Here is a 130,674-nt window from a genome sequence, read left to right as displayed (position 1 = left end):
TTCTGTCTCCAGACCCAAGTCTCAAGTTACCATAGGGAGAAAATTCTTAAATAAATATGGACCTCAAGATTAAAGTATGATTTTTATACCATTGTGATGATGTTAGATGGAAAGTCTACAAGGCAAACTCAACAAGTAGGTAACAACAGCGAAGTTACCTGCGAGTGATGAAAATAAATTCAGAATCTTCAGTCATTAAGACTCATCTATTAAACAAATGCACATGCAAGATAGTAAATGAAGTGGCAAACATTTTTAAATAACATCTTTAATTAAAGTTTTTGCAAAGGCAAAATATTAAACTTAAAATAGGTCTTAGTACATCAAAATACTAAGTTCTCTAATCGTATTCCAAGCATGGCCTTTGAAACATAATATCCTGTATATCACAGAGGAGCAACCTTGATCTGCAATTGTACAGAATGAATTTTACAAACATAATAAATATATTTACCCCCTTACACATAACAGTATATATGTACAACAGCAGTTGACAATAGTAGCTCAGAACAGCAAAAAAGGATATTCCCCCACTCCGTAATCTATTGGTACCCTATGCACTCTGGAACACGTCTCATCGGATGACTGTCCATACAGCTAACCCAAGGTAGCTCTTCCTGTTAAAAAAAGCTCCTTTTGTTCCACAATGTCTAATCCACCAAATAATAATTAAAAGACACACTGCATGAACTGCCTGAAAAAAGTAGACAACAGGGAAACCAACGGACTGGTTTGTTTTTTGTTTTTGTTTTTTTTTTTTTTACACATCTCCCAACCAATCACAGCAATGGGAAAACGAGACTTTAAGTGCCAGACACCAATACATAACAATGTGCAACTTTCTTCATCTTGTAGAGCCATTAATCTCAGAGTCTGAAGAGCACTCTCACTTCAGTTGGAGGTGCGCGGGTGGGGTGGGGTGGCACACAACGAACCCCACGATGCTGCGTAAGGCAGTGTGCATCCAGCGTGCGTTATTCTTGCTGCGTTCTATTAGGAAGCTTTTGCTTTGGGGGAAGTTTTGGGGGGCTTTATTGTTTTTAAGGGAGCTTTTACAAATTGAAGAGACTGAATCAAAATGAACTTTAGCTAACAAGGTCTCTAACTCCTTCACTGGAATTAAGACATTTTACTCTGGTAGTGTTATGTGGTGGCATTACTACTGCTAACTGTCAAGCGGTGGAATTATTTTCACAGACTCAACGAAGCTTGCTTTAACACTTCTAATTGTGCAGCAGAAATAGAAAACAACGTTTATAAAAAAACCTGTTACATGACATAACATGGTCTCTGCTCTTTTCTAGAAACTGTGCTTCAGAATCACATATCTAGTCTTGGAAATAAACTCTGACCACAATTATCAGGTTAAATCGTGTTTAGGAAACTGAATGATGTTGAAATGCAACTTGTGAGTACAATGCAGGAACAAGGAGCATGAAGCCTCAAAGAAATCTTGTCGCTAACCAGCAACTGAGGGGGAATAAAAACATATTTTATTTAAATAGTCCAATATAAAGTCCCTTATGTGACTAAATTCTCTATTATCTCCTCAACAGAAAACATATTTCAATTTGTTTTCAACTTAGATGTTTTTAAATGATTGCACACACTAAAACCCAACAGAATTAGAGAAAAAAGTTGCTTTTCTGATTGAAGCACTGCAGGAAATTTACTCTCTCAAGAATCAAGAAAAAAGCATTGTCATACTGGCAAAACAGGTATTCTGCAAAATGAAAAGGCACGAGACTCCCAGTTTTGCCCAGTTGCTCTACTAGTCTCCATCAGCCATCGTAGTTATAATTATGAAGTTGTCTTTCCCCATTTTTTCATCATAAAAAGGTGCTCCATCATCTGTGCAAATTTTAACATAAGCCCTCTTGAAATTGTTAATTGTTTCCATAATACTGAACTATTTAAATGGGGGGGAAAAAAAAAAAACAAAAAAACCAAAAAAACCCAAAAAGACCACAAAAAGCCTTTTTTCCAAGGCAGGGGTAGGGGGGAAGAAGTCATTTATGAATTATGAACACGGGAATCCCTTGCCCTCTGAAAGGAATGGTTTCTCTTTGGAACCTAATGAAATGGTCTGTTCAGTTACATTGTTAAAACCATGATTAAAAATTCAAGTATAATAATAAAATTAAGCAAACTACAGTCTTACAGCAAGCTGCTACAATAAAATGAAATTAAAACATGCTTTTTGATTTAAAAAAAGGAACACTTGATGTAGCAATAAGAGCACAGTTTGGTATGTTCACGTTTGACTGGCTTTCTGAAAACTTCACAGGTATTTGTATTTGAAGACAAAACTTCTTATTGAAGAGCATACCATACAATTAGCTCGCAAGAAACTGTGCAACTTCAGAAAGCTTCTAACATCCTTCGGAACAGGCTAAGCTGGAGTTACCTTTAAAGTTCTGCTATCCCTTAAAAATAAATAAAAAGGCTACGCAGCTTCTAGTATATGTATGTGGGTGGAAAAAAATCACTAATATACAAAACCAAAGTACAAGTAATCTGGATTCCAGTAGTATAAACAGGAATCTATAGCTGAAGGGATTTTTTTTTTCCTTTTATTGGTTTGCTTGTGCAGCGTTATGGGAATTTTTCTGAAGTCCACTACTTAAGACTTACTGGTAACAGATATGGAAAAGGTGAGGGAAGGAAATAGTTGGTACATTATTGATTTCATTGCGGTTGCACGTAGAAGTGTCAACAGTGGTAAAGAAATAAAACACCTGCTTTGTTCAGAAGAAAGCAATCACCGATCACTTAGAGATACCTTGAAGCCCCAAACCAAAAAACGCACTCTAAATGAAGATTCCATTACTTAAGAATGAATTAGAAGAAATATCAATTAAGTTTTCATAAAGCTTATGTATGTAGATGGCTTACTAACACCATATGGCTCAAGACACAGCCTACAGGCAGTTTTAGTCTGTATCAATGAGAGCACAGATCTACAAAATCACAGAGAAAACAACCCTCTTTACGATGTGTTTGGAGTTTTCTAGGTACTACTGAGACTATGAATGCATTTGGAGGCAGGTAAATCAGAGAGAATGAAAATTAGAGCAGTTGTTATATACTGCTAAAATATACTTGTGACTTTGTTAAATAATGTTTAAAAAGTTTCATCCTCAAGCAAAAAAAGGTCAGAAGTCTTGATTCAGATGTCTGCTTCTGAAAGTCTTCCCCCATTTAATTAAAATCATCTTTGCTGCGTCCTTTTTTCATCATCTTTCCAATGTAACATTGGCATTTTTTTTTGTAACGGTGAACCATATGAACATTCCTTCCTCAACAGTTTCTGAAGTATAATGCCCATTCCCTCTCCTCGCTCAAAAGCGCTTCCAAAAGCAGGGTTTGCAAGAATAACCTATGCATGACGAAAAGGTGTTCACTCCTCAGGAGAGGAAGAGAAGGAGGGGGGAGCAACCTTGTTGCTTTTCACAAAACAAAAAAAAACACCAACAAAAAAAAGCCCAAAAAAACCAACCCCACCACAAAACCACACCTCTGGAAAAGGCAAGTGAGAAAGTGGCTACACAAGGTTTAGTGCACCTGAACTGCTTCACTTTCTGTTACCAAAACAGCCTAAGGATACTCTAACAAAATTTGTGTTCTGAAAGCTGCGCAGCTCTCTTCATGAGATCACATGCCACCTGGAAACTTTAGAGAGATTAACTGCTGCAGGTAACTTATGGCTACTCTTTTTAGTAAAGCCTATCTTTGATTAAGAGTTGCAGCCAGGATGTTAGAATTTTTATGTGATTTTCTGTATTAAAAATTCTTGTGGTCTGTTGAATTATTTGTGGATGTCTGGACTACGTCTGTAGTAAGCAGGTGAAGGAATGCATCTATTATGCCATTACCTGCACATTTGATTCAAGAGGTCGCCAAAGCCTTTTTAAAAAAAAAAATTAAAAAAAAAAAAAATCAATGAAAACTATATAATTGGTTTCAGTTCAGTGATGCTGAACCACCACCAAACAGCAAGAACATAATTAACGAGTTAAGCAATCTGACTTTCACTGGGGGGAGCTACAGGTGCTTAGTATTTAAAAAATACAGCCCTAAATAAAAGGTATCACTTACATGAAATTAAAATAATTTTGAAATATAAATGATCATTTTACCATTTTGTAACTGCTAGGAACAACAACATGTTTATGGGGAACTGAATTGAAAACAACAAATAGATATAATAATAAATGAGCATATCAGAATTAAAAATATTTTCCTTATACAAGTTATTTAAAATTTAACACCTTAATTCTTACCCTTCTGTACAAAGCTTGCACGCAGTTTAAGTAACATTCTGACCATCCTCACTACCAAAAGGAAGTGTTCAAAGCAAAGATTTGTACACACAATAAGCATTTTCAGATTAATAATCTATCAAAGGGAAGAGTTCCTTCAATCAGTGGAAGAAGTATTTTAAAATCTTAAATCAAGGGAAGAAGGGGCGGGGGGAGGGAACAAAGCCTTACATGCTAAATACCAGCTGTAGGTACCTGTATGTAGAATTGATAATTAAGGTATTCCTAACACACAAAACCAGCTCCCAGACAATGCTATATAGCTGCTACAGTCCATGGCTTGCTCATCTGAAGTAGTGTCTTTGTTGCCACATTTTACCTTTGTTCCAATACTTTTGTTTATTGTTTATTTCTGATGTGCAGATACACGTTTTGATTGGAGTATACGTCCAAGTCTCAACCTTTCCTGCTTTTGATTTTTTTTTTCCTTTTACATGAGTTTTTTTGTTTTGTCTTTTAAAACTTCACCATTCTGCGTCCCCAATGGCTTTGGAAAATACATAATCTCTTCCGTTAAGATTCATGATGCCATCTTTGAGATGAAATTTCCATTTGTTTTTACTTCTATGAATCTAAAAAAAGGGAGAAAAGTTGAACTATTACTTTGCATCAGAAATAGGTAATAATGCGTAAGTAAATTGTAAGGGCAAGAAAAAAAAAATGAAGGTAACTATTAGACATACGTTACTGAACTACTACAAACATCTTGAAAATCAATTCCACATTTAGCTACGAAAAACAAAAACTAATTATGAATATAGTAGTTTTCATTTTTTTTTAAATCAGGGACAGCAACTGTCACAAAACCATGCAAGCACAGAGGCATTACAAAATCCAAAGCATATAGCACATTTTTAGAGGTGGTTGGAAAGGAAGAAGGGAAATACATCCACCTGTCTGTCCTGCTTTAACTTGATTAAATTATCTTTGATTACGACAGCCACGAAACTCGAAAGCCAGAAACCCCATTTCAACCACTGTAATAGAATGACTAACATCTTAAACTAGCCCTGAAACGGTCAAACACCAAGTTTTATTATTTGCACCTCTTGTCTAAACTCCATTCTGCATGAAACTAGTTTGATTATGTTATGTATAGATAGATAGCAGGCCTACTCAGCTTTCTACTTCCAATATTAGAGTTTGACTCTGGGCTTCCCAAAGTTAAGTCTTGGTTACAAGGCAAGTGGATTATTTACACGGTTTCCAATCTGAAACTCTCTGTGGTACAAAGTGCACAAGCTGATAGAGAATATATGTACTGGTCTTATATTCTATCATTTCTCTCAACAGTTGTTTTATGTGATTTACGTTCCAATTCTCATCATAAAGTGTCAACTGAGAGATGTAATAACTCCAGTATTGAAGATGATGGCGGGAAGCTTCAACTTTAACCTATAGTCTTCCTAGTTAAAATATTGTCCCTTTTAAGGCTTTGTTTAAAAGCCTTAAAGGAGAAGTTACAGGAGCCTGTGACATAATGGGTTTTCAGGTTATAATGGATATTCCTGTTGACACAGGGTAAGACAAAGAATAAAACAACAGTTTTACTCATATTCTCTTCACAAAAATATTCCATACAGAAGTAACTCTTCCTTCTTCATGCCTATTCCTGAACAAATACTACCTGACTACAGGAAGCAGGTCGACCAATCTGGTGGAGATTAGAGAAGATACAAGGACAGGAAATAGTCGTAGTATTGGAAGACTTCAATTATCTCATGCCTACTGAGTAAACATCAGTGTGCAGCACTGAGGCTGCCATACAGTCAAATCCTTCTTCATGAAGGAGCTGAGTCACAAAACACACAATCCTTTTCTTGGTTCAAGACAGTGTTCAGGGCTTAAGTTAGACAATATCATCAGAACTAACAGCATTTATATAACACAAACACTCTCACCGGGGTAGTAAGTCAATAAATCCACTGGAAGAGCGTTTAACTAGATTTATGTTCTAATATTTCATTTAAAACTAAAGGAAACTGAGTAAAATTCGGTCTAAAGGTAGAAGAGTAAATTTTGGAGAAAAAAAACCCAAACAAACAAAAAAAACCCCACCAAAAATATACCCCTCAAACGACCACGCACTGTAAGCACAGAGCAGATAAATACCTGCCACCTATCAAACAGGGCATCGGAAAGACCAAAAGATCACAAGTGCAATTAAGCAGCAGGACAACAAGATATTCAAAGAAAGCAAAGATCTTTCAGAAAGCTTTGGAAAGCTATCAAAAGAGGAAAGATTATCATAAACTTTTGCAGATAAAACATAAAGATCTACCCAGGTGATGTAAAAAAAGTTAAGAAAATTTTACAAAAGGCTTAAAAACAAGGAAACCCCATTGCAATTTTTCCATTTCCATCAAGGACAGGAAGTCTCATCGTCTACTATTAGTGCTGTAGAAGCAAACAGTAAAGTAGCACCAGAACAGACACAACCATAGCGCTCAATCAATCTATTATTGTTTGGCTATTGTACTATTGTTTGGTCTTTTGTGTCTATTATTGTACTATTGTTTGGTCCATGCTCACTTTAAGCTAAAAAGTCAGTGGCAGCAGCAAATAAACAAACAAGGAAAGGCCTAGTTTATATACTCTACTTGCCCTTCCAAATGGCATTCAACAAAAATCTCTCATCAGAAGTATCCGATCTGCCATGAGGAAAGAAGGAAGGTCCTCACATGAATAAACAACTGAACACAGATGGGAAAACAAGGGTAAGAACACTGTTTTTACAGTGAAATGAGATCATTCCAGAAGAGATTTGTGCTGGCTGGAATCGGCATGGTTTAAGAATTCACTCATCATCTGGAAAATGACAAAACATCACCAATGATACAAAAGAACAGTTACTGAAGAGCTGCAGAACAATGTTACTGCCCTAACTCATTGTGTAATAAAACAATGGTGGCATTCAATGTATACGAAGGTAGTAATGATGGAATAAACAATTCCAATTTACATGGGTAGAAAAAAATGATGGGTTTGAGTTGAGAATTACAAGTCAGGAATGAGATCCCAATGTTCTAACACTTTTCCATGAGAACATCAGCTCTGTGTTCAGTGGGAACAAAAGCACACAAGAACTATTGCAGAACACTGCTACACCATTTAATAAATTGAAGTTTCACCTGTGTTACAAACATCTCTGATCCTCCCTCAGCCTTATCTACCTGTATCAAATAAGATACAGAAGAATAAAACAGATATGGAGAATAAAAGTAAGAATAATCAAATGTTTGGACAGCTGGACAAGTTAACAACCAAGAAAACTGTAGCTCTGATTTCAAAGAGATGACTGAGGAGGGTTGTGATGGTCTGCAATATCATAAAAGGCACCAAGAAAGCAAAGAGGAAACACTCTTCTACACAAAGAACTAGGAGGTATCATATGAAACTAAGGGGTTAAAAAGTAGGTAGTTCTCCACAATTCATTTGTGAAACTTCTTGTCATAAGACAAAGTTTACAAGGACTCAAAAGAATAATCAAATTAATTTCTGACAAATTAAGGTAAAAAATCCGCTGCTGGCCATTTGATACAAAGCCACTATCTCTCCCTCAAGAGACGGTTCACAGAAGGATGGTAAAATGCTCGACACGAGCATCGCTATCTGTTTGCCCTCCTCTTATTGTTCCAGAGGCACCCACCATCAGCTGACGCAGGACACGCTGTGCAAGAACTCTGCTCAGAACAACTGAGCTGATCCTGTGTATTTTATAGAGACAAACTGAACAATGATTGTTTGATAAGTGATGAAGCCCTTTCAGCACACGTGGCACCAGAGATTAACGATGGACGCTGCTCCCTACTGAGTTCACATGCTTAACTTTTAAGAGGGCGAGGATTTCAGAGTGGTTCTGCTGCTCAGCTTTCGCAGCTCCCAACAAGCTTTTCTGACTGGTATTCCAAGATCCCTCACAACGAACAATTTTGTATTACAGTCTGGAGGATACAGATGGCTGGGACATAGATGCTGATACCACTTTCCTCCATCTTAAATTCTCTGTTGGATCTGACGATAAGTCTAAACAGAATCTGGGCATAACTGGAGATTTTCTAACCAAGCCATTCTTCGCAATGGAGGGATTTTTAGTCAACAATCTTACAGCTTTTTACTGCTTTAAAAAGTGTCCTTATTCATCGTAGTCCAATTAATCTACCACAGGAAAGGCAAAAAAAATCCATGTTGAATAATCTTTATGCATACTACCTCAGTAAAAAGGTTTCTGATATCCTTTGGACACATTTAAAACAATTTCAGACATGGATGAATCCTTGCACATTCCAGGGCAATTGTGTAAGAAGAAATTAGTCATTATAGAGGAGGCAAGAGAGTTCAGCAGAATTTAAAGCAAAATAAGCAAAAGCATTCCACATTGCCATTTCAGTAAAGAATGCATAGGACAGAAAGGACCTTCTCCTCTGATAACTACTGAATCATCAAGAAGAGGTATTTTGAGTGACCAAGGAAGAGTTTTCCACAAGTCTAAATCATAATGACTACTACTTCCATCCATGGCCCCAGCAAATGTACAAACTTAATTACAATAGTACACTTCCCCTGAGCCCAGAGGCCTGACCTTTTGTTAAAGGTCACAAAAAGACATGATGAAGAAAAAGAAAATGCAGCCACTTTTTTCTAAGCTTTACTCATCACCAAGTTTAGTACAAACCTGTCACACAAATCTGTTTTAAAACAAACAATAGCTAATTCTTACATTAACATTCACATTATCTTTATAGATCTACCTGTACTTAACAGTCACAAAGATATTACTTAATAATTATGACTTGACAGGAAGAAGAACTGAGAATGCAGAATTCTTGCATTCTGTTCTATAGAGATTACCTTATCGTACTGGCACACAACAACATTTTCCGTATCGAACAGTTCTTGTCCTTCCTCATCACTCACATCATCTTCACTGTTAAGAGGCTCCTGAAAGAAACAAATGCAAAAATTTACGTTGTTTAGTAAGATCAGAGCTCTTACCTTGATTACTCACATGAGGCTACAGTCTGTCTCTGAACTACAGGACCCAAAATGCATTTCAGGTGGGAAATATAAGGCTTTCCAGCAGAGGGCTGATGTAGGTACACTTTCATCCTGCCCTCCATCCTGAGAAGATGTCCTTACCAATTTTAGCCTGGAACTTCAGTGTCCAGGCCAGGTTCTGGGCACTGTAGCCTTTTGTCACCACAATCATTCTTGCTCCTTTACTGTACATGTTCTGGTGCTTGTAATTTGTCTTTACAAAAACCTAATCATTATGCAGATTTTCATTTTTCTAAAGCATCTAAGCAGTGGACAGGCAATGTCAGTCACACCTCTCCCTACGTGCCATTATAAATAGAAACTGCACGATTTACGCATGTTTGATGTACCACAAACAGAAAGAGACCTGAACACATGCAGAAATGGAGGGGAAAAAAGGTGCTTTGATATGATCGTGGATAAATACATACAAAATAACTTCTCTACACCTAGAATGTATTTTCATGTCCCTTAAAAATTACTTTAATTTTTTCCTCTTTCTGCTAACAGTTTGTCCCAGCAGAAATTTGGGTTGTTTTTTTTTTTTTTTTCACCTCATGTAAATAACAGACATTTCAAAAGCTAAAAAATAGCCTCTAATAAAAGCAAAAAACCTTTTTCGAAGTCTTCTGTATAATCCTCATCCTTCCACCTTCCCAAATATATAAGCTAAATAGTGGAGACGCTAGTGAGAGAAGAAAAAGGTGTACCAGAGGTCCTAATTCCTTCCAGTGTAATACTATATTTAAGTGATTTTAAAAGCTTTAAGGAAATGGTCCACTCATTAAGTGGCTGATGAACAGAAGTAGCAAAAATAACAGGAGATCTCCATCATACTGATAATAAAGTCTTGGCACATAAAAAAACTTCCACAAGAACGCCAGCATAAAGGCACTATTAAAGAACACTTAATATTTAAGCATGATGACCTTATACTTAATATGGCTGACACCAATGCTGATCAATATAAAGGAAAACTGATGTAAACCCAACTTTAGTTGTAACAGAAAAACACTGATAGACACCACTGTAGATGTATTACAGAAACCTGACTTAAATCATTGACAAAAATTAAAAGTTTTACCTGCATATACTGCATGGGTGATACAGACTGTGAAATGCTACGTACGCTCCTCATATTGCCATTTTCAATGGAATCTTAAAATAACTGCAAAGGGTGCAGAGAACTGTGGAAGTGAACTGGCAGTTCAAAATGCATTTTTGGGATAGATTTAGGGAGTACCAAGTTTCCTGTCAGAGCCTGAAATAACACTTTTAGCTTATTAGTATCCCCCCGCACCCTTGTTATTCTTGTGGGGCTTTTTGGTGGTGGCTCAAGTCCAAACCCAAGAAAATTCAAGGTCTAAATTAAACACATACTGTTAAGAATGCAGCAAGTTACTGTCCTGGTTTGAGCGACCCAAGATTAACTTCTCTTTTAGTAATTTTACTTTTTAGTAAGGTCTCTTCTAATACTTGAGAAAATTGCAATATTTAGAAGACTCTAGTGTCTGAATTTGTGAAAATATTTACTTTATAGCCAGCTACAGTATGCGGGTTTCAAGGTCTCGGTATTTTTGAGCCTAGCCAGGTGCAGGGGGTAAGGAGAAGCGAGACCCGAGAACCTGACCCCAGCTGGCCAACAGGATTATTTCATACCATGAGTGTCACATTCAATATAAATTAGGAAGTTTGCTGAGGATTTTCTTCTCTTCTTTGATGGCTGCCATCCTGAGAACTTCTTGCCCCAGTGCCGGACCCCTGAGCCCTTCCTCTCCCCCCAAAGCCGCAGCGCTGGCAGTGTCTGACATTTGCTGCCCACTGCTGGGAGTGCACAGCTTCCTGCTGATGGAATTGGCTGAGTATAACCCTTGTATATTTTATATTGGTATCGGGATCAATATTGGTTCTTTAGTATTACTAACGTTAATTACTTAGTATTATTTTATTAGATCTGTTTATACTCCAGCCCTCAGGTTTCCTTGTTTTCCTCCTTGATTCCCCTTCCCAGGTGGAGAGGGATCATCAGGTGAGAGAATTAATTGTCTAAATGACAACAAATTGTTGTGGGTTCTTCAAACCGTAACAGTTACAAAGAATATCCACTCGGCTCCTATCTCCCGATTTCATTAAAACAAGGTCAGATGTGTTTCTAGAAGGTGCTTTATAATCAAATTTGAGCTCTCAGGCTTGTTCTAACATAACAGAAAGCAACAGAATGGTCAGTAGGATACAGGTCAGACCACACCTATTGGCCCCCTCGGTGAACTAAATACATGCTCTCCTTTTTGTCAACCTTCCTAACGCCTTGCTTTTGTATGCAACTCAGTCCCAAGTGGAGTTGGCTATTTCTGTTTGCTTATGAAGGTTTCATTATTTCATGGCTGACCTCTCCATAACATCAGAAATATTACTGCTGCAGTTTTTAGAGGGCATTCACGACAACTAACAGTTATTTGCTGTGTCCCCCGACTTCCCCAGCTGCACTTCAAGGTGCTTTGCTAATACACATAGTTTACACAACTTCAATACGGGAAATAAAGACCTTGAAGTACAAGAATAAAATGTTATACTCTCAACATTATCGAACATAATATTATTTGAAGCATATAGTTTTTTTTCAAATATTGAAAGCAAAACACAAGCATGCTCCAGTCTTCCGAAATAAGTGTTCAGTTTACCTCTTCCACTTGGCCATCTTCACCCCCATCTTTTTCTTTGTCTTCCTCTTCATCATCATCGTAGTCTTCTTCCTCGTCTTCTTCTTCTTCAGATGATGTGTCCCCCGCTCCATCAACTTGGAGAACGAGCGGTGCTTGTGGTTGTGCCTGTTGTTGTTGTGGTTGCTGCTGACCAGCTGCAGGAATCTGTGCTTGAGCCGGTGTAGGGGCAGCCACTGTTGTAGGTATGACTTGTGTTTTATTTCCTGTAAACAGGATCTGCTGAGGCTGAATAATCACTCCTGTCTGCTGGGGAATCCCTCCAGGGATAGGAGCCAAAACCTGATGGAATATCATTGCAAGTACTGTGGCTGCTTCCACAACAGACTGCCACATCACTTACTCGCAGAAAACAATCAAAGCATATCAATCTGACTTACACCAATTGGAGAAACAAGAGTTACAAATATTCCACCTGTATCAGATACTTAATTTAATCTTCAATAATGTACCTTCTTTCACGACTCGGTGTTCCTTTTCTGCATTTTGCATTGCTAAATCTAAGAAAACCTACTGTCTTTCTATTCTAAAATGCGAGCACTACCACCACACTTGAGCTCCAATCACAGCAGAGGAATGTTTAAATTCAAGTAAAAGATTATTTTTAAACCTTGCCTACAAAACATTTAACTTTAAACTCTCTACAAGTTTTTATTCATGCTTAAACTGCACAACTGTGACATAATGCTAAATTAAACGCTTCACAGTCTGGACATACAGTTGATCTTGTAGCTGAAAAGAAATCATAAAACATACTGTATTCACTACTAAAAGAGGCATGTGTGTGTTTCAGGTATTTTCTTCTATACGTTAGGTGACAGAATCATTTTAACTGATAAATACATCTTTAAAAGGATATAGACTAGCTTTATGCACAAAATATAATTGTCATGAGGGGACACACAGAAGAAATTTTAAACGGTAGCCAGGCAGAATTTGGCAAGAATAAAAGAGATGTTGAAAATGGCATTTCAAAATTGTTCATTAAAAAAAATTAAGCACTTAATACTTTTTTTTTTTTTTTAATATACCAATTCTGATTTTGTGTTCTATCTCAATCTGCTCACAAAAAATGCAAGCCCGTTTAATAATTACTGCTAATGGTTTTTCTTTCAAGTGTACCTATTAAAATTTTTCTTTACCTGCTGTATAACAGGTGCTGGTACTCCACCAGGCTGCATTTGTGGTATGACCTGCTGCTGTAGAACAACTGGCTGCTGTGGCTGAATGATATACTGAGCTCCATTTGCAGTTCTAACTACTTGGAGGATCTGGCCTGTAATAAAATAAATATCAAATTAATCAAATATAGAAATTCACTTTTAAAATTATCTTAGTTTAGAAGCTTGTTTCCTCGAAGAACACGAATGACAATTAAAGGAGAGAATCTATATTTCACTTTCACCAGTGAAAAGATACTGTGCTGTAAGCAATTGTATCAGAAACAAAGAACTAATATGGTTGTTTACCATCTAAATACGATCGTGAGGTATGCAATCCAAAAATAAATTTACATACACAAGCCAAAGTCTAATCCTTTAATGCAGCACAGTATCTTAAATATTAGCTCCCACTTATGAACATACCTCACGTTTCAAAAGATAGATTTTACAGATAGAAAGACAGATGAACATATACCAAGACAGGACTACAGGTATTTACACCACAAAAATTCTATCGACTCTTAACACTGTGGTATTTCTAGGGTCATGTCAGATGATGTCCTTCCCTCAGATTCTTTTCTCTCCGATTACCACATTACAAGGAATTCTTCTGTGCATAAATTTCTTTGCAATATTATTGTGCAGTTGCCTTTTTGAAAAAAATCTATCCTTACACTTATTATCCACCTCTCCTTTCTGTTCCCTGTACTCAATTTTCTTTTATTATCCTTTATACTTTTCCTCACTTCAGAAAATACATCCAAGACTCGGACATCTTTGAAGATGGCCTCCAACTCTGAAAAGCAAGAGCTAAGATATATCCCATTAGTTTTTCACATTTCTAATCAGAAAGATGGAGAAGAAATTAAATTAGATAATCCTGAACTTCATACATTTCCCTCAAAGACTGATTTGATTTCCTGTTCTCCCTCCACAGCAAATGCAAAGCCCTATTTACTGAAATAACTAAGCATATCTGAAAGAAGGGACTACCCTAGCCCCTTGTTTAAGAAAACATACTATAAATATTTGTAACTGAAGAAGAAAAATTATGACCGTAACAACAGTAACAAGTGTGAGCTGCAGATTATTCTATACTATGACAAACATACATGTGAGTCCTTAAAAACTTGAAAGATTTGAATTTCTAGAACAGCTACACATTTAAGTTTTCTTTCAACTACGTATCCATTAAACATTCAAATGTCTGAAGCAGGAAGGTTACGTCCCGGATGATTTTGAGCACACTAGATGAATTACTCTGGCTAAAGCAGCAACCACTTCTAGAAAATGAGCTTTCTCAGATCTTTCTTTACTCTCCACGCAGAAGAGATCTAGAATCAAGCTTCTAAAATCAGCATAATACAAAAGTACACAAAGCATCAGATACGCTGTTCACAAAAGTAACATTATATTCTAAATGTAGAGCAAGACACTCTTTAAAAATGACAAATCTACAATAAAATTAGCATTGCCAGCAAAATTAGAAATTCCACTGTGTGTGCTTAGCCGGTACAAGAAACCTTCAGCCATTCCTCATCTGAAGTCACAGATGAAGCAATCCCGCTCTTTTATAACTAGTCTAGTATCTGTGCTCCAGTCATGCATCACAAAGCTCAGAAACAGGCAAAGTGGAAAGACAGCAACGTCTGTCGTCTCGCTTCATGCGCTTCTTAAGAGGTGAGGAAAACTTGCACAGAAGTTACCCACACCAGTGATGGGTCAGGACCACAAGGTTTGTAAGATGAGCAAGCCAGTGGGCAAAGGAGTCCAGGAGTCTAGCAAAGGCATTGCACTGCCTTGTAAGGGTGGATTCCCAGGTTTTGCTTTTTACCAATATATAGCAGGGAGAAAAAAAACCAGAATTTCTCCCTCCCAAGCACCTTCAAAACCATTGCTTGATCTCAATGTTAAGACAGTTACCTGAATTTGTAAGTATCTGCTGAACAGGAGTAACGCCAGCAGGGAGAGCCAATGTAGCTGCAGTGGCTGCGGCACTCTGAAACACAAGAAAGCTTTTTAACCACAGACGTTATTGCCAGTGCTTCATCTCACAACATACTGCCTGAAAACATTTACCTTTTTATTGCTGTTCACAACGTTTGCACGCGTTTCTGCAGCTATTAATATGCAGGCATTTATCAACTGTACATTATACTACATATAAAAATCATTTTCCTTCCCCCTTAATAGGAAGAAGACTGAAGCAACGATCACTGACCATCACACTTTAGCCCAGCTCCACATGGCTTCTTGGATTATCTGCAAGCTCAGCAGATTTTTTTTCCCTCTGCCTTCTCTGCTGAGCCCCTAATAGGGTACAACACTGCATTGCTCATGTGGCAATTTTACTTACACTTCATCAAAGCAGCTAAAGATATGGGCCTACAAATCTGAAGAAACATAAGGTACTGAAGCAATGATCATCTTTGCCTGTCTTGTTTTCACAAGGAGTAGTAATCAGGTTTGCACTTTTCTTCATTCTGTAAATGATTTGCATTTCAAGTCCTGCGTAACACAGCTCTTTTGAGAGAATATACACATACAGTGTACTGACTGTTCACAGAATGACTAATTTTTTCTCTCAAGACAGCTGCTGGTTAGAAGAGAAAGCCAAAGACTCCCAAATGAGTAATGATTTGAACTTACAAGACTGAATTCCAATGCAATTATGGGAGCTCCACACACAAAAACCTGCATTAAGTCCTTAACTCGCAGAGGGAGATGGACTTCACCAGAGGCCTCTCCATTTCAAGGGTCTAACTTCAGCTGCCTATGGAAAAGCCTCCCCTTCCCCGTTATAAAGGAAGCATGGTCAATTAGTCTTTGCTACTGAAAGGATTTAAACTTTATTACTGAATAAAGTGTATACTTCCTGTTTGTAAGAAATATTATCTCCCCGTACTGGCTGGTCAATACAGTAGTTACGACTGCCAAAATTAAGAGATCACCAAACAAAACTGAAAGTGTGCATCTGCATCCTCACATCCCAGAGAAAGGCAGATGAATAAACTCTCATTACTCTCTGCCTTCAGAGATATTCAAGGTCTGTCAGATCCATTCTTTAATACCAACTTAAATGTTTCTGCTAAACACACACAATAATTCCAAATCAATTCTGTAACTATTTACTGAACAGTAGTCTTTTGCAGTATACAATTCGTCTGTATTTTGATGGCAGCAGTTTTAAAAGCATGGCATACTCATTTTTGCAACACCCATCAACACGATCTAACTGAATGAGAAAGAAAAAAAAGAAAACCTCTAACTGTTGGACTTGGGAAGCTACAAATCACACTGAAATTGTTGTAAAACATGTAAGAAAGAGGTAGATGTTAATGTGCTCTCAGCCTCTGGGTAAATGACGCTCTTCGAGTAACAAAGTTCAGGCTCTTTTCTATAATAAGGTCAGCCAGTAATGGAGAAGTGAAGGCTAACCAAGCTGCTGCAGCTTTGACTAATCATGAAATTTTGTTTCATGTGCTTTTACTGTGAAAGTGGTAAGAATGTAATGAATTCTGGTCTTAATACACATATTTAACTTGTATTTGCTGTTGTTTTCATTGCTATGCAAGCAATATTTTTATTTTTTTTTATATTAAGCCAGGGCATTTAAAGCAAGGTAAGATAACCAAAATTAACCTCTAGAGATAAAACACTGCAAGAAAAGGGTAAATGACTCAGTTTTATATGCTATTACAAAATCAGAGAATCAAAATAATGTGACCAGAAAAGATCGATGTGAATTGCTAAATAAACTCTCATTTGAGCTTAAGTCTCAGTGTAGTTAATATTTTTTCCCCACATCTAGCAAATACAATACACTTGCATCAGTTAATAGTGTTGTGTTCGTATACGACGAGCACCTCATCATGCAGATCCATACCAACAGTACGCCAATTTCTGATTAACATAAGTTTTGGTTACATACACTTAAAGCAGAGGATCAAGGTAAGTCCTACATTTGTCATCGAAACTGAAGTCCTGGATTACTGTTCCTAGATTGGCAGCAGAGCAGCAAAACTCAGAAATATGGCAGACAGCTTTACCAGTGTGTCCTAAATTACTGTTAAGCAGACCAATACCACATTTGTGTTTACTATTTAATCAAAACAACTTACATAATGACAGCGCATGCATGTATAAATTTCTGCTTTTCTTACCATGCCTGATGCATTCATGTGCGGTATCAGCTTGGAATCTGGCACAATAACCTGCTGCTGAGGTGCTAGAAACAAAACAAAACAAAAAAAAGCATTTCATGAAAACTACAGTCTGCCCAAAGCTAACGTCCAAGCCAGAATAACAGAAAGAACGTCACCCAAACATCAGCTGAGCTTCATAACAAAACCAGCTACTAAGCAGTCTCTGATCTTATTAAGTTTTACTCTCGAGACAATACAGAAGAGCAACTCTGAAAGGCAATATGGGTATTTTGGTGTTACAGATCTCATTTCAAGGGCTTTGGTTATCTATTCTGACCCTAGGTAAAGAAAGACTTAAAACATATTTCTGAAATTAGAGGTTTTAGTGAAATGTTGATAAACTTGCCGATGTCCCATATCTGAGTTCTCCAAAAACATCAATTGACAGCTGTTAACTCTTAAAACAGACTTAAACAAGGATTGTTGCAAGATGAAGAGTACGTTAACAGGATGCAGCAGTTAGCTTCAGTTAGGTCTAGCTAGCATAGCTGTTAGCATAAGCTCAGGCTCTTCACTGTCTTTCTAGTGTAGCAGAAGCAGATGAAATATGATCAACTACCTGTCCCAAACAACAAAATAGTTTTGGTGTGCTAAACTATGCAATCCATCTGTTGATCACCTAGAAGTGCAAAAGTGACCAAGTCTATGGAACACACAGGCTGCCAGTGCTAATATCAGTGACAGCAAGTTGAAAAGTGACAGAGCAATGCGAACAAACTAATCATCAACAAGGTAGTCTCCATCCAATCCTATAACCAAGAACATTTAAAGAACACTGGGGATAACTGAGAGTTTCTGGAGAAGATTCTGGGGAGGGAAGCCCCACAACCTGATGGCTCCAACTTTCAAGGAACCCAGGGAGGGCAAAAGGTGCTGCTCTAAGTGAACCTGTTTTGGCAGGGGGGTTGGACAAGACGATCTCCGAAAGCCCCTACCAACTCCTACAATTTTGTCAAAAGAACCCAAGGAAATCTCATGACTCTGTGCCAGGACCACACACAGGACAGCAGGAGTCGCCATGCCTATCATCCTGATCTCCCCCTGGGACCGCACGAGGTCATGCAAAGAAGTACTACACCATCTCCTCTATGGAACAGCTAAGTCAAGCAATTGATAAAACTGCATGTCCGTGATTAAAGTGCTTTGATATCCTAATTTCATTTAGCCTCTACATTGTCATTTTGTCATAAGCCACAACACTGGGAAACAATAAAACAGTTTTAAGTGTATTACTAGAGGCAGGATCTTATTCTATCCAAAAGCACAAACAGCGGGACGGGGACCTCCATATTAGTGGAGGGAAACCTGGTCAGCAGAGTCATAGCTATTCAGCTAAGGAGCCACTAGGGGTCTTGGTGAGTAGAATCTCCAGGTTCTGCTCACTAACTTCAGCTGAGACACCTGGATCATTTGAAGCCATATGTATTTGGGGGTCTTAATCTCAAAACAAGTTTAATCCCAACAATCAAAACTCATTTATGTCCAGCCAGAATACAAATAGTACTATAAGAAGAAAAAAACAAAACAGAACACCGAAAATCCACATGAAGGAAAAAAGCGCCAACAACAGGTTCTAGTCACACTAGTTCTCTCCTGTTTTGAATATATAGTGGTTGGGTTTTGGGGCTTTTCTGGGGGGCAGAGGAGAACTCATAGCTATCTTTTGTGCCTCTGACAATATAGGTTGCCATCCATGAAATCTAATAAAAAGACTGAAGTCTGTGACTGACTACCCACAGATAAATATTTTATGCCACAATTTTAATAGCACACTGAAAGCTCAACTCAAGCATCTCACAGGTGGCAGATTTGTTTACACAGCATATACGCAGTAAAATCCACCGGTATTTATCTTAGTTTTCAAATTAAATTGTAACTGGTGAAAATGCTTCCCTTAAATTATTAATGGAGAGTACACGAGACAATTATTACAAGAAACGCTACTGTTACGGCTAGCTAAACATACCTTGAACATCCCCACCTACGCAGTGTGCAACCTTTTAAGACCACGAAAATAGCCAGCCATTACGCTTTTCATTTGAAACCTATTCTAAGATGAGCAACCATCTCCTACATAGACTGTTATACAAGTATTTTTCACTTGTATATAGCATCTACTTATTCTAAACAAGAATGTATTTTTTAAATGAATTTGCTCCTAATGACCTTACTACGTCGTGACTAAATTGCGAACTGGACATGTATAGTGGCTTGAAATTACACAGCTGCTAATGGATTTCTGACAGAATCTGAAAGTCACGTATTCTGAAAACATAAGAGATGTAGAAGACCAAGAGAAGGATTCTGCCTTTCCAAAAATCTTCTGAAGAATATGACTAACACAAATACCGAGATATTTCTCGCCAAGACAGCTCTCTTGACCCATTAAATAGAGGCCAGTGGATACGAAGTTTAACATAAAGACAAAAAGTTATCCATCAGATAAACATCCTGCCCTAGATTTAGAATATGCTAAGGAGTTGGTCTAACTTGAGTCTTTTGGCAGAGGTATTAGAGAGTAAGTCTGACCTTGCTGAGACGCTGGAATAAGGACCTGTTGTGGCTGAGACTGCTGCTGCACAGTCTGCTGCGGCTGAGGTTGTGTGTGATGGTGGTGGTGATGATGCTGCTGTTGCTGCTGCTGCTGTTGCTGCTGTTGCACCTGCAACAAAAGCTGCTGCTCTTCTGAATGGAAGCCATCTACAGCCTTGGACTGCATCAGCTTGTTCTCCCACAGCTAGTTTGGAAAAGGAAAGAAAAATCTCTGTGTACGATTTTTACTCAACAGGATTTGTAACAGTATAAAGACAGCACTCCAAAATCTAATTTGTTTTCACCGTTTATCTTGTGCAGTCTACTTAGCCAAAAAAGCCTTTAGGCAAATACAGACTTGAAGAGCTAACTCCACAGAGGTAATGTTTTAAGAGGAGGAATTAAATATCCCTTAAGAATTGTCAGTCCAAGCTTAAGCTTTAACATTCTTTCTTTCTTCCAGCGTGGAAGATTCATAACAACCCTAATAGAAGCATGAATAGAGATAAACTGCTAACTTTAAATAAGCCTTCAAGTTTTCACTTCTCTACCTTCTTTCTTTCTTACCTTTTTAATCACAAAAATAATTCTTTATTACAGCTTTCCTCAACCCATTTCTCCTTGGAACTCCACAATAAAAGTTGCTTGAAGACTACTGCCTCATAACACACTTCAACAGAAACTACCAGTTTACCTAAGATAATGCCTCTTTACAAGCATTTACACAGTTTCTACCACAATATCAAATTCAGCTCTCCAGACCCTCAGTTCTTGATGACATCTCATCCACGAAAAGCCACTGATGCAAACAAAAGCAGCTCTTGCAGAAAGCAATGCAAGTATTTCGTAATACATGAGTCAAAAAGACCACAGGCACCCAGGACTCCTGATTTCAAATCCTGCTTAGGGCTCCCTGAGCCTTCCTCTTCAATACTTTGTTTCCCTTCTTGTCTCTGTCCTCATTCAATTTTTTCCTGACATCATTTGCAGAACACTACTGTGACACAAACACCAGTGTGCTTTTCTTATAGCACTCACTCCATTTCCACCAAGGCAGGTCATGGTTTCATGGAAAAAGGTCTTCACCTGTTTCTGAGTAGCCAAACTCAAAATTCCTTTCCCACTCCATCTATTTTTTTAATACTTTAAATATATTGAGAGTATGGGACATCCCACTTTCTGAAGAAGTCCCCATTCAACAGCTGAAATAAGCAGGCACCTACTTTCCTTTTATTTTTTTTTCCCCTGCCTTTTCTCTTTCCTTTTGAGAGCTTCTTTTACTCAGGAAGAATTTGAAGCAAGCCACAGGAAACCCATTAGAGCTCAGGTCAACATCCTGCCGTTCTTTTGGATCCTTGGTAACAGTTCAAACCCACTGTATGTAAAACAATTCTGAACCGGAGAGCTTCAGAAAAGTGGGATGCACACAGTGCCATTATGTACCACCCCCCAAAAACAATACTTCTGCACCCCACAAACCATACACGCAAAAACCTGACAATGCAACTCCTCTTCTTCAGAAAGACAAAAACATCAAGCAGAGCAGGTGTTTTGTTTTTCCTGGAGAGAAACCTCAAGAATTGTCTGCCTCTAAAATAAATATATTCTCTCCTTTCTTTTTAAAGATATAATGTGTCGGAGACTGAAATAACACCATGAATTTGGATGCCCGCCGTTACAGTTTATGTCCAGTCTGACATGCCAAGTTAGGGAAAGTAAACAAGGTAAGCAGATCTCTCTATACAGCAGTGTAATTCAAATGATATGGGGCTACAGATAAGCAGAATACTACAATGCTTAGCTAACTAAAAATTAGTATTTTTACTGTGTACAACAGTAAGCAGATCCAAAAACCAATTGCTGTATTGGCCTATTAAAATAGAATGACCTTTTAAGTTGCAACTTACTGTTTTGAGTTCCATAAGAACTTGTTCATCCACTCCTTCATCCAGAAAAACTTCTCTGACATCATTGATGACATCTTCAATTACAGACCTGTACAATTTAGGCTTTAAAAAAAGAAGTAACTAGTCAGCATTGTTCTGAAATAAATTAATTGCTTTAACGTTAAAGTAAGATTTCCCCCTACAAAAAAAACGCTGAAAAATGGATTACAGAATACACTGCATATTTCCAAGTGACTACAATATCCAAAGAGGTATAAATCAGCTCAAATGAGGTAAAAAGGGAAGGGATTGTTCACTATCTTCTGTGACATAACTACGGCACAAGAGTTTTCAAACCACGAGTGTAGTACAAAACACAGGAGATTGTTTTCCATTCAGTAAATTTGTTTCCTGCTTGCCAATGTACATACTGAATATGCAAAAATACTTGCATGCGTGCAAAGTATTCATGTCGAAGAACATTAGAAGTTCAAAAGGATATTAGATAAACACAGAGACAAGAAACTTGTTAGTGTTTGCTAGTTCAACAGGAACCAAATACGTCTCAGAATGATCTTGAGCTGAAAAACGTTGAAGGCTCAGAAAACTGGAAGCATTCATGTGAATGTCTTGCTCTTCCTTACACATCTGTTTACAGAAACTATAGAAGACAGGATATTAGGCTAGACAGACTTCTGCTTTCAATCAGTACTTATGTTTTTACATTAGAAATTTTTCAGGGGGAAATACTACAAATACATTATTACTCTATTATGCTGATTTCATGCCTAAACTGTCAATGATAAAGTGAATCGTCAATTCACTTTAGGTTGCCAGAAGCAGCTGTGGAGTCTCCATCCCTGGAGATACTCAAAAGCCGTCTGGACTTGATCCTGGGCAACCGGCTCCCGGTGGCCCTGCTTGTGCAAGGGGGGGTTGCAAGATCATAGAATCACAGAATGGTTAGAGTTGGAAGGGACCTTAAAGATCATCTAGTTCCAACCCCCCTGCAATGGGCAGGGACACCTCCCACTAGCCCAGGCTGCTCAAAGCCTCATCCAGCCTGGATGACCACCAGAGGTCCCTTCCAACCTCAACCATTTTGTGAATTTTAAAATGCAGGTGCAATTTTAAAAAGAGACTATAAATACTTTATTTTATCAATTAAAGCACCACAGGACAACAGTACCATGCACATGCTGCACAGCTTAGGCCTCTCTACATACATAAACCTCAACAATATTTTGGTTGGGTTTAAGTATCTGTGCTATCTAATCGCAAGGTAATACTACGAGCTCTAAATTAGGGTTGATCAATCTGCAGCCTGTGAACCACATACACTTCATGGACCAAGGCTGTTCCTCATAGACCATTAAAAATGTAGACAATTTTTAAACTGATCTGAAAGTAGCTACAACTTTCTGTAAGCTGCCATCATCCTCTACCCCATTCCCTAACTTCCTTAAGCAATAAATGCCAAATGAGGCCATACGCATCACGTATGTTGAATATATGCAAAACAATCATTCTGTACTCATGCAGTGGGTTTGGCACCCCAGGACGGCTGTGCCTCCAACACACATGCAGAAAACCTGCACCAAACACATGCAGTTAGTCCAGCAGTGCTGGAACTACTTCAATTTACTACACACACTTGAAATACTTCTTTTACGCATACGCAATTGCTTAATGCATCCCAGAAGTGTTGAATTTGCTACAGATATGCTAAAGATTACGTTGTGCACATGTTACAGAACCGTTACACCTACTTTACGGAATAACGAAGGGGGAATAGCAGCATGTGATCTACTAGCCCAGGAAAAAGCTGAATGGCCAATAAGCACAAAAAGAAATTGAGCATCTTTGCTTTTAAATGTTTAAAAACAAAACAACTTTAAAAACTGCACTGATATCACAAGGGGAGGAAAGAAACTATTTGGAAGCCTGGAACTAAGACCTAAGCAGTCTCATGGCCTTAGTGTTTAAAACAAACGCTGCACTGGGGCATACTCAAGTGATTTTCTTACAAGAACAACCAACAAACAAACACACAAAAAGGTGGTGGTGGGGGGGTAAAAATAAAATAAAAACAATAAAAACAACAACAAAACCCAACATACCACTCTGTTACTGACCACACATCACTCTCTTGGCAAACGGCATGCTTTCTGCACTCTATTTTTTTCTTCATTGTACATTTCCTCATTTTGCCACTTTTCAGCTTTAAATCATGCTACTGCAAATCAAGTAGCTGAAGTGTTAGAATTCATCCTCTAGATACTTGTGTCTCAAAAAAATTTCTGGCCTCAAGTAACAGGGTAAGTTCGCCATCCTTGAAAACTACCTTTACAGCACCTATATCCAAAACTTAACTTCTCCAAAAGAAACAAAACATAGCAGCTTTTTTTCTTTCAAAATAATACTGGATACTCACATATCCAGCTTCAAGTACAGCATTAACTGCGCTTATAGAGATGTCTGAAACAGACTCTCAAGCCAGACTACTCTTGAGCCCTAGGATTTTACATCTGCGTAGTGAGCAACTTAGAAATACCAAGCATCGTTAACAGGATTATTTTCCCACTTAGATTTAATTCATAGCAGATGCAAAAAGACGTTCTACTTAATGTTATTAAGTCCTATTATTTCTATAATTAAACAAATTGCATAAAGCTTATATGATTCAACTAGCACAGAAATGCTACCTAACGTATTCCATATATTGTTCCTTATTGTATTAAAAGTATCTGTTTCTTGATGCCAAAACCACATTCTGCAAATAAACATGCTTAACCTCAGACATGTGAGTTACTTTACTTAAGTCAAGAGAACTACCTCTAGGTTTGAAATCACAATCAAAATTCCTGCAGGATAGATAGAGACTGCATTTTCTCCTTAAATCCTCCTCTCCTTAAATCACCTATTAGGCCCGCTTTCCTAATAAAACAGATTTTACACAAACAGGCCTCAAGAATTTACACCAGCAGTTACCACCGCCTATCTCCATAGCCAGGCAATTTGTGTAAGGTTTATCTACAAAGCTCCCTCAGGCTATAAAGCCCTAGGAAAAAAATATCAACAGTCAGATATACAACAAACTGACCCTACAGCCCAACAGTCTGCTTGGGAACATTTCCTTTTTTCCCCAGGTGTAGTAAGGGAAAAAACAATTTCAGAGCCCAGGATGCTGGTTTCTAGTTTCCAGCATTAGTTCAGCAAGAGAGCAGAGAGGCAGGTTAGGAGCACAGATGTCCCCTCTGCCAGTGACACAGTGTCCTTCTACGTAACTCTCAACAGCCCAAGCAAGCGGCAAAGCCTCCCCCAAAAGGCGGCAGCACCACAGGGGCGCACAGTAAGCCTAGTGCAATCTGGGTTAACGAACACACGAGCAATTTGTACGTGCTCGTTATCTCTCTGCACTGGGTCTTAAGATGGGTCAGAATTTTTGGAGGCCGTTCTCATCACGCAGTATCGCAATATATATGACAGACTCGTGGCTGCATGGTTAGAAGGAAGGGAACAGAGAAAATAATAGCCGCATGCTTATAGTGAAACAGTGTCTGATTTTACCTATACATGTTTACGTGCTACCCAGAAAAATCCTGTCCGGTTGAAAACTTTCTCTTGTGCATGCTCCTACTGAACATGCAGCCCAGGTGGATGCAAGCCCTTCCGCAGAGGCAGCAGCAAGGCCTTCAAGAGCCATCCATAACAGAATTTTGAAGAATTTCACACAACGCTCTTTTTCTACCTCCACAGAGGCAAATCCAGCAAGTAAAATTACAAAACAACCTTAAGCCCTGGTCTTTAAAAGGAAGTACGCTGCATTGTTTCAGATATACACTAAGCGTTGGCTTTAAGCATTATTTATACAATGCTCAAGCTGTTTATACAAACCACCTAAGGCTCAGGAGTTGAACGACAAAACTATTTTCATACACTGCTAACTCAAAAAATAAACATGGGAATACAATTACTGAACAAATCTAAAGATGGGACAGCAGGTGAGTTAAGCTTTCCAATAAATTTCCACATTCAGAGAAAGCAATGAGAACATAATGTAAACTTTAAAGATTGCTATTAAAATAATCATGCTTTCATCTGGTTTATATTAAAGTGCCTCCCTCATAAAGACTACATTGCTGTAAACTTCAAGCTCTTTTAAGAGCAAAATACTCAACTCACTCTTCAATAAACACTATTCCAAACACTTACTACAGATTAAAGACAACAATTAAAATTCCTGATTTATTAGATACAACCACAAACACACAGAAAAGATTTGAAATCTAGTGCTTCCCCCTCCGGGAACATAAGGAAACAATTATATTTCACTTTCTCTGTGCATCTCGTAAAGAAAACTCCGAGTATGGTGAGACTGCTACACATGCACACACACTCCAAATCCAAGGAGCAACCAGCAAGCTATTTTAAGACATGCCACATGCCTTCGGGGGCTTACACTTCCTACATTCCTTCAGCTTCAAGGGTACAAAAACTGCATCTCTTCGTAATTATTATCACAACACTTGCGATTTCAGCAGTTTGGGTTTTCAATAACCAACACATTATGGAGAGATACACCGCGGCACGCTTTGCGCATTTGACAGCGGTTTGTCCCTGGTTGCTTCTGCAGTTATTCCTGAAACATCGCTAATCTTTCTCCTGTCTGTGCAGTTACAGCTGGGAGCTAGCTATAGGACAGCTGGAAGAGCACATTGTAAAGGTAACTGGGTTTAGTCACGATTACATCAAAGATGTGTGTAAAAAGAAGTAACACATAATCTACATTGCAAGCATTAAAATTTGAGCTTTTCTTATGTCATCGTGGACTTTTACAAATAAATTACCTTTGTCACCTACAAAATCTTACACTGCATGTAACTGTTATTGTCTTGTATTTGTCCTTTATTAGGAAGAACAGATTTCTAGCAATTCAGATTTGATCGGATGCTGACGTGATACTGTTGACACATTAGGCTCAAAGACTAGCTTCCTAAAGTTATCCCCTGGTTGCCATATTTCAAAACGTTCCTATTCATCTTTGGTAACCCTAGGGTAAGCAGCGCGATCTTTGGTATCGAACAAGACCTAAATTTGACAAAGTTGACCACGCACTATTGCAAGGTTTTACTACTTAATCGAAAATGAGCCTAAAGCATACCTATTTGAAGCAGGCTTATTCTAAGCTTGGCTTTTGCTATCCCAAATGCAATGGTCAAAGACAGACACCTTCCAAGAGAACTTTACAGAAGTTACACCAGTGCAGAAGTACAGCTGAGAGAAAAGTAAATTGTTTAATCAAAGACATTTACGTAGTTGTAAGTCTGAATTTTGAATAATCTGGGTATTATTCAAAATATATACACGTATATAGCCATTCAGTACTAACTTGGTTGAAAAACAGAAGCAAAACCTCTAATTTACTATACAGAAATAGATCCTTTTCTTGCAATCAAAAAATAAAGCCAGAAGTTTATAAACAGGGCAACTAACAGGTTCAGATCATACACACTCAACACACATCCTACGAACTGTCCCATATGTAATGGCTGACTACTTTCCTAAATTTTTCTGATACAAAACCAGACAAAATATCAAAGCAACAATGCTACTTTGCAATCGCATGACCCTAACCGGCAGGCAGGTCTGTAAAATTTCAGATTTGGAAAGGAAAACTGGGATGCTTCACATTTGTCTACTGTTCTGCGGTATACCAAATATTGTAATTAAACCAAATATCGATGAAAATGCTAAAACCTTTACTCTACCTGTAATAAAATATTAGTACACCTGGCAGCTTTAGTCACCAGGAAGGCACAGAAATCACTGAGTAGTATCTGCAGCCCATGACCCGTAGACAAAACTTTAACACTAACATTACTTGTGGGGCAACAGCTGTAGTCAGACCTTGGCAAAGCACCATAGAAATAAGTACCACATCTCTCCTTGACATACTGGGTAAGGGCTGTTCAAACTCTTACTCTCCCCACCCAGCAGAAAAATCACAAGAGTTGACGGGAGCGCAGGAATGTGCGCTAGGCTGGATGCTGGGGACAAAAAATAAAATTTTAAAAAAAAAAAAAAAAAAAAAGGAAGAAAAAGGTAAACCGTTTCAAATGAAGGAGAGAACAGAAATTGTCTTTGTGCGACGGGTAAGAAGAGCGAGGAAAAGTCCATTTACACTGGCTAGGAGACGCCCCCGCCGGAGCCGGCAGAAAGCACCGCCGCTCGGCAGGCGCGGAGGGAAGGGAAGGAAGGGAGGGAAGGGGAGGAAGGAAAGAGGAGAAAGGGAAGAAGGGAATGGAAACCCGGGCGAAAGCCCGGCCGGCATCGGCGGGAGAAGCCGGCAGCCTCCGCCGCCGAGGCATGCACCTCCCAGCCGGCGCTCGGCGGCTGGCTCCCTATTTAAAGGCTGATGTGGTGTTTAAATGGAGAGGCGGTGACGTGGGGCTGGAAAGCACCTTCCCATCCGAGCAGAGTCTATATTAGAGAGCGGCAATAGCTCTATATAAACAGGGCAGCCGCAGGGAGGAGGAACACAAGGAGCAGGCAGGCAGAAAGGCAGGGGGAAGCCATGATGGATCTGAGAGCCACAAACAAGGGGGCCGAGCCCGCCGCCGCCGGGACGCCGGGTTTGTCTCCTCCAGCACTTCGGGGCGGGGGTCGCGGCCGGGGGGCGCGCAAGGGGGAGCGGAGCGGCAGCGGAGAGCGGAGCGGCGGCCGGGGGGGGCCCGGCGGCCGCGCAGGTTCGTGTGACTGCTTGTTGCAAACCTCCGTGAGTACAAGTGCAGCAGCGAGCCACCCGCCACGGCGCGGAAAGCACGAGAAGGGGGGTTTTGGGGGGTTTGGTTTCTTTTTTTTCCTTTTTTTTTTTTTTTTCTTTTTAAATAAATACTGCCTCGCTCGCCGGAGAGGAGTTGAGGGCTCTCGCCCGGCCGGGCTGGGAGAAGTGCTTTTCAACCATCGCCTCCTTCTTATAAAACAACATAAAATGGCTCCAGCGGAGCCCGGGCGGGCTTCGCCGCCACCGACACCGCAAAACCGAAACCGGGCTCGGGCGCCGCTTCCCCTCGCCCCGGGACGGCGGCGGCGGGGCGGGCGGCGGCTACCGCGCTCCCCCGGCTCTCGCCCCTTCCCCGGGCGGCTTCCCGCCCCCCCCCCCACGCCCGCCAGCCCTTCCCAGCCCCACCGGACCCCCGGCCGGCGGCGCGGCCCCGGCCTTTTCTCCCGCGGGGGCTCCGCCGCCCGCCCCGCCGCCGCCGCCCCGCCACCCCCGCTCCCGCCGCCCCCGGCTCCGCTCTCTCCCCGCCGCCGCCGAGGACGGCCGGCGCCGGGCGCCACAAGTTGGCTCCCCGCCGCGGCGGGGGGGATGAGGCTGCCCCGCGCCCACCACCACCCCCCTCCCCCGCCGCCCCTTCCCGCCGGCGGGGAGAGGGGGCCGGGACCGCTCCGGGCGGGCGGCGGGAGGGAGGGAAGGGAGTGCGGGGGAGGGGGCGGCGGGCCCCGCCGGCCCCCTCCGCCCGCGCTGCCCCCGGGGCCCCCCTCGCCCCCCGACCCGGTCCTTACCACGGGGTTTGTGTTAGTCGAGCTCGCCATGTCCCGAGCCCCCCGGGACGCCCCCAACCGCGGTGGGGTGGGGGGGTGTGGGGGGGGGTGAGTACGCCCCTAAAACAATAAAACCTGCCCGGCTGCGTCCCCCCAGAGCCCGCGCCTCCCGAGCCCCCGGCTCACGGGCAGACACCCCGCGGCCTCGGCCCGGCCTCGCTCGCCGGCCCCGGGGCTGCAGCCGCCGCCGCCAGCCGCCCGCTCTGCCCGCTTCGCCCCTTTATATAGCGAGAGCCGAGCAGCTGCGCGAGCGGCCGGGGCGAGCGGGGGACGCGGGCGGGGGGGAGGGGGGGGGCGGGCGGGCGGCGAGGCACCGCGAGAGCTGCGCGCGAGACCGTCACGTGAGGCGCCCGCCCCGCCGCCATGACACCTACCGAGGCGGAAGTCGCCGCGCCGACAGCTTCCCCACCTCCCCGCCACCTTCAGCCGGGGCCTGCCGAGGCGGAAGTGGCGGGGGTGCCCCGCCCCTCTCGGCGCGTGACGCCAGGGCGCGCGCGAGGCGGGGTCCGCCGGAGACGGGCCGGCCCCGAGGTGTCGCAGGGGGGCCGCAGCCTCAGAGGGAGCGAGGGAGGGAGGCGGGCGGGGACCGGGTCGTGGCAGGCGCCAGGCTCGGGAGACGGGAGACGTTAGACGTTAACGCACCTCGGCTGGGTCCCCGCGATCGAAAACTGCGGCCGCTCGCCTGAGGGGCAGGAACCGACCCGCAGGAAGGGGGTCCTGAGCCCTGCCCGGCCCGGCCGGCGCTGGTGCCCTCCCTCACCGGGGGTTAAACAAAGGCCCGAGGGACCACTGGTATAGGCCGCCGGCACCGGAGCGCTTCTGGGGTCTCTGCCGCCATCTAGGCTGGTGACTGAGTCCAGGGGTGGTCAGGGAGGCAGCAAAATCTAAGAGACTACTGATGTCCTTCATCGGGGTCTCGCTATGGCCCGCAGGTGCTCACCGGTTTGCAACATTGCTGCTTTTACCAGTTCCTCGTGGGATCGGTGGCAATAGGATCTCCCAGCTGTGCAAGAGGTTGTCAGAGCCCTGCCAGCTGGCTTAACTTCCATTTTTCCCTGTTTATTGCCTGCTCTTCCTTTTCCATTCTCTCTCTTTATCCCCTTTCTCTATGGCAACCTGTGAGACGCACATAGCACAGGAAAATCTTCTCAACCGCAAGAACTGTTCCATCAAAGTTAACTTCCCCGCTGCCGCCACCACTCAGTCCTTCTTAGCACAACTTCTGTATCACGCTCATCCCTTTTAGATCTCCACCATTAAGTCACCTGTGCGAGTCCCACTCAAGCGTAAGTGAAAAAGAACATTGAATTCAGACTCGGCATACGCAAGGTGTAATGGGTTACATCTCTTCAGCAAATACTGTGGTGCAGACTACATCTGTTAGGTTGCCTTCAGCCTGAAGTCCTATTAACTAGCCCAAGTAACAAATTCAGCAGCTCCTGTCTGGTGTCTTTTGGCGGGAAGGAGTTTGTTAGTGGGTACAGGAGACCTTCCCCTCTCATTCCCCTAAATCCTTCATTTCTACAGTAATGAACACCACCTTCCCTTCTGCAGTGCACCCTTTGAATAGGGACACAACTGGTTTACAGTGGGCCAGCTGGTGAAGTCACTGTTCACCGTGCATACTGCTGGAGCCCCGGCTGAAAAATAGCATAGTTTACAAAGTTTTACCATTCTCAGCTGCCAAACTCTACCTTATGGCTGGCGTGTTCTGCCTGCATAGCACAGCCAACAGGACTGGAGGGGGTCTGTGCCCTCAGAAGTCATAATGCACGGTCTGATGAATGAACTGTGGGGATCCATTGAGCTGCCAGTGTCACTTGATTTCCGATGCCTCCCATGAAAAGGTAGTAATCTCTCGCAGAGAGTTTGTACTTCGCTGTGAAGTGAAGCTGCTGACGTGATTGGCAGACCACCAAGAAGGAATCAGATTGCCATTCATATTCTTCATCTTTTTGACATGAGGCACTGGATAGCTACAGTTTCCTTTCCCTGGAACCCCCTCCCCGTTTTTCAGAGTGGCTTGCTGAATAATTACAAAATTAAACATACGGGCATGATAGCAGTAATGGCTCAGTCTGGTATCATGCGCCTTTCAGCAGTTCAGCAGGCTGTCTACCCAGAAGGTAAGATCTGTGCGCATCAGCCTGTCACAGTTTCTCAGGCGCCAATGTCAAGTTGCAGCTCATCTGAGCGTCTCTAAAGAATATCGGTGTGAACAAAATCAAGCCCTTGTGAGAAATGCCCCGTTGAGTCAGACTAACGGCCCGTCTAATTCATGGCAATTCTGCTGCTGCCTGGGGAGTGCAAGCGAGGTAGCTGCTTGCTGAAGGCTCTTCGCCTTGTTCTTCCCCAGCATCCCCAGCTGCCTGCTGGATGGACGCTAGGGGATTCTACTTCATTTAGCATTTTTTTTAGACTGGAATAACACACATGTTTATGTATAGTGCAGGAGCAACACTAATAATCTGGACAGAATCAGTAGGCATAGGCTGCGTAACAGCATTACTTTTATAGATAACTATTTATCTGCCAGCATTCTCTTTTGTTTGCCAGTCAGGCCTGAATCATATTAAATTTGTGTGTTATCCTGTCTGTCTCCTTTCTCCCTAAGGTTCTACCGGTGACAACTCAGGGTGGCTTCACCGGGTTTAGCAATAACATCAGCTTTACTGTTGGCTGGACACTTCCAGTTTAGCCATTGTACTGTCTCTTGGCAGCACTTGAACTCCACAGTGATGATGGACATTTTACCCACAACAAAGACGGTGACATTTACGTAAACTTTCTCCTTCACTGCAAAAATCGTGCCAAATATGGGATAGCGTAGGGAAAAGCACATTTGTGCCCAAGATCAAAAGCTGATCCTTGGTGCGCTAGGGGAGAAAATAAAAGAAAATAATTCACACTCAATCCTAGGCGTGATCTTCTTTCTTTTTCTAACAAATGCTTGAGACAATGACAAACAAATCGTCTTTTATAGCCGACAGTCAGAGGCCCACAGTCTGCATTCGGTGCCCTGGATGATTCTGTCCTGTTAGTACCAGAAGCATCCCTTGCTTCTCCTCAGCAGAACAAGTGACTTACGACTACAACAGTACTTGCTAAGTTAATATAAAGGGTCTAGGACATGGTGATGTTTTTAGTTCATCTCCTTTGTGGTCCCTCAGAGAACTACAGATTTTAGAAGAGAGATCTTTCAACTTGTAAGTAGGAAGCTGGGGCGGGGAAAGGAAGAAATAAATTCTCTTCAGCATGATTTTGGGGTTGATTGCACTTCCATTCTAAAGTTCTTGGCAAGTACTAATGTGTTGTTCTTCACAGCGTATCTTTCAAAAAGATGCTCTGCAAAGGGATAACTGGTATATAAGTATTCGCTAATGGGGGGAGGGATGGGACACACTTGAATCTAGAAACTCAAAAGGTGCTAAGTACCTGTGATGGCCACTGAAAGACAGCAGCTAGCTATTCAGCTGAAAATAAGAACGACAAAATCTTGATGCTAAGTCAAAACACATTAAATTTGTGATCTTCAATTTTTATTTGTCTGTGTTTTGTTTTGGGGTTTTTTGTTTGTGTGGTTTTTGTTTGTTTGTTTTAAATGGGTGTTTCTCAATTCATCTGAAAATGGTGAAATATACAAAAAAAAATTAAAAAATCTGAAGCTACTCTTCTGCCTCCCAAAAGCAGACCATGCCTGATCTCCTGCATCTGGAGAAATCTGTACCCGATCAGTGTCAGCATGCCCTCATTTTTCTTTGAAAACATTTCTGATCATACAGCAAAGCATAGAGTACCTAGTAAGAGGCATTGCTGACACAGTGGTGTAATTTCTTAGTTCTTGAAACAACAGAAAAGCTCTAGCCAAGTGCTGTAGCCACACCACCCAAGTCACAGAAGGCAAAGTCAGGGACGGGGAGAATGAAGAACTGCCCACTGTAGGAGACAAGGTTCGAGACTATCTGAGGAACCTGAAGGTGCACAAATCCACGGGACCTGGTGTGATGCATCCGTGGGTCCCGAGGGAACTGGCAGATGAAGTTACTAAGCCACTATCCATCATATTTGAGAAGTCATGGCAGTCCACGTGGAGTTCCCACTGACTGGAAAAGGGGAAACATAAGCCCCCTTTTTAAAAAGGGAAAAAAGGAAGACTTGGGGAACTACAGGCAAGGTGATTCTGCCCCTCTACTCCGCTCTCATGAGACCTCCACCTGGAGTACTGTGTCCAGCTCTGGGGCCCCCAGCATAAGTAGTCCAGAGGAGGGCCACGAAGATGACCAGAAGGCTGGAGCACCTCTCCTGTGGAGGCAGGCTGAGAGAGCTGGGGCTGTTCAGCCTGGAGAAGGGAAGGCTCCGGGAAGATCTTACTGTGGCCTTCCAGTACCTGAAGGGGGCCTATAAAAAAGATGGGGAGGGATTCTTTATCAGGGAGTAGAGCAATAGGACGAGGGGTAACAGGTTTAAACTGAAAGAGGGGAGATTTAAATTAGATATTGGGAAGAAATTCCTTACTGTGAGAGTGGGGAAACACTGGAACAGTTTGCCCAGAGAAGCTGTGGATGCCCCATCCCTGGTGGTGTTCGAGGCCAGGGTGGATGAGGCTTTGATCAGCCTGGTCTAGTGGGAGGTGTCCTTGCCCATGGCAGGGGAGTTGGAGCTAGATGATCTTTAAGGTCCCTTCCAACCCAAACCATTCCGTGATAATGAGACTTACCGCCAGCAGGCCTATTGGATATGTCATCCTAAGTCTTGTCCACGTTACCAATCTGCTATTGTAGTTGTGCTGGCAAAGTCTCCCACTGAGGGCATGAGGACAACATAAAATTTTCACTGAGAATAATTATTCTCGTTCCTTAAAAACATTGAACGTTTTTCAGAAGGCTTTGGCAACACAGTAATATTATTATTAGTCAAGGAAGTAAACTTTCTGCCCCCATCTCTGAAATGAGTTTTCCAGAAGAATGAGATACACATGTAACTTTAAATTGCAACAGCATGTGTTAAAAGGATAAAAGACATTAAAGTGTAAAGGGGCGTACACAGAACCGAGTCAGTCTAGAAAATGTTAACAGGAAAAAGCTGCTTGAAGTTATGCTCACACATTGTGAGTTTGGAGCTTATGTTCACCTCTATGTTTAACTTCCTCTCACTGCTTCCACTCACTGTACCAAAGAGAGAATATAACCTTAAATAAAATTTGAGAAAATGTTTTGGTTGGTGAAGGGTTTTTTTTGTTGTTGTTGTTGTTTTGTTTGCTTGGTTTTTTAAGTGTCCCTACAGAGCTCAAAAGAAAAAGATAAAGTAGGTGGCCCAAGCCGCGATCCAAAACTTCGTGCATAGGCACAAGTTAACAACAGAGACATCATACCGGAACTTTTTGGGATGCAGCCAGCCCTCAAGAATCAGAAGAGATGCTGACACATAATGGAGCTTGTGTGATACTAGTTTCAGAGCGTTCAGGTATTGTGTAAACATTCTTTCATTGAAAGGTATTAAAAAAAAAATATACATATATCTACTGAGGGACATTTTCCTTCTAACAGCCTGCTCACCATGATCTAGTAGCTGGAAACAAAAGCCAGTGAATGTATCCCTCTTGCCTTCAGCACTAGATTCCGGTCCCAAAACTTTTAAGCAAGGCAGAAATGGAATGAAATAGCACCTCTATTTTTCTAGATGGATTTACTCTCACATCCAGAATTCGAAGCACAGCAACACGCTTTACCAAAGCGCACTAACACCAGCTGTAAGGGTCTAACACAGGCACGGTTCAGCCGCCCTCCCCACAGCCCGCAGAGAGCCAAACCTCGTCGTCCTGGAGCAGCGTGGTTTGTCTCTAGTCACCTGTCAGAGGGCAGGTATTAACGTCTCAGCAAATTCTCAGCTTGAAGTGCTGGAGCAGGCAAGGCCTTCAGAGAAGCTTGCTGCACGTTCAGCTGATATTTCATGATGAGGCTTTTAGGCTTGCTCTGCTCATCCCGAGCGCTCACTCAAGCGAAGTAGGAAGTACAAGGAATTCTTCTTTAATATAGACTGAGACTGTTTACTGCTAGAATACATACAGTTGTTTGGAAACAACTTATATATACACCTTTCTCATTAGGGCATGCCTAAACAGGCAAATAAAACTATGCACTTAGTTATACAGTCAAAGCCAGACAGCTACCAGCATTAGAATGCCATCTTCCCTCCTCCAAGCAAAATATACAAGTTGCACCTTCACAGAAGACTACATTAGCAGGTGACCAGCTACTATAGTTGTTTCATTACCGTAACTCCTTCTGTCCCCATGTCTCTCCAACCGGCCTCTCGGGCCTTCAAACGCTGAGGAACACCACCACAAAACCCAGCGGCCTGTACACCCACCAGAAGACTTTCTTCTAAGCCTACTGCTAGACCTTCTCCTCTCAACACTGTGACTGCTCCTCAAGCAGAATCACAGTTCCCTCTGTTTTATACACAAACTCCCTGTCAGATTCTGCAAAACTATTCCTTTTCTAGGGCCACTTGTACCTCCTCTGCTCAGGGAATGGACTTCCCTCAGCCTATCCCTCAAAAAATCACGCAGCTGCACCACGATCTTTATAACAGCTGTTTCTAGTAAATGATCGGTTACAGCTGGAGGAGGCAACAAGCTCTTTTCTAGGCTGTTGCCATGTGCTGCATTTATTTACACCTTAGCTGAGGTTTCTGCCACCATAAATTTATGGATCAGAGATTGCTTCTTTCATGTCTCTGGTTGACAAAACCACGCTTAGTTCGTAAAGGCAAAACTTAATTGAGACACTGACCCCGTCGTTCCCACGACCCCCAAGCATTCAGTGATAATGAGGATTTCGGGCATTCGCACTTCCTTCCCATACCGCTCTGTGCTCGACCCGTCCCTATGCCACCACGCTCTGCTTTTGCAGTTGTGCCAGTTTCTTGCTGTGCCATTTTTTTCTTTTCTTTTTTTTTTTTTTTTTTTTTTTTCCCCTCCTGTTCTGGCTAATTTTTAACCTGGATCAGTTTCCTCATCTAGTTCATAGGGCAGCCCCACAAAAGACGTGTTAGCGCGACTGAAAGAGCTGACAGGAGTAGAAATAAGTGACCAGAAGAGGAAATGCTTCAAAACAACATTGTTGCCAAATGCTTTGTCATGTAGAAAAGTCTCCAGGCTTCCTTTTATTGAAGAAGAATTGGCCATTACTAAAATGCACACCCGGCTTGCTGTAAGCAAGCTCTAATGCTTGTAGTAGGAAGATTACTGGTCTTAGGGCAGAGACCAGCCCTTTATTTTTCGCGTGTGTATACATGTTTGACCTAATGTTTAGGTCTCTATAGATGAATCATAATCTGAATACAGAGTACTGATTCCTAAATAGCTTAAAAAAAAGCCCCTAAAATCCTGTAGGCTGTGTCTTCTCTGCAAGGGCGTGAGCTAGAGGCGTACCTTCACCACGTTACGCATTCTGCCAGTACCACCTTCCTGGAGGGCTTTTCCAGTAGTAACCTTAACTGTAACCGGGACCGCCACTGTCATGAGTCACAGCTGCTCGGCTGCGATGAGGTTCCGACAGCAGCCAAAACATGGCTGGCGCTCATCCATGAAGCCAAGCAACAAAGAAGTCAGATAACAAAAAATCCGCACTTAAAATACCAATTAGTCTCCCTGCGCACAACGTCCTACGTTAACTGAGCTCAAGCAATGCTTTACCTAGCGTGCTGATAAATGTTTTTACTGATTAGTGCCGTATATTCCAGCCAGCGGCTATGATGTGCAGAGGTCCACAGCAAAACTGAATTCACTTCATCAGAGTTATTCCTGATTTATACAGGCACCAGAGAGTGAAATATTCATAGAGAAAAATGCACAGGGCGATTTATAGTGTGGCTTCTCAAGCCTTATCTACCTCAGGCTCCACGTGGTGACTTAGGATAAAGTAATCGCCCTAGAGTGTGCCAGAATACAGACAGGCAGGATGGAAGATGGCGTGGTGCTGGTCTGTGTGGGTGACAGCCCTGTGACCCCTTCAGGAGAGCGTGCCGGGCTGTGTAGCCCCGGCTTCCCTCGCACGGCGGGCAGGGTGGCAGGCAGCGCAGCGGCGGCCGCTGCCAGGCAGAGATGTGTTGGGGTGTATTTTACTCAGCGGTTCGTCCCGCCACCACACCGGCACGTCTCCGTAAACTAAAAATGCTTTTGTGCAAGGCAGGTTTGCTCCCCTTAGGATGCTCGCTGCCTCCCGCTGAGTATGGTGGCTCCGCTGCGCCCAAGCGAGCAGCTCTGCAAACCGCGCAAGCCTCTGACTCACTGAGGATCACCTAGAGCTGCTTTAAGGGCAAAGAGGCTGCAGCTTTCATGGAAAACCCATGGGTGTGCCCTGCACTTTACGGCCTATTCAGAGGTGATCATATGTCCCCTCTGGGAACCAGCATGAGAGGCATCAGACAGACAAGACAAATCTTCGCTTTTGTTTTGTTTTGTTGGTTTTTTCCCCACCCTAGATGACTCCTAGGGTTGTTTTTCACGGGACTGGGTGGAATTTGCAGGAAACAGCTCCAGTTCAGTTTTGGCTGCATTCAGCCTTCCCACCGAGGAACGGTGAACGTGAACTCAGTTGTGGCCAACCTATGGCTTATGAGCAGTTAATGCGCAGTTCCCATGCTGAGGCTAATTATCTAACTGGCAAAGCTGTGCTAGTCTGAGGACTGCTGGGCAATTGGACTCCCGGGCTTTGAGAGAAAGGAAAACAGCAGGAACGAGCCAGCCCAGCTCATCCTGTAATGGGGCCGTAGGACCCTCGGCATTTATTGCCATTTCTAACCCGTGACCCATTTCCAGAGCTCCCCTCCGCTTGAGTCTTCATGCTGAATGAGGTGCAACCTGGGAATCTTGAGCACACCAAAATTTTGACAGCTGCAAACATGTAAAAAAATGTGAAGCTGCGCTTATAGACCGGAGCTCACATTTTCCCTCAGCTGCTTGTTCCTACTGCCTGCCTTGCTGCTTTGCATGAAAGATGGTTTTTCCATCTTAAGTATCATCTTCCACTACAAATCTTCCTAGATTTGCAATATGACCCACTGTCATCAGCCATCTCATTTCTCCCACAGACTGGCTCTAAGCAGATTAGTAGTCAGCACGTTTGTGTCTCTGTCGAGAGAAAACATTCCTAGCGAGGCATCCCATCGCACCCGCCATACCTACAATTTTGCTTGCACCCTGTTTTACGGTCTGGGCAGAGCACGTGATGAGCAGAAAACAGCACTTCCAGTTTATAGAGTTTTCAGACAGCTGCATTTGTGCTGGAAGGACCGGTCCATGCTCTGACCCATCTGGCCAGATGCAGATGCTGCATTAGCAGGTGCAGATGCTGCATTAACAGATGCAGCCCCAGGTTATAGGGTGAGGGCCCAACGCTGCCTTGATCAGATGTGGTCTGTAGGCACCAGGGATGATTTTTCCCCAGAAGTTCTACCCATTGCTGCAGCCAGCCCCTGGCAGAGTCTGGGCGGGGCTGGGCTCAGCACCCGTGAATGTTTTCATCTAACGTGAAGCAGATGAGAGTACTTTCAAAGCCAAAGTGGTAATATCTCTATCCACATCACTCGGACAGTTACATAAACGTATGACAGGTCAAAGCAAGTCCCTTGCCCTGCTGCCAAAACCAGCTGAAATTGGAGATGAAGCTGAGGATGCGAGCAAGTAACAGTGGTGCAGGACTACAGAGTCACTTTCTTTTAGACCTACCAAAGCAAGAAGACGAGCAGTAGTGTTCAAGCTGTGCAGCTTATTCTCTTTCCATTACTGTAGACCTCTGCTACAAATTTCCAGGTCTCTCCTGCCCAGTTTCCAGCTATGGCTTTCAAGACACAATTCACTTTCGTGACTGGGGCAGGCAATGTGCTCTACTGATATCAGTGTAAATTGCTAAGGAACGCAGAATGCAAGGGCACAGAGTAGAGACACTCAAGGTAAACCACGCTACAAATGCTGTAAGTCTGGTAAGGACCTTGGAAGGAGATGTTCTTCCGGGTTAGGGAAACAAGGGAGAGACATTAGGTCTGCATTCAGCTGGGGCTCTATCATTCCAAGGCAGTGATTTAAGACTATCGTAGCTTTCTTATCGTCTGAGAGGTACAGTCTTTCATTTCACTTAACTCTTCAGAGAGCTTAATTTCTGAATGTTTGAAAAGGACTATGTGATATTTAAATGGAAGGCGATAGGAACGGACAAAGTGAAGTCCTAAAATGTATAGGCCATGAGTTTTTGCACTACTTAAACATATCACATCACCTGGAATATCCTTTAATAACTCCTCGTACATTTGGCTGACTCGAAGCTGAACATTTGGATTCAGTTACAAAAAGTAACCAGCATGAACCACCACTGATTTTATCAAACGTGTTCAGTTGCTCCCTCATGAAAGTGAAAAAGAATCTCTCCTTTGGCTAGAAAATTTTTGTATGGGAGATTCCCAACATAATGGGGCTTTCCTAGCAAATCTGAGGAGGAGGCTTTTATCAGGCGGGTAACTATCATGAACCCTGATGGTGGCTGCACTGTAAATGTTTCTTTTCCAAATCGAAAGTAAAAGATGCAGCCACAAGAGGGAGGCAGAACTCCTGTGCCGGTGTAGTAACCCCAGTGGAAAACATAACAAATCAGAGAAATAACGTTTTCAAAATTTCCCTCTTTCTGCTAGAGTTGTCCAGTAGCATTCTCATTGAGAGCAATGACTGTTGGCTCTAACTTCTACAAAAGTAAATTCATAATGCATAGTAAATGTTAAACAATTAACGGAAATTGAAAATTAGTAACTAGTATATCTTTTTCTTAAAATTAGTAACCAGTACCTCTTTTTCTTAAACCTAAAAATTAGGTAAGGAATTCCTTCAAGACAGATTGAAACCGATTTTCATGTGCTTTTTGTGGGTGCTGGGAAGGAAAACTGTTCCCCTGCTGTAAGGGATTTACTTCAAAGGCATATAGTTGTATTCTTGCCAGGCTCTAATACAGAAGGATCATTTTGTTTCAGGAAGGAGACTTTTTGTAACAAGTTGCTTCTTAGAAAATACAGCACAAGGATGAGCGACTCATTCTGGATGTCGTCTCCAAACACATAGAGGAACAGGAAGTTATTGGAAGTGGTCAGCATGGATTTACCAAGGGCAAATCATGCCTGACCAATCTGATAGCTTTCTATGATGTTATAACGGGTTGGCTGGATGAGGGGAGAGCCGTAGATGTCATCTACCTTGACCTTAGCAAGGCTTTTGACACTGTCTCCCATAACATCCTCATTAGGAAGCTGAGGAAGTATGGGCTAGACAAGGTGACAGTGAGGTGGATCGAGAGCTGGCTGAGTGACAGAACTCAGAGGGTTGTGATCAGCGGCACAGAGTCCAGTTGGAGGCCTGTAACGAGTGGTGTCCCTCAGGGGTCAATACTTGGACGAATTTTGTTCAATATATTCATTAATGATCTAGATGAGGGGACAGAGTGTATCCTCAGCAAGTTCGCTGATGATACCAAGCTGGGAGGGGTGGCCGACACTCCAGAGGGCCGTGCTGCCATCCAGCGTGACCTGGACAGGCTGGAGAGCTGGGCAGAGAAGAACCTAATGAGGTTCAACAAAAGCAAGTGTAGGGTCCTGCACCTGGGAAGGAAGAATGCCAAACACCAGTATATGTTAGGGGCGGACAGGCTGGGAAGCAGCTCTGAGGAGAAGGACTTGGGGGTCCTGGTAGACAGCAAATTGTCCATGAGCCAGCAGTGTACCCTTGTTGCCAAGAAGGCCAATGGCATCCTGGGCTGCATAGGGAAGACTGTGGCCAGTAGGTCGAGGGAGGTCATTCTCCCCCTCTACTCTGCACTGGTGAGGCCACAACTGGAGTACTGTGTCCAGTTTTGGGCTCCCCAGTTCAAGAGGGACAGGGAACTACTGGAGCGAGTCCAGCGAAGGGCAACCAAGATGATTATGGGACTGGAGCACCTCCCTTATGAGGAAAGGCTGAAAGAGCTGGGACTCTTTAGCCTGGAGAAGAGAAGGTTGAGGGGGGACCTGATTAATGTTTACAAGTATCTAAAGGGTGGGTTTAAGGAGGACAGAGCCAGGCTCTTTTCAATGGTTCCCAGTGACAGGACAAGGGGCAATGGGCACAAGCTAGAACATAGGAAGTTCTGTTCAAATACACGGAAAAACTTCTTTACAGTGAGGGTGACAGAGCACTGGAACAGGCTGCCCAGGGAGGTTGTGGAGTCCCCTTCTCTGGAGATTTTCAAGACTCCCCTGGATGCAGCCCTGAGGGATGTGCTTTAGGCAATCCTGCTCTAGCAGGGGAGTTGGACTAGATGATCTCTAGAGGTCCCTTCCAACTCTGAAGATTCCGTGATTCCGTGATTCCGTGATGTATTTAAACACTTCTATTTCCATAGCACCTCAGCAAACAGATAAGGCAATATCCTCAAATGGTGCTATTTCTTATCCTATAAAGTACGCTCACTGGGCAGCAGGCTGCCGAGGGTCAGTGAATTCATTAGAAAAAGAAATTTTTCTGGAGGGAGAGGGCAGGTCTGGTGTCCAGTTCCTGCTCCAAGGACTATCTCCATACTTCACTCAACATCAATTCAGGGACCGCAGTCACGGACTGAGAAACCTGGTCGGTACTCCAAACCCTCGAAATCTTCAGTCCCTCTTTCCAGTCTTGAACTGTCTCTACCTCTGTCCCAGCCCTCTGGGTACCCCCAAACAAGGAGGAGAGAGGAAGCCAAACCCCCTTGGTTTACCTGCAGCGCAGCGCTCTGGCCGCTGAGCAGGTTTATAGCACACAATGCTCATTCCAAGCCAGGCAGCAGATTAGAACCCTCGAGAGACGGAAGGCAGGAGAACTCTTGGCTTGAAACCCCAAGCTGGACTTGGCTATACAACTGTCTAGGACTGCGGTAGTTTGAGGCATGCTCAGGAACAGTAGGTCTATAGACATCTTTCATGCAAATTTATGAGAGCTCCTGGGAATTTCGGTACTTCCAGAATGCAGCATGGGGGTTTACCAGATGGGAGCAGTGGGCTTGGACACCCAGACTTGGACTTACCCCCAGTGGCGTACCTTGGGGCACTGGGGGGTGTCTGTCTTTTAAAAGAGTGGCCAGAAAATAAAAAGGTCGAACTACTGTACTTTCCATCATACAATGAATAATTGTATAGGCCTACGCATGTCTATACAACACAGGCGTATGCTTTTGTTTTTTAATAGACAGTAGTCAAAAGTTACCCTTTTACAGCAGTTTCTGTCGGAGATACTGAAGCGCTTTATGGAGGTAAATTGAAACTGATTCTGTGCATGGCTGTGCAGACAGGTAAGGGCTACTTGGGTGAAAAGCGCAGTCAACACCGCTCAAAAGTCAATTTGCCTGTTGGGCTTTTCTCAGCTGAACATGGACTCAGTTGAGGTAGTCAACTCCCACACCCAGCTTTGACATCCAACTGGTTTTCAGTATGTCAACAACGGGCCAAATTCTGCACGGGGTTCACAGTCCTGAAAACCAGTGAGAACTGTGTTTCATGGAGTCTGGCTGGTGCCAGCGGGTCCGTGGTCCCGGCAAAAGCCTGGCAGCTTCCAATGGCCACTAGAGAGCAACAGTCCCTCAGCTCCGGCCAATCCGGGGAGCGTGAGCACAGCTGAACGCCTTTCCGCTCTGCAGTTCACTTCGCTAGGTAGGACCCATACCACCAACCACAACTTACCATGCAGAAACGTCACTGTCAACTCACACTTTTATCATCCCGTATCTTTTAGGCCCTCTGGCCCCGTACTATTTGAGAGCTGATTCTGACAATGGTTCAGTTCCAAATCCAAGTCTATCTGTTCACATAATATTCATACTAAATTTTTTCCTGACTGGTTTTTCCCTTTGTTCCCAGGGTCAGTGTTTGTAGACTGGGATTCCCCAAGCCGCATTTTTTGCATAGTTCCTGACTTGTCACAGGACTTCATGAGGTTTGAGCACACATTTTTCTCTGTTGAGATTGTAACTTCAGCGTATCCTATTTTGCTCACCCGCGCTCCCCGGGTTGTTCCTCATGCACCAGCTGTCACTTCCCGAGTGCCAGGGACATTTCTTCCTCCTGGGTAAAGGGTACCTGTAACAGCTTGGGGGGGCAGAAAGCCTGCTGGCTGGTGCAGTGGTAATTTAGACGAGATTTTGATCAAAGGGAGGCGGGGATGGAGGATGCTGTAGTGATTTAGCTCTATTCATCTCTTAGTTGAAAACTGTCTGCAATTTTGCTTTTGTTTTTCTTGACCAGAAGCCAGTATTCTGCTACAGCTCTGCCTGCATCTGTGCGCTGACACGAGGTTTTCCCATTTCGTTCCTTTTTAATCCAAGTACTCTCTGTATTAATACAATTGCTGAGCTGACCATGCCCTAACAAACTTCTTTGTGTCCATGCAGAGGAGCAGAGCTCTCCTTTTCTGTTCTGTGTAAGGGAAACCTTTACAAAACAGGCTCTCACCTTAGGAAATCACTGTCAGCTTACTCCTGTATTCCACCCCGTGTTCTTCATATCCCTTCAGAAGCTCTTCAGGCCAAGCTGGTTGCTCCCAGTTTATCTACAGCCCCCTGGGGCAGCAGCAACTGGGAGGCTGCCGAAAGTCCCTGAGAGGGAAGGAGCAGCCTGCCCACCCCCCCGGCCCCCAGCCTGCGTCTGCCACACGCTGTGTCACCCCAGTGCAGCTGCAGGCAGTGGCACAGTCACCCCCCTCCATCAGGCTCTGCGGTCCCATCATCCAGAAAGACACCTTTCACAGCTGGTCTTTAATCCACTATTCCAACTACTTTTTTGTTTATATATGGCAGTTGCTGTTAGGCTTCTAATACTGTGACCAAAAGGACAGGAATTTTTTCTGGGACTGGTGCGCTTCATGTTTCAGAGACCTCTGCTGTGACACAGACCTGCACCTCAGCTGAAACAATGGGCTGCTTCTCCATCTTTTGCTTTACCTCTGACCTACAGCAGCTTTTGCCCTACTCATAAATTTATGACATACCTGGATTAGACGGTAAGGGCAATCATGGCAACTAAGATCACTCAAAGAAAGCTGTGGTGTTTTTTTTTCTCCCCAGATTGCGCTATCTCACCGAAGTGATGTCTTTTGTTTGCGTAGCCATCGCGCTGGCACTCTTACCTTCTCCATCTCTTGTAAAGTGTTTTGGCTTGTCTCGAAGGACTGCCCTATTGCCAAAGAGCGTTCAGCTCCCTGGTTTCAAACTTTCAGCTTTTTCTGTAACTCTCTCTTTTTAAAACTATTTTGCATATTATCAAGCTATCACGGTTAATACCCTCCCAATTTGATAGTATCATTTCCAAATGTCGCTGAATATCTGAATTACAGCAAATAAACTGCTATTACTAACAGCCCCGAATCTTTCTATTTAACTTTCCTTCATTCTTCTGGCTGACCTGATTTGAGTAATGAACACAAGGCACCATTCCCTGTGTGCCTCCATTTTCTTATACTGTTTTGTGATTGACTCAGGGTCAGTCGTACTGAGGCACACTACCGAGAATGTGCTGGGCTCAGAGCAATAACCTGAGCAGCCCTTACGATGGGTATCCGATTTTCTCTGGTCAATGGGACTGCCCAGCTCTTCAGTTTGATTCAGGGAGGGCTTTCGAGAAAAACAGCAGGCTGGTCTCAGCGACTGTGAGAGAAGTGGAAAGATGTCTGGAATGATACATGGCTTACTCGAGTTTGAAAGAACACAGGGAATCACAGCAGAGGACTCTGCAAATATTTTAGACCTTATCTTTACACTTCCTTTGCGAAGAGATGTTCTGATTACAGAAGACACTGCCCTCGCATGCACTCCTGGCTTTAGTGGTCAGAGAACAGAAGCAGAAAAGACCCACTGAGCAGAAGGTTCAATTCTCAATTACTTTGTTTCAGGAAAGGTTCATGCAAATGTTGGATTCTCTTCTATATTATGTGAGCACTGCTCCACACGCCTGTTACGTGGCTCAAGCTCTAGGCCTGCTCCATTTCCTTTGCAGTCTATCATTCAGTCTGGATTATCAAATGAAATAGTCTCTTTTCCGTATATAGTCCCATTACTTGTAGTTTATGTCCTTCTTTATGCCATTCAAAACACTCCCTTTTCCTCTTCTGAATTCAAGACTTCTGACTTAGCAGAATGTACAGCACAGGCAACTCCAATTCACAGTGAAAATGTGGATATGCTGTTTCATCTTAACATTTATTTAAGTTTTCCCACAGTTCAAACAAAACATGACATCCCATTTCAACTGATAAAATAAAGAGAAAAAAAAAATAAACCACTTCTACAAAGTTAGCCAGTGTATAGACTTTCTTACTTTACAAAATGAAAAGGTAGGAGGACATGTTACAAAATAATCATCAAATCAACCAATGTCAATAGTGCAAAGAATGAACTGCAAGTAGAGGAGAGGGAGGGAGGGAGGGTAGGATGGATGGATGGATGGATGGATGGATGGATGGATGGATGGATGGATGGGTGGCTGGCTGAACAAAACAGGAAAGCTAGGAACAGCTATGCCTGTTATCATACAAAATTTTGTATCTCAAAAAGCTCATGACGTGGATTTAACTTTAGTGGCAGAAGAGGGTTAAGTACTTCATCCCTAAGTGATCTCTGTGCGCTGCAGATTCTTGCGCTGGCCAGTTCTGGAGATGAATACAGCTATAAACATGAGCTGCTAGGTCACTGAAAGGAATTTTTCACCCTCTGGAACAGAGGTTACCTATCAAGGGCTTGATTAATTTGTGTGTGCTCAAGGGCCAAGGAAATTACTGAGAATTTCATGCAAGCAACAGAGCAAGTACCTCCAGGCTGAACTTTGTATACCTTTTCCTCCTGCTTTCATGCTCTTTTGCGTGCAATTGCTCTCTACCCTGGGAGGTGACTGATCAAAAGGGAGTTTTAGCAGCTACTAAGTCATGTGGACGGGAAGACCAACAGGTCTTGGATGTCCTGTCAAGCAAATATGTCAGCCAGAAACCCACCAGAAAAGGTAAATTGTTTCCGCAATGTTTCTTATGATACTGCTACGATGAAGAACCTAAAATCTGTCTCCTTCATAGGATGACTAAATTTTGAGTCTAAATAAAATAAAAGGACAAAAATAGCATCAGTCAGTCACAGTAACTCTCAGTTGAATTTGCCCGTTTGCCTTTGCTAGCAGACTGTCCACAGTTTATACATGTAAGAGGCATTCACTAGAATAAGCTCAGCTGCCTGGAGACGTTTTTAATCTTTTCCCCTTGTGATCAAAGACTGCTGAAGTTTATTTTTCTAGGCAAAATTCCCTGCAATACCTCAAGTCTTATCACAGCACAAAAATGAAACAAAACCATAATGAGAAATAGAAAGAAGGCTGAGAGGGGGAATAGCTTCAGGGAGTAAACGTATGCTTACCCTGAAGGCACATTTCCTGCACGGAGCGTTTGAGTACTACAAGGTTTTCCAATAAACCAAAGGACTGTGATTCTATCTTTCTCAAAAGGAGTACTAAACTGAAACTATTCAAAGAGATTTTTTTTTTCCCCTGAGATAAAAAAAAAAAAAATCTCCACTACAGGCATAGCTTGTATCTAAATCATTTCTGCTACTCTAAAACTGACAGAACTCTGAGCTCTTTTCCCCTCACCCCCATCAACAGTCCGTTCAAATTACCACTGTACCTCTACGGATGAAGAGTATATAATTCACGTACATAAAGTTCATACAGTGACAGTATCTAACACTGAAAAATTGGCACTGTTTAATCAAATAAGAAGAGTGTAACTCTCAAAAAGAGCACTTGGGATCCCGGTATTCAAATGCTCGGTGCTCGTAATGGTGCTGGACTGAAAAAAAAAATTCAGTGGTGACACCTGGTGATAACAACACTAGACTATCTAAAGATTTTGGTTGTTAGTGCTCTTTTGAAAAATCAAACTACTTACTCTAGTGCTTCAATAGGAAATAAGTTCTTTTGAAACTCTGGTCGAGGTATTAATCCTAAACTCTTGAAAATTCAGTGGCAAGGACACCAGGAAGATGTTCTCCAGAGATCAGAATGGATTAAAATAGCTTTTTTTATAAACCAGAACACTTTTCCAGTTTTACCTGCATAACTCCATGAGGACTGAAAGACATACTTCCATCGTATAACTAACTACGTAAAAGAGATCAGAGTCAGGCCCATGCTCTTTCTTTCATTCATTAACTTTGAATAAAAAAAAAGAATCGGTGATGGAGAGGTAGAGAAATTAAGTAAATCTGGAAACCTCCAATATGTTCATCTTTCAATTTTTGGGGCATGAAATATTCTGTGGCGGGAGTATGATAGAGATTGAGTAGTTTAAGAATTCAAGAGAGATGGAAAATGATATGCCTTTGATTTTCTCCCTTCTTTAAGGAGTACAACATAATTTTGCTTATTTGCTATTACGTATTTGTGTTTTCAAGGGCTGGGGAGCAACAGGCAAAAATTCAGAGACTGAAGCAGATCAGTGCAGATCAGAGTGGGGGCTCTCCCGACTGTTTCTTTCACAAAACATTCTCACGCTTCCTCAGCAACATCCCAGCACTCCTTCAGCTTGGTTCTGTTGGATTTCTTGCTGGTCCTTTTCAGAAACTGTACACTGGGAGCTGCAGTGAAAAACAGGGGAAACACCCAGGAGCTCTTTGAATGCCTTTGAAAAGAAGAGTGACTTTCACAGACTGGAGTTGCCATGCAGCTCATCACAGCCAGCCTGTAACAGAGCTGAGAATCAGTCACGAATTCAGCCCCCTGCTCTCAGAAGTTTCACAACCTATACAAGTAATTACTTAATAAATTACGATTCCTCGCACTTCATCAGTAATTTTAATCCACTGATCTTGGAATGCTTCCTAAAAGTTAATAGCATTCTTCCACGTACAGAGAGGTGTTGCAAATGCTTAGTACTAACTGGCGTGCTCCGAGCCAGGAGCACTACCCACAATAGAGTATTATATGCCTATTAAGAAGTCCTTGAAGGACTGAGACTTTACATATTTACAATGGTGTAAATATAAATCACTAGGCTGATCTAGGCCTGGAATTTAGACGCATATAAAAAGGCATAGAAGTTCCCTATAATTTGTTTTAAATTCTACCACTGTAATTAATCTCATGTTTTATTTGGGATCTTAACATTATAGTGATTTTTATAGGAGTCACAGTAAAAGCAGTAATTTTGTTATATGAAATGTAAAATAAAATAAATGTATAAATTTATAAAAAAAGCTTTCATTTTAATTCATTATGATTTTAAATTACACTGCTAAGGCTTTCCAAATGTGTGACTTCAAAGTCAGCAGTAACCTTTCAAGATGAATGACTTAATAAATTACTTTTCTTACATTTAAAATTACCTTGAGATAAAATATTATGCAAGCCATGGAAACAACTACAAAAAATGTACTGTTTTATCTGAAAATATATACGAAGGAGTGATTTTTGCCTTCTGCATTTTTATTTAGAAATAAGATGTCAGACTTGCCGTTACTTTCAGCTAAATAGAGATCAAAAAATCTCCATGATGGAAGCTTGTTTAATTTTTGAAAAAAGATTTGGGGTCCCAGTTAGTGGGGGTTTTACAAAGATACAACTTACTTATATTGTAGGTTCAAGATAGAACATGAAAGTAATATTGCACTGCAAGCAAGGACACTCCAAGGAGTTTCAGGAAGGCAAACAACGTTGTCTGTTAAAGTAATCATGTTCTGACATTTTCAATAACCATCCAACTTACCCATCCAAGAAAACATAAAAAAACCCAAACAACCCACCCAAACCCAAACCCCAATATTTTCCCCTTAAATATCTTTCTAGGCAGGAATGATCTAATCTTAGCAAAGTCCCTCCTGTATCACCTCTATTATAACACACATTCCCTGTTACTAGCAGCTATAACCATGTTCAGTCAAGACAACAAAACAGCCCAGACTAACAAACAAAAATGTTAAGGAACTGCAGAGGCTTTCTTGTAACTTGTGCAGACGCCATGAATAATGTGTACAATGACATGTTGTCGTTCAGAGGATGGGACAGGAAAGGGTGAATAGAAGAACAGCTACATAATTAGCTGTCCTGTCTGTAGTTCATCTGCTTGCCCATTTACTGTGTTTAAGATGCAGAGTTTGTTGATTCTCCAGAAGGATGCTCAGGGTTTTCACTCCGTTGACCACTTCAGAAAAGAGATTTTGTATCATTTTTTACCTCGATGCTCCCTGAGTTTTATTTGGCAGCTCAGAAGGAAGCGAATCTGGTGATGACCAAACCAACAGGCACACAAAAAAATTGTTAACGCAGGAGGGCAAGACTGTAAGTGAGATAAAGGCTGCTTTCTGGTTTGGCTGTGACGGTGGCCAGACCATACTTCAGTGCAGAACCTAGACAGTGAAGAGGCAGAAAAGGCAGGCTTGACTGTAATACAAGTCGTTCTGTCTATACTAACTGTACTTAAATCACTCCAGCAAAAGCCCATGGGTCCGCTCCAAACAAACCACTGGCGAGCTTCTTCTCAAAGTATGGATCATCACAAGGAAAAATAATACTCTTCAGAGCATTATTTTAAAAGTAGTACTCCATGCTTCTTAAAGAAAAATACCAAAACCCTGCAAGTCCTTTCTTCCAGGTCGTTATTTTGACCACCCCTCTTGAGACCCGCAGACTGATCTTCCTTCACTGCGTAGCACATTCATTGACATTTGCAGCATCTTCTCTCTTCAGATCCTCATTCAAGCTTTTCTTCTGCTCTATTTCAACCTGGCAGAGGAAAAAGAGGGAGAACATTTGTAATGAGAAACGAAAGAAAAAGATTCAAAAATCTTCCTTAGTGGTGACTCGTGTCCTACTCAGGTGAAGAAACTCTTGGTAAACTGAGAGGGTTGTGAAGAGAAATGGACCGAGGAGGAAAAGCTGGATTTGATCTACTATAAGTGTTTTCAGTCTAATCCAAACAGCTTTACGATTCAACAGTGTTATGACATCATTTCCAGAAGAGAAAATGTCACGCAGAGAACCGGTCTCCGATGATTTTATATTCATTACCATCCCCAGCTGTACTCTGAATCCAGACCCAGAACCAACTCTGCAGAGGACAGGTGGCTTCCCAAGAGACAGCAGATGACCAGCCTCAATTTTAAACTCTGCAAAGACTCATGTATAAAGCAAAGAGAACAATTTATAAAATGCACGTCTACATCTACATTTGCGTTCTAGATTTCAACGCCTCCGAAAACTCAGGGATAATCCAATGTTTCATTCTTAAGAGGGATATTTAGAAGACCAAATACCATCTCCAGGGATTTTAAGAGACTACTAAAAATGTAATTACAATTACTGTTAAAAATATTTGCCATGAGAATCTTTTCAGTATCCCTCATCAGTGCACTTAAAGAAGGCAGGTAGGATGCCAACTTCTCTGCTGAGTGATCAGCTAACATGCAAATTTTGGCATACTGAGATTCTTGGCAGGTATATACATATTGCATTTTCCCATCTGCTCCTCTCCTTAGGGCAGGCAGGAAGAAGAAATATTTAAGGACAGAAATAACGTGTTCCTTTTGTCTGCTGTAGCACTCCCACTGTAGCTGCTACAAAGAGCAGCAAAACTCCCTGTTCACACTCCTACCACATCAGCTAATCCCCAGTAGCTGCCTGTGTGTATGTGTATGCTCTTTGTCGTGGTTTGGGCTGGGCTGGCCGCTAAACGAATGACAGACGCTCTCTTCACCTCTCTCTCTCCCTTCCCAGAAGAGAATGGAAAGAAAATGAGGGAGAGACTTATGGGTCAAAAAGAAAACTAAAACTGCTTTATTGAAATATTAATAACAAAAACAAAAGATTATATATACATATATATCTATAAAAAAATAATGAAATATATACAATATATACAAAACCAGTATGGAGCTCCCAGGATGAAGATCACAACACCGGCAGGCACTGGGAAAGTCCCATACTGGACTCAGTGACAGATGGGAACTGGATTCCAGAGCTGGGTTCGGGAACACATGGATTGGGATCAAAGGACAGAGTCCTCCTCAGACGCCGGCCACTGAAGAAAGAAGCTGACCCCTTTGATCCCTCAGCTTTTATATTGAGCATGATGCAGATGGGGTGGAATACCCTGTTGGTCAGTTTTGGGTCACCTGTCCTGTCTGCTCCTCCCCGCAGGTGTGATCCCTCTATGCTCTTCCGCTTCCAACCCTCCAACGTGGTACATAAAGTGAGCTGACCTTGGTTGTTATAGCAATAAGTATAAGCAGGAGCCTCTCTGTATACCATCCCTTGGTATTAACTATAAACATCAGGCCTTACCACTCTGGAAGCAGACACTGTCCAAAGAATACGCCGTTAATTTCAGAGAATTCAGTTAGTTAGAAGAGACTTAACTGAAAAGTAAAATTACTGAACAGAAAATGGGTTCTGTTTTACTTCAAACCAGGTTTGCACAACTGGAAGCAAGTTTATTCCATCTTTGCTGAGGAATAATCCACTGCTTGTTTGCCATGAATCAATAGGCTGCGCATGGGTAGCTACTGCACAGGGCCTGGCACGTGCCAAATTCCCACCTCATTTACCCATGGTATTTTATTTGTCTGCCCCTGCTTTTCAAGACAATGTAGTATGCAAAGTAACCGTGGCGATTGCCACATGCTCAGTCTTACCTTGTAACTGTAGTGTGCTGAATAGTTGACCCACTTCCTCACATCGGTCTTGTCCTCAACAGAGATGGACCGAACAGTGGCTTTGGACGCAGAAGTGGTGGGCATGTCAAATTCCACATCTACATAGCGGACAAAACTGGAAGGCACTTCCCGGTCAGAGCCAAGCTCTAGGTGACAGAAGAAGCAGTGAGGATGGCCAGAAGCTGGAAAAAGAGAGCAAACAGACATGGAAATTGTGTTGGGTGGATCAAAAAAGACACCATCTAGGAGGAGGCAACATCACGAAACTGCAAGAAACCCAGAATCTGCCTAAGTGAACTACTTCGCAGCAAGTGACAGTATCTATCTTACCTGCTTCAATAATGTTGTGACTTTCCAGAGGAATTAAACAAAATAAATGCAAAAAGGACTGATGATCACTCTAGGTTTTTTTTAGTGGGCGAAAATACAAGATGTAAATTAAGCATCATAGGGTAAAGGTATTTCTCCTCTTCTGATTCCCCCAGTGTATGTAACATGCTAAGTATATTGTGGCACATCTTTCTGAAGTGTCATGTATTGACAGTAAGTAAAGGTGGGATTTGGCAGATATTTCACATTTATTTTAGATTGTTATTCCCATTTTTAGCAAAAAAAATATACTGGATATGATTAAATAATTTTTCTGGTTTCAAAAAGCAAATTCGTGCACAGCCTGGAAATAACTGTTTATTCCTTACTCTACCCCACAACAAGGTGGCTAGTCATTAAAGATGGCAAGGTGAGGAAGCAATCACATTGAGCTCTGTCATCTGTAAATGATAACCTTTGTCATTATTTTTTTCCCCTTTGTTTTGCTGGACAGCAGTGATGTTTAAAAATTAAATTAAGGACTGCGAGTCAAGCTAGGCTGGTTTTATTTCTGACTGCTGCCAACTCCCTAAGCTCCTGAGCAAGTCATTTAAGGTCTGCGCCTCAGTTTCTCTGTCAGCAAAATGAGGATGAGAGTCTTCAAAGCCACCTTGGGCTTTCTGATTGATGGGATCCTATTATCTAAGTATGCATAAGTGAAAATAATGTATAAATAAATGAACGGAATCCTTGTCTGCCACTGTTACAGGCTTTAGGATTTCTGCCTACTTATTAATTGGGAAAGTTCTTCTCCATACAGCTCAGCAAGGTGTACAGGACAGAGAAAAGGAAGGAGAAAGGCAGGCACAGTCAAAAGAACTGGGGAAAGCCCAGAAGCTCCCCCTGGGAAGAGGAGGAAAACACCACCTGTGAAGGACTTGCAAGCCTGGGCCTTGAAAAGGAAGTCAGCTCCTCATTCAGATCTTAGCCCAAAAATCAGCCTTGTCGAGCTGAAGCTTGAAAAGCAAGATGTGTTTTTTTGAGAGATCACTTGTCCCAACAGGATGAAATTGAACAGTCTTTAGAGGGCTTAGGTATTGCAACATCCCACTTAACCTCTGAAATAGAGTTGGAAAAAAGTTTCAACCCGGTATAAGTCTGGGTAAAAATTTCATCTAGAGTCAGCCTCATAGTTCCAAACAGTCTAGCCAGAGTTTCCTCACAACTGGAAGGTTTATACACTTATGTCTGTTTATAAAGTGCTGTCTGCAGCAAATCCAACGAGAAGCTATGCAGTTCAGCAGAGACCACAGAGATATGCAGCACCACCGCGGGAGCCAAGTTCCAAGTGAGTGGGTGCAATATCAAGCAGATATAAAAGCTTGAGTTCTGCAAGCATTAAAATACATCACCCACTTTTCATCAGGATTAATCATCCCAAGCACAGTTGCCCTGGTTCTAAAGTGAGATGGGATCTCTCTCTGACAGTGTTTCCAACCTTTTCATACCTGGAGCACACTTTTTCTGGATAAAAAGCAGCAGTGCACAGCAGACCTTCAAGATGATCCCACGCACCACGGGCACCACGCACCACGGGCTAGCAGCAGCCCCATGCGCCCATGCACAGAGAACATTGTGCCCTCCAGCATGGCAGGGCTTTTGCTTCTGACCAGTTCTTGAGCCTGGTGGTGGTGGGCACACCTGTGGTGGCTGTGCACATCAGCCTCTGCCACGGGACACTCGGGTGCCACTGCACATACCCGGTAATCACTGCTCTCTGGCACTGCCTTAGGAAGATGCCTAAAAATAAGTCATTCCTGGCTCAAAAATTCTGTGTTCAGCCCTTAGTACTGGCAACCAACTCCCAGTCTCAGGCTCCCCATCCATTCCTATCTCTTTCCTCACCCTGTATCAGCCTCAGAAGACTCCTCATTGTAATCCTTCCTGCTCATCCACTTTGCTACGCTTTTCCTCTCCTCTGGTTTGCCGTGGCTTGCTCCCTCCATCAGACTGCCTGGCTTGCAGTGGGGTCCCACAGCAGACCACGAGAGGCGGCTCTGTGCTCCACAGCTACAAAACGTTCAGCTTGTGCCACTACGCTCCTGAGCTGGCATGTGCTCGGTTGCTTTTGGGATGGACACATAAGAAGCTAACACTGGGAAGTGTTTAACTGGGCCTGAGCACGCTGTGTGACAGGTGCTTTGGAGATCTGAGCTTTTCAACTCTGCATAATTGCAACTGGACACATGGAACCAGCAACCACTCTTCTAACACACCTGAATGTTGGATATTCACAGACTTAGAAAAAAAAAAAGGAGGTGGGGGGAATAAAGGGGGAAAAAGGCAAAAAAAAAAGAATGCAATTAAATTAACAAAGCAATTTTTCAGTAATTTAATTTCTTCTAGTAGGAGTACCCACTAACAGAAAAGACCATGCACAACACTAAAAAAAATATGGAAGTTATTAATTTAAACCAGCTCAGCATGGTAGGCAAACAGATGAACTGATTAAGATAGCAACTCCTCCACCAAAGCTACAGCAAAAATACCAACCACATCAGAGTTCACTAGTGTCCTGAGCATGAGGCACACAAGGCACAACTTCTATAGCCCTTCTGTTTGTTCAACAGGCTCATTAAGAGCTCCTTCTCTAACAGACAGGTATGCTTTTTAGTAAAATCAGGAGCAAATCAACAGACTGCTTTTGCATCTCTTGTTTCCTTGAGATACTAGCATTTCATTCTGATGATCAGGGATCTGATAACAAAATTCATATATAGGCATGGGTTACTGTGATTGGAGGGAATCTGTTCCAAACCACTCTGATGTCCCAACATGTTTGGACTAAAGGATTTAATTTACTTCAGAAAGTATACCAAGGCGCCTGGGATCCACAGCCAAACTAGACCAAAGTTCAAATATCCAGATCCAAGGCTCTGCATAGAGGCTACATCCCTGCTTTGCTGGAAGAGTGTTTTCCCACGAACGAAGACCGGGTGCATGTTTTCCTAATATTCTGCTGGTGGATCAAAAAAACCCAAAGATGTGGAGCCTAGCCAGCTGCAACTGAAGCTCTGCAGAGCCTGTAAATAGCTTTCTTTATCAAGTGCTTTGATCATATTAATTGTGAATATGAGAAGGGCAATAAAGTTTAACCAGCTATTTTGGAACGGATTTCAGCAATGTGCTCAGTAGAATCCAGTCTGTATTTTTTTTTTTTAGGTCAAATCATAGCCAGAGTACACACAGTCCTTCATTCGTCATATGCTTTTCCATGTCCAGTCATAAGCAGATGCTTTGGCTACAAAATACTACAGACAGTGCTGATAACAAGTTCCTATAGTGAGAGTGCAAAAGTCCCCATTAGAAAGCACAAAGAGAAAACATTCAGATAAGACAGCAAAGCTGCTGAAATAATTCTTATCAATTTAGGTGCTAGGATACCACAACCTGAATGCGAGCAGCCCTCCTCCCCTGCGGGGCTGCGGCATTGCCTGCCCCCTCAGGGCAGACTCCGGGCAGGGCTGATGGTGTCACACTCCTCACGTCCACACAGAGCCTCCACCAGCCTGCGTTCAGGCAATGGGGCGAAGCACAAGAGGTCCAAGTGGCTACCTGGAGACCTCTGGAGCTCCTGGAATCGTGTTTGCAAGGGACTGATGTGTCAGGGCACACAATGTGGATGAACAAAGGGTCCCACAGTAAGTCTGTGCCTATGTGTGTACTTCTTTGTCTGGCCCATGGGGCTGGCAGACAGGCACATGTGCTGGAGGGAGTCATGCAGTGCATACGCCCCAGGTCATGTGGACGGATTGTGTGGCCTCTGGAGGCAGGGTGGAGCTGGAGACTGTGGCTACCTGCAGCATTTCTCACCAGCTGCAGTGTGATGCCACCACCTCTCTCCTGCTCTGGAGTCTCGGGCACCAGAACAGTTCATTAGCAGACCAGATGTTTAGGGAGGACCCAGAGCACTGTAAGAGGTGAGTTGCAGGTGCCACAGTAAGACAGCATGGAGTGCGAGTCAGGGGAATATTTTTATACTTAATGCTTGAGAATGCATCATTTATAGAGACTTCTGCAAATAGGTGGAGGTGAGTTGTTATATGACTTGCGGGTAGGGCTGGATACAGCCAAGCATGCACAAGGTTGTGAGTAGATCACGTCAGTATCACATGGTCAGAAGTGTATGTGGTCCATCAGGCAAATCTAAGAAGGAGTGGGAATCAATGCTTTTGAGTACCATTTACATCCCTCTTTGTTTGCCATGTGCTTTGCGTAAGGAAAACCATGGGACAAGTACTGTCAAGCAATGTAAATAGATCTTGAGAGGCAAGGTTAGATTTAAACTACACTTGGCCTGCCCTCTCATGGCTTTGGGATTCCCGCTCTCTCACACACCTCATGTATCCTGGCCAAGACAGTGCTTGCAAGGCCCTTCCTTTCCCTGAAATTACATCTGATCTGACCAGAGGCGTGAGGACACTCTTTTCCTCTCAGGATGTAAACAAATACTAACTGCCCTGCATTCTGCACGGTGACACTGATGGATAGTTGCTCTATGGCTGGGCGCCAACGGCAGCGCCAAGTCTGTGATGCATTTCCTCCTGACACAGGGTACATACAACAAAGCTTCACGCTGGGAGAGATGAGGTCAAGGAAATAGGAGACACAGGTCAACATCTCCCTCAAAGCTGCAATGGGTAAGGGGGTATCACCTCGCAGGAGGCAGTAGAGCCAGGAGTTCTGCCTCTTCTCCTGGTTTGCTACCAGTATGTTCTGTGATTGTGTTAAAGTTTGGGGACTTCTGTTTCCCCAACTGCAATGTCTATATGGTATATGGGGATCTTTGGAGAGAAGATGCCACAAAAGGCCCAATTTCACAGCATCTCGTTCCCAGAGCGTGTGCAGATAGCATAGTGAGATTTTCCTCACAAGCATGTTATTGCTCATAAACAGCCTGAGGTTAATTTTTCATTGTGGTATTTCTCTCGAGTTCCCAATCTCTCTCTTCTTATGCCCTGCACTACAGAAAACACGGAGCCTTCACTTTTGTCAATGATATCCCTCCAAATTTGTAACCTATCGTGTAAGCTGGTGTCCTTGGGCTGTGATCCAAAAGATTAGAAGACTTGAATCACTGTTTTGCTGACACTGTAGTTCAAACTCAGGAAAAACATATGTCCTTAGAAAGCGCCAAATCTGGTACAACACTGAACTTGCAGGGAACTCTGAATATGGAAACCTACCCAGTCACCCAGCTGCATTACTACAGCATTAGTACTAAAAATCTCATTTTACAAATCTCATTTGTAAAAAGCTAATCTAGATCAGAGAAATCAAGAAGTAGAATTTTCACAACAAATAAAAATAAACCCGATTTGTCTAGCTTTATTGCACACCATGCATGAAAGGCAGGAAGTGTAATGACTGGCAGCAATGACCACAGGGAACAGTAGCTTGCTCATATTATTTGAATGTTTAATTATGATCATGTTACTAGAAATACAAAGACTTGTGGATTTGATGTTGGTATTCTCTCTTCAGGTTTAAGATGCATTTATGTGTCTGCACTGATTACAGAAACATAGCCACTAACGGGCTTTTGGAAATTTTTTTTTTAAATGGTTGCACAATGTCTTCTGTCCTTTTACAATCCTCGTTCCAGACACTTTGTAGACATTAGTTGTGGTATACACATTGAAATATATAGCATTGGCCCAGTATGCTTGGCAATACATGGAAAAGAAATCACATGTGCTGGAACTACAGCAATTTACGTGGTCCTGTCCTTCAGCCCCGTAGTGTAGTATCTTGCCTTTGCAAGTTACCTAAAAAAGCCCTGCTTCCAATAACAGTGCTAAGCACGCAGAGATGTTTGATGCCTAAGTCCCATAATGTACTCATAAAAGCAGAGACAGAAGGCATATTTTTGCATCAGGAAAACCTGAACCTGTTTTTCTCATTAGCAATGTTTGTAGGCTACGTAAAGCTACTGCAATGAAGGGTCAGATAAACTCTTCATGCAACTAACTGATGTCCTTTGGTATGCTACAGAGGATGATTTATCCCTCACCACGTAAACACAGCATTCCCTATCTTCCAAAATACATAACTCCTTTTAGTTTACTCCTGCAGGGATGGTATGCACCACTCACCTGAGTTTTTGTCAGGCAGTCGGTTTATCCTCCATACGATGGAATTAAAGGCATGCTCATATTTGGCAGTTCCCAAAGTTACTCTCATTACTGGCTCAGAACCAGACAGACTGGTTGATCCAAAAGTGGCCCCCTTGTTCACCTTGGCTTTCAAAGATTTCTCCCCCAGGACGCTCTCCCTGCGGAAGTTCTTCACCCACTCGTTTGGCACTGGGTAGCGGATCATCACATTTTCACAAGGGACCTGAGATAAAGGGTCACGGTTGGAAGAGAACCCAGTGGACATCATCAGCCAGCTCTGCACCTCCACCTCAGCACCATTGATGCTGGCAGCCGTCCTCAGAGTAAAAGGCAAAGTTTTCTCAGCAAAGACAGTTCTGAATCGCATCAGTTCAAACCGGCAGGCATCCAAAGGGTTGAACAGGATAATACGCGAGTTATTAAACACATCCTCATCCACACATGAATGGAACTGACAGCTGTATAATTTAATCCACTTAGTGGTAGTAGTGGGCATAATATCCTGCCTTGCAACTATTTCATTCCCTTTGATCAGGATATCGTTAAGGCCCAGTCTGCATTCTGCCAGGCCAGAAAGGAAGCTGAGAACATAGATATGGGTCAGCACACTGTGCTGGAGAATCACACTGTCTCCTTTGGCCAAGATACCATGAAACTCGTCCCTGACGTCAACTGTGATTTCTTCTTCTTGATAGTTTAGTCCCACTGTGCTCAGATCTGTTGATGAGGCTGGCAAGTTCATCAGTGTGTCTTGCACAGCACTGATGAAGCTAAGGAAGTCTTCATAATTTGTAGTCCCAAGCTTGATAATTTGCTCTCTCTCTGCTGTGTGAGCAATGGCTGGCTTAGGCTGATACTTCTTTTTCTCCTTGTAGGTTGTGCGGTCTAACCGCACACTGTGTATCCTTCCATTCTCATCATAGTTCTGGAGTTTGCGCTCTGAAATCTCATGATTGATTTCAAGTTTGAATTCCCGGAAAGGCTTCTCCAGCCCTTTCTCATAAAAAAGCTGTATACATCCACTGTCTGTCAGCTTGACGTATATTGGTCCCCAGTGCCTGGATGACATAATATTCTTCTTCTCTGGGATCCTGAGCATCATTGGCCATCCATCCTTTGGCTGAGCTGGTGCCAGGTTAAATAAGGCTGCCTCCAGATCATATGGCAACATGGGGTCATCATCAGGCAAGGTAGGGCTGCTCACACGATCTGGGTCTCCAATCTGGAGTTGCTTGAGCTGCTCTACAGCATCTGTGTGGGTTACACTTTTGTTTACCTCATGGAAACTGATGGTATCAGGCTCTTGATGGAGAATAATGAGAGAGTCTCTTTGGCTTTTGCCTGGAGCACTGGAGACAGAAGAACTTTTGGAACGTCTGTCTCGCTCCTCGAAGAATGAACTGAATGGATTGATGGGTGAGGGTTGGACATCTCGCAGAGATTCATCCAGGAAGGGATTAGTAGCACTCCATGGTGGTGTTTCAACAGAAGGCAACTTGGTTAAGGAGGAGAGATCTAGTTTTTTAATTTTGGAAAGGTCACCCAAAGTGCTTTTAGGACGTTCTCTTTTCTTAAAGGATGTAGTGAGGTTAAAGTTAACATCTGGAGTCTGTGTTTCTGCAGGTGCGGTGTCTGTTTTCAAGGGAGAAAGGTTCTGCGGTGAAAAACTGACTTCATTGTCATCAAAAGTCACCCAGCTGGGAAAGCGAACTGTGGTTGGGGTAGATGAATGCCCATTCACGGAAGTGTTGTTCAGCTGCCAGTTGACAGCCTCCATATCTACCTCTTCATCTTCCTGGAGAGACGAGGAATTGTCTTTAAAAAAAGAGGGGAGGGGAGGAAATTTCAGCTAATTATTCTGAAGTTACCTAGTTCTCTCCACTAAAAGAAAAACACAGTCTGCACAACAGTTTGCATGCTCAAGAAAGGCCTATTCATATGCTAGGCAAGAAAGATAATCAAAAGACTTGGCTAAAATGCTGAAGAGAGCCTGGCAAGAATGGAGAAATAGATTCAGCCAGTTTTAAATGGACAGTTTAACACAGAAAAGGAATGGAGGAAGAAATACAAAAGGAGTGACAGCAATGATGGTATTGCTCTCATTCAAACATAATGACCTAAAAAAGAAACTTAGCCTACATGTTGTAGTTAAAAAGCTTCCCTCGCTGAACTTTCAGGCTGCATTTCTTCTCTCCGCCTATCTTCTGTCATTTGCCTGTTTTGCCCCCTCTCTCCCTTTCTGTCCCCATACCCTTTCTCTACAGAAGAATCCAGTGGGGAGAGGGAATGAACACTGAGGACAAGCACTTCTCCACTTCGTCCCCACATACTTGTCTGCACATTCACTGTTACCACAAAAGCACACGGGGATATGGTGAAGGCACCACAAAAGGTGCCTAGGTGGCATTTTTGCCCAGGATGTGTTCAGCAAAGAGACTCTTTGACTTAACCAGTGGGAAAGAGTCTGCCAGTCCTTGGATATCTCTGAAAAATCTCTTGGAGGAGCTGTGATCTAGGGATGTACGTTAGGATAAGGAAAAACATATATTTGACTTGTATTGTGGGAGCTGTTGTCATCTTCTGTCAGGATATGGCACCTTTGACTGCTATTTTCCTAGTCTCAGGCTTTGCCAAGCCACCTCCCAGAAGCCTGCATCATACTGTGCTATTTCATTCCCAACTCCGTCTGGAGGAGATAGCGACAGTGTTAATAAAGTGTTTTCCAAAATGAGCATAAATTCTCAGAGTTCAGAAACTAAAAGGCTTTCTTCCCATTTATTCCCGCTGGGCTTATGAATCAGAGTGCTCCTCAAAATAAGCAGCCAGCATGAAAGTCTACTCTGCATCTGCACTATGGGTTTGTCCTACATATGATACAGCAGTGCTAGCATTTGTGCCTTTTGTTTCTGATAAATCTATAGATCCCACGTTTTATGCAAGTCACTGTCAGTACAAGCAGAAAAGTGAGTGTAAGACATAGCACTTTGGTACAGCTCTACACCTGTGATGTGAGCATATTTTACAACATTAAAAACAACAAACTATTTAAGTTGTTATTTAAATTGCTACCAGTTTGCAAAAAAGATGAGCTTAATTTCCATTATGCCTCAAACATAATCGACAATTTGAATTTTTATTACAGTCACCATTTAGAATATGAAATAGGGAATATTCGTGTAAGCCAAAGTCCTGCCATTAGCTCATTATAATGTCTTGGGCAACATGATTTTCTGGACCTCTCATCCCAGCTGTATAGAAGTTCACCCAACCTTTTGATCTAAGGACAAAAAACATCATGCAATCTCTAAGGGTTATTATAATTGAGATTTATATATGAAGCAGAATGATACCAATTTGTTCATCAGGCCACAATAATAACAAAGCAAAACTAAGAACAGATAGCTTTTACAGACTACCCGTGCATTTCAAAGTGTATTTGAAAAGAAGTGGCACTATCTCAATGTCTCAGATTTTCTTCTCTACCCTGCCCTTTCCCTCCCAGCTTTGCACAATGCCTCTCTGTAGTCCCTAATACTGGTTGTGCCACTGGGTACAGTGGTGGGTGCTTTATCTGTTAAGTTTTGCCACAAGACTATAAATAGATTTGTGGGGGTAAAAACCCAATAAACTGATTATCAGTACTTTGGTTAGCAAGCATGTAATCCTCTGAAGCAAAGCAAAGACAATGGAAAGATGTGATAAGAGTACCACCTCTTTGCCATCTGCAATTATAACTTTCCCCTTTCCTGTATCTTAGCTTTTGAACTGCAGAAACCAAATCTCATCCCACAAATAAAGTATTAACACTTCTGGTAAGTTTGAGAGAGGCAGATGAGAAGACCTCCTTGAGAGTCCATGTGAAAAACACACAGAAATCATCTGACAAAATTTATTTCTAAACAGAACAAGTTTTATAAAATGAATTGCTTATTTGATCCAGATGCTCAGAAATACGGAAGAAACATTAAGAGAAGATGGCTTTATAAACATAAGCATTTCTGTAATTTTATTTTGTAGAAAAATCAGTAAACTGCTATTTGATGTCATGTGTGGAAGTGTCAAATCTAGGAAGTGAAATAATCTTTCTTTCCCAAACTATAATCAAATCTACATTCTTCTGCTGCCAAGGAACCATATGGTTGGGTTTACAAACACTTGAACAATACAGAGGTTGTTCTACAAAAGACAGGTTTTTAGCTTTGTCTGTAAGAGAATGACTAATAGCAGGGAGGATAAAAATAACAATATGCTAATGCAGCTAAGGATCCAAAGAAAGTTCCTGAGAACTAGATGAAATAGCATGTATATTCCAAGAGAAATATTGGCACCACTGCTGCAAAGGCAAATACAGCGTGGTGAAAAATCTTGGCCTTGCTGGAGGATGGCTTAGACAATGATTTGAGATTTTTCCCTTGTTGACTTCTGATGAGTTCCTGAATATGGATGATAATGTTTAAAATGCGGATGTCCTTCAATTTGGCAGCACCCCAGTAGGTCTGGGAGAGGACACTTAGGAAAGTGATTCCCTAGATGAACGTTAAGTTCATTAGTTTTACTTCTTGCTTTCATAACTGCTTTCAAAATTCCTTCCTACAAAATAAATCAAGACAATAGCTAAGAGTGACTCCTGACTGAGAAAGACTGGTCAGACTGAAAAAAATGATCAGAGGGCTGGAGCACCTCTCCTATGAGGACAGGCTGAGAGAGTTGGGGTTGTTCAGCCTGCAGAAGAGAAAGCTCTGGGGACACCTGATTGTGGCTTTTTGATACTTAAAGGCGGCTTATAAGAAAAATGAGAACAAACTTTTTAGCAGGGCCTGTTGTGACAGGACAAGGGGCCATGGTTTTAAAGTAAAAGAGGGCAGATTCAGACTAGATATAAGGGAGAAATTTTTTACAATGAGGGTGGTGAAACAGTGGAACAGGTTGCCCGGAGAGGTGGTAGATGCACCATCCCTGGAAACATTCAAGGTCAGGTTGGACGGGGCTCTGAGCAATCTGATCTAGTTACAGATGTCCCTGCTTACTGCAGGGGCGTTGGACTAGATGACCTTTAAAGGTCCCTTCCAACGCAAAGTATTCTATGATTCTATGAAAGACTAGATCTGCATAAAAAAGGAAGAAGTAATCAAACCAAAACACTTGTTTTTTCCTTCTTCACTAACTGACTTTGCTTTCCTAAGCAAATGGCTTTGATAAGTGTTTACTTTGCAAAATTAAAATATGTTTTAATTGTCTGACCGTACCAGATTCCAACCTGACAGGTTGCTCCAGCCAGCTACAAAAGGCAGGAGCAGATTTACCAAGGAGGTGAAGGGGACAGCAATTCCATCTCCTTTCCCAATGACACCAGTAACACGTGAGCTCTGGGGCAAGCAGCCTCAGGCTGCCCACACAGCTATGCATCTCGGCATCCATTCCCCCACATAAGTGGTGCCTGCAACCAGCACTGGCTGTACCTTACTATACACATGCCTGAACATCATTACGAAGCCATTAAAGAATTTGGAAGCTTACATCCCTGGTGAATAATAAAATGCCAACCTGCATTGGATGTAGAATATCTCACTGATCAGCCTTGTGACTCACTAGAAGGAAAATGGCTTTGGTTCTCTATATTGTTTCATCTTTTCACTTTTCTGTTTAAACCATTTTGGCCAGGACCACGAGGTAATATGTTACTAATGCCTGGGGAAAGGCAGCCATCCAGCTGCTAAAGGACATTGACATTGCAAACTGTTCATGACTGAAACTGTGCCACAGAATTAGGAAGAAGATCTGAGAGTGTTGCACACCTTTAAAAAAAAAAAAGACAGATAAAGACCTTAGGAAATGGATCTGAGCAAAAGCCCGGATTGTGAGACTTCTGAGTACTTGTCTATTCTGCATCGTAACAGAAATTATCTCAGAGCTTCATAGCGTGACTGTTTCTATTACCTGAATACATTGATTTACATTTAATGCAGATAGCTCTACTTTACACTTCAATCTGTAGGACAGGCATACCCTTCACATGGTCACACCTTCTAATGGGGTACTCGCTTCTTTGATGTAGCCAACACCAGTCCCTCAAAGTAAGCATTGCTGAGTTTTCTGTTGGCGCAGCTGGATCTATTCCAGGATCCTTGCTGGGAAAGTGATCTACATAAAGTCCCCCAGACATTGATAAACGGGCAGGTAATACTGCTGACTTGGCGTTTAAAGATCAGCCAGGGCAAGAGGATGCCAATTACAAAACCCGTCGTGTCTCTATTCATAAGCAATGATAGAAAAGCAGAAAGTGCAGCCAGACAGAATCTGTGAGAAATCATGGACGAGGCTGCTGTGCAGTTATCTCTCCATGACAAAGGTTACACTTTCACACACTTTCTGTGACATCCGTATCTGGTCATTTCCTTGCATTTCTTTTCCATATCCAAGTCACAACAAGTGTGTCTGCACACTTTTTTTTTGGTGGTTCATCGTGTTTCTGATCCTCCCAAGACAGACAGTGTAGTTTAAAGTGAGGGGACTATTGCTCTCAAGTGATCCAACCAGACTCCTCTTTCCAGCCTGGCCACTGACCCGAAACGCGGCTCTGAGGAAAATTCCTCATCACTTTCACTCTCACAGCTTCTGGTTCTCTTCCCACTTTTTATAATTTTTGACTATAAGAGTGTTAAATGTGTTATAAGAGTGTTAAATACTATGGCATCCAGCACGTTTCTAAGACTCTCACAAGACACCGTCTAAGTGTGTAAATGTCACAGAGTTGGATATAAACCTATAAACTGATTCAATGAACATTTCTGTTATACCTATGCACTTGCAAAGAGTTTCAATGTTTGGTACAAGCCATGAAGCCAGGCCTGTTTTTGTAAGCTTTCCTGTCTGTTGCAGCTCTGTTAATGGTGGAAGGTCAAATACGCTACTGGTGCAGACAGTAACTTTAGCTAAACAAAGCCACAGCAGAAAAGCGCCAGGCAAATCAGTTGCAAGAATCTGCAACTCAAAGCACAGACAGCTTCTGGTCTACGGGAAGTTACTACCTGCTTATTTTGCAAGGAGGATATCCCTGTGAGGATAACAGTTATTACCTCCACATGCTTCCTGAGTACCTATGCTATCAACCAGCGTATGGTAACATTAAGGGAATACCTAGAAATACTCTCCCAGCTCACGGGACACTTTTTTCTCTTGAGTTTCAGAACAGATTTCGGAGCCAGAAAAAGAGTCAATTACCTTGCCTCCTTTCAGGAGGATTATGGAGAGGGGCTGGAAAGCCCCAAAGCCCTTGAGCACCAACACCCGACAGGCTGGAAGGTACTCCTGCAGATTTTGAGTGTCTCTGCAAGATATGACGTGGGGAAGAGATGACTGCTTACACAGTCATTGTCCTCTACTCCTGCTGCTGGACACACCACATACAATCTAGTCCCCTGGCATGTTGAACTGTTAATACAAAAATTACGATTTTAACTTCGTACTTTATGGCATGGCTAAGAGACATTTCAAAATGATCACAGAGTAAGCAACCAGCAGAAGGTGTAAGATGAAAGACTGAAGTCACAGACCTGATCTCTACGGTTCCCTTTCTTATTCCTTCTCCTCCTCCCACCTGACAGGCTTCTCAGATCACGCTGAATGGATTCATCCTTAGATAACTTCTGAGTTCATCATACTTTGTTATATTCTACCACTACATCCCTTTGAACTTGAGTATCTAAATTTAGGCCATGTAAATCAGTGGCCTGATTAAACCTAGTGTAGTTTTATCCTAAATCTGCAGTAGTTCTCATCTGAAGTACTAAATAGTTTGTTCCCAGCAGTGCATTAATGACTACTTAAATATGATTCCCGTTGCTTGGTTAACTACTGCAAATTCATCATAGATCCCAAAAGAAGTTTAATTGTCAAAAGAAGTTAAATCATCTGAAGTTACAAAGAAGTTATATCACAGAGCTTCCAGCTCTATTTAAAACACAATGAATTCCATCTACGTTCAATTAGTTTATCCCCATGAGTCTCTAATCTTTATAAGAACTGCTATATTTCATTTTAAATGGAAGTTATCATGCACAAACTAAACTGAAGATGAAATACAAGCAAATTATGACAGCCTCTCACAGCCAGATTGCAGCAGCCCCCATACTGCAAAAAAACCTGTTGAAAGGGATTGTCCTCCACGTACCATCCAAAAGGACCCTAGAAGGTTTTGCAGACTTTGTCGATGTTTTGACATTTTCTTATTACATTTTCTTATTATTCTATAAGTACACAAACACGTGTATTTATGAGAAGGTAGGACTAGTGCATTTCAGGCATTGGTGCTCGCTGTGCTTCATTGCTGTAAATTATTTGCCTTGTGTCTCCTTCACTGACATTGCCTCTTGCTGCTTGAAAAGCGAAGAGAACATCTTTCCAACAACCAAGCCTGACCTAACCATTAAAAAACTGGTATTTGAGTACCCATAAGAACAGTGGTAGCTGCAGCTGGAATCAGCTAAGCAACCTGAATGCCTTTTTTTGTCTCACCTGTTTTCCGCTCCTCTCTTTATCTTTATTCAATTGGAGAAACTAATTAAATGAAACCTGAAATTCAATCAGAGCCCTGTCATTATTCCTTGAGTAAAGAAAATGTTCAACAAAACAAAATCAGTTTGCAACTTTGAACTTTCCCGCATGATTTAATTTAAAAATACTCAATATTTTTACTGTGTTATTTTTACTGAGTAGTTAAAACTCCAGCTTATGAAAAAGAAAGCACTTCAGATATGATATGGAGTAACTGAAACAATATTTAAGCAACTCATAATCTATGTACAGTTAACTTTTCCTTGTACAGACCTCAGCTATGCTACCTGCTCTCGGCTATAACTACAGTTTTGTAAAAGTTTCTTACATGTTCTGCAGTCTGTACTGTGCAGTAGGTTAGGCAATCAGAATGGATCTGGCTGGTCATAAAACAAACCCAAGCCCCTGTAACGCACCTCGTGCACAAAGCTGGTAAATTGGATTCCTACAGCAGATGTCCATATTCAGAAAATCAGCTTTCCAAATATACTGTTTAGGTTTTAGCCTGTAAACACTTAGAAGTTAGTTTACTAATACTCTTAGACAGAATTACAGTCAAGAACAAACACACAACCTATCCATAAATCACTAAAACATTGCAGTAAAGACAGACACATGGCTTTGAAATACAAGTGCCTATATGCCTTGGTCTCCAATTAGTATCAATTTATCATTTGAACAGCAGGTTCCAAATTAGACATAGTTCATGCAAGTCATGGACAAGGTTGTTAGTGTCTTGAAGAAACCGTTAGATCTTCACGTCAGGTAGGAATTATGTGGCAATAAGTCGTGGCAATAAGGAACTTCAAAAGGGAATAAAACTCTCCTAGCTGTAGCTGAAAGACATTAGGTACTCTAAGAAAAAAACATTATTTATCATTTAAACCCAGCTTTCTTTGTTTTGTTTTGGTTTTTTTTTTTAGTCTAGAAGGTTACTTTAAAAAGAAATTGAAGTAAATATGTTTTGTTCTTGTAACGTACTGACAAAAAGTGTCGTTCTTCTCTTACACGTTAAACAGTGGTGGTGAATGGGTCCCAAAACTATTAAAGAAAAGAAGGCTTTTTGATTTAAACCCATTTGAGAGTCACAGACCTAGAAAGCACGTGTTTTTCCTGAAGATCAGTTCATGTGCTTCCATTAGCTGGCCAGAAGGTGGTACATTAGGACTGATACAATTAGAGGAAGTCTTCGAGATTTTTACAAGATTTAGAGAAGACTATGCCTGTTCAAAAAATTCACAATATATATGTGACATAATACTATTGTTTTATTAGGCATTGGCTAATTCCTAATTCAAATTAGGAATCATTTGAGTCAAGTTGTGAACAGATCTCACATAAGCGGCGGAGAACGCATTTTAAAACGTGCTTGCTTTTCCTGAGAACTTAATTCTATTAAACAAACATACTCATGAAGTAAACATCTTGGCAACTAAGCATACCAACGTGATTCATTACAAAGCAACTTTGTTTCCACCCCTGAAGACACAGCATAGATAGGACCGACGTATTTGCAGCACGATGTCGTCTAACTTTGTTCTCGGCAAGGTGTGCTCAGTCCAGAGGTTACCAAGTCTGTAACTACACCCTAGCCTTAGTCATCGTTACCACCTGTGGAGTAAGTAGGCTCCCAGTCTGGCTAGACAAAGCCTGTGTGTGAAGGGACAGAGCAGAGCTGGGAAATACAAAGCTGAGCCTCTTCCATCAGAGAAATCGCTAAGAGAGCAACAGGTTCTCTGGAGAAGAAAGAATCCCCTTGCTTCACCTTTTATCCAGAGAACAAGGAGCAGACAAGAACAACAGAAGACGCGCCTGTGACGCTTTTCAAAAGCGGTTCCTTTCAAAGTGCCTTGGCTAAGATAAACGAAGTCAGTTTGCCTCTGAATGTACTTTGGACTTTGCTTCTACCCAGAGAGGTCTGCCTCCTGATTTTAATCAGCAGTACATAGAACATAGCCTTCAATAGTGGAACTGCCACCAAGACAAGACCATGGAGCTTGTGAAGAAATATTCTGAGGGCAAATAAGGAAAGAGAAATGCTCCTGCTAGCCCAGGATGTTTCAGGGAGTTCATGATATTGTGAAAGCTGAATAAATCTGTAGACAATCCTACAAAGGCAAAGACAATCCCACTCCAGCTTGGAGGAGCTGATACTAGCATGCGTTGTAGGACAAGCTCTCTTGCAAAGAACAGTTGTGTAAATTACTCACACACAGACAATACATCATAATTTTGCAAGCAATACGTAATGGACTGGTAGCAAAACACAGAGGTTTGCAGACCTCTTGAACTTTGTCTTCAGTGCTTGAGATAGCATCATGTGGAATAAGCCTGACATTTGCAGTGCCAGACTGCAGGTGGAAACGTGCCAGCTAGTGGATCCTCTCACAGTTTGGGACCCCATTAAGCGGCTTAACCTTTGACTGCAAAAAAACACACTATGGCCTCATGCATCAAGTTATGGATCTGAAAGGCAGCTGCGGAATTGCATGAACGTGGAGGTTTGGCTCTGTTGAGTAAATGTGAGAAATGTTGCCATAGCCATAGGAAAATCGAAGGCAGGAGACTATCAAGTGCGTCAGCTGTCTGAAAGAGCCCGGATTTGCTATTGCCAGTCCATCAATTCAGAAACTGCACTGGTAGTGACCACAAATGGTCACACCAGCTGATGACAACTTGATAGTGGGTGTGAAATAACTGACTCCTGGGTGGGCAGTTCCTGCGTGACTGAAGCCAACATCACCCCAACTATCTGCTCAGCCTTGCGCTGATTCTGTAGCAAAAAAAGGCAAGAGAGTACACAAGGATGTCAAATAAGTCTGCACCGCTGCTTACAAAAATAAACATCGGTGTCCATATCTGCACATCATTTAGGCAGAGGCAGGACAAGGTATATAAGGAAGAGAAGGAATGCGTTTTGCTTGATGACTGACATAAAAAGGTATAAAATTGAAATTTATATCAATAGAAAAAGATTTAAACTTCTATACTGCAGAGAAAAAAGTGATGGGGGAAAGAGGAGAAAAATCAGACATTTGTTATTTTGCATCTTCAAAATGCACTATTGCCCAACACTTCTGGCTCCCCACAACATTTAAAAATAGCAGCACTAACTTCCTCATTCGTGCACCCAAGGCATTTCCCAGGATCAAGTTTTATATCCTATCAAGTCAGCAGCTCACATCCTGTCTGCCAGATTTGTCTGCATATCTCAGGTTATCCGGGCAAGAGGTAATCTCATATTTATACTACCTTTATCCTGAGCAATATCAAAATGCTTTACAAGTTATGCCGCTGATGTTATTTCAAAAAACCCAAAGACTCATTTCCCAATTTCTAACATAAGGCTCTGTGGAAACTTCAACTTCAGCTATGTATTTTAATAATTTAGTTACCTGATTAACTGTAAAGACAGATCTTTCCATAGACAACACAGCTGATACGTACTTATAAATTATAGAGGTCAACAGTGCTCCACTTTTGCCTGAAGCTTATGCTCATATTTTTTTCCTCCCTGTATCTTATCATGCAAATATTTTCTGTTTAAAGTGTGAAGAAGATCATGTAACTATGCGAGGGCAGCCAGTCTGGCCAGTCCTTGACTCAAAGCATGTGGGAGCTCCAGGCTACAGTCAAATTTTAGGAATTAACAAGTGAGGTGCTCAATGCAAAGGTGAGAGCAGCTATAGCAAAGCCATGTGTAGGTAAAGTTGTGTTTTTTTTTTTAATTCCTGGAGGGTTTTTTGACACATAACACAAAGGAGTGAAGGAGACTAGCTGGAAGCAGTGACAGAAAACAGAAAGGACAGCCTGATCTATGTGTAATGCCTGACCCATGCAGATGTTGCCGAGGATGCACCTGCCAAAGCAACACCCCCACCCTCAACAAATAATGATAATTACAGGCGCTTGAGAAGAAGCATGATGCAAAGGATATGACATAGGAATGGGCTGCAGAAGGCCTAGGTGCTAATCTGAACTATGTGATTGTCTAAGTGACCTTCAGCTAGCAATTTATGCCCTCTGTTCCGCAAGTTTTCTCTCTGTGGCAAAGCAAAAACACTGATGTGATGGAAAGTGTTAATGGCTGCTGTCAAGTGTGTTTGATGAATAGGCTATCCTAAGTCATGTGAAAGCTTGTGGGCCTTCTAGGGACCATGCAGGATAAATGGAATAAGCAAGGGAGCTCCTGTAGGGAATAAAATAATTGGCGACAGTAGAAGCTGTGGCCTTTGGCTGAGCAAAACTTAACTCATGCGTGCCAAGGAATTTCCTTGTGTACTGTCTGCTTGCAAGTAGGTATATCTGGTTGAGAACAAATAAAAAGGTGGAGCAGCTGCAGTGAAGAGCTAAAATGGAGTACAGGACTGGCTGTGAACCGCAAGGAGAAATATTGAGAATTTGCTTCTTACTGTTTGTTCCTCCCATATGCTGAGAAACAGAGCACTGTCCACAAGCAGGAAGGATTCCACCAAAAATACTGGAGGCAAGCCAAAAAGGCCTCTAGTACCAGTCAGCAATACTCTCTCCTGAGATCTTAGTACGACAAATACGATTTTTTCTAAAAAGAGAGTGTGTATGGCACGGCTCCCTCTGCCAAGTCTGACCTGATATTAATTGGAGGAAAACCTGATGATCGATAGAAAGAATATCTCTTACCAGTTCTCAATGGAAACTATCATGTGAATTAATGATTTAAAACAGTTATTTTTAACGCATCTGTCTTGCACAATGTTGGAACACAAAAAATTACATTCTGGCAGACATGTTATCATACAAAACCGAAATACAGAAAATATCCCTGGGACAAAGAAAGGCCCGAGACACCAAGATCCAGTGGTAAGGTGGGCTGGAGAAATTTTATAAAACGAAAAGAGGTTTGGGAGTTTTTCCAGGAGCGTAAGGCGAGCATGGGGTTGCTCCTCACTCTGTGACTGTAAGGGCATGAGGTCTACTTACACCCTCTCTTTTAAACTGTGCACCTGAAAGACCTAAAAATTTGCTGAGGTAGAAATTGGGATGACAAAAGTAGGAGCTATGGGGTTGCTCAGAGATTTCAAACATGAAAAGCTTTGCATTGAGTAGAAATACTGAGAAAAACCCTAGAGTTTCCAAACAGTTACCGAGACCTTGGAAAGCAGACCCTTCTGCAACAGATACTGAAACATGCTTGTTACAGCCAGATAGGCGCTTTACTATGGAAATAAACTAAAACTGTCTTTAAAACCACTATCATGCTCCTGCTAACGCAGCTGCAGGGTTGAGCCAGGGTGCTGCACTGCTGTTTTGCACCTCTTGACGCCTTTAAAGATGTGGTTTGGAGATATGCTGAGCACAGGGAGACAGGACACAGCAAGAAGAAATATTCCCAGAGGTGGTAACCTAACTTCAGCCTCCTTTACAGTGACACTGAAAGACTGTTTCCAGGCTTTGTCTGTCTAGGAAAACTATAATAATGTTAGAAGGGCTGTCTTGGAGAGTGTTTCTAACAGCACGGCTGTATCGGCAGAGTGCACCTGCCCTGCCAGTATGACCAGCACAACCATACTAAAAGACAACTTCAGCCAACTTTGGAAACTAACGGAGCTGATCCAGCTCACACCCTTCGTATGGAAATAGTGAAAGGACTCCCAAGGACGGTGGAAAACAGAAAACTTGTCAGCACGTTCATCTAACTATGTTTTAGTTAACTGCTCCTGCTATAAGGCCCTCTGACCCAGCCTGAGAGCCTTGTTATCATCCCGTGGTGCTATCAGCACCTCATCTCCAACCTTAAGGCAGCTGCCGACCAGCCCAGGAGGCTGTTATAATGGAATGGCTTATTTTACGACATACTGCTCTCATTGATGAGGTCATTCTCCCCTTTCCACACTCATCTGTTCCAGGTCTGGGATTACCTTAGTGCAGCCTTTTCCTTCAGCCCAGGCTCCCACCATAAAAGCCCATCTGCTGTGCCGCTATTCACAATTGCAGGAAATCAACAGAACCAAATACTGGGCTGTTACCTTTTTTTTGTCATTTCGAGATGTGTATTTTTCCTTTTTGCATCTGTGTGTGGAGCCACCACACAGGATTATTCAGGGTCACTCCACAGAAGCAGCCAAACAGAAATGATCCAATAAGCCATTTCTTCCTCTCTCCCTTGGGCCATGCTGGTGTGATTACAGCAAACAGAAAGGCCCAGGTCTCACCATTAAATGTGAAAGTTTGACCAAAAGAGACCCACGTGTGAAGAACGGAAAGGAGTAACTCATAATTTTATTACAGCGCTCTGTGCGAGAAACGAAGAGAAAACCCACGCTTCCTTCCTCTCTGCACAAATTCCCATCTTCCCATCTCCAGCAGGTATCTTCCCTCCAAGCTATGATCCTGCCTGAGGGCAAAAAACAGGGTATACAGAGCCCAAATTCCCTTATGCTAGTCCTGTGTGACTTCTCAGCCACGCTGATTTCTTTTCTTACTGTTAAGTTTTAGCTTCCCTCACCACCGCGCAGTCTTAGCTGTGTGTCCTCTTTATTTCCCAAATGATGCTCCCCATTCTTTTGATGGGGGCACAGAGGGGGAGGATTTCAGCTAGTGGCTTTGCCAGGTCATCTCTTTTCCTTTGTAAGACAGAGACAAAGAGTGAAAAACATTGAAATAATCCTGTGAAGTAAAGAAGAGACCCCAAATGTCAGCCATCTCAGTTAGTGAGTCCCTTGCCATATATGTGTACACACACACATATATACATGACAATAAGTTTGCCAGCTTTAAAGGTGATGAACAAGGAATCCAGAAGATTTCTGTCCTGGGGTAGCAGTTACTAGGAATTAGGCAGGGTACAGGGGCTGGATGGGATGGGGCTCTGATAGTGGGGCACTCTGATGGGCCAATCCCTGTAGGAAATACACCACAGAAAGCTAAGTGGAAATAAACTTCTGCATTCTTGAAATGTGGACAAGACCCAGCAGGTCTTCAGGGTACAGGACAAGAATAGGGAAGAAAACAAGAAAAAAAGACAGATAACGCAATAGGAAACCTTACCGCCTGTATCACCAAACTGTGTAGCTGGTTTGGTGGTGGCTGAGAGACAAGAGCCGAGCACTGAGTGTGACCGATGTGAAGGAAAACAACAGGGGCCTCACAGCTGCTGTGCCATGTAAACAAAGCGCGGCTTTCTAAAGGGCCATGTGAGATTTTGCAGAAGAGCCCTGAAAGAACTGAGGTCTGCCTGAAGGAAACAACAGGGATTAGAGAAACGAGGAAAATGGGATAATAAGATAATACGAGGACTTTATTGAGCTTGAAAAGAAAGGTACCCGGATTATAAAATGAAAAAATAATCATTAATATATTCCTATCAACAGATCAAATGGACATTCAAGAAATGAATGGGCAACAAACACTTAACATGTAATTAAAGTACCCTAAAGCAACGTGTTATTATATAGGGGCGCTGACTGTTGCAGGAGATTTGAGAGGAGCTGCTTAAGAACAACACCACTGCTACAGATGAGAATGACTGCCTCAGTTCACTAGTGAGTGTTACATTCTAATGTTTCAAGAAATAAACTGACCACTTCCTAGAAGAAGAGATGTTTTTTCTTCATGAGACCATGCTGCAGAATTGTTTTGGTACATTATAGAAATGGGGGGTGGGGGAAATTTTTTTTGCCCACTGACTTTCTTGGGTATAGTGGAATAAGTACTTAGATAAGCGTCAGAAACTGATGTCAGAGTAAAATGTACCATCAGCTGACTTCTACTAGGTTAGCAAGTCTAGAAGAAGTATCTAATGGGGCTTAGGAACATGATCTAAGCTGATCTTTTGTGCTGCATCTCCCCAGTTCGCAGGTTTGTACCACTCATCTAGGTCACAGCGAGGGCAAATGGTGGAAACAAAAAGGCCAGTCATGTGGAGAAGGACGTGCATCTTATGGAAAGCTTTGAATTTAACATCTTTTGCGAAATGGCATTTCTTGTAGGATTTGTCAAGGAACATGCATATGAGCGCTTGAAGTCATGAAGGAGAATTCTGCCTTCACTCAGGCTTAATGAAAGTGTGTTTCTGCTTGGGATGAGGAAAGAGATTGTACTGGGAGGGAGTGTGTTTATCTGAACCAGAATTTTAATGCTCTAGAAACGCTGACAGCTTGGAAGATTAAATCCTGTATTTACTAACTCAGCAGTATCCTCCCCTCTAAATTTCCCCATCATCGGTGCACCACAACATCAGGGGGCAACCTTAGAAAACAAGATATCGACTTGACACGTGGCGAAATCTGTGCCTGAGCGCACTGAGCTGGATGAGAACAAAACTGTTTCTCGGGGTCGTTTTGGAGATGAAAATTGGTTCACCCACAAAGCAAACTGAAACCCAACTCTTTTATTATAGGATGCGAGCAGCTGTCAGATGGCAGCAGCCTGACTACGCTGGGGTAAAAACTGTGTCACACAGTCCTGCGGGCAAGCCGGCCTCCTTCTAAGTAGTTTCATGAAGCATCAGGAAGCAATTACCAAATCCCAGCAAAACCTAATTATGTCCCTCTCCTCTCCTCCTTCATGAACTATCATTTAGGAGAAGCCAGAATAATTTTTCTCCTCTCTCCCCTACAGCTAAAACATAAATTAAGGGATTTTTTTTCCCTCCCCTTTAAACTTTTAGCCCTGTTTAGTCCCTTCTTTGTGCCGGGCCCTTTGTCTTGGGGGCAGAGGCTGCCTTCGCTGGAAGCCGATGGCAAGACAAGTGCCCGGCGGACAATAAAGCTGTCTGCAAACCAGACGTGTCTGAATGGAGGCAGGGATGGCTGCGACAGCGACATTCCCACCCTGTTGCTGTGGCAGCGGGGTGAACCCGCCGGTGGCTGTGTCCCCCCCTTCCCTGTGTCCCTGGCCATCAGGGCTGCCCCACCAGCTATGGACAGGCATCGATGAATAGGGAGAGATGTTAACCCCTGCTCACCCTCGGCCAGCAAGAGGAAGGAGGCAGCATTGCTATGCTGGGAGTAAATGGTGTGGGTAGCGGGAACAGCAGATCTGAGGTGCAGAGCGGGTGCAGGGGAGCTCTCATGACTGGTGCTCCTCTGTGAGTATTTGCTTGTACACACAAGCCTTGGTGCTCATTATGAAATTTGCAATAGATCAAAATAACAAGCACCCAAACAGGTTAAAAAAAAATACCATGCCTGGAACCGACATCCTTCTGGGTCCACCAGAAAGAATAACATGAGTGGGGAAACTCATGATGTCCTCGGTCATAGTCATTTTCCAGGAAGCTCTGGCTGATCAGGGATGCTGAGTGGTGATTTTGCAACTTCAACATACAGCAAGAACTAATCCTGCATATTTTATCTCTTCCTCCTGCACAGGGTGCTACAGTGTGAACCATTAGCAAGTCATTTAATGGAAACGGCAAACACTTCTCCAGCAGAAAGAATAAATATAGATAGCATTGGTAGCATTATAATTTGTAAATTCAGGATAAGAGTTTAATAGGAGGGCATTTACTGGAATCCTGTATGCTTTAACTCATTTTTGGCTCTCAGCATTGAGTGCATGTTGCTCTAGTGCATGCAGATTTATAAACTGCAGAGCAAAGACTCCCTGTCCAAACTGAAAACTTCTGGTTGCTTTTGTGATAGGCAAGAGATTTTTTGATGATACTTGGTGAGAAATAAAAAAAAAAAAAAAGAAAAAAAGATTAATTGTTAGCCTCTTATTTCCCTTTTTATTTACTGTAATGCCCAGATACAGAAATGGAGGGAACAACTCCCATCAGAGACAAAGCAAATCCCTTTTCAGCCAAAAGCAGCCTTACTTTTGATTCGGTTGGAGGAACAAGGATCCCGTCTGCAGCAGCTGTCTACCCCGACAGCTTGCAAACTACGTTCATGTAAGTACACCGAAGTCTGGGTGTCTCTTCATCGTCTTTTTGGCCTGCAAAGCAGTCTGAAAATCTCTTGAGAACAGGAGCTCTCATGAGAGTATCTGAACTTCAGGTCAGGACAGAAGGTCTCCTGGATCAGCATTCCTGACAACATTTCAGTGATTCTGTCGGTCCCAGCTGGAACCTGTACATGCTGAGGCAGCTGCAAAGCAGAAAATAAGCTAAGCTCAACTGAACAGCTTCCAGCTTTGGGAAAGCTCTGGAGTTCGGCTTAAATTTAGGAAGGAGAAAGTTCAGGCTGATTCTTTTCATCTACGTTACTTCATTCATTTGCTAGCAAGGGACCACCTGGAAAGGGGATTGCCATGTCTGCCCGTGGATGGCCAGATGCCAAGCAGATTCCACTACTCAGTGAAGACACTCCTCGGCTGGTTAGGCTGTCTGCGCTCTGCACGATGCAACAGATAAAAAGAGATGTAAAGCAGAACTCCAGTATTCTCTGAGCAGCAATTTTGCTAAAGAGTCAAAAGGGAGCCTCTCCTGCTACACTGAGCCAGTAGGACCCACTTTTAGATGGAAATAATTCTGTGCATCTCATTTACTGTCATCTGTAAATGTGCTTTACCGTGAATGGTGTGTTCAATAGCATGTACTTAGGGGTAATATGCATGGATTTCACTCAGGTAAGGAAGGTCAGAGGGAAGTTATGGGATGGAGGGCACCTTCAGAAGCAGCGATTCTGGAAAAGATTTGGATGATTATCACCTCTGGTGCAATCCTGAGGCTGAAAGAACTGATGTAATATTAGTATTTAGGAAGAAAGAAACAAGAAGCAGAAGGGAAATAATTTCACTTGTATATGTAGCATGGCCTGGTTCCTGGCAGACCACTATAACCCAATCTTTTGTCCAGAATTCAGGTGTGCAGAAAACCCGAGGAGGGTTCAGAAAAGATCCACAACAACTATAAAGGAATAAAAACCCTACCGCAGAGCAAAAGACAAAAGCTCAATCTATTTAATCTGCTCCACAGGAGATTCAGGAACAATCAGTCTGTAAGCACCTACACAGAAAATTATAAAAGAAAAATTGCTGTGATCTAATAAGTGATATGTTATAGTTGGAAGGCAACATGGAGAAATTGAGATTAGAAATCATGCAGAGTTTTAATAGCAAGAGCAATTAGCCATTGAACCAATTTACCAAAAATTCTGCACAGTGAAGTCCCACGTCACGGGAGTGCTTTAGGCAGGTGAGATTATTCTAGTTCTCACAGGAACTAAATCAGGGATGTGCTACGGTTTGTGATATGCAGAAGCTCCAGCGACATGATCGCTTTAAAGCTTTTTGACCTTTTAATCTGCATGGGGAAAAAATACAGCAACGGTTATTTAAGTAGCTCCATCTCACTCCCCTGTTGCGTGGTGAATTTAGAAATAGCTGAATGAATTTTAGTGCTGCTCCCTCACAGAAAAACATTAATGTAACTAGATTAAGTATGGAGAGTTGATGTCGAATTGAGCATTTTGGAATTGGCTGTAAGGAATTGAAAGTAAAAGTTACAAAGAAAGCCAGGCCAGTATTCAGGAGGCCAAACATAATCATCTGTGAGAATGTCCTCACACAGCCTGATCTCAAAGTGCTCAGACATACATGTTCCTACACATCATGATACTGCAGTACAAACTGCTGTTTAGAAATAACAGAGGAAGGAAAAAAGGAGTTGCATCAAATCCTTTCTTATAGATCACAACACACTTAGCTGAATTTTGTGTTTTGCACTTCAGAACTGGGTTCCAAATGTACTTACTTGTAAATCCAGCTGCTTATTCCTGCGTACGCGAGGGCAATGCATTTCTTGTGTTTTCAACAAATAGCGAAACACTGAAGTCCCCTAACAATGCAGCGCTTGACGAATCTGAATTGCTCACTCACCCACTGAAATTCTATACAGAGCAGCTCAGAGCTGTTAATCTCACAGCAAAACCTGCTTCCAAACCTGCCCTTTCTTGAACACCTCAGCACGCACAGACACAGATTTCCATTATCCCTTCAGCAATATTTTGAGAAAATTAACGTGACTCTTTTTCTGTGTTTCAGTTTATCTTCTTACACCACAGAAAACCTTTTATCAACACGGAAACAGCCTACTTTTCCTCCGTCTGATCAGAAAAGAAATAACCTCCCACAAAAGTTCATGAACCAAACTGCCCTCCTCCCCCACATCCTCCTGGACTCTAAACCACGGTGCATTTGCACCAGTGCAGCAGGCACTATGAATAAGGCACAGGAGGACATTACATGCTGATTTAGTCGTACATGTACAACTTACAATCCCCCTTTTAACCACTTGTTCCCGGAGGACCAAAAGCCAACCCTCTGCCTCATCCTACCAGTGTTCACAGCATCAAACTCTTGCTGTAAATAAAACTTTCCCAAGCCAGTGGTATGGTGTTAGAGGTTCCCCTCGGACTTCATGGGCTGAGATGTTTCTATCAGTCTTCTCTCTCTGCAGTTCATCCCCCAGCCATCCATCCGTCTACCCAGCCGCTTATCGGCCCCTCCTGCTACAGTACCTTTCTTCTAAGAAGTTTACACACTCCTCCTCTCACCGTCATAAAACCCTAAATCCCGATCGCTCAGCTGAATGGATTCCCTCCTTGCTGCACTTACCGGGGGGGCTGGGATAACTTTGGTTTGTCAGTGCCGGGGGCTGGCGTGTCAGTCCGGCTGCCGGCATTTGTCCATGGCTGCCTGCCGTGGGAGTCGAGTGGGGAGGTATGCGCCCTGCCTGCCGGAGCAGGAGCCCTGGCTCCCCGCCTGACAACCCGCCCCTCTCCGCAGGGTGGGCAGGGCGGGGAGGCGAAAAAATGTGCAGGTTACTGTTCAGATCTGGCACACCCAGAAAAGCCGGAGGTGGGAGACGGGCAGAAAGGCCGGGAGCAGCAGGCTCGACGGCTGCGGAACTTCACGTTCAGCCCTGCCAAACAAAAAAATCCTGAGTTCTGTTTTTTCCTCTTTCGTGTGAAAGCTCCCTTTCGAGGGGGGCAAAACTAAACCAAACCAAACCCCAAAATATTTCAGCTGATCACCTTGCAAGAAATGCAGCAGGCTGCTCCCTGTGTCAGCAGTTGAATCTCCGTGTCCAGTTAACTCTTCAGACACCAGCTAGTTTTAGGACTGGGATTTTCTTTTGTCCCCTCAGGTGAACTGTTTTGGATTTATTCCAGATTGGGTAAATAGAGAGATAACTTTTAAATGCAAAGTACTTACTGCATTTTAAAGCAGTCAGTCACTCAGTCATTTTTAATCTCTACTTTTGCGCCTCCTTAGAAATATTTCCCTATGTTTGTCTCAAACTAAAGGACAGAAATTAGAGGGTGTCTTCTCATCATTGGAAATATGAAAGATTCTAGTGCAGGAAAATGAAGGGCATAAAAATCCTGTTTTTAAAGACCAAACAAGACAAATTTACGACAGTGATAACAGGATACATCCATTTTTGATAGCAGGGGTTTAGACTTTACGATCCAAGAAGTTCTTGCCAGCTCTTCCCATAAAAGCCAAATAGAAGAAGGAAACCTAACCTACCCACCAAGCAGCCAGGCCCAGCAACGCAGAGCGCTCCACCTGCCAAATACACCTCTAGGTCTTCCCAAATGTCCCGTTTTAGCCTACATCATCTCTGTCCTTGCCCTCATCCCTGCCCCAAGCAGTTCGGATGTAAGACTGAAAGCCACAGGGACAATCTGTCAGTGCCTCTGAGCAACAGCCAGCATCCTTCCGCTCCGCTGTGACATTTCTAGGGTTACTGAGGTTTTTCTCATTTCCCCTTAGTGGTTACTATGGAGAAATAAAATGTACTTGGGATTTTGACACGCTAAGGAAACCAAACAGATTGTTTGAAGGCAAGGTTATCTGGATAATTTGGAAATCATGCCAGAAGTTATCTGGCTTACAAATAAATCATTGATTTGACATTTACCCAGTAAAATAAATCAGCACAGAAATAATTTTAAGTACACTGAATTAACTGCAGAAGGTTTATGGTTTGAATGGCGGAGCGTGACAGCATGCAGAATCAACAAGGAAAGCCCAAGCTATGACTTTTGGGTTTCGGTCTAACGGTGAGTGAATTACATGATGAAGGCGGGACCAGATAATGGAATGAATGACTGCATGATCGGGTACTGTAGGGACAAGTGTGTTGTACTGGACTCTTTCAGGTGGGAAAGGAGCAGAACGGCAGGCGGCAAAGCTGGTGCCTGCCAGCCCGCAGAAAGGACATGACTGCCTTATTAATGGGTTGGGAGATGAGGTGGCAGGATCAGTGGTTAGATGCCCCTCCTGAGGAAAAAAAATACAAAGTAAGAGTGGCCACATACTGACTCCCCTTGTGCCAGCCTCTCCATCTAGGCCTTTGCATGTTGGAGACTATACTATTATCTGCAAGTAGATAATTAATGGCAGAACTGGAACATTTGTTTTCTAATACCCCCCAGGTCTGCCAACCATGAAGCCATCCCTTACACAACACCTTCACTGCTCGCTTCCCTCCTGCACCTTGATGTTAACAGCTTCATACAGCAGATAGAGCTTGCTTTATCAGTGTAAGAAAAAGCACTTTTTGTTTCACACAGGCTAAAAATTCCCAGGCTTGTAGCAAGTTGAGGCTAAGGCAGAACAAGATGGAGAAATTAGCCCAAGGACAAACTGCTTGAATAAAAACTTTTGAAGGTGTGGGGCTTAAACAAACATGCTGGCTGGAAAACATGAAAACTCAGACCTGCTCTTGTGACTTTCTAGATGAACAATGATCCTTTTCTCATTTTATCCTTCCTCTCCTCAGCCAAGGGAAACCTTTATGTAGATAATTTTGTCTGCTGTTCTGTCTGTTGCCTCGATCTTTTTGTGTGAAACAGCAATGTAAGATGAGCAGGGAGATGAAGTCATCTTTCCCTAGACTCCCTCTTTTGTTTCTTGTTCCCAATTAAAGTCCATAATTAATCTGGCCACCACAACGGAGCACTGCATGGGGTGCTGGGATGTTGTGGATATACTGAAGCAAACTTGTTTCTCAGGAAAGAGAGGTTTTTTTCCTCACATATTGACCCTTTGTCTGATAAAAACATTTTTAAAATGTGCACAGCAATTAACTCAAATCAGGAGTAGAATCAAATTTGAATAAAAAAAAAATCTGCTTTCCAAAAAATACGTGCACTAAAGCGCTGTTGTTGTCTCTAAGCTGAACACCTCAAAGACTCTCAACAGCCTTTATGAAAAATCAGAAGGATAAACTCACTCCAAAATGCCTGCTAGGCTGGTGACTCAGGCTTTCTGCTTGGCTGTGGGAAACCCAGCTTCAACTCTATTCTTGTTTACGCAAGAACTCAACTTGAGCTTCGTGTCCTTCATCCTAGAGAAGGACCCTACCAGCCCTGCTGTTTCTAGTTTGGGTCCAGTCTGTCAAAACCCCACCTAGGACCTTGGTGAAAGTTCTCTCAAAACCAGTAAGGCCACAAAACTTTTCCAACAACCCCTGCAGAAAAACTAAAACCAGCTGATCAATATTGGGTGTCCAGTTCACCCATTCCAAGATTGTCCTTTTGATGTTTGACGCTGCTTTGGCAGATATTGTTGTAGACAGCTAACCAGTGGAGCTTTTACTCTTACTTCTAGGGCCTGTTTAACAGTCTAGTGGATCTCATTGCGGAACAAATCACTGAAGAATCCCTAAGCTCTCCCAGCTACCCGTGACCAGCTCTATTTTTCACCACACCTCACCAAGCTTTATTCACATTCATCCTTACAAAATACGAAACCGGGATGACAATCCGTTTCAACTGTGTTTCCTGAGGCATTTGATGTATAGACAACAGATAAGGACTTGCTCTTAAGCAGTATCTTGTCACTGCTGGCCTGTGTTCATCCTGCAGCAGTTGAGAAAGACAGAAGGAACCAAGCCCAGCCTGTACAATTTAGCTGAACACCATCCCCCTTGTCAGCCACATTTGGCTTGTGCATTTGGCTTGTGTTTATAATTTATCTTGCAACCAGAGACTTCTGAACAGCAGCCATCCCAAGATCCTTTTCGTAGGAGGAAGAGATGGCAAAATTAAAGCTCAGTCACCCAGAACGGGTTTCTGGAGGAATGTCCTGGCAGGACAAGATAGTTTAGGCCAGGATATATTCAAAGCAGAAAAAGCACATAAGGAATGAAAGGCATCAAGATACATCGGGAGGAAAGATTAACTGAAAGCCAGATAATCCTCAGCTATATAACACATGGCTCAGTCCAGGCACTAGTCAGAGCTAAATACGGCTTCTCATGACCGAAAATATGAATAGCCAAACCCACTAATATCTGGGAGCTCTATGAGACATGGTCTCAGATAGGTTTCTGCTTGTTGCATGTTTCCGCATGGTTGAAGCAGTGTTTTGCCAGTAAGCGTTCAAGGTGTGTGATAGGAAGAGTGTGTAAGAAAGTTCACAGGCCACAGACGACTGCCCAGCTGGTCCAGTTCTCATGCTGGGAACACTTAGAGATGTCTTCTTCACTCCCAAGGGTGCCCTGACCATGCCTGCCATTCAACTCCACGCCAGCCTTGCTGTGGTTAGAAATGGATTCCTTCAGATGCTTCTTGTATCCCATGTAAGCAAGCCCTTCTCTGACCCTGAGTTACAGGCAGGAGCTCTGTCCCCCTCAAAGACGAGGCTGGTTCAGAAGAGGCTGAGAATGTTTTTTTCCTCACATACTGGTTGGATGCCACCTGACAAAAAATGGTTCTCCTGGTGCTGCAAAGCAATCGTGCTGCTGAGGACACCTGGATCTGCGTGTGTAGAGAGGGACGGAGGTGGGCCAGAAAGCCAGGGGTGGGACAGGGGTATTATTTTCAGCATCCTTAAGACCTGTCTGATTCCACAGCCACTTGGTTAGGTTTGTCTGACGCTCGGCCATCCCTTCCAACAAAAATGACGACTTAGATTTTTGATGTCCTGCAAGAATCTACAAATAAGAGCATGTACATACGCACACACTCACATATATAGAAGTATATATAATTATATGTGTAGACACATAGAAAGAGGGAGCAGCCTGGCTCACCTGCTGCGTGCTTCCACTGCCTTGTGACTTTAAGGCACAGAAAAGGGAAAGGCTTCGAAGCTGCATAAGCCATCGCCTGGGGGAAGAAACCTGAAATCTAAACTCCTGACCGTAATGAATAGAAATCATACCACTCCCTCCAGTGCAGTAACACCAAAGGGAACAGAGACAGACCTGATTTGAAGAAGCAGCAAAACCAGTGCCAAAGTAAATGCATCATCCTCAGGATTTATGATGAAGAAATAAAATTTAAAACTCTGACCTTTAATTCTTCTAGAGCAATGCAAACTCTGACATGCTCAAGGAATTACCTGTTTGTGAAACAGCCCGTAAGGCTTTAATGACTATGACAAAAAGCTGTCTGCTTATTTGGTATTATTTGTAATAACCTTATCTTCAAGTGGAAGGTGATTTTTCATCAAAGATTTGTGTGGTTTGCCATGACACACAGAATTCACACCTTTTGTGACATACTCCTGGTTGAAAAAAGTGGTGGTGAACATCTGGACCACAGTGTTGGGCAGTGAAGAAAAGCCTCAGTCACCCTAATGGCAGACATACTGCTTAATTGAGTTTCTTTACACCAATTTGAAGGAAATTTTGGCCTATTATGTTTCCGAGCAGGTTGCAAGCACAGACAGTACTGAGTGACTATGACAACTGGCTGTAACCAGCTTTACCCTCATCTGCCATTCATTTCCATGGGATTGGGAGCTACATGGCTAAAATCACACGCTACCGAATCACTTGAGGGTGCTCCAAGTGACTTACCTTGAGAGCAGTAGCTACACCAACGAACAGCGTGACCCCACCTTGTCCAAGGAGATGAGCTGCAGAGCTACTAATTGTGTTAAGAACACGAGAAGCCAAACAAAGGCTTTTCACATCTGAGGCATCATGGTTGATTTGTCCGGGTCATGGTCTGAACAGATGATGGGGCCAAATAAATTCTCCCAGCCCAGCAACATGGAGTTTAATGAAGACTTGTTCAGTCAGCCTTATTAGCAAAGAACTCCGCAGTGTCTAAGGAGGAGGGGCTGCTCTGCTTTCAACAGGACACAAAGGGTGCTAATTTCTAATCTCTGCTCCATTTGATGCTCTTTAAAATTCATAGCCAAATTATAAAGTATGAGAAGCTGAGGAAAATAAACATGCAGTTGATAAAGGCAGCCTTTGTATTCAAACTTCTGCCAGAGGAACCACAGAGCAGAAAATTATGTTGGAGGATCTTCACAGTTCCCACAATCTTACCTCATCACAAGAATTAAAAATGACTTTATCCTTATAGTGCTAGTAATAAAGAGAATTACCAACAGTCCTGCCATTCATCACAGAAGACAGTGAGATAGCAACATACTGTGGGTGTTCAAGTCCTGGTTCATTGCCTTAGTGATTCTAGGCGTTCTTTTTCAACGGTATTCATATTTTCACCATTTCCACCATTTGTTCACCATTTTTTTTTATACTTTAATAAACTATACTGCAGATTTGGCACACACCTTGGAGACCTTCTTAAACATTTCTGTATGTTCACCATTGTGTTTTTCTCTTTTTAAACATCTTCCCTTTTGGTTGCACATAGTCAACATGGAAACTGTTAAACACAACAGAAAGCCAACTCCATTTATACGAAAAAGTACAGAATACAGCATTTTCCAAACAGAGCTGTGACTTTCTGAGTTGACAGCTTTTAAAACAAAAGGCTAAAGGAATATAGAGGGAGTGGTAGGTTCTTAAATTTTTGAGGAAAAATAGTGAGGAATATTTACCTCCCAACAATTACTACTCAATTAGAGTAAAAATGGCTCAAGAACTTATTTTACACTTTCAGTTTGGTTATATGACAGGTTTGGTGTGACTCTAGCAAATTTGCCTGTGGCTCTTTAGCATGTTGCGTGGGGCACTATAAGTGATTACACTGTTAAGCGTAGTGATCAGTGGCCTCCAAGACTTCTTCACTGACTTGAGTGGCATTTTCCCAATTTCTGCTAATTTAAGTGGGACTAGAGTCATGGCGTTAGAGTATAGGAAATAAAGATTTTTTGGGGGGTGGGAGAATGATTTAATGAATTTTGAAAAATGAAAATATCCATAAGACTTTCATCCAGAAAATTGAATTTTAAAGATAACACACTTATGCAACAGTAGAAATCCAGATACAAGAGTCAAAGTCCTAGAGCACAATACAGAAAGAGAACATGGCTAGAAAAATATTGCAGTTTCAGATTCCTGTAAGGTGCAAAAATTATCGTCACTGATGAAATTTAAATGACACTGCAGGGTACTGCTCAAATTGGTACGTGCTTTCTCAAAGAGTACCATTACTTCATTACTCTGCAACAGTGCTACTGTAATTACCCAGTCAATGAACAGCAATTTAAGTTCTTGAGCAGAATATGAAGAAATTCTTCTGCCAAGTAAAGGGAAATGACAGTCTCTTTACCCATTTTACCGTCACTGCCAGAAGGCAAGATGCAGCAGGTTCACCCTCTGGGAACAAGTTGAAGCCGCTTGCATCACACTTCTTAAGCATTTATGTTATTTTAAACTGGAAAGGAATTGAAGTAACACAGAACCCAGAAGAGGAAAAATGAACAAGAAGAGAGAAAATCCGAGGTGGAGGAAGGGCAATGGACCTTGTGGGTAAAAGAGCATCTCTTAGAGCTAGGTGATGGATTTTAGAGATTTCAGCAACTGAAGGTGAAGTTTTATCTCTGCCCAGAATCCCTCTGCACCACAGTCGTATAAAAGTCATGTAACATAGCAAAAAAAATCCTGGACAACACTAGAAATTTGGATGAAGCCCAAAAAGGTATAATCTTTACCTGACTTTGTTAAGATGGTGTTTCAGTGCCGTTTGTACAACAGACAGGCTCTTGGGCTCTTCAGAAATTGTATTAAGAGTGCTTTATTAAAATCTAGTAAATGCGTAAGTCTGGCAATTCTGGAGGAAAAGAATGACCTCACTTATGATCCTATCTATAAAATGATCTATATGATACAGCAGTTTCCAAACAAAATGATCCCAGAGTACTGTATGGACTGCACCAATTGAAGTATAAGATTTGTATCGTGAAATAACAGTCACCTCTGAGAGACAATACAAAGTCTTTCTAGAAGCGTAAAAAGATCAGCAAGTGAAAAATAGCTTTTTCTCCTTAAAACTGTGAGAACATGTAAGGAAGCAGTATCATTTACAGTTATCATACCAGAAACAGAGCTGCCTTTCACCAGGAAGCCTTTGCTGGCTCCCTTTCCTCTTCAGAAAGTACTGGCAGACAGGAGGCTCAAGAGCCACCTTGAAACTTTTCTGTAAAGCAGGGGATGGGCTGGAGCACGTGGATTAAAGGTGTTCACTACTTAACATAGTAAGAAAGAATTAAAACGCAGAAGTATAGCCTAGCCATCCATCCTCATATTTCCTTCCTCCTCACTTCTTCCCTGGAAAAAGAAATCAAGAGACACCTGAGCTGAGTTTCCAGGTCTAGGAGGAGAAGCGTAACAGGACTTGGTCCCATGCTGTTTGACTTGAGATCTCCTTGGAAGCGAACCTGGGGAATTAATGGGTTAATCTCAAGTGCATTTGCTCATTGAAAAGCAACTCCTCTCCCTGCCATTTGATGAGGGATGTGTTGATTCCTACTGACCTGCTTTTCCTTTTATCCAGCAGACAAGGAGCTACTGGCTCAGACAAAACCCATCTCTCCCTTTACACCTGTTTGCTCCATTAGTTCAGCCTTCGGGTTGCTCAGACACGCGAGACAAACTGGTTTTGTTCTGTGGAGGCAGCTGGAGTGTCAGTCTCAGCAGAAGGCTGGGAGCAGCTTGGCAGGGGAACAGAGGGCAGAGATGAAGCCTCAGCTGCAGGCAGCATCCAGCTCCGCACAGGTCCTGGGCAGCCTGGCAGGGCAGGGGACACGGCCGTGAGCGTGCCCACAGCTGCTCTGCATTACGGCCTCTAGAAACCAGCTGTGCCCATCGTCCCTCACCACCAAACTCTCCGTCCCTCACCACCAAACTCCTGCAAAACACGCGCAGCCTTAATGCCAGCACAGGGAAGAAACTGTGCGGCTCTCGCGCATCAAAGTCTCTTGAACCACCTGCTGAAAGCGATCACACTCAAGACACCTTCTCTGCATTCCCTTAACCCCCTCACCCTCCCAGTATCCCCCCATTACCACCAGCATCGCTCTCACGGGAACACTCGTGTGCCTTGCCCCCGACTCTGCTCCATTATTGAGATGCCATCTGGTGTCGATGCCTTAACTACTGGCACGCTGACCTCTCTCAGCTAACCTGCTTTGACCTTTATGGGAGATGAGCTCGTCTGACACCTCCCGCCTCTGGACACACACGTGACTCATCTCATCATGAAATTGAGTGCTTTTCACAATGTTTTAGCTATGCTGTGACAAATAGCTGGCCCCTGCAAGTCCAGGACACAAAACAGCCAAAGGAGCTGAAGCAGATTTCTGAGGAAAAACATCAAGTCTTGTAATTTCAAACTGAGCAGAGACAGAAAGCGTACCTACAGGGTTTGACCACATTGCGGGGAGGCTCTCATAAACCTCGTTTATATCTAAAGAATTTGCAGTGGCACAGGTTTTAGCAGAGACATACGATCTTAGCAAAGCCCCAAGCACATACCCATGTTGTTACTCTATGTCACTGTGTCTTTGCAGCTTTGGTAGCCATGCTAAATCAAGCAGAAAGCTGTTCACGAATGACGCAATCTGTATTTACCTTAAGGCCTGACATACCCAGAAAGCCTAAAGTCTACCATCAGTAAGGACTGACCCGAAGTAATAAGTGCACAGCCCTGCTGAAACCTTTTCAACTGAGCACAGTAGACTGCTTGGTCTCAAATACAGCCTTTAAAGCAGTGCAGATTGGTGGCTTTATCAAGAAAAGTATATGCTACTGACTGAGACAAAGGAGCAAGATGAAGACTGTGGAGTCCAGTTACAGCCTTTCCTGAAGAGACACACCAGCACTGAAAGGGGAACAATGTACATGCAACTGCGTCAACAGCGTGAAATGCCTTTGTGTCTCTCCCTCCTTGGAGACGAAGAACTCAAAAGGTTTGCAGGGAATCCTGCAGGTCTCCCAGGATACACCATAGTTCATGCTAATAATGTGTTGCTGGAGGCAACCGTGCCCGAACAAACGCACCAATCTGGGGGAGGAGGCGTGATGGGTTCATGAAAGCAAAGCCTCCAGTAAAGCCCCCCTACTTCTTTTGTGTAAGATTTCCCACCCAGATCCCAATCCCGGCTGGCTGGCGAAGGGCCTGCTGCAGCGGAGGCACAGCCAAACACCCTGGGCCAACCCCGTGTCCCACTTCCAGAGCCAGCTGGCTGTGCTGCAGACGGGGCTCTGCTGCCCTGCAGCGCAGCGAAGCAGTGGAGCTGGGGTGCCAAACGCACCAGCAGCCTCCAGTTGCCTGCTCTGCTGGATGGAACACGTGCCTCTCCACACCCCGTGCGCTGGCACGTGCTCCCTTTCCATCCCCATCCCTCCCGAAGACTCGTGCCTACCACGCAGCATACAAGTGCACGATTAGGCGGAGGCAGAACATAAAGGGCACAAGCATGCAGAAATCCTTCTGCTTTTTGCTCTGAAGGAACATTTCCATTGGGCATCTCAGGAGGAGGACCAGGCTATGTGTTTTGATGAACAAAATCATGAGTATTCTTGGTGCTTATGCAAGAATATGACTTTATTTCACTTCATTCAGAACTGACACTCTTCTTGCCATACATTTCTTGTAAGAACATGTGTATCTCAGCACCACACTCATCATTATGAAACTGCCTAAAATTTTTTCAGGAAGAATGGATTAATTCCAAATTGTGCACATACTTGAAATGGCATAAAGCTTGGCATCTGCCTGTGCTAGGTACCTATTCTTTGTGTAGAGACAGAGTTGTACAGATAGCTGTACAGGTTATTTTAACTACTATCAGACATCCGCAGTTAATGGCAACGTGGCATATACCCCATCTTTTCCAAAGGCTCACAGATCTATCAGATCAGTCTGAATCCAGACTGAGAGTGACCCTGCTCCCTCTGGCCATGTCAGTGGTGCTGCGGAGAGCCATCCTCTTCACATCACCAGAAAACCAAGACTTTTAAAGGTCCATTTTAATATCATCTGAAACCTGGGAAAGTGGCAAGTCTAAGCTTACACGTTATCTGCATTTTAGATAATAATCAAAATAGCTACTTGCTGAAACACCTACTTCAACATGCCCATTTTATATTATGTGTTACCCTTTGTTAGCAACCACTGATCTTCTCTTGTTCTACACTTCTCACTTTTGGTATGGATCATTGAAGACATCCAAGTGTTAATTTATCTGTGTTTATGCTGTTCATACATTAAATTATTCCATTGCTCCAAAATCCGCCTTAGGATGTTTCAGGAAACAGCACACTTTGTAATTACCTTGTTTGTGAAAATGATCAACAAACCCTAGGGCTGGAGCCAGAAGGTGTCTATTACAGGGACCTATCTTCTCAGATGCTACCCACACCGAGATTTCAACCAGCGAGGAGATTCCTGCAGGCAGCTGCGCCCACAGAGGTCACAATCTCACAGTCTACGCTCACCGAATTTATGCCTCTTCTGAGTGCCAGCTGGTACCTGTGTGTCTGCATATGCTAAAAGCCAATGGTATGGGACTGCCAGGCACGGCAGATCACTGTCTGCCCTGTGCCAGAGATGGAGATTGCTTGCTCTGCCTCCAACAGCTGATTCCTGCCTGCCGCAGCCCTCTGGTCCTTGCCCCAGGCCTGCCAAGGGTATGGGAGGTTCTCCTGCAAGCAGCAGCTCCCACACCCTCAAGAGCTCCCACACCAGAAAGCCTCCACCTCCTGCTCTTCTCCTTGTCCTTCTTGGCCATGCTTCTTCCCTTTCTGCAGTGGAAACAGAGCCTAGCCCCAACTCCCTTCATGCTCCCACCCTCCACTATGAGGGGCCAAGCACGGGATGCTGTGGAGACGGGTCCTGTATCCTCAGGCATGGTGAAGCAGAAGGTAGCAAGGAGGGGAACAGAAGCAGAGGAAGAGTGTCTCCTGACCACATCCACAGCTGCCTGACACATCAGGCCTCTCACCTGTGTGCAGCTCTTCTCCCCACCAGGGGCCACCTCTGCCCACACCATCCACCTCAGCTCCTCTCCCCGTGTTCCTCACCTGACCAGAGCGCACAGTGTGCAGTAATACAGCTGTGCCACTGCACTAAGTGATGAAGATGCCTTTCTTTCCTTCACTCCCAAATGTCAGTTTAGTTATGTATGCTCTAATCAGCACGTAAACCTGACAGAAAACGCATCCTGCCCTCCTGTCTTGATTTTCAAAGCAGGTTTAGCTTCATCCCTGGTCTAATGTTTAAGCCACCAAAATGAGGGATATTTTTGTTTCTTGCAGAGATGACTTAGTTTTGTCAGTCTCACCATTTAGTTCTCCCATACAACTACAACTCTTCTTGAAGATAAAAGCTCAATAAAGCCAACACAGGAGTAGTCGACCTGGAAAGCTGGGTCTCAATGGGCCCTGCCTTTCTCAGAAATAATCTTTTGTGGTAATGTTACATACTGAAGCTAAAGCAAACCACATATATGCATATATATAAAGAGCAAGGAAGTGGGGCTGTGGTGATAATTAAACATTAATGCATCTAGACATTGTGCCAAAGCTAATGAACACTTTGCCACTGCTCTGTAATAAGAGCAATGATGAAGAACATAGCGATAAGTGCACAGAAGGCAGGCTAGATAACCAAAAGGAGGGAGTGGAAATGGAAATTAACATTAATAAGGTAAGAAAACATTTTGGAGAAGTTACTGTGCTCAGATCAGGAGGCCTGATAAACTCCATTCCTAAACTCTGAAAGAACTGACATATTTAAGTACAGCTTTCATCATAAGGATTTTAAAAGAATTGGCTCAGATAGGGATGTTACCATAAAACTGGAAAATTGCATATAGAGTAATTATATTTATAAGGGGTAAAAATTACTTCAGAAAACATAAGCTGAAATTCTGACTGCAATAGTACGCAAGGTTTGAAGGAATAAGTGAAAAGCAGAAGATAAATGAGGGGATGGAAGCTAGCTTTAGAAGAGGTAGTTTGTTCCAACCAAACCTAACAGATTTCCTTGACAAACGATTTTCTAAAGAAAAAATAATTCTGTCCGTATTAGAAAAAAGCATTTAATGTGGTGCCACCTGGGAAGGAGTTAAAATGGAGACTGATACCAGCATTAAGACAGAAGCGAAAACCAAGCTAAAATGAAGATGGCCATTGAGTTTTAAGATAAATATTAGGTTAGAGCAGCTACAAGTAGAATTTCTTGCTTAAGACTACGTTTATCCATATTTTAAAATAACAGTCATGGTGCAGAAATTAACATGCTCATGGTATTTGCTGAATGCACACAATTAGGAGGAACTGGGTATATAAAGAAAGCTCTGAACATCATACTGAAAGGAGTGGTTCATCTTGAGGACTGAGGTTAACAGAAATGAGATGAAATGTAATAAACAATATAAAGTTCACAAAAAGGCATTTGAGGACAGATACATTTGTTATAATGAAGGAACTCATCAATTATGTATGAGAGAAAGTGCTCTAGGATATAGACAGTCAATCTGAATATAGTGAAAGGGTACTTGCCTGATGCACTAGTACAAAAGGAAGTAAGATCCTGGGATGTATGAAGGAGAGAATTCCAGAAGATGCGGAAACAGTAATATTTTGATATCAGGCCATGGTGAGGCCTCAGTCTGTGCAGTTTTAGGTGATCACATCCAAGAAGGATCAATTCAAACAGGAACATGAGCTTGCTAGGGTGAGGAGGAGAACGAAGAACCAGAATACTAAAGACCTTGTCTCACTCAATTTAGCAAATGAAAACAGAGAGGGATATAATTACACTGTATAAACATATTAAAGGGCTTACACAGGAGAGGGCAAAAAGCTATTTGAAAGACAATATTGGCTCAGGAACACATGGATAGGAAAGGGTCATGAGTACATGTACACCGGTGTCTTGGGAAATAGCTTCCATTCCTTGAATTCCTATGATCTTAAGTGAATCATGTATAAAGCTCTCAAACATCTACACATTAAAATACACCAGCCTCAATAAATTGGTGAATGAAATCTGCACTTAAATGGCATAATTTCTATGAAGCCTGTAACGTGCATGAGGACAGAGAGCTACAGGACATATGTTGAAAGGATCTCTATTCTCCATCTAGGGACTAAACCAAATGGCTAGATTTGGAGAGGAGTACACAGAGCTGCAGCTGTTTGAAAATTTTGTTGCGCCGTAACAGGAAGAGCTGGGAACCTGAGTATTTTGGAAGCAGTTTTAGGTGCCAAACCCTGATCTGGACTCCTTCATGGTAAGTGCCGAGCACTTGAAAGAGTTTTTAAAAAAAATTAAACCCTAAGTGATTAGTTCAAATTGGTTTCCATGAGATTTAGTGCAATATCATTAGGAAGTTTAAAACAAGTAACTTGGGCTGGCACTCACATGCGAAAATCCAGGATCATTCTTGGTAACAAAGATCAGAATGAAGAAAGTAGCATGAAGTCTCCTCATCCTCTCGGGTAATGCGCACAGTCATAATGCAAATATCAGTTTAGACCTGTTCTAAGATTAGGCAGAGGATTTTGGTCTCATCTGTCAAACATAAGGACAATTAAGACCAAATGGCTTCTAATAACTGAAGAACAATCTCATTATGCAAGATTCATGTCATACCTGTGTTCCAGCACTATTTGGTTTGATCAAGGGTAGATCAGCTAGAAAATGGAGGTGTTGAAGTAAAGGCATACATCCGCAATCTCCCTAGAGTACTCACATCCAGCTCTCTTCATTTCTGTTTTGAAAGAACAGTGTGCATTACATCTTTTCCCTAACTTTGGGGCCAAATAAATGAACAAAGGAAGGAGAAGTTCTGATAAAAATGGACACAAAAAATAATCACAAAAAATTTAAAGGCGCACACAAAAGATTACATTGTCACCACAGAAGGTTTTGCTTAAATGATTCCTGCATTATTCTTGTTTTTAACAAAACTGCTTCCCATTTTATCCCACGCTGTTCTTTGAAAAAGCGACTCTATAACTGATCCCCTAAATGTGTTCATCAGCACTTTTCCAGTTCCTGTGCTGCACAGCCCAGGGATCCCCTGAGCCTTTCTTAGGTTTCAGATGATATCACAGTGAGGGAGGAAACAAGCAAATCCATGCATTTGGGCATCATGAAATTTCTCACTCTTACTTGCGGTCTGCTCCTGCCAGCCTTTTCACCTGCTGTTTTACACTGCCAATTCTATTCAGCCCCTTCGTAGTCAGACAGGAAATTCAACACAGAACTGGGATCTCTAATTAAGGGCACATGAAATGATTCACAGCTTCTGTTAATTAGTACTTCTGCTGAAACCTTGCTTACTTCTCTGCCACATAGAATGAACGGTGGAAAGTGCAATTTCTCTGGTGGGTAATTTCTCCATGCAGCTGTCCTGGTTTGAGGTAAAACAGAACCAATTTTCTGTTTTGTAATTTTACTTTTTAGCTGGGCCTCTTCTAACTGACTAAACTCTGAAATTAACAGCATATTGTTCAGAAACTGTTCACTCTCAGAGTGATAAAACCTGATTATACCAAGGAATGGTATGCACAGAGGCTCTTGCTTATACTGATTGCTATAACAACCAAGGTCAGCTCACTTCGCTATTTGCCCCGTTAGAGGGTCGGAAGTGGAGAAGCACAGAGGGATCATACCTACAGGGAGGAGCGGACAGGACAGGTGGCCCAAAACTGACTAACAGGGTATTCCATCCCATCTGCATCATGCTCGGTATAAAAGCTAAGGGATCAAAGGGGCAAGGGGCTCACTCTCTTTTCTTCAATTGCCAATCTGAGGAGGACTGTGTCTGTTCGTCTGCCTTTGATCCTGATCTGAGCATTCCTGACTCTAGTTCCGGAATTCAGCTCCTGTCCATTGCTGAGTCCAGTCTGGGACTTTCCCTGTGTCTGCTGGTGATGCGATCGTCATCCCAGGAGCTGGAATCAGTTTTGTATATATTGTGTTATTATTCTATTATTATTTACTATTTCCTTATTTATTATTTTTTTATTAAAGCAGTTTAGTTCTTTTTCTAAACTCGTAAATCTCCTTATCTCTTCCTCTCCTCTCTTTGGAGAGCAGGGGGGGAGGGCCATCTGTCATTCTGATTGGCCAATCCAGCCAAAACCACGACAGCAGCGAATGCCACTGCTGTCCGAGAGCTGCAGAATTGGGTTCCCTGAGGTGCAGCCAGCTCCGCGGGCCACTGGCAACACCACCATGCAGCACGAAGCTGGGACAGTGCAGCACCACTGCTATATTGCTACAGTAGTGCCATTGTCACCTCCTCTCAGTAGTACAGCAGCAGGCTGCCAGGAACTGAATGCGAAAGGGGAGATAACGCTGCTGAAGATTGCCATTGATGTTTCCCACTTCCGAAGAGCTGGATGTGGGGAGACACCTCGATGCTTTTCCCTCCCAGGGCTTTAAGCTATTTAGCATCCTGCAGAATTGCTCCAAACAAACCTAAGTCTTTCAACACAGCAATCACAGATAACCACTGCACTTAAGTATTCCACCTCCAATTAAGCTTCAAACTGAAATGTCCTGCCCAGCTGCAAAATCTCCTACTGAACTCCTCTGGCTTATCACATTGGCATGTGGCTTTCTGCACTGCATTAGAGAGCAACTGGAGCCAATGTAAACACCGTGGCTGAGGAATCACAGCCTTACAAACACAAACAGAGGGCTTCGTATCACCTAGTCTGCCTCACTGGCATGAAATAAACTACAAAGCACCTACCCCACATCTATTCTCTAGGGACATTGCCTACATAAAGCGAGATCAGCAAGTTAGTCCCATCACTGGGGCTGGAATTCCATCTGCTTTCCTTTTGGCTGATCTGTCTATATAAAACCATCAGTGAATAGGTGTGGGAAGAGTGAAATTCATCAAGAACACCATGTAGACTCAGCACTCAGCTCTTCTATAACAAAGTATAACCCTGCTACAAATCCAGTAACTGTAGCCTGCACTTCAGAATAGCCACGAGGAGAAAACTCAGTACCTCAACTAAGAGATGCTACTTTAGCTATTTGCAGCACAGGGCCAGTGACGTGGATGAGATCAGAACTGATTCTACACTGGCATGCAAGCAAGAAAAAACTCCATTAAACAGCAAAATTACAATATTTTAAAATATTCTTTTTAAATAAAATTGCTTTAATTACAACATTTCTAAGCAATAATGAAAGTCAGACCCAGTTCTTTCATGTTACCACTTTCTCCTCTCACACTTTGCCTCTTCCCTGTCTTAAACCTGGTGTTCTCAGAAAGCAGACAAGCAAGAGGCGTGATCAGTTCACAGGAGTAGGCAGGACAAGACTCAGCCTTGTAGAAATAAGCAGGAGCAGACCCTTTTGAGCTTTCTTCTGACTCCTTTCTTGCTATGAGAACAATGTTACACTCCCTCCTCCTACACCCTGAAATTCCTCATCATTCCTGAAGAAAAAAGCAAGAATCTGATAGTCCTACAGCAGCTTCAACCACTCTTCTTTGGGAGGCAGGGTAATAGAGAAGATAGCTAATCAGTGCTATTTTCTGGGGCATAGAAGAGGCAGACGTTGATCCTTTTGAGGTTAAGAGACTACATTTAGCCCCAGCTGAGGACACAAGAGCTGGCAGAACTGAGATCAGTGGCAGCTCAATTCTGCTTTAAGTCCTTTTTAAAGGACAGGCCTTTTTAAAACTGCAGTTTTGAAGGGTTGGAGATGGCTGAACAGGGGCAAACTTTGCTGCAGTTGAGGTTAATGAGAAAAATATTATGCAGATATTTGCTCAGGATACGCTATATCTCAAACTGAAGTTATGGGTTTGGTGCCAAAATGACTGGGCGAGGTTCTTTGGCCTGAGACGTGCAGGAGGCCAGATTAGATGATAATAATGATATCATGGCCCTCCCTCCTGACTTTAAAGTCTATGAATCAGATGACTGCAGACCAAGCTTATTTTATAATTCTCTCTTACTGAATAGATAGAAATAAACTTTTGTTTACCATTGTACCTATTCTTTCCTCACTCTAACGTTTCCCTCTTCCTCCTGACAGATTTTCTGTGCCTTTCGTTCCTGCCGTAAGGAGGGACTGAGACAGTGACTCTGGTCCACCTGCAATTTTCAGTTGTTTCAGAGAGCACGACTGCCAGGCTATACCGCAAAGACCATTTCTACTTCACCTAGGTCCAGCCTGCACAACCGAGCTGCAGGTTCCCCCACTGCTAAACAGGGACAAGGATTCAACACTGCTGCAGAGGTCACCAGGATACTCTCCATTCCTTAAAGTGGCCACAAAGTATTGAAGAGGAGCTGATTTCCAGTACACAGGTCTGATTTGGGATCAAAACTTTTCTACCGCTATGAATTATCTAGACCTAGCTTCCCAGTTCTGCCCTACCAATGCACTACTCTTAAAGAAGTTCGAAATGCCTTGAGAAAAATTCGGGATGACAACTAGGATATAAAACTCCTGAATTGCTAGCTGGTGGGTGGTATCAGACATGAGGAAAGAAAAAAAATCCCTTCCTCTGGGGCTGCATTTAGCCCTTACAGGTTGGAGTTGGGCAAAAACACATTTTAGGTGCTATTTGCTCATGGTATTCTGCAGTCCCCTCTTCTTTGAAGCAAGGGTTCGACGTTCCTCTCTACAGCTGGCTTTGGCAAGCTCTCACATACAAATTCGTTCATGTGTCTGGGACTGGGCCACCAGAACAAGTGGTGAATAGTTACACAGCGTAACTGAAGTGCAATTATGGGTGGAAGGTGGTAACCATCAGCATAGGTTATTTTCCCCCTTGCTCTGGTAATTAACATGGACTATCTTCAGAGCTTGTAGCCTGTTTCTGGCATTCAGTGCAAGCACATTACACAGCCGCATCATCTGTTCAAAGTTGCTTGTTTGAAACCTGCAGAACACCATTCTTGCAATCATCAGATCCGGACTCAGTATCCAGCCAGCTACAGTCACAGAAAACATCTGTAAGAGAACTACTGCAGACAAGTGTCAGGGGAAGGTTTGAAAAGTAGTACTTGTCCTCAGTTATCTTCAAGAAATAGCTGGAGCCAAGCTTGACAGAACTGTCATCTCCAAGTTTTAGGATAGAAGCACCAGAACCCTCTTAAACCACACAACTTACTTTGAAAATAACAACATTTTCAGAATTAATCCCTTGTGCTATTTATTCACTTTCTGGATTTTGAGCAGTTAGGGGTCATACATGCAACCTTCTATCTCCAAACATGCAGATGTTCTCAGAAAATAATAACATAGCGATTTCCTCAGTATCCCAATAATCCCATAGCTTCAGAAGCATGCCAAAGAGAACAACTGGCCAGCAAATTGAAACATCAACCTCAAACATGGTGTGGTTGCAGCTCTCCTAAGATACAAATCAGAACAGAAACAACAACAGAACTAGCAACAACGCACCTAAAATAGCTACCAGAGAACTTACGCCTGCAAGGCTAATCAGCTTTTTATATATTACACAGGCAGAGCATTATTATATAACATAGATAGATTGTACTATATATTCTTTTAAATTTATAATAAAATATATACTTTATGATCTATGCAAATATATCTTATCTATTTTATTATATATATTGATCATATATAATTATTTTTATTTTGTGTACAAGTCAATACTAATTTTCATTTATATAAATAAAAATTATTTTAGAGTTGAATAGTGAAATGCAGAAATCCAAATCAAGCAGTGAGGTATTTGTGCACACCCTCAGAACAGATCCCACTGCTTCCAGATCTGTGATCACAGCTACAAGAAAGCCTCTCCCTTGCTCCTCTGACATGGAGATATTTGGCCTTTTTTGAAAGCTGAGACAGGCATCTGCTTCAGAATGAATAAATACTTGGATTGTATCAGTAACAGAGATGTCCTGTGTTACTTATCTTGCAGTGTACAGCACAAATGCCAAATGTTCCCACTTCTTTCCACGCTCATTGATCCAAGCTGAGTGACACAGCGATGCGTGGTAGGAAGCTCTGAGGCAACAGGCCACTTCACCAGCATGAAATACAGCTTCACACGCACACCGTGAAACCCCAGCTGCTGTCAAGCGCTTGTTGTTATAACCATGTCAACAGGCCCACTTGAAATGGGCAGTCTGCTATCACTTGACCCAAATTTATTGGCTAGCTGCTGCAGGCTAAAATAGCCTCCCGTGCTGACAAGGATGGAGATAATACAAGAGGCTTCTTGGTGCCAGAGTTCAAACTAGCACGAGCAACAAAGTGCAGAATCTTCTAGTTGCACTGTGACTGAAAAGCAAATCATCTTTTTCATCTCTGCTCATGCATTATTTGCCTTCAATGCTGTGAACTCCACTGCCTTTACAGGATGTCACTGAGCTTACCCCAACTCCATCAGTCAGGAGGCTTTCTGCAGTGCCCCCCGTAGTGAGGTTAAACCCTCAGCTTGGGATCATTCAGCTCTCTACCGTCTTTCTCAGGTATCTTCCTAAATCATATCTTACATAAACACGCACTAGATAAAGCTCAAGCCCATGGAATTGTTTTACACTCAAACCTTGTGTGAGAAAGTTGATTCCTGGCCAACTTCACCTGCTTAGAGCCTACACAGCCCTGGACACCAAGTTGTGCTCTCTTGCTGCTGGGACTTGCCTGCATGTATGCCTGCAGTCACGCCTACCTCAGGCTTGTATCCGCTCCCACACAAAACTCCGTGCCTTGATCTTTCACAGGCAGTTGATACCTAAGCATTTTGCGTGCAGGATAAATTCAAGACAAGTGGTGAAATTATGGAACAGAATAACCTGGTTTCTCTTCTATGCTGTTCAGGCAATAAAAATTCACCACGGCTAAAATAGTTATTTTATTCAGTTTCTGACCACCGAGTAGAATTTTTCATGCCAATAGTTTTTTCTCGCTTGAAACAATATTAAACCTGAGCTACTCTTATAGACCCAATTCTTTACCATCACTAAGTAGACCAAAAAATCATTTCTTATTTTCATTAGTTTTTTTAGCAGTGAAATTAATCTGATTTTTTTCCCCCCCCTCCATCAAAGCTTGGCCTTGGAGTCAACATACTGGCTAACAATTAATGTGAGTTCACCATCACATAAAGCATAAGAATTCCTCTCTTTTCCTTCATGGAAAAAATAAATCTTATTTCACTGCCTTGATGGAGCCTTCAAACTCCACTACAGACTGAGGCAGCCAGTCTTTTGAGAAGAGAAATGCAAATCAAATGCTTGAATCAAGTGAGGTTTGAATAACTGAATTTCTGGAGAGGGGCAGAGAGGAAGAAGAAAGTGATCACGCATTTTTGTCCGCTTATGCACTGTGAGGGCGGGATGAAGGCAGAGTGAACAGAAAAGCAGCCAGAACTGTACAATGGTTCCATGGCCACCAGGCCCTCAGCTCCCGCACTTCCACAAACTTTGCCTGATGCCAGCAGGCACCTCAGGGGTAGGTGTGCTGTGAGCCATTCCATGAATGGCAACAAACAGATCCGCTTTGTTAAGCTGACCTTTTACAAACTCCATACCTGGTGGAAATACTCAATGTATTTCTTACTTCAAGTTCCAGTACCACTAAGGTAGTGTACCTTACGTTTTAGCTAATGACATAGCCTTGCCTATATTACCTACATTTTTACTTTTAAAAATCTATAGGTGGTTGGCATGATTTTTTGTACCTGTTTTGCTAATAAATGTGTCAGTTTGCTAATAAATGTGTCAGTCATCTGAAGTATCAACTTCTCTTTTAGACTTATATAGCAAGTAATTCCATATGTGTGGCAGTGACATACAGCACCACTTTTGCCTTTCATTTCTCTATATGTTGCAAAGTTATATACAAACTTGACAACCCTCATTTCCCTTGCTCATGTGGAGACAGCCCCAGTGACAACAGCCACCCTTTGGCAACCTATAATAAAATCAACAAAAAAGCAATATCCAGCACATACTCCAGATGAAAATGCCTCCACTTCCCCCTAACAGACATGAGCTCATCAGAACAGAGCTGGTGCCCACACTGGCATCCAAACAGCTGGCACACGATGCCAGCTAGCCTATTCCACCTTTGTAACAGTGATTTCCAAACTCAGAGGTACAGGCAAGCAGAGTATTCTAAAATAAAAATGGTCAGACAGACTTGTGGTAACTGTATTATTTGAGGAAAGAAAGGTCTCTATTTATCCAAAGTATTTTTCCACAAATCCTTTGTCTTAAGCACCCAGCCAGTACCTACCATGCTGCTGTTTATGAACCTGCCTAAATGTCCAACCCAGTTTCACTGAACCATCAAATAATACTCTTTTCAAGTTGTGCATGTCTATGTTTCTTACGGAAGGGATATATGACCTCAGTAGGCCTTAGGAATTCCATTCTCCCAACACAGATCTTATTTCACACATATTTGTTACATTCACCACCTGAGAGAAGACAGATTAAATACCTCACGTCTGAGCTATTATGACACCAGTGAATCAATTTTCATCACCAAACTGACCTTTTTAGGGTAGCTACTGACCTTCCTCAGCTTGGGGTGAACAGCTTCCAACATAGTGCAGGTGCTTCCTCCTGGAGCTGTGTATTATTTTTCCTTTTCGTGTCCTGATATGCCAGCTCTTTTAATGCTCTGTGAAAGTCTGCTTTGTCATTCAGGAGCTCTTATCATCCCAACTCTGCATGACATGGGTGGCACCACTCTGCTTTATTTCTCCTGCTTCAGGGATTACCTAGAGCACCACTGAGGAGCAATGAGCTACAATGCCATGCAGCACATTTCTCCACAGTCAGGATGCCATCGGAATAGATCCCTACAAGGTCAGATAAAGGATCCTTAAATGATCACAACCTGCTACTGAACCACTCTCTGCCACCTCCTACACTGTCTCTGCATTACTTTACAGTTACAGTGCAAAGCACAGTGCAAAGAACGCATCCAGCAGCCTGGATCTGTGCCTTGGCACTCACTGAAACAGAGAGGGGCATGCAGAGCCGACCTGCCTCAGCTGAATACACCGGCAAGTTAAGAAAATTTCTGCATGGAAGTTCAAGAAGGGCATCCAGCTTCTCCCACAATGTACTGAGAACTAGTTCCTACATCAGCTTAAGCTTCAGCTGATGTGGTATGCAAAAACCAGAAACACTCCAGCATTTCACGCAGACAAGTGCACCAACATAGTTGCATTTGGTTCTTACTTTGTAAGCCTGCACCTATCAGGGGTGTGTCAAATCCATGTGTGATTTTTTGGAAATTGGACTAGAACAAACTGTTAGTCTGCCTAACCCTTGAGTTTTTTTGCTTTGGATCTCTTCCCTGTAGCTCACTTCGGAGCAGTGAGTTAAAGCAGCATCAAAAAGATCGAGATGGAAGCTTGGAGGCTTCCCTCTTACCAGCTGAATCTGCTGCAGATGTTCCACCACTGGTCAAGTCCTCAGTATTAACTGACCGCAGATCTGTGTAGGAGGGAGCAATGCTTGGGCTGCTGGTGTCCTCTGAGTTGGTTGTCCAGCTGCTCTCCGAGGCATGGGCTCGCCTCTCAGAAGAGTTGGAAGAGGGGGAAGTCCAGCTGGGTGCTTTTGATGGAGACACTGGATGCAGAAAACAAACCGGTATCGGTTAGAGACTTACAGGGCGATCTTCCAGAAGCTTCACAATTATTCCAAAGATGTGCTATATCAGAGTACTGAGACTCTGTAAATATAAATTACAACATCCACAGCAACACAGTTATTTTATAACAAACACACATCAACTTAACTAGTGCCTGGCACTCCTCAGCTGTCTGCCTTAGATCCCATACTGCTGGCAGCTGTATGTTTTGCTGCTGTTAAAGTTTTGTCAAAACTGGGACTTTTCAGAGCAGGAAGATTTCATGTCTCTGCCACTGCTGACGAGATCTGAATATCTGTGCTGTGCAACACAGAGGAGTTTTTATAGTACCACAGATTTTATAAAGTGGTTTTATTATATTTAATTAAGCATTCTCTATCTGTGACACCCACTCAAATGTAGTCGTCATCTTAGGAATGCTCCACATGGGAGGAGTATAAAAATAAACTGAAATTGACCTATTGATGTGCACTAGAAATGGCTTTTGTTTCTGAACATGCTGGATGGAGCATCCCAATCTGAATAAACTGTGTAACTTTTCTGTTCAGTTTAGGCCAAAAATCCTGTTCTACTCACTTGTCAGACTTGCATGTCAAACATAAGTCCTGCCTAACCATCATCCAGAGTTCAGAACACTCTCTGATACATCCACTGCTATGGATGTGTATTGTACACTCTGTGTATTGTATACTCTTTGCCCACAGTACCACTCAAATGTTAGGAACAACGGGTGACTCTAGTGAGGAAATTAAAAATAAAAAAAAAAGGATGCAGTAAAAAAAAGTCTTCCTGAACTAAGGAAAGGTGTATTGGTAGAGACTAATTCTAATTTAATGTCAGCATAACTGTTTTCTAAGTTAGTACATCTATGTTGATTTTTTAAAGCAACAAAGATCTCAATGAACCCCAAAGCTTGCAGTTACAGAACAACCAGTGATACTGAGGTTCTCTTCTCCATGTGTAATACATAAGTAACCTTTATTAGACTGACAGATACTTTTGAAGAAAATGTCAAATTAATGCTAAAGACGATTTATCTCTCTCTGCTCCATCAAAGTGGTGTGATGGGACACCATTTCATTATGGAAACCTTGCCGTGTGCACAGAGGGACTATCCAAACAGTGCTCCCTGTCTTGCCGGTTCAGAAGTGCAAATCTATGTTGTACAGCGGCACTGTTAGCCTCAGGTGAGCAGGCACTAATATATTTACATTTGTACAGCTGTGAGCCTATGCACTGAGTTGCTTCTGAGCAGAGTCATCCCCAAGGATGAGGAGCTGAAAGTCAGGAGATCTGTCTCCTTATTGCACACATTGACAATTGTTGTGTTAGAGTGACATGACCACAAAACCCCACTTCTCTCTCCAGTAACTGTGCGCTGTGCTGTGCTCAATGCCTGTAGAGAAAGGATGACAAGTGTACGATTGTAATCTGTCAGTCCCTCTTTCAGCCCTTTTGTTAAACATGGCATGAGGCATCTGAAAAACCACCCTTAAAACTTCACCTGAAATTGCTTTGACTGACAGAGTGCTTTATTTGGACACAGAGGACAAGCTGAAAATCTGCGCTCCATACGTGAACCAGAAGCAAGAGAAAAGGGTTTTTTTAAAGCGTGTTGTATATCTGCAATTCTAGAAATTGTGGAATTATTTTATAAAAAAGATCGTAGATTTGAAGTGTTTCTTTTTTTGTTTAAAGTCAGTCACAGCAATACAAAAAACATAAGGTAATTCAGAAACATGTAAAACTGAATAACTCATATACTGTCAACTTGGTTTGTGCCTTCCAAAACCAATGTTTGTCTAAGAGGGAGAGTGACTGGAATAGTGTTGCAGAATACATCTATATAAGGGCAAATTAATTTTATTCCAGGTAAGTTGTACCACTTTGGAAGAATATAATTATTTGGTTTTTTCCTAAAGAAAGAGACTTGTACTTTGGAAAACTGTAACCACACAGAGCTTTCTCTGCAACAGATGTTCTTTAAAGTCTTACTACAGTCAGCCTTCACCTATGACCATTCTAGGTTCCCCAACGCTAACCCTTGGAACGAGTAAAAGTCAGTTACAACTATCTGTCAATCTCAAAAAGCAAGACAAGCAAAAGTAAACATCTACACGTGTTCAGGTCCCTCTTCACATGCTCCTGCTGCTCTCCAGATTCCTGGAAGCGCTGAAACAAAATTTCTAAACGAGGTATGCTTTTTTTCCTAGAAATTTGGAATTTGGTCGCTAATGTCAATAGATGCCGAGTCACGGCCTTCCAGCTGCAGGAATTTCTCAGAAAACTGTTTACGTTGAAAGACCAGTCCCAGAACTACCCCTAACATGCAAATCCTGTAGCACGCGTAGGAGACTGAAAATCAACTCATTGTTCCCAAATTGAAAAATGTTTCCTTCTAAATGCATTTTACTTTTTTTGACATGTTTGTTCCTGATACAATGGATTGGGTTTTAATATGCAGATTTACCTTTAAGCCTTCATTCCTCTCTGATGGTTTGAGGACCTGCTCCTTGATCCCTACACAGTATAGCAATCAACACTGTTAGTATCATTTCCCTTCCTATCACATAGGACCTCATATTCTTCTGATTTTAGGACAGCATCACAGTTGGTCTACTTTTAAGCTGCTGATCTCATGTTGCATGTACTTCCTATTTTCAGACAGAACAGCACAAAATGGTTAAATTAAGATTTGCCTTACTGTGGGATAGCCTCTCAAGGGACATGGTAGGAGTCCAAGTTACTCAAGCCACTTAAAAACAGACAAAGCTCTCGGGAAGAAGCGAGGGGGGCTGGGGGGATGTATGTGTAGCACAGATGATGTAACAGATCTTGCCTTGCTCTAATTTTGGCGCTTTGCTGAATACCTCATTGAATTCAAGAGTGCAGCTAACACCGACAGAATATGAGATTGGAAGCTGGAGGCCCATTGTGTAACAAATGCAAATGTTGTGTCACTGGCTGGCTGTGATCATTTACAGATTATGTAACATTTGTGATAGGAACATTTGGGCGAGTCTAAAAATCTCATTTTTCACTTCTGCAGTTTATCAGTCTGACTAGCCTGACAGTAACTATGAGAAAAATCAAATTTCTTCTTTTCCAAACAAAACGGAAATGAAGAAGAGGGCACCACAATGCATCATTTCTGTGACTAAATATTTCTGTGGCCTCACTCAAAAGTTACTGCTTCCCAGGAAGAAATCCACATCATTTGGCAGCTGTCAGTTATCTGTGCATAAACCTGAAAAGCAGAAATATTTTGAAAGAAAGATTTTGCCTAGCATTTACACTGTCTGAACCAGGTAGATTGAAGGGTTCACAAGAATGTCCTAAATAAAGATAATTTCCACTATGAGGCTCACAGTGGGTGCTTTTCATTTCTGCACCTCAGGTTTTGACCTTTCTTCTCACCTTCCGAATTCTTTGCCTGTGTTTTCAGCCCTGTTTCTTTGCTATCAGTCCTCCTAATTGCTGTTCTCCCAATAACATCTTCACTTTTCCCAGGACAACAAGGGTCCAGTATTAGCCATGGTTTTCTTTTAAATGTATTTCCTATAGGATAACCACTACATGGGAGTTGTCTTTAAATTACTAGTTTTTTAGACCGTGAGCACTTTGGGACAAAGATTTGCATTTGGGAGAACCCGTGCAAAACCACTGTAGCCCTGAGGTCAGTGTAAGACAGCATCTCTCTCTCCCCAGGGCCCATCCTCTCCGCTCTCGTGGCACTCTGGAAACACCACTTTGTGAGCCCTTTTCAAAATGCGTTTCCAGGCAGCCTGGCCATCAGCCTGGGTAATTATGTAGTCAGCTGTGCAGCTGCTTCAGCGCGGACAGACAGACAGACGATTTCCTAACAGCGCTGGAGCCCGGACAGGAACGCGGCCGGGGGTGCTGAGCCTTCAGGACGTTGTTCTTCACAGCTGCCTGCACAGGAAACAGATTTCAAACGTCTCCGTCCTTCTCACACCAATCTGCCTGTCCATACTTGGCCTTTATACTCTTCCCCCCCCATTTGGCTATTCACTATTATTCTTATGCGGGCTGTTTGCTACTGGAAATGAATAATTGCTGTCACCACAGGCTTTCCACTGAGCATGTCAGCGTGTCGTGGTTATAACACAAAGTCTCCCAGCTTTTCTGCCACCCACAGAAAAAAAGACGTGACCTGCAGACTAATTGAGAACAACACTGAAGTTTATCCCTCCTCTTGCTGTCAAACGTGCCTCAGAGTAGAGGGCTGGAGACAAAGAGCTGTCATCTCTTCTGTCCCACAACCTTGCCTTTAGAGGCTGTCAGCTGCACTGGTCTGGCCATTTATAACACAGGGTCCAGAACAGGAATGGGACTAGCTCATAAACAAGGATTTTTAAATATTCAAATCACCTCCTTAGGGTTCCTATATAGTTGAAGAATAACAGCCTCCCACGCAAGGATTACATGGAGTACATCCTGATCTGACTGCCAGGGAACCATCCTCCTCCATGAATCTCAGTCGGATGCTATAAGTCAGTGTGTAAATACCCCCCCAGGGGCATAGATCACTTAGGACAAGCCTTTACAGGGGCACAAATGGGTGCCACCTTCAAAATCGCAATGCTTTTGGAAAGTCTTCTACGATCATCTCTTTGGGATATCCTAGACCTCTATCCACAACATAGTGTCCCCCGTGATTGAAAACACAAACTGAGAGGCAGCGCTTTTGCTAAGCACATACCTTAAGACTGGGACGCATCCCTTTAAGGATGGGAAATCAAGTAATACACCATAAAATTAGTTTTATGGAAGTCTTTTTGTTATGGCTAGCTTTATTTAGGCTGAGCAAGGATATTTTTTTGTTTTGTTTAATAAGAAAGTGCACTTAGAGTTTTCCAGTCAATAAGGACATTACAACATTAGGAAGGAAATATGGTGTGAGAGCAACCAACAGCTCCAAATGAAGAAGTACATGGCTGTATGAGTAAGGATCACCTAATCATGACATTAAATAATAGACAGTTAGAGAACCTCAGTTTTATAGATGTACAATTACAGGTGCTGTTCCTTCTCTCCTCATCACCAGAATGACTAAGTATTTACAACCAAGAACAATAACCAACAAATAAATATAAAGATAAGAAGGTCTTAAGCGGAGTTTAAAGAGAAGCTTCTTTTTGCCAGAAGATTCACCCACTTCTGCTCCTCCACACAAGTCTAACTACTGTCTCAGACAGACTAGTCTGTAGCCCCCGCAAAAAGAGCAGACGGAAAACTGTTGGGTTTTGCCCAAAACTCAACGCAAAGTTGCAAATACAAGTTTTCTGACAGAAGTATTATTCATGTTACAGGGAGTATTTGATGGACTCAGTGAACAGAGTAAAGCTATAACTCTTTAAACTGCTTTAGTAACTAGCAGTAACGAAGTGGAATTATTAAGAGAGAATCTCAATTTAAACATGAAAAAGTAAACTAATGTTTTTTTCAGGCGATTACTCCACAGCCTTCCACAGGGAGGGATGGAAATCTGTACACAAAAGCTGGAAGCTCATATAGCCATATCAGTTAGCATAAGCTGAGGCGACAAGACAGAAGCTTTGCATGTGTCAGGAAGAACTTTTACATTTGAAGAAAAGCGCATGCAGTCCTGGAATTGGGATCGACTTTGGTTGTCTTTGCAATTCTCCAGCTGCTAAATCATAGCATCAAAAGGCAGCAGAAAGTATTGATAGGCGCTGGCACAGGAGTTGTTGGTCTCAGTAAGCTTCTAGCAAAAACCACATGGGGACTATAAGCAGATAAAGACTATGACCACAGAGGACAGTGATCACCCTTCTTTCAGTTCCAGATTACATAGGCAAACATGGCTAAGACGTTATTAATGGTTGTTCATACCTGTACATAAGAAACATCACTACTGAAAACATCACTATGCTCTTTCCCCATGAATGCATTTTGGCAGCCTCCAGGTCAAGACATAGGTGGAATGAATCACAGAAGCCTTTCAATTTCTTTTAAAAAAAAAAAAATTACTGCTAGTTCAACCCAGAATGAAATTATGAGCCCTTTTTGAAACTCTGATAACATTAATTGTGTTAAAATACAGTACAAACTAGTCAAAGTTCAAACTTTGAGAAATTAAAGAGCAAGGAAAAAATTGCATAGGTTCTCACTTTATTCTGTTATGGTATTGGAATGGACCTTTTCAATGCATTTGCCTCACCTGCTTGTGGGTGTGTTGATGGAGCACTGGTCCATGGTGCATCATCAAACTGAACCCAAGCACTGATGGATGATGACAGATCAGCGCTGGGACACACGTGGTTCCCAAGCACAGCAGAATCCGCTTTGGGTTGGTCAGCTGCATCTTCCAGCTCTGTGTGGGACAGGTCTTGAAATTCTCCATCCGCATTGTGGTTCTCTTCTGAGGAGGTGTCTGAGGAAGAAAAACATTTCTCCAGATGCTCCTCAGTTCTACCTAAAATAGAGACAAAATAGAAAGATTGATAGGACTCACCATTACTTCATTGTTTTTTATTGAAATAGCTAAAATTTGCCATTAAATGCGGGTAGAAAATCTTCCTTTACCTAGTGTAGTTTTTAGACTAACACTGGGCATAGTTTTGCGCTTCGACTGTAATAGGTGAGACTTCCTCCATGGTCAGCTGGATACTGCCTTAAATCTCAAAGGACAGATCCAAACCCTACAACAGATCTATGCTAAGGAAGTCTCACATTAGGAGAGTATTTTATATTTTTGGCCCAAATTCTCCTATTACATTGAGGTAGCAGGAGATAATTCAACCTCTGCACATACTGCTTTCACTTAGAAGGCAAACTCTGTGATGCTAGATGTATGACAGTAGTTGGTCTAATTCAAACAAAGTTCACAAGGGTCAAAGAAAAATCAGAGATAGCTTACCTCGCGGGTTAACAGGGAGGAGCACCTCATCAGTGAAGGACACCCACTCAGACTGGTGGGAGGCAATGACACTCGTCAGAGACGTCATATTCGCAGCAGGCTACTCATCTTCACTTGGGGGTTATAAGGAGGAAGCAGAATGGGAAAGAGGTATGGTGAAGATGAGCCAATAGAGGGAAACACCGCCTTTGAACTTTCTTTTCTTCTCAAGTGCTGTTAAGATAAAAAAGGAGTAAATAATGTCTTTTAGAAAATTAAATGGGAGAAATAAGTGCCACCATTTTAATAATACAGGATGTTAAACCAATTTACGTACCACAGGCACAGTACTGTCAAAGTGCTGCCACTTTTGAGACAGGAATGTCACCTGTGTCTAGAGAAGGGCTACACTTTAGCTACTCCTTGATTAAAGCACCTGGGGGGTCTTCAAACATCCTCATGTTAAAACAGTCAATCACTGAGAACAATGTTTTGTTCCTTACTCAGGGAACCACGTCCCTCATAACCCCAGCAAGAGAGGTGATGAGGGGATTTTCTCCCAGGTTTATCAAATTTCAATTCTGATGTAACTTAACCCCAGTTCCAAGATGTCAGCTGTCCTTGCACATCTTGCTGCTTGCAATGTCTGATCCCTCTCAAGGGCAAGCAATAAACTGCATGTCTCATTATCAATAGCATTTATGTAGCCAGTTCCAGGATTGGGATGGGTTGCCCATGATTCTCATCATAGCCAGGGTATGAAGAGATGCCCTCTCAGCTAGCTGCACTTTCAACTCTGCTGCCTGACTGGAACTTCACATTTTAATTTTAAAAACCAACATCTTAAATCTTGTCCAGAGATAAGCATGATTTTGCTGTAAACCCAGCAACTGTTTTCACAGACACAGCAACTTTAATTAGGATGCACTCCAACAGAACATACCCCACGCAGATCTGGGAATCTGCTAGAGCGAATGGGGCACTGCAAAGGGTTCTGGGTGTTGGCGAGGAACTGGGAAGGTCGGGTCTGGGGAGAGAAATTACCTTTGACGAGCGCCCGTGACCGCCTCAGACTGCAGACCACTTTAAAACTCTCAGAGAACTACTGCCTCCTCCTAGGGAAGCATGTGAATTTTGTCCCTAATTATCTCAAGCATTGAAGGTCCTGTTGCCATGGTATTCAAGTACTGGAAAATACTCAGACTTGGCTATTTTAAAAGAGCTTTAAGTAGCACCCCTGTCTCTCACCTAACTAAAGGGGTTTTGGGGGTGAAACTTCATGGTGGTGTACAGGAACAGATATTTTACTGACACTTCTCTTTACCCTATATTAACGACATTTAGGTCCAAAGAGCAGACTAATATTTAAACGCATTCACTCTTTAAGCATTCATTAAATGGCTTCCAATATAGTTATTCTCTTCAGGGCCACAAAGTTATCAGTCTGCTGAAGGCAGGTCAGCAAATAAGAGCTGCATGAAAGAGCTGAAAACTTCAAAAGTTCACCAGCCTGACACCCAACAGAAGGAATTCATGGGTCCATGCTCATTGAAGATGAACCTTTTCAAGACTGAACACAAAATGTACAGTTTCCTGCAAACACAAAAAAAGGACTCCCGGAGACAATCCTCCTGATGGTTAAGTGCAGTTTGCCAGAAGGTTGATCCCCAGAGCCCACAGCCAGTCATCCCACATTTCTTTTCCTTGTCACACACCCAATTCCCTGATGCTGGAGCAACAGCTGATCTTGAGTCCCAACCCCTTTTCCTCACTCCCATGGCAGGACGTCTGCCTTCCCGCAGTGTGGGTAGATACCTTTGCCTGCCTCGCACAACATCCATTCTGGGTGCTATTAATAGAAATTACAAAGCTAAACATAGAAGCAAGCTAAGAGAAAAAGAATAATCAGATGTTTAGGGTCACTTGGACTCCATATGAGGAAAGGAGAGGAAGACCTTGGTATTTTGCTTTCCTCACGTGACCAATTAAGCTGTTTGTTTTGGGCTTGTTTAAATATCTGTAACCAAGTCTTCTTTTCCCAAACAACTGAATGCTGACCTCCCCTTTCTCCTGGAAAAGTCCTGACGGAAGCAAGAAATGGCAGGAAGTGAAAAAAGAAAACAGTTTATCTTGCCCTTAATGCACAGAGACTCTAGTAGAGCTCTTTTTTTAAATGTCAAGAGAAAAAAGCTGTGAAAGAAGGCAAGAAAATGGACTGTTTCAGATGTGCAGATATGTGGGAGAATTGTATCATTATTTTAGGTTGGATTTGCTCTTTTACCCTACTGCCCCATGACAAGGATACTTTTTAAATTTACTCAGTACCAAGCAGCAAAACTTAAACACCTTAAAATGGACGGTGAGCGCTCTGAGCCCAGAAAAGCATCGAAGTACTGTGCAGTGTAGCATGAAGCGCATACTTCAGCTATACAACTTCCCCATGGCTGGGATTTTCTACGGATTACCCAGTTTGGTAAATTAAGGAGATTGTGTTGACCTATCAGGGTTATCACAACTTTTAGATAAGCTGCCTGAAAGAGAAGAAAGTCAGCCTGAGTAGATCATAACGTCAAAGATTCTCAGAGTAGAGGCACTCTGAGGATGCATATGTTAGAATGAAAAAAAAAAAAAGTATTAAGAAGGCAGAATTTTGCATTCTCTCACCTTTCACAAGACAACATCAATCCCACCCCCTCACCTAACGGCCTGTACAGAATTATGAATCACGCACAGCTAACTCCTGCGCAGACTACATGGAAAAGACACAATTCCATCCCCAAATTATTTTTCACCTTAATTTACTTTCCAAAATCCACCCTCAAGCCCAACCCCACTGTGAACTAAGGAGCCTTAGCCAGCACAATACCATTACCACTGTGCGTTCCGTTAACACCATGATGCTGCAATTTGCAGAACTACTACATAGGTACGTGTCTCCAGAGGAACCACTTGACACTGTGGATAAACCTGAATCCTCTCCATAGCAAAGCAACCAGCACCCACTATTTAAACACTGCAGCCAAGAGTCTGCAAGTGAATTTTGGAGTTTTTCTCCCTGTCCTTCAGGGTTCTCAAACATCCATGGCTATTCCTAGAGAAATGGATTTCAGAGCCTACAAGGACTAAGGGAACAAATGGATCCTCTGTACTCCAAGCGAGCTGCAGTTAAAGCAAAAGTTTATGTGGTACAGCCCAAGCAACGGGAGATGGAAACACATTTCTTGGAACAAGATATTCTCAGGCCAGGCCAGCAGTACGTCTCTCTACATCAACAGGATTTGTTAGTTGTGGATTTGTGTTTGTAAGCTTTTTGGTGCTTGGGGAAAAAAAAAAAAAAAAAAAAAAAAGAAAAAGGTGAACTAATTTATCAGATTTTTCATAAAAAAATGCAAATCAGAAGTTTGTTGTAAATACAGGGTAAAGCAGATATTATACATGCTGACCCCAATGATCCTTACCATCAATTCCAGTGCAGTGATCTGACCATGAGGCAACAAAACTCTAAGAAGCTGAAATTTCTGCTTCTGAAATGTCCCTTTTTTACATTACAGTTTCACAGTGGGACATGTAAATCAGGAGTGGCAAGTGGGTGACAGTTATTTCCAGTTCTCCAAAGGGCAGAGATCATACAGCTGCAACAAAACTCCTTCTCTGTTTAGTCTTCCTAATGTTTAGATCAACCACATTACATAATTCCTTTTTGAAATTGATGAAGGTTCATTCTAAAATGACAACTAGAAACGTCTCCTTTCAAATCTATGTAAATTCACTGTTTATAGCCATTTCTTCTTGTGACATGCTTACCTCTCTGCCCTTTTGTATAACTCCTCTCTAGCAACAGATGAAAAGAAATACCATCATCCTTCTCCCTTTATTTTACTAAGCCAAAAAGCATGTATTTGAGCAAGTGACATAATTATCTTGTGCCAGAAGTCTCACACCCAGCACCTTGCACAATGAACCCTCACTTTAGGCGGGACTTTTACACACTACGTGAGTACAAACACCAACACTAGTAATGCTTCATAGCACCATTGAGACATTTTATAAGTATCTGCAATGGAATGGTGTTTTTGTAAACATGCTATTCAAAGTATTTAATTACTCATGTGTTTGGACAGTGAACTCAAACATTGTTTCTCAGTGCATTTCAACTCCGCTCAGAAGAAACAGCTCTGCACAGTTAATCGTTTTAAGTACTAAGGGTCATTTCTTCAATTGCTTCAAATTACATACATACAATGAATGCTGCAGTAGGCTTTATCACTGCTACCCAGAGTTACTGTATTACAGTAACATGGAAGAACAGAAGGAGAAAAAAAATTAGAATAAAACCTGAGAAGACTAAATTCAGGTTTTGTTTTGCACCACTGAAAAAAAATCCCATAATCCATACAGTGATAGTGTTTTTCTTGCTTATAGATTCCTTTACAACCCCAGGGACCTAAACATTAATTGGTTACTGTGCTTCGCGTTTGGCTATTGCAGGAGACCATGGAAGGGAAAACAACTAGACAAGCTGTTAAATTCCACCTAGCAGAAAAAGAAACTAAGCCAAAGGGCCAGTAAAAAAAAGGAAAGACTCCGACCACGGCTTTTGTTGTAACAATCAAGTTTCGCTAACACCAGGAAAGCCTCAAGGAAAAATATATATAATTTTATCTTGACCCCGTGTTTGGCAAACCTGTACAGACAAAACAATTCTAGTAGCATGAACTGAGGAATGATTGCTGCCTTGGGCAAATTTCCAAATGAGAGAGCGCTCATGGCTCTTCCTCTCAACTTGGCCTGTAACAAGCACTGACCATCATCAGCACATCATGACCTGAATAATAAACAAACTCCAAATTGGAAATCTGTTCTCAAGCACCAAAAGAAAGTCCCAAGTACTTCACAGTGTCACAGTGAAAACAAAACCCAGTGATAAATGACAGGAAAAAAAACCAAAACTTGAGAAACCCAATGAAATAAAGGAACTGGATTTGGATTTTATTATTATTCCTGAAGAAATCATTGCGCTGGCCTCTGCCTAAATGCCTGAGCCAAGATTACCTTATGAATGACCTTGTTGATGACAGGAATAAAGTCATATTTGGTTATTTCATTATTGCATTTTTAATATTGACAATCCCATTTTCTCCATGTATATGGCTCCCCCACCTTATAAATTGCCCTGAGAAAATCTCTGGTAACACCAGGTTGTAGAACTTAACAACAGTTTGACTTACTCCGATTCACACATGCTATTACATGAGCTCCATGACTTCAGATGTAGCTTAAGAAGCTCAGTTACCACCTGGTGCATGTAAGACTTGCTTATGTGAAAGCTCTCAATATGTAAGGAAGAATTAGGGCTCAACGGGGGACAAATGGACGTCCCTTGTGAAACTTCTGCAGCCTCTCTGGAAACAAGGATGGCTTTGGCTATTACAGATTACACCTAAGAGAACAGTAATAAGAGCTTTGGCAGTGCTCTGTCCTCAGAGCCTGGTCAAATCCACTTTTTGCCATTACAAGGTTGGTCATCACCACTGTCCCCTGGCAATTTTAGACAGAGACGGAGTGAGGCAGAGCGTGGTACTGAAGATGACTGGAGCCATCTGGCACGCTGGATGACAGAAAAGCGGTGGGGGTCTCCCTGAGCACAGGACCTAGTGCAGCCAATCTAATTAATGCCCATATCCAATTATTCCAATGGATATGAAGTGATCTCTCTAAATCCACAGCACAAGTCAATGGCAGAAGCAGTGTTAGAGCTGAGGTGACCTGGAATGCTCTTATGACCTCTAGGCCACAAGAACTCAACCACCACACATAAAACCACGTCCTGCAAATACACATCTCAGCTTTGCCGGAAGCTCACATTTTCTAACAGTAAGAAGCATTGGTAAGAAGACATAAGCACTGCCCTCAGGAATATTTGTGTCAAGGCTAATATCTGAAAGGTCAACAGCTGCTGTTTTCTCTACACCATAATTTATCTGCCACAGAAGCTCCTCTGTTTTCCAGAGAGAGAGAAAACACCTAAGATGCTCTCCTGCAGGCAATACCAGGATATTTAGGCAGTTCAGAAAGCAATGGTATCTCTCCTTCTGCCAATACTATGCTTTAGAAATACTTTATGGGTTCTGGATGCCCCATAATGACAGTCAGTCAGACAGCAAACATACTGCTTAGAGGGATTCAAAATCTGACACTGGAGGAAAATTGTAATACCTTTTCTTCTATTCCTTACACACCCAAGAACTTGAGAAATGTAGGAAGGCATTGCAGAAAGGACCACTACAGAAAAAGAATGGGAACCTAAGTTGTTAAATTTTTTTTTTTTTTTATTACAATTACAAATAATGCATTACAGGCAGAAAGCAAGGGAGCGTGCCAGACAAAATGTTTGGCACTGATAGTTCACATCCCCAGTCACATTGGGAAAGTAGAAGCTCTACGTTTCAGACTTTAAATGTAGCTTGCTGTGAGTCCATGATGCATTCAAAGTGTAACTGAAGCCTCCAGTCATGTAATTGCATTAAAACTTGAAGCATAATTTCCCAAACTGCCAATCTTTCAAGTCCAACTATAATCGGAAGCAAAGATCAGTCAAATGCTTCTCTTATAATACAGAGCAATAGTGCTTTAAAACGAGACTGGGAAAAGATCACAGAAAAGAGGCAACATGTCAGTTTGTTTGGCAGAACTCTGCATCTCTAAAATCTGGGATTTTTTTTTTTCCCCGTCAGTACTGTACTAATAGGAGAAAAAATAAGCAAAACACTAATTTAAGGGTTTGAGTTCCCAAGGCCTAGACTAATTCAGAATCACTTTTACAGATCAGGTTTTTCTTTGTTCAACAAAATTCTCTTGGTAATAACAGTAGGCAACAAGAAATCTAAGTGCAATAAGGGGGGAGAGGTGGGTGGCACCCCCTGAGGAGAGGGCAGGTGCACGGCCTTTACCACTCTTCCTTGTCTTCTCAAGGCCTCCACAAGGCAGAACTCCAAAGCAGCACCCTGATCCCAGACTTACACACCTGACCATTACTTGTGTCACAGACTTTCCCTGATGAAACTTGCAATAGTCACACCTATTGCACAACATGATGCTACAGTAAGTGATGTTCCAATCCATGGTATGGGGAGGAAACTGGGTTTAACAACTGATTTCTTCTTTCGAACCTGAAAAAGTGAATCATACAAGGAACTTGTTTTTCAGAAGAAAGCTCCCACCAGGCACCCTGGTTTGCACAGCAGATATTGACGTCTTCGTATGTTCTTGTCTAAATTGTGCACAGACAAGCTAGTCATATGTATTGCATTTACCAAGCCCTCCAAAAGCTATTGTACTGTACTTGCTGTTGTGATGATTATCAAGGTGTGGCTTTTAAGTTATCTCACTGATGTAAAAAGCATAATGTTCTACAATTAATCACCCTTGAACCAATTATGTCATTGCAGCCTGACATCACTGAAGATGGTCGTCAAGAGGTGAGCACACAACACAAAGCCCTGTCTGTACCCATCCTTCTTCTAAACTGGGACTAATGACAAAAGAAACTGGGAAGCGAGTAAGCGATCATAAATCTACTGGAATATTGTGCTGGATGATAAACACTCTTCTAGTAAACACACACCCTGGCTTGTATGAAATGCCATCCTCTTCTGACAGGTACTAATATTGCAGCATTGCCTATATGCCTCGTAACAAATTACTGCTTTACCAGTACTCACTGTACAACTCAAAAACTGATCCTGCCTCCATTAGTAAAGGGAAAGCTAGCATAAATTTTCCTGTGCCTCAGGACTGGTTCCAATTGCACAAATGAAATCAGGGCTTTATCTTCTGAATTACAAATAAGTTCATGCCAGAAGTTAGGTGAAAAATCTCCACTGAAAATGCCGAGTATAATTAGTTGCCATCAATCAGTATCAGTTAAACTCATTTTGGACTAAGAAAGTTGAGAGAAGAAAAGAAAAAAAACAACAAAAAAAAAAGCCATGAAAGAAAGACGCCAAGCCCTCAAACACTAGCTACATTCAAGACAAGGGAGAAATTTGATTCTACAGACAGAGATGCTTCACTGGAGGCTGTATGGCTACAGAGAGGGTGCGCATTCATCTAGCTGAGCTGTGAGTATGCACAGAACAGGGCAACAGATTCAGAGTGACGGAAAAACACAGAATCCAACTGTGAAAGCATCAGGAAGACAAGGACCCTTGAGGAAGTGATGCAGCCCTGAAAGAAAGCAGAGACATTTTCCTGTGCTGAATGTTGGCTGGAAAGGGAGATTAGGAACACTGAGCGAGAAAGCCATCTTCTGTTCAAGCCTTCTTTGTATTTCCATATAACTAACAACTATACATATAAAAATAACTTCTATATAACTGTAACACCTTTTATAACTTCTAAGCTGTATCAGCAGCACCTTTCCAAGGAAAAAAGTTTAAAAAGGTATTTTCATTATGAGGGAGATCCTGTTTGATGGTTGTATCTAAAGGCAACCTTAAAATGAGAGGCTGTCTCCCAGTTTAAGGAAGTCCTGCTTGATTATTTAGAGCCAGACAAAAACCAAAATTCCGGAAGAGGTATCACAGGGAACAAGCCTGCCCTGGCAGAAAAATTCCTTGGATGATCCAACTGGTCTTTCCTCATTTCCAGTGTCTGGAGAGTCAACTGAGATTATGCAACTTCGTGTTATGCCAGGACACTACAGCCCTTCAGGGCAACCCACAAATATCGCATTTGTTGTCACTCTCTATTTTAGACACTCTAAATATAGGTCCATGGGACTTGATGGTGCTGTTTGTATAGCATGACTACTCCTGTTTCAAGAGAATGAAAAGCAACTCTAGAAAAAAAAACACCACAACACGCTTGAGCAAAGAGTGAATTTAAAGGGACCCAGTATTTTATATACTATTACAAAAAAACTATATATGAAGTAGAAACAAAGATCTTGACAAGTCAAATTCACACACAGTACAAAATAGTATGTTTGCAACTCTACTGTCTAATACATTTGTGTCTAATTGTCAAAACACGAAATAAGAATGCACGGTATACTAGCATGATGTAGAACAGAGGGTATGAGAAAATCCTTCATTTTTTGTTGTTTGTTGGTTTATCGGGTTTTTTGTTTGTTTGTTTTGTTTTTACTACCACACATTAATAGGTGGTGTTAGTAAAAATAGAACATGTTTCAAGGGAGAAAAAAAAGAGTCTGTTCTGTAGTATCTCTGTCAGCAGGTCCATACGCAGAGAGTAGGTTTAGTAAGATGACAGTAGAGGTAATACTTGTTCCTGAGTGTTGCTTACTCACCTCTGGAAATTCACAGGGAACAGAACACAAGAGGTGGCTTTACCCTGGTGCAAAGGGGTAGAACCCTTTGCTGAAAATGAAGTTCAGAATACTCTGCTTTCTAACTACCAATGCTTTGGAATCTCCTGGTTTGGCGAGCAGCAGCTGCTCGTCTTTATGGTACTACTCCTTTGATAGCCATGCCTGTGAGACAGCGGGCAACCTCGTGCATGCCAGAAGAGGAATCCAAGATACGTTGCCATCTGTCTACACGAGACCATGTTAGCGCTGCAGGGGCACACAGCGAGAGGTGGACCCCTGTGGCATATGGAGGCAGCAAATCACTCATATTTTATTACACTCAGTATTTTGCTGAGGAAGGTACAAGAGGAGCCATTGCAAGTCTGAGTATCAACAGCAGGAAGGACCAGCTGCACCTCATGCTCAATAGCATCAAATAGTTAATATCAACATTATTGTATGGCTTCCATGAGACGCTCATCTTTTAATTTGACACAAATGCCCAGTTACAAAGCATTCAGGGTGTTGACAAATACACAGTATTATGCATTGAAATTCATATAAATCAGCTTCCACAGAGTGTGGCACAGTCCCTGGTTTCACCGCGCTTGGAATGGCTCAAACAGTCCTTGCGTTTGCGAGGCTATCATAAACCACAGTGATTAAGAGACAATGGCTAATCACTCAATGGTTGGGGCATTATTGTCAAAGTAAACTGTCAAAACTGAATAGCAGGGAGCACTGCACATCGAGTACACTGATGGAGCTGTGCAGACACCCTGGGGAGAAGGCTCCCCATAGACCAAACTGCTGGGGAAACTTCTGTGATGGCAGCTCCTCATATGCCTGCCTTGAGCCAGCAGTACACAAGCGCTGTAGGTATATGTACTTGCACATAGTTCACAGAACTTAAACCGAAACAGACTGCTACTTACAGGTGCATGAAAAAAAAAAAAAATCTCATTTTCAAACAGAAACAGGAATGTGACTTGATCTTTCAAAATTCCATGTTTTGAGGATACAGAATAATTTAGCTGGCTACACCAAATCAATACTATAAAAAAACCACAACCAAAACCAAAACCCAAACCAAACCCAAAACCTACAGTGACAGATTCCACTATTCTTTCCTACTCAGACAACTAACTCTTCAGTTTCAAATGGCAGACATTTGTTTTATCACTAAATTGTGTAAAGTTTAACTGCATTAGGTGACCAGCCATTCTACATACCTAGAAGTATGTTCTACTTACCTACACTTTCAAATTACACATGCAGAAACTAAAAGAGTAAGATGAAAGTCACACGGTAAGACAAGTGAAGCATGAACATACTCAGCTCTCAACTGGACTTGGATAATGCAGTATCTTGCTTACCAAATTTTTAGATAAGAATTTAATTCATGCCACATTTCTGGGTACTGTCAGACATTGTGTAACCCAACGTAATTTTCTTTAAAGGAAGGCATCAGGTCTGTTTTATGCAGGACCTGTTTTGCATTACCCATGTGCTTTAGTAGAGCAACAGTGTAAAAAAAAAAAAATCCCAACAAAACACAACACTAAAAACCAACAAGAAAACCTCAACACTCCCTTCCCACCCGAGTCCCCAGAAGTTTAAGGCAGGGTTACTGTTGCCTTGAAGGCTCTGGAGTCCAGTCAGGAAAACAAAGCAGAAAGAAGAACTTTGTGAAGACTTCATTCACTTCATTAAAAAATCAATATAAAGCACTGCAAACCAAAAGGTTTGGAATCGGAATATCCTCCTCTACGCAATCTACAACACCCTCTCAGGTTAACACTACCAGCGGTGCTGTGTGTTTGGCAGCACGGCTGCTTTCTGAGCCTGCCCTGGAAATGGAAGTAACACAGTCAGGTCACACAACTTCCCCACCCAACCTCACGTAGCCGTAAGCGACCACGGTTATTCTGTTCCTCAGCCCACGATACGTCTCAGTGGCACAGCACTATGATATGTGGAAATACCAGTTCACGGCAACATTAACGCAGCATTACAGCTCTCTTGCCAGCCCTGGGGAAGCTGAGTCCAGCTCACCTTTGGCAAAGACTGCCTTACCCAGTGGACAAGTTTTAGAAACGGGATGCAGACAAGTAGATTTTAAGATATTTGAGATATTTACCTCCCTCCTTTATAAAGGCACAGACCCACAAAGGGACTGTGACTGTTGTTTTTGTTACCAAGACTGGTAGTGATTCACTGTGGCTGAGTTGTAAATTTGACACCAGCATAATTCACACAGACTCAAACAAAACCATGTTGCAAACTATTGAAAATTAGCAGAATTAGAAGAATTTCAGTTTTATTCCAGACAAACTCCCTGAAAAGAAGGGATTATTCACTTGAAAGTTAGTGCCTGCTTCAGTGCCACTGAGGAGCTTATTGCAGCTGTTAGGAGTTGCATCTCCAAAAGGTCCCAAAGGACCTCCCAAAGGCCACCCTCAATCAGTCTTAGCTCCAAGCATATTCGTATCAATAGCCTGGATTGAATACAGGGAGAATTTGCAGTCTTTTCTGGAAAAAAAGTGAATGCTGGTGCCAAACTCTGAGCACACATGTAGTGTGCTAAACTAATACAGCTGCCTCCATTCAGAGAGACTTGGATAGTTAAATTGCAGAGGTCAGAGATGAGTTATTCAGAAGGGGAAAGCCCAGATCTCCCCAATCTATTCTCCTCAGTTTTATCCCCTTCAGTGACATTTGAGATTCTGGCAGGGAATACCCCAAAAAAATCCATGCACCTATCAGCTGAGATCTTATTCCTCATGCTGAACTCAGGTACCTTATAATTTGGCATGAGACTGAAGAACACACACCCAATGTTTCCACCATATGTAATTTTTATATGTTGGATATAATTTTTAGCCTGGTAAATATTTGAACTTGGGTGAACTGGAAACAACATAGCAAGGATCAGAGAGAACGGAGCATTTCTGGTGGCAAGTTTCTGTACTCAGGAGCAACTAGCAATTAAACAGCAACTAATCATTAAACTTCATAGGCCAAATTCTTCCCTACAGCTGTTCCATTGAAACTACTTCATTAGAAAATAAACTGGCCTTCTGCTGTGGAGCTTGACCAGCTCAAGTTTCGGTTATGCAGCTAGTAATACTTTTTCTCTTAAAAAATGCTTAGTAGTGCTTTTTCCACGTGTTTCCATCACCCACACAACCACAAAACCACCATGCAGTTCTGCAAAGTGGTACCTTCTGTTCACAAGAGGCCCCTGGTTCAGATAGCAACAGAACAAAATTACTATATCATATGCCCACCCCCATTTTCAAAAGTAAATTAAAGATAATTCTTTCATTTCACAGCTGGCAAACCCAAGAGCCCACAGAGAAATAGTTTCTATAAATATTCACGTCTATAAATGCCAACTAAAACTTGGCCTAAAAGAGCGCCATGAAAGAAGAAAGACAGCTCAGCATAAAGACATCCTTTCTCTCCAGCTCACCAGGCAGGTCTCTTGCCCTTGGACCAGGAGCTCCACTTTGAATCTAAGCTCTGCAGCAGACCCCACCTGCTCTTTGAATCTCAGGATAGTTTTGTACTACGAGAGCACCTTCACAGGATCCTGAAGCACACCGGCCAGTTCTGTCCTCTGTTTCAAGCCGAAGGAATTGTGCCGAGACATTTGGTTCAATCACCTTAATAAAGCAAGATGAATCACAGCTCATTTAACTCCGGACACCCGGTTAGACATCTGAGAGAGATAGTCATCTGATGCTCTGTTTATAGTCAATAGAAGGAACACAACACCTCCAGAGGATCCTTCCTCTGATCTATTTTCAAACGAGGTGAATCCCCCTCCAGAAGGACTACAGCAACTAACTTAGGCTTGCGTGTCTTTTTCCACACTAAATTAAGGCAACTGAATCACAGCCAAAAATACCGTGGTACCAGTACTCTATTTCCCCTTTCACTGATACACTGTGTTAGTGTAGATCCTCCCCTCTCCCAAGGACTCTCATTCCCCAAACTCTGCAGCACACACTCCCGATCTCACAGGGCTTCTATGCAAGTATTTATTGTTATTACTAAATAACCTACACACACACTTTCAGATGATTGTCCCATGCTGCTTTTTGGCTCCCTCCTGCATTACTGCTGCTATTTGTTTCTTTCAGGACTTTCCTAGGAGTTTCACTTAGTTCTGTCTTCCCAGAGGGAAATGTCTGCAACAAAGCTAAAAAATCACATTTAATATTCAAGATAAATGACTTCATACAATAAAACATACCAGTAGGACAGCAATCTGTCTATCCCACCTTCCCTGCCAGTATCAAACACAGAACGACTGCCTCACTCTGCAAAGAGTGAACAAGGGGCACTTCAGTAGTGGTTCATTACTCAGAGATTTATTTCTCATTTCATATGAATGCCCCTGAGCGACAGAAGATGAAATCACCAAGTGCTGATTTGAAGTAATGGCACAACTAATCGAGACGTTCCTATAGTATGACCTCTTCCAGAAAATAAGAAGTTAAGCTTCAAGAGAGTCTTACACATATTTCTAAACATATCACTGGAGTGGACCGATGAACCTTAATATATAACTGCTGAGAAAATATTTTCAACGTTTTAGGAAATTTTTACTGCCAGAAAAGTACCTATTGAAGGATTTTTGGGATGGGTGAGGGCAAAAGCTCTTTACTTTTATGACTCCCTTTCACCAACTGTATCTTTATAGAACTGACATTTAAGAAATGTATACATTTCAGTAACCTACTTCCTTTAAGAGTATTTTCTATTAATAAAGCACTATTTGTTTCTGCAGTTATCTAAGGGACACATGCATTGATGTCTTAACTTTTTTTAATGTTATGCTATGATGTTTATATTTTCCCTTGTGTTTTTTTCTGTAAATATATACTGAGGATTATGTTACACTTCAAAAATTGGTAAGAAGCTGGTCAAGCTGCTATATCCTAAGTTTACACTAGCGAGCAGTGTAAAACCTTTACCAATAGGAGCATTACGGACATAGCTTTCACGCTACTTTTTTGTGGCTTTTACTTCTAGTTATCTCCAGTCTCATCCTGTAGACTGAATTTGCGTTAGCACTTGGAGTACATTAAATGAGCTCCTGGAGTTCTTCTGACTCAGTTTTATCCCAAAGAAAATCAGTTTATGTGCTCTGAGATGCACACTGAAGTGCAGTAAGCGCACATGACCAGGATGTTCATTTCAAAAGTGCATTCTTCCTCTAACGAACGCACTAATGTATTTGCACCCATACTTTTTCAGAAAAGAAGGGAGTCCTGGAACCCTGATGCTTGTCCCCTGGCATCTCCACAGGACTGCATTTTCTCAGTTTTTTCAATCTCTGAAATTTTACACCCTTAAGTTTTTTTACACCCTTAAGTTTTGAAAGAAATAGGACCTTCCACAGCATTCACCTTATTTGCACATTTAAAAGACAGTGAAAATTGATCACAGAAGTCAATAGGGGATTCATAATCCCTAGCAGAGAAGCAATCTTACCCATATAGACACCTTCAGATGGATTTCTGTCCCTGTTTAAGGTCCTGGCAAAACTTTCACCACCTACAAGGAGCAAAGATTTAACCCCTAATGTTTCCAGACATATGAGCTGAGCTGTAAGGCTTCTAGTTGTGTTTCCTAGAACTCAAATTCATCTGGTCACAATTACAGCCGTAGTCCTGAAGACAACACATGCCCATAACCAACACATACCAAGACAGGCATTCCTTCCTTGAGGTTAACCACTTGTGAAGTTATTACATCCATTAGCAGAACTTGCAATCCTTTAAGAAACCATCCAGCATGGTTAGACTCCAAAGAAAATGTATTAAGACATCAGAGGACAAAAAAAATAATAATCTGGTTTTGCCATTGAGTACTTTTTGGATTATTTTTTTTGTAATGCACTAACAATTCAGACAAATTGCCCAAGAACGGCCTTCTGAAGGCACTCCTTCCCTAGCTGCCCACAGAGTGAGCTTAAGTGATTAGCTTAGAAACATTCAACTTTTAGACAGCCAAGATTATGTTAGAAGATTGCCACCTCCACATGAATACTTACAGTTCTATAGCTTATGTCCTGATGATTTTTTTTCAGCTTTCCAACTTCCAAAGAGAAGGCTAACATTGTTGCAATGTTCCTGAGGTTAAAACCTTTACTTTCAGTCTGCCTTTAAAAATACAGCTTTTCAACAATTCAAAATTCACTTCGTTAGTTTATTGGCAAAGATCATGACAGGTGCTTTGCACAAAGCCTTGGTGCAATACTTGGGTTAAAAGCTGCAAGAAGAAAGGGTACTACCAGGAGAAAAGTGTTAGAGCAGGAGAATCTACAAGCCATCATCTTGCAGCTGATGCCACCTTGGCAACTGCCTCACTGACTGGAAAAGTCACCACTTCTACAACAGGGGCAACAGAAGCCTCGCGGAGCAGAACATCTTGAGAGATTTGTAACACACATAGATACCATTTCTCATCTTCGTTTTCCGATGCCAGACTTGAGATCGCTGAAAATTAAGGACTCGATAAACATGATGTATTTAGCCCACTCACAATATGGTTTTAACCCCCACACAGTCTGGGTTTCTCAATCAGAGAACTGTACCAGCTGCCAGTTCTTAACAAGATAGCTGGCAAGGTAGCACAAACAAGGACTTCAGATGGAGAGCTGGCCACAACTGAGATGTAGCTGTTGCTTTTTTACCTTGCGTCCCTTACCTTGTTATCCCTTAACCCTTGTTACCTAAACCAACCACACAGCAGGGTATTAATTACGCCACTGAAGTAACGAGGGATCCAAGGAACTCATGTAAAGCAGAGAACTGCAGTTAAAGACCTAGGTATGCTGTGAAGTCCTTAATGATAATTAAGAACATGAATCATACGAGAGTACAGCTAGCCAGAACTGAGATACAGTACAACATGTGAGAGGAAAAAAAAACCTGTGCATTTCTCTTATTGAAAATTTTAATGGTCATGTTCTTGATTCATATTTTAAGAATAATTTAAGAGATAGAACTATAAAAGAGCAGCAATCACTAAAGTTGCCAACTGTATTCCTATATTTAAGGAAAACAGTACGTTAGATTTGCTTGGGAGTTATTGCTACTGGCTTTGCACCCAAGATCCACCAGAATATAATGAAAAACCTTTATCACGTTACGCTCTTAAAGAGAAAAAGTCAAAGATTTACCAGACAAAAGCATGATATAACAGATTATATGTAATTCACTGCAAATACCGCTTTATGTTATGATCAATCAAATCTGGAAATTCTTGGAGAAGAGAGAACCTAGCCATTTGGAAACTAAGTACTTAAGAAAATCACATGCATTGCATAATCCCATGTAATACAGCTCACTGGAGATGCGGGAAACTGTTCTTCAAGATTTTTGTGATAACACAGAATTGATTTACTAACGTAAACCTGTTTATCTGGAAAATATTAAGGCAAAGTCCAGAGCTCACTTGTCTGTGCAATACAGAATATCACAAGTCATCTCAGCAAAGAAAAAAAAAAACCAAAAAACAGTCATGTGCCACAATGAGTTGAACACAAGCATTTTGCAAGCATTTGTAGTTTGAAATTTACTTGCCCAAACTAGTAAGTTTACCAAATGCATCTTTCACAAAAGACAAGAATGATTCATAGCTGATTCACAAGTAAAGAAATGCCAATGTTTGCTAAATTTTTACCTTGACAACACTAAAAATGCCCTCAAAGCAATACTGTGAAGTTATTCTAAGGATAATTCCCAGCAAAAGGCGCAACTAAGTATGAGAAGACACGAGCTGTAAAGCATTGCCTGATCGTGTCAAGCAGCCCAGCATTTTTTTAACTTGTTTCTCTCTGAAAAACTCAAGTCTCAAAAAGGATTTAACCATGGGGAAAAAAAAAAAAAAAATCAGAGAAGTTGAGTCTGATTACAGACAATCAGTCAACAAAAAAAAAATAACAAAAATGAACAGAGAAAAGTGGAGGTGCGATACAGAAAGAATATATATAACACGTGAACTAGGCGAATATGCAGGGAAGGGGCTGTCTGGTTGGCTATCAACATAAAAATCCACTTTGCTCAGAAATATGTAATTTGAGCTTTTCAAACCTACAATTTCCGTAGTGTACTCAAACGAGACAACAGAAAGATGCGTGGCGCTTTTGCTTTGCCTCGCAAGATCTTAAACCACAGGAAAAAACACATGTGAAAAGCGGCACGATTCGGCAGGCTCAAGAAAGGAAAAATCCAAAACATGAGTAATGGCAGGGAGCAGCTGAGGGGTAGGTGGACACAAGCAGCTTCCACATGCCGCCGTTAATGACTCATTAACCCTTCCGCAGACGCGGGGCAATTAAACTGCTGGCGCTGACAGGGAAACACAAGGGTGCGTGATTACAAACGAGGAGAGCTCTCATTTGGGGGAAGATGGCTGGCGGGTTGCTAGGCTGCCCCTCATCAACAGCCCTCACCGAGAACCGCCCCGCCGGAGGGTGCGGGGACCGGGGCGGGGGGACAGGCTGGGAGGCCCCGCGGTCAGGGCAGGGGAAGAGGGCGCGGAGGGGCAGCTCCGGCTCCACCGGGGCGCGCAGCCGAGGCCGCCCCCTCCTCCGAGCCGCGGAGCGGCCAACGCACCCAGGGGGCGGCGGCCCCGGCGGGGCCACCTGCCTTCGGTTTAGGTTTCCTCGGCTTCGGTTTCTGGATGTCCTCCGCCTGCGCAGCCCAAACACCCGCTCCCCACAGCCGCGGTCCCCCCTCCTGGGCTGTGAGGGAGGGAGAGCAGTGGGACGCGCACCCTCTTCCCCGGCGGGGGCCGGCCGGGCGGCACCGGGGCACGCAGCTCTCCCCGCCCGGCCGCTCGCTGCCGGCTCCGCGGTGGCTCCCCAGATCCCCCGCCGCGGACCTACCTGCCGCCGGCGGGCCGGGCGCTCCGCGGAGCCGCGCTGCCGCCGCCCGCGCTGGCGGACGGCGCGCTGAGGGGAGGCGGAGGCGGTGCGGACCCCGTCCCGCCCCTCTCCTCCCCGCGGCCGCCGCCATTGGCCGCTGCCCGCTGGCCGCGGCTCCGCATTGGCTGGAGGCGCCCCCGCCCCGCCCGGAGCCGGGCCCGTCCCTACGGAGCGGCCGGGGAGCTGCCGGTGGCGGGGCCGAAACGGGCGCTTGTGTCCTTATTCCTGGAATTAACTCATTTAAATATTATGTGTTTTTTGAACACGGTTCAAAGTCGACACGCTTGCCTGCCGGGGGGGGGGGAGGGGGGCAGCCTGCTCTTACACAAACGGGAAAATAAACGTAAACGTGTAGATAAAAAACATAATAATAAAAAATATCATTCAACCGGTATTCTTAAATATGACGGTATTTATTTGTAAGGGATCATTTTGTGTACCCACTCCTAATGCAAATTAACAGCTGTCTCAATTATTTCATTAGATCCCAATGAATTTCACAGGTCAGCAAATATCCCCATATTACGTTTTAGTCAGGACTAACAAAGTTAACTGCAACGTCTTGGTTTTAAGCTGTCAAGTTGTAGTAGTATTACAGACCTAATAACATAAAATCTAAAATATTAATCTCATTTCTGCCTTTATCTTTAAAGATTTCAGATGGCAATGCCACCTGGTCCAGTGGCAGGTGTCCCTGCCCAGGACAGGGCGTTTGGAACTAGACGATCTTTAAGGTCCCTTCCACCCTAAACCGTTCTAGGATTCTATAAATTTGCATATGCAAATGTCTTTATGGAGGCTTTAATTTCTAACCCTGTTACAATTTCAAGGCTGCTGATGAAAGGCAAGTTATGGAAATCGAACACGTGCATCACACCTACAAACGTGAGCGCCGACGCGTTCGTTTACACCCATTAGCAGATTTGGATAATGACTCTGAAGAGCTGAGGAAGCGTCAAGTCACCGCAGAGCTTCCTAGAAAATTGAACCTCACAAGCTGAGAAATGTTAATAACCTTGACGTTTGTGTTAAACGTTATCATAACAGCCTTAATTAGTAGTGGGGACTGAGTGTAAAAAAAAAAAAATAAAAAATTACACAAGTTTAACTCTTCTCCAGGTGAACTAAACACCAGAAAAATCTCAAATGATAAGGATAAGATAACCACGTAATTATGCTAACTGATGTTACGCTTGGCAGTTTAGCATATCTGGTTCACCTGAGGTCTTGAAGGAGCTTTCAAAGAGGTTTGAAGGTTTACTATCGGTATAGACTAAACTGGGGACATGCATCAAAAAGTACGCCAACACTCAAACAAAAAAACCAAAGCCCCCGTGATACAAGCTGGGAACGCCCTCTGGCACAGAACAGCGACACGAGTGGCAGCTAGAGGTGGTTGGGAGGAAATAACACACAACTCAAACGTTTCCAAACAGTACTTGCAGATCATGCATAGTTTTATCCAGCAGTATAGAATGCTAATTTCCCAAACAAAAGTAGTCATTAAAAAATATGTTCAGTTGCATATGCTGCCCATGGGCCAAGATGGATTTAGGCCGGTATCCACGCTCATTTACATGTGCAAAGGTGAACTACAACAAGGACACAGGTTAGATCTGCTCAGGTACAACTGGTGTCTTTGTTTCTTCTCATAATTATTTTATGAGACAAAAGAAATACACATTAGTTTTCCAGTTGTTTCCTTCTATCTTCCCCATCTTTAATAAATCCAAGATCTAGAATAACGTCATTGACCTCTGATGTACTGGCCTGGGAGAGATCCTGGCTAGAAAAAGACTCCAATCCTTTCCTGGTTTTGGTCAAGTCCTGAACTACATTTCTCCTTTTTTCCTTGTTTGTTTTCTGAATAACAGCATCAGGATCAGCCATTACAGCGTAACTTTTCCACTATGGTCCTATATGGTCCTAGTCACAAAGGCAGCCACAAATGCTGTCACCAACAGTGGCAGTGGCTGCCATATCTGCATTGCTAAAGCACACAGCATGACATCCCATCAATCAGGTTGCACTTAAGGCTCAGCACCAGAGAAGTAAGTTATGTTTTCCATCTTTGCTGCCCTTTTCACCCCCCAAGCGTATTTACTGATAGTCGCTAGATGGTTTAAAGATTGAGGAAAGGGATGTTTCTTCATTTAAAAAATCATTAAAGGAAAAAGGCTTCCATATAATGTATTGCTTTTTTAGCACTTTTCTCTCTCTTATGTAGATTGATTAATAGGCTTAAGCTGGCTCTAGCACTGATTACTTTTTCTGATATTAAGTAAACTGAAGTTCCTGTATTCAACATCCTTTTAAAATACGGGGGGTGAGGGGGAGAAGGTGATGATTTAGAATATTTGATTCCCTTAAACTATTTATTCCATCAAAGTCATGACACCATTACCATAGTATCAGACAGCTCTGTTTAACACCATTACTCTATTTGGACTCGTGTAAGAAATTTTTTACTTTTTTGTTTCTAAAATACTTTTACTAGTAAGATCTAAAATGTATGGACTAGCAGGTAACATACCTGTTACTGGTTCTTACGGTTTCCTCTGTCTTCTTGG

At 42.5% G+C, this 130,674-nt stretch overlaps 2 protein-coding genes across 3 annotated transcripts; both read right to left on the bottom strand.

The window, feature by feature from the left end:
* Positions 1-731: 731 nt before the first annotated feature.
* Positions 732-29,953, bottom strand: GTF2A1 (general transcription factor IIA subunit 1). Of its 2 annotated transcripts, none has more exons than XM_063331330.1 (9): positions 29,848-29,953; positions 21,887-21,988; positions 19,977-20,184; positions 17,406-17,470; positions 15,166-15,241; positions 13,222-13,355; positions 12,041-12,361; positions 9,174-9,263; positions 732-4,894 (listed from the first exon to the last, which is right to left on the bottom strand). In XM_063331330.1, exons 2-9 carry the CDS (start codon positions 21,899-21,901, stop codon positions 4,787-4,789), a joined length of 1,017 nt encoding a protein of 338 aa, XP_063187400.1. In that variant the 5' UTR covers positions 21,902-21,988; positions 29,848-29,953; the 3' UTR covers positions 732-4,786. The 2 variants fall into 2 exon arrangements, with proteins under 2 accessions (XP_063187400.1, XP_063187399.1); XM_063331329.1 differs by lacking the exon at positions 29,848-29,953 and adding an exon at positions 29,435-29,766.
* A 15,968-nt stretch (positions 29,954-45,921) lies between these two features.
* Positions 45,922-128,166, bottom strand: STON2 (stonin 2). The gene is made up of 7 exons (XM_063331328.1): positions 128,066-128,166; positions 109,869-110,081; positions 109,170-109,424; positions 102,745-102,942; positions 58,668-60,503; positions 52,183-52,385; positions 45,922-50,275 (listed from the first exon to the last, which is right to left on the bottom strand). Exons 2-7 carry the CDS (start codon positions 109,954-109,956, stop codon positions 50,192-50,194), a joined length of 2,664 nt encoding a protein of 887 aa, XP_063187398.1. The 5' UTR covers positions 109,957-110,081; positions 128,066-128,166; the 3' UTR covers positions 45,922-50,191.
* Between the last annotated feature and the right edge of the window lie 2,508 nt (positions 128,167-130,674).

The sequence above is a fragment of the Chroicocephalus ridibundus genome, chromosome 4 (assembly GCF_963924245.1).
Source record: "Chroicocephalus ridibundus chromosome 4, bChrRid1.1, whole genome shotgun sequence".
Classification (NCBI taxonomy): domain Eukaryota; kingdom Metazoa; phylum Chordata; class Aves; order Charadriiformes; family Laridae; genus Chroicocephalus; species Chroicocephalus ridibundus.
The sequence above is the reverse complement of the archived record's forward strand: the minus strand, read 5'-3'. Positions and strand labels throughout refer to the sequence as shown.

Bases quoted from the DNA above. Each gene is read 5' to 3' on its own strand.
- GTF2A1 (XM_063331329.1), bottom strand. From the start codon at position 29,464: ATGGCGAGCTCGACTAACACAAACCCCGTG. The intron at 21,989-29,434 runs GTAAGGACCGGG...CTTTTTTTAAAG, and splicing joins CGACTAACACAAACCCCGTG to CCTAAATTGTACAGGTCTGT. The intron at 13,356-15,165 runs GTAACTGTCTTA...ATTTTATTACAG, and splicing joins GCAGATACTTACAAATTCAG to GCCAGATCCTCCAAGTAGTT.
- STON2 (XM_063331328.1), bottom strand. From the start codon at position 109,956: ATGACGTCTCTGACGAGTGTCATTGCCTCCCACCAGTCTGAGTGGGTG. The intron at 102,943-109,169 runs GTGAGGCAAATG...TTCTGCATCCAG, and splicing joins ATCAACACACCCACAAGCAG to TGTCTCCATCAAAAGCACCC. The intron at 60,504-102,744 runs GTAAGAGGGAAG...CTTTTTTTAAAG, and splicing joins ATCTGCAGCAGATTCAGCTG to ACAATTCCTCGTCTCTCCAG.